At 36.1% G+C, this 111,499-nt stretch overlaps 3 protein-coding genes across 8 annotated transcripts; 2 read left to right on the top strand and 1 right to left on the bottom strand.

Annotated features, from left to right (window-relative positions):
* Positions 1-6,463: 6,463 nt before the first annotated feature.
* On the bottom strand, positions 6,464-45,880 carry jph1a (junctophilin 1a). Of its 4 annotated transcripts, none has more exons than XM_026201037.1 (6): positions 45,412-45,880; positions 42,936-43,698; positions 23,491-23,609; positions 10,435-11,117; positions 10,258-10,354; positions 6,464-8,730 (listed from the first exon to the last, which is right to left on the bottom strand). In XM_026201037.1, the coding sequence occupies exons 1-5, from the start codon at positions 45,788-45,790 to the stop codon at positions 10,274-10,276; spliced, it is 2,025 nt and encodes a 674-aa protein (XP_026056822.1). In that variant the 5' UTR covers positions 45,791-45,880; the 3' UTR covers positions 6,464-8,730; positions 10,258-10,273. The 4 variants fall into 4 exon arrangements, with proteins under 4 accessions (XP_026056822.1, XP_026056820.1, XP_026056823.1 ...); XM_026201035.1 differs by having other exon boundaries at positions 6,464-8,577; XM_026201038.1 differs by having other exon boundaries at positions 6,464-8,410.
* Positions 45,881-46,043: 163 nt separating this feature from the next.
* On the top strand, positions 46,044-58,928 carry gdap1 (ganglioside induced differentiation associated protein 1). Of its 3 annotated transcripts, none has more exons than XM_026201042.1 (6): positions 46,044-46,158; positions 53,155-53,347; positions 55,591-55,764; positions 56,764-56,858; positions 57,014-57,128; positions 58,195-58,928. In XM_026201042.1, exons 2-6 carry the CDS (start codon positions 53,242-53,244, stop codon positions 58,545-58,547), a joined length of 843 nt encoding a protein of 280 aa, XP_026056827.1. In that variant the 5' UTR covers positions 46,044-46,158; positions 53,155-53,241; the 3' UTR covers positions 58,548-58,928. The 3 variants fall into 3 exon arrangements, with proteins under 3 accessions (XP_026056827.1, XP_026056826.1, XP_026056825.1); XM_026201040.1 differs by lacking the exon at positions 46,044-46,158 and adding an exon at positions 52,220-52,751; XM_026201041.1 differs by lacking the exons at positions 46,044-46,158; positions 55,591-55,764 and adding an exon at positions 52,219-52,751.
* A 44,348-nt stretch (positions 58,929-103,276) lies between these two features.
* Positions 103,277-109,741, top strand: pi15a (peptidase inhibitor 15a). Its single transcript, XM_026201034.1, has 6 exons — positions 103,277-103,423; positions 104,013-104,339; positions 104,909-105,027; positions 105,183-105,315; positions 105,913-106,028; positions 106,619-109,741. Exons 2-6 carry the CDS (start codon positions 104,061-104,063, stop codon positions 106,752-106,754), a joined length of 783 nt encoding a protein of 260 aa, XP_026056819.1. The 5' UTR covers positions 103,277-103,423; positions 104,013-104,060; the 3' UTR covers positions 106,755-109,741.
* The last annotated feature ends 1,758 nt before the right edge of the window (positions 109,742-111,499 follow it).

Raw genomic sequence — 111,499 nt, 5'->3', positions numbered from 1 at the left:
TTATTTCAGATGGGAACCAGAGGGAGACAGGTGTATTTTTCACATCAAAACCATTGGAGGCCTTGCAATTTTTGCTAATAAATGCTTTAGTTTATCTTCTTACCATCCCACATGAATTCATTCACATTCAAGTTTTCACAGTCTCACAGACCCCCCTTTCTCTCTTTCTCTCTTTCCAAACAATCGGTGACCTTCCTGTCATCTATTACACTTACACAGGTGATCAAATGAAGCCACATGGCGCTGTTGCTTTGGAAGTTCTCACATTTGACTCCTCTCACAGCAGCTGCTTCACACTATTTTGGTTTGGCTTTGGCAGAGCCTGTGACTACAGCCCCTTTACACCCACACACACACACACACAGAGAGAGAGAGAGATTTAGTTTAAATCATCTCCAATGAGAAAAAAAAAAAACGAATCTAAAACACATCTTCATTGTGTATCTTTAAGAGAGCATTATTTAACCCTAACCCTAACCCTTTTTCCACAGGTGGGATTCAGTTTACGGCAATTCTCATTTATTCCTGTGGTATCCGTAAATGGTGGTTAGGTGTCGGACAACTGAAATTCAATGACGTCAAGGCTGTAATATGATTGGTTATTAAGGCACACGTGATGTTACACTTTCGTTCACAGCAAACATGATAACTATACAGATAATGGTAAAGATATAGTTTAAAAATCTCAATATTATTTCTCAATATTAAAGAACAGCAGAGTCCACACCACAGCTATAACAATAAAGGCACAGAGAAATTATATCATTGGATTCAAAGACTGTGTTTACGAACGAATTAGTAAACAAATGATTTACCTTATTCTGAATAAGACAATATTTTGATTAAAGTGTTTACATGAGTTTCTTTATAAATATTCCTTTCATATTCCCATGTTACATGCTATAGTACATAGAACGATTAATGGCACACATTACGTCACCACCCAACGCTTTCCGATGTCCCCTCCAGAATTTCATGTATAAATGTAAAGTTTGTCTTCATTATGATGCCATATAGCTACAATTTTGGGTGTTTCATTTTTAATTTACTGAAAGCTTCAAGTGCAGTTAATTATTTGTAATGCTATAAATGCAAAAAGACAACGGCATTGTTGAAGCTGTGCTGTTTTGTTTTTTTTTGGCATCAAATGGTTGGCTTGTGTATCCATACACAGAAAGCATCGGAAATTCCTACACAGCGATAATAGTGTGATTAAGTTGTGTACTGTACATGCCAGAATTTTTTTTCAGCTGATGAATGAGAAAAACTTTGCCAGCCAATCAGAGTCAATCCTGCTGTAAAAAGCTCGAGAATTCAAAGGGGTCAACGGATGCCAAATGCACTTTTACAAGCTGTTTGAATTAAAATTTGTGTTGGCAATGTGTTTACACAACCACCCTATAATGCTAAAGATCCACCCAGGTATTTTTATTTTTTCTCTTTAAATCATTTCCCCTTTCTCAAATCGAGCTGATCTCAGCTTCTTGTCTGTGTGACGTCACACAGTGGTCCAGTGGTGGAATGTAATGATGTAAAAATACTTTGTTACAGTACTTAAGTATTTTGTAGGAGAATCTGTACTTTACTTGAATTTTTCAAAAAGATGCTTTTATATTTTAGCCATCTTTTACTTTTACTCAACTACATTTCCTAATTAAAATGTATACTTTTACTCCGATACATTTCCCCTAAGTATATTCGTTACTTACTACAAAATAGTCAGAAGAACACAAGACTAGAGGAAACAGGTTTAACGAATCAGTGGTCTGGCGTCTGCAAGTTAAGACTCCTCAAAAAACATCTTTGCTTAGCTACTAACAAGTGATTGCCACGCACAACCGTGGATGATTTTATTTCCCACTCAAGCCAAATCAGGGGTACGCAATATACCGCCTCGTCTGCGATAATATGGTAAGTGTTGTTGTAATGATTTGCAATCTGACGTTATCTAGTAGGCTATATCACCAAATCACACACAGAGTGCACGCACATTGATTTATTGGTTTATTAAAACTCAGTATTCCAGGCATTCTAAATTGCAGATGACAAAAATGCTTCTGTATGCTTTTTATATAATTTTATGTAGGCCTAGTTAACTTAATCTAACTTAAACACACAAAGAGTACTGTTTTTCTGCAGATGCATGAACACATTAAATAATCATTTTATACAAGTTCAGTAAAGCAATAAATGACTTTCATTTTAGACATAATATTGCTTGTTTTTGTTCAATTTTGTCAACAAAAGTAGTCCCAAACAAATATCACAACACTGTTTTGCGACTCTGAGCAATGGACGGTGTTCACTTATCGAATGAATCAGCTTTTTGAAAGAATCTGTTGAATAAATGATTAATAAATGAAAATGCGCAACCGGTGACCACTTTAAAGCAGCAGAGGAGCATGCGCTTATACAGACCATATTGTCTGCTGGTGTGGACGCTAATATCCATATCTTTTTGTAGTCATCTTTAAGTTATAGTTCTTGGTGTGAACAGGGCTTTGCATACAAGCTCTGAACTTGTTGTAGGCAATGCATTTGTTGCTGCCATAAAGCAATCTGCCCTTTCCGCAGAATTATGTCGCCAAACTTACAAACTCCTAAAACAGACATGGGAAAGAAATATATTATTAGTCAGTGTGCTGTCAGAATGAATTTGAACTGATATGGCAAGATAAAAAAAAAATAAAAAATTACAGTTTCTTTAAAGGTCCCGTTTTACGCGCTTTTTTGAGGTTTTGATTGTGTTTACAATGTGCAATATAACATGTGTTCATGTTTCGCGTGTAAAAAAACAGTATTTTTCACACAATTCACCTATCTATATACCGTTGTTTTCACTGTCACAAAAACGGGCTGATGACTTCCTTGTTCTATGAAGCCTCTCCTTCAGAAATACGTAACGAGTTCTGATTGGGCCAGCGGTACCTGTGTTGTGATTGGACAGCAGCTGAGAGCAGGCTGCCCTCCTGGTAACGTGATTGGGCTAGAACGCACGTGCTGGAGATGTATTTATGAAAGTGAAAGTGAAAGTGAAGTGACATTCAGCCAAGTATGGTGACCCATACTCAGAATTTGTGCTCTGCATTTAACCCATCCGAAATGCACACACACAGAGCAGTGAACACACACACACTGTGAGCACACACCCGGAGCAGTGGGCAGCCAGGGAGCAGTTGGGGGTTAGATGCCTTGCTCAAGGACACCTAAGTCGTGGTATTGAAGGTGGAGAGAGAGCACTGTACATGCACCCCCCCACCCACAATTCCGTCCGGCCCGAGACTAGAACCCACAACCCTTCGATTGGGAGTCCAACCCTCTAACCAGTAGGCCACGACTTCGATAGTCACAGGAGCGTTTTTACTGACAAGATGTGCATGAAAACCGCATTTGTTTTTTTTGCACAGCCCTGACATCTAGTTAACAAAGCTAAACAGCGTTGCCCTTTGTGTAATTAGTTACAGAAACTGTTAAACGCACCAACTTAAATAATACAATACACTTACCAGTTGTGGTCCATAAACAACGCCTTCTCCAGACAAAGAGGGAACTGCTCCATCCTTTCATGAATAATCTTTGTGCGAATCCGGCATTAAACTGATTGAGATTCAGGAAGTTGTCCTCAGCAAGCTGTCCTCAGCAAAATGAGCTGCACATAGTTTTACATGTGGATTATAATTTTCGGGAACCGAGTTAAACATAAATTGTAACCATTAATCTCCAAGTGCAGCGTTCCTGGGAAGCCCAAACAAAGATGATTGGACTGCAAGATAAAAAAAACAGCGTTTCAAAGACATGGCGACAAACACAAACAGCTCTTCCTTCTTCTCCGTCGGAGCGCAACAAGGCCACGCCCCCTGTTTGTGAATTAATGTGGGCGGTGGTTATTCAAAAAAACTGTTTTAGTGACGTCATTACAGCAGGAACTAGAGGGCTGTAGTCCAAACGGGTCGTTTTTTGTAGGCGAATTCTGTTAAATCAAATATCTCGCTTGGCATTGAACTTTGAGCTTTAGAATTTACAGATATTATTTATACTCTAACAACAACATTACACACTAACTAAAGTTTAAAACATGGGATCACGAAGAAGGGGACCTTTAAGTATGTTTTTGAATTATTAAGGGTTAAAGTGCGTATGTCACTGCAAGATGACATGTTGTGCAATAGTTTTATTAAATAAGTGTGACAGAAATAGTTCATGCATTTGATAATATGATACAAGGTCAATTAATCATATGAGAAAATGTTTACATGCAGCTGTTGTGGCTTACCCAAGATAAATAAATAAATTGATGAATCAAATTGGAAATAAAGCAGTTGAATACTTCGATGCATTGCAATGTGTCATGTTCAGAGGTATATATATATATATATATATATATATATATATATATATATATATATATATATATATATATATATATATATATATATATATACCTCATAAGGATCCATTTAAGAAAAAAAACTAGATTTATACATCCTTTCCATTGATATGTGGTTTGATAAGACAATATTTGGCTGAGATACAAAAAAATAAATACTGAGAAAACCGCATATAAAGTTGTCCAAATGAAGTCCTTAGCAATGCATATTACTAATCCAAAATTATGTTTTTATATATTTATGGACCGTTTATTTCAGGACTGTATATGCATGCAGCTGTTTTAACATATATGTATATATTAATCTGTTTAGGACTTAATAAATTAAGGACAGTAGGTTTCAGATATAAGAGAGAATTGTGGGTTTTCTCTTTAAAAATAAAAGCAAAGTCATATCTAATTTATCATCACACTCCTCTGAGGCTATAAAGCCACATCCGAGCTGCTGTAACAGTTCTGTCACTTCTCATTTCACATGTGTGCATATCTAAAGGAACCAGTGACCCAGGGACTTGAGCTCTCGTCTCTTATCCTTAGGTATCAACAGGAAACCAAAGGTTAAGCCATAATTCATTTGTCACAAACTGAAGATTCACCCATGCATCCCTTAACTATTAATGTCATATGTAACCGTTTTATTAAGTTTGTTTTGATGACAAATATTGTAAATGTACTGTAAATTCAGGGGCCCAAAATATAGGCAATACAATATAAAACCACTGCGAGCAATTCCCTGTTTTAATTAACAGTGGCTTATGGCAAATTCCTAAAATGTATTAGACCAAACCACATCCAGGCATTACAAAATAAACACAGAAATGCTAGTGTCGGAGATCCATACATTGCAATTTCTTCGGTGTAATCAAATTTGTAATCTAAGCTGAATGTGGAATGCTGTTTATTATATGAAACAATCTAGATATACGTATTTAAAATTATGACAGCTGTTTATGACAGGAAAGCAGAGACCAGGTTTGTTTAGACTACCAGTATGTGAGTCATTTGCCAAGTACGCTAAACTCAGACGTTGGTTGTCTTAGAGTGCTTACAACTAAGGAAACAAGGGTGATTTACTACATATACTACATTTTAATGTCTACTAAGTGGACACCAGTTATTCCGATGGTGCTTAGCTAAACACAGAATTATAATTTTGCTTATGTTAACGTCTTAGCGACATCAACAGCGATATCCCTTCAGTGCTTACTAGTCTTAATCCAATTTCAGTAACACTTTACATTCACTTTTTAGAAGCTGGTAGAGCTTTGGCCTCTAAAGACGTTTAAGATTACACATGTGAAACTGATTCTTTAGTGTGGAGCACAGTGTTCACGCTATGCATATCTACATTTAGTCATGCAAACGTGAACTGCTGAAAGTATTTTAAACGGTCAGAGGGTACAGAGCAACATGCTCTGTATTATGACTATACTGTACTTCTGCCTAGTGCAAAACAATCCAACAAAAGTGAACAAATGTCTATTAAAATAGTGCTATGCGATACCATATTGGTTATCGGTCAATTTTTAATTGAACCGGTTATCGGGTGATATTGGATATTTGATTGTTCCTCAATTTCTCTATTTTTACATTTAATTTTTATATTAAAGAAAGAAAAAAATAAAATAAAGACAATAGTTTTTTTTTTTTTAGATCTATCAAAATAAATATACGTTTTTCATACTGGATATAGTATATATAGTATATATAGTATATATATATATATATATATATATATATATATATATATATATATATATATATATAGTGATACCTAAATTCACTTTTAGCATTTAAAACGATTGATTGTTTTGAGTGTTAATATTTTATTTTAATGTAATTTTTTTAACAGGATTGCATAAAATTTAAATATCATCCATGTATCATATATCTAATCTAATAGGTTTTTCATACAAAACATTAAAATAATTGTAAGTATCGGCCAGAATTTCCAAATAAATTAAGGAAAAATAGAATCGACACAATTTGATTCACTGATTCAACACTGTACTCGAATCAATACATAGATGTGTTAAATTTAGCATAATAAAAAAAAAAAAAAAGGAAAAATCAGACTTACAAGGCATAACTTTTTATTATACAGATAAATACCATAACTTTTCAAATTAGTGAAATATGTGGGCTTGAAATGAAACGGAGATGATTTTTGCATTCATGGGTTCAAAAAGAATTCCTGCATCCTCAGCATTTATAATCACATTGAATCATACAAGGCTTAGAGTCTTCATTCTGATGTGTGAGATGCAATGCTTGATATAAAGGAGCTATACTGCTTTAGACAAAATACAATTGAGCATTTCTATAGAAAAATATCTTAGGATTCATATTGTAATGGCTGTGCTCTGTAAAAATGCTTATAAATAGGATAAACCTTATATAGTATATAAATGTTTTTTTGTTTGTGCAACATTTGTTTTTAGAAAAATAACTCCATGTCCTGCCTTGTTAGCATAAGAGCTCACAACTCTCCTTCAGAAAACATAATATGTTCTAAAAAGAGCCCATACACATTGCACTGCATTGTTGCACAGAACTGAAATCCAACCAAATGAAACATATCCTTCAAGAGTAAAGTTTTATGCCTTACACATATTTTACCTTAGTTGTTTTGAATCAAATATACAGGCGTCAATGCATTTAAAGACCCCATGCAAACATAAACTAAAAGCAAATGAGGGTTTGAAGAAGAAAAACGGAGTTTTCCAAGCCCTTGTACACTCACCAAACACCAGAAACGATATCTAGAATGGTATATATATAATAAATACACCTTCTGAAGAGGGAAACTGCCCATAAATATAAGAATAACAAATAGGAGGTTCCAAAACACTAATTTAACAATTTAGTGGCACATTTAAAATGAATTCCCAATGACTCTGCCAGTCAGAATTTGCCTACTACAGATTTAAGACAAAGATGAGGCATTTATTTCCTTTTCTGTGTTTTTTGAGGTAAACTGAAGTACTATTAAAGACTCTTCAAGGCAATGTCCTACTTCCTCTAGCGCCACCCGACTGTGACACTACCTGACTTTTGATATCCAAAGCATCCAAGGTCACAAACATGCAAGCATGCCCTTAACATTGCCCCCCCCCCAAAAAAAAAAACATCTCACCTGCTGTCACATGTCAGATTGGACATCTGAGCACAATAACTCTTGCACAACATTGCATGCGCGATGGCATAGGCTTAATTTACATACCACAACAAACAGTCAATTCCCAGAATTCAAAAAAAAAAAAAAAAAAAAAAAAAAAAAACACTTTATAAGACTTTTTGATTGGTTTTGCCATGATCTAAATAGACGTGTTCAACAAATTGCGGGAAACCTGTAACTCTAAGCTTTTCTTATATTTCCATCTCTTAAATACTGGGACAGAATTACAATGCCCTTATTTGGTGAACAGTTAAACTATGCAAGTGTAAAAATAAATCATATTGCACATTTTTTTTTCTAATAAATAATATCATATTTTCCCTTGTCTGGTTTAGAAATACTCCCAAAAAAAGGTGGGAGTGATTTCGCTTTGCATTAAATTCAAACATGATTTTCAGTGAGGTGTTTACAAACATAAAGTTACATGAAAACAAAAACGAAACGTGAGGAGTACAGAAGGGAGCATCGATTCAAGAGCTTCCGAGAAGAACATAGTAGATGCTAGAAGAAACTGCAGTGGGTCGGTAAAGGGTGTAAGACGGATGAGTGACGCTGGTATGCGCGTTCAGTTTCCTCGCCCGCTGCAGCATAGCCCCCTGAATGCATTCCTTTGGCACTGCGAGCACATCTCCCAGTTACGCGTCAGATGGTAAATGAGTAAGGCAGCTGCTCCTGCCCATCACGCAAAAGTGCATCATCAAACATTTCCAGTTAAGGCTCTGCCAGAGACCTATGGAGTGGCTGATATTAAGGCTTTCCATCAGCAGATAAGAGTCACATTGCACTGCATTCTCTTCTTCGGTTTCCATTTTAATGGTAATTATTCCCCCCAAATATTTTGATCTCTTTTGCCAGAGCCACATGATATTAGACCACGTCGTTCTCAGGGATGATGCTCTGGGTTTCGAACTCCCATATGTTGATTCTTCAGCTCCCTCTGCCCTCTGGAGACTGCCTGGTGCCATCTGGATTTCAGAAAGATTATTGACACTGTCTGGGTCGCCATCCAACACTAAAAGAATAATGAAATGCGGGGTTAAAAGTTACAGTACATCCGTAACAAACGCAGATGGGGCTAGTTGTCTCAGAGGCTCTAGATAGCAGGTGTTTTGGATGTTGGCTTCAAACAAAACTGTAAAGAACTCTATTAAGAAGGGTGAACGATCTATGGAATGTAGAAAGTAGACAGAAATAGACAAACAATTAAGGTCAACTTATAGGTCATTTATTATGAGCAAGACATTATAAATGGCAAGGTTTGTGGTGAGGGGTCAGCTAACAGGTTGCAGAGCTGCTCAGTTTGATCTCTGTTGATGCAAGTTTGGAGACTCGTTATGACAAATATTTGCTATTCAGAATTAATAGATGTTTTAGCTCTGTGAAGTGATTCTGTTTTGTTGTAAATGTATGTATATATATATACATATAACTTTTCAGTGTCTAGAAGTTGATACAACCATTTTTTTGTGAAATATATTCTCAAATCACTATTTGGAGCAAGGTTTAATTTTATATGTATGTACTTTATTTACTTTCTGTAGGTAAAATCAACTATATTGTGGTGAATTCTAAATTAGCTTTTTTGCTTATTTTTTTTTACTATTATCATTTTGCTGAAAAGCATATAATGAGCTGTTTGACGGTAGGCTCTGACAGCTTACCTCATACAATGTGATGACATGCCTCACTATCAGATGGGATGAATGGTCTAAATTTTGACCAAAGGCAATATTACATGCAATGATGAATCAGTGGCAGAATGCACTGCAATGCACTTAGTGTAAAATGTCATAAAAAAATCCACACAGAGATTATTAAGGAAGTTGTTGAGTATATTGATGTCAATACTCAAACAATTCCAGCTAAACACATTATTCCATCCAATAATTATATGTTTTGTGTGAATATTAGCAATATCAGATTTAAATCCCATCCTATTTTTTTTCTTGGTTGAATATCCTGTTATACTCAGAAATATGTCAAATTATGGAGTTGAAATATTTTGCCAATGACGATTCAATATTGATTATAACATATTTTACCTAAACCACCATTCAAAAGTTTGGGTTGGTAAGTCTCTTAAGCACAGCAAGCCTGCATTTTTTTCAATCAAAAATACAGTAAAAACAGTAATATTGTGAAATATTATAACATTTTAAAATGACTGTTTTCTATTTGAATATATAAAAAATTATATTTATTTTTGTGATGGCAAGGCTGAATATTCAGCATCATTACTTCAGTCTTCAGTGTCACATGATCCTTCAGAAATCATTGGAATATGCTGATTTGGTGCTCAAGAATCATTTCCTATTATTTTCAGTGTTGTGCTACTTAATATTTTTGTGGAAGTTTTTTTCCGGCACTTTTTGATGAATAGAAATGTAAAATATTTTGTAACATTACAAATGTTTTGTCATTTAACATTAACATGATAAAAAAAACTGACCTGACTTTAAATGTCATGTTAAAAATAAAATTGGTGTAGAAACAATTTTCACTCAGTAAACGCTTTTTTTCACAATTTCACAAACAATTACAAAAGAAACAGGAAATAACAGGCTGAATTAAACTTGATATTTTGAAGTGAAAAAACTGAAATAGTGTTATCTTATAAAATCTATGTCAATAATCTTTGTGTCATTTACAATTTTGGAAAATCAAGTATAATGTATACAAATAAAAAGTTTACCTGAGATGGTAGTGTTTCATGTAAGGAAATGGACAAAAATGATTGCCAATCCAATATTCAAAAGCATCACCATGGCAACCAAAATTGAGTTAGGACCCTGGGTAAAAAGACACATGGTGTAACAATTCCAGCAACAATCCATAAAACACACATCTGTCAGTATAACAAGACACTTACGGATTCTTCTGCTAGGGTTTCCTCTGCCATATCTATGCTGGCTTTCTTGGTTTCAGCTAAGCTCTTTGGTTTGATAGATTCTTGTTTCCTGATCTTGGGCTCTGGTTTGGGACTGGGCGTCCTGACCATTTTGGGTGGTGGAGGCATCCTGGCCAGGCTAGACTGCGTCATCTCAGGCTCTTCATCTTCTGGTTCCTCTGGTGGAGGCAGCTTCATCACCGGCTTCACGTAGTAACTGTGATAAGCAGAATGAACCTGGCCATTACCTGTGCTGGCAGGTTTGGGCAGGGGTTCAGGGGCCTTGGAGGGCTTTGGTGGGGGGACATCCTGTAGCTTGATGGCTGGTACAGGAGGAGGAGCGGATACTTTGGTGATCTCTGCCACAATGGAGGCTCTCTCTTCTTTGCTTATCTTGCGAGCTACACTACTACTGTCCTTGCTTATCTTATGGGCTACGCTGCTGTTGTCCTTGCTTATCTTGCGGCTGGCGCTGGGGTTGGGTGCTTGGCTCTGTTGAGGGGAGTGAGGAGGTGATGGGGTTGGGCTCTGGACAGGAGAGTGGCTTGGAGTCGTGCCGCGCCGATAGAAAGGGCTGCCAGAAGGCTTCTCCTTCTCCTCTTTAGGTGCTTCCTCCTTGATCTCCTCCACCGGCTCACTGAACTGTTGTTTGATGTAGTCAAGTCCTGAAAGGGAGGCATAAAATGTTGGACAAAGTCAGGAAAACTGCAATACAGGTCAATACAAGTTAACCAGCAATTTGAAATAATTTATGGCATAATTACAGAAAACAAATTTTGACTGGTCACCAAACTTCACACACATTTGTAAAGTTATAGGTCAACATGGCCCAGGATTAAAAAAAAAATATTATTATTATACATCATAAAACAATGTTCTATCAAAAGTATATATATATATATATATATATATATATATATATATATATATATATATATATATGTATATATATATATGTATATATGTATATATATATATGTATATATATATATATATATATATATATATATATATATATATATATATATATATATGTATATATATATATATATATATGTATATATATATATATATATATATATGTATATATATATATATATATATGTATATATATATATATATATATATATATATATATATATATAGATTTAGATTTATGCATTTAGCAGACGCTTTTATCTAAAGCGACTTACAGTGCATTCAAGCTATCAATTTTTACATATCATGTGTTCCTGGGGAATCGAACTCCCAACCTTGCGCTTGCTTGCTTGCTTATGTATATATATATATATATTATATTATTTTATATTTTTATATTAAATATTTTTAAAAGGTACAACAAACATTGTAGCCATATCCAAGGACATTGGGGCGCTAGATTAAAATATAAACTCTTGTTTGTCTATAAAACACAATGTATATATAAATATAAAATAATATACAGTAAATATAATAAATATATACATACATTCAAATATATAACAAATTTATATAAAATTAATATATAACCAATAAACCTAATCATATATTTATATTATTTGTGTAAAATATAACTTATATATATATAATTATCAAACTATACTAAGTGTATATATATATATATATATATATATATATATATATATATATATATATATATATATATATAATTAACTTTATATGTGTGTGTGTATAAATAAATAAACACATTTTAACATCTTCGGAACACAAATTAAGATATTTCTGATGAAATCTGAGAGCTCTCATACCCCGTTCAAGACCCAGAAAGGTACTAATGACATCATTCAAATAGTCTATGTGACTTCAGTGGTTCATCCTTAATTGTATGAAGCTACCAGAATACGTTTTGTGATTAAAGAAAACAAAAATAATGACTTTATTTAACAATTTCTTCTCTTCCGTGCCGGTTTTTAACACGGTATTCTCGTAGCTTCATATCACATTAACTATTTTAACATATTTAAATATGTCCTTAATACCTTTCTGTGCCTTGAACGTGTCAGTTGCGTTGCTGTCTATACAGGATTTCATCAAAAATATCTTAATTTGTGCTCCAAAGATGAACAAAGGTCTTATGGGTTTGGAACGGCATAATCGCAAGTAATTAATGACAACTTTCATTTTTGTGTGAACTATCCCTTTAATGCAGCTTCAGGTGTTTGATGGAAACCTTCTCGAGTATATTCTGTAAAATAAAAGACACTTTTTGTAATGTGTGTGACTTGTTCTAGTTCTAAAATCATTGTTTGCTCGTTCACCCTGTAAATTAAACTCTCCGTCCAATCTAGATCAATTAACTGGTGAAACTGCTTAGAGGACAGCGGCAAAACTATAAATGCTGCAGTGCTGAGTTTGCATGAAAGAGCTTTCCGGAAAATCATACGGCTCCAACTAGCTTAAGCCCAAACAATTTAACTGCAGTTTATTTCACTTGACATCTCTGGCATCCATGATGATCGGCTTCAAAGAGTGCGAAGGCATTCTTAATGTTTAAAAGGCTTAAAATATCCTCTGAAGATAATTTCTCACAATAACTTGATAAGAGCTCATGCTTTATGGAGGGTCCATTCTGTTCCCTTTCAATCAGTCATTCTCAACGTCACGCCGGTGACCAAACGAACCGAGATATCGCTTCGATAGACCAATCTACTTTGAGTGTAAACCAAATGAGCCAATGCAATTTGTCGGTCACCAATGTAACGTCTCTTGTCCCTCCTTCAGGGAACTAGGAGGGACATATATAAAGACATTGTGTAGAGTGTTGTTTTCTAACCAACACCAAGAACTGTTAATCTTGTAGTTACAGAGCAAGATTGCTTTGATCTCTCTTTAATCCTCAAGCAATACTCTGCAAGTGGAAGTCTGCTTCACTGGGATGGCACAATAGTAAAATACTGTATTTGATAAACAAAACAATAAATACAATGTACTTTTTTTATTACTCAATTTTATTCCAAATCATTTTAATATTAAATCACTCAGAAATTGCTAGAAAATTAGTAAATTACAAAGAAATAGCATAAGTAACAATGAATTAAAATATTTTAAGTAGAAAATATAAATGCATTTCTCTTCTTACAACTTAAAATACCAACTTATTTAAAGCATTCATTCATTTAAAGCATTTTTAGAACAGTGAAAATATTAAATAAATCTAACAAATAAGTTAATACATTTAAATAAGTATTTGAGCAAAACAAATATAAAATATTGAACTTTATTCTTTATTTATTTTATATAAATAAATATTTTGGTGCAATATCTATTTTTATTCTTCTTGATCTAACATTTGATATTGTGTATTACAGTCTGTTAATTACTCATCTTGAAAAAGTGATTGGTCTGTCTGGGACTGCCTTAAGTTGGTTGAGGTCTTATTTTACTGACTACTCCCAGTTTGTTTCTATGGGTGGTTATAGGTCTGAGATAAGCTATGTCTCAACTGGTGATCCTCAGGGGTCTGTTTTAGGTCCTTTACTTTTTAACATTTATCTGTCACCTTTAGGCCACCTTTTAAAATCGCTCGGACTTCATTACCATTTGTATGCAGACGACGCGCAGATTTATATATATATATATGCAAAAGTTGCTTATTTGTCTGACTGCATAACTGAGATTAAAATATGGATGGATGATAATATATTGTGTTTGAACGGTGGAAAAAATTGAGCGCAGAGTTCAGTCAGGCCACGGAGGCATAGGATATGACAAGCTAGGGCTGGGCGATATGGAGCAAAAAATATATCTCGATATATTTTGCTATATCTCGATATACGATATATATCTCGATATCTTTACAGGAAAAATAACCCCCAAAAAACTACTGCAAAAACAAATATGGCAAATATTACATGTTAAGGGGCCTATGAAACATTTTATTTTTTTCTTCACCATATGTTTTATTGTTACCTAATTCTGTGTGCATAAATGCATAAAAACAACTTAATTAGTTAAAAACAATTCTTAAAATAGCCTTATGTGAAATGTTTTTTTCCCTTCAGAAATTCTGTGTATTTACATTTTACTGATTATCAAATGAAGGCATAAAACATTCATTTAATTTATCTTTTAATTATTTAAAGGGGATTTACTATTAAAAATAAAACATGGGAGAAATGTTGTGTGATTATTCCTTATAAAATTATGTTCGTTTCATTTTAATAGTAGTAGTAGTGGGCTATCTACATTCTGCTGTACAATAGTAATAGATTTCTGTCAAATACTTTTATTTTGACGGGTTTACCTTTACAGTTCTGTGTATGTGATACCACAGTCTATGATGTGATATGAGCTAGTCTTACTCAAATCAAACGGTCAGATGCTCATGAAGTGACTCTCAGTGCAGTTCTGGAGATGTTCCTCATGTGTTCACGTCTTTATTTAGAGAGAGGAAAGACAATGAAATCAGCGCGAGCGTTATGCGAGCTTCCGTGTTTAATGAATGAAGACGCGCTTCTGCTCCATTCGTTGACACAGACACGCAGAACATGCAGGATTCATATTTAAATAGACTTTTCCGGGTTAATATTTGCAGATATTAGTCCATTTCGCGATTTGATGTAAGTGCAAAAAAAAATTTGACCAATTCCGTGACATTCCGCGTTAAACTGTAAATTCCATTTTTATGACTGGATTCTGCGATTCCGTCCGCGTTTCATTGGGCCCTACAGTAGACATCTGCCTGCCTGCCCTACGCCTTAAAACTGAAGTATCTCCATATAATGGAGCCAGTTGTCTTTTTTTTTTTTTGACTAGTTCTCTACACGCGAGGTGAGAGGGGACAAAAGCAAGGAGGCGGGGGGCGAGCACAGCACAGGGAAGGCAAACAAGCAAAGTGGCGGAATCAGAATATAAACAATATATCGATATATACGATATGTCAAAATCCATATCGTGTTTAAAAAATATCTCGATATATTTTAAATATCGAAATATCGCCCACCCCTATGACAAGCTGATGCAGTCAGCTGTCAAATCCCTCCAATCACTACCACTCTGCTATTAGACACGGGACACATATACGTGGCACCACTGCTCGGTAAGTATGCCCAACGGCTCGCAACCCTCCCTCCTTCCCTACCATAAGCATGAGCATATTACTGTGCACCTTCTGGTTGTTGTCTTCTTTGTTTCAGATCAATAAGGCTTTAAACCTTCCGGGGGATTAATGTTAAAGCTCTTGTATGTTCAATTACTCTGGAAGCAAGAACCCCCATAAGGAACCATATCACCAAAGATAAATTGTATTCAATAAACTCAAGAAAACTTGCCAAAGTGGTTCCTGTCTGAACTGAAGTTATGCTCAATGGCTCCTGTTATCAAATTACTAAAGCTGGTTGTCTGTCCCTGACTCTTGACGGCTCTGTCTTGGAAATCCAGAGTCGACTGAGGAACCTTGGAGTTATCTTGATGCAACTATGTCTTTTGAGCCTTTTGTCCAGAGCACTGTTAAAACCTCTTTTTTCCACCTCAGAAATATTGTAAGATTACGTCCAATGCTAAATTTTACAGTCATCGTTGTCTCACGGTTAGTCTATTGTAACACTCTTTTAGCCTGAGCATCTTAATCTACACTTAGTAAATTGCAATATGTACAAAATTCAGCTACCAGGACCTTAACTGGGACTAGGATTGGCAGTCATATTACACCAGTGTTAGAATCTCTGCACTTGCTCCCGGTTAGGTTTAGGGTGTACTCACACTAGGCACGGTTGCCATTAACCGGGCCCGAGTACGATTGTCCCCCCTCCCCACTCCCCCTCTGGCCTGCACTCACATATAGCGTTTCAGCATTCGTGCCGGAGCACGCTTACGTCATTATGGTGTGATGGTTTCGGGATAAACAGGAAGAGCGGCGCTCTCTGAACGCAATGGAGTACATCGCTCTGTTTTCTTTGTGGATAATTTTGTGTCGTTTTGTCCACAGCCCTCTCACAGCCTGTTGTTAAACAGATGTGTCGCCTTAGTGGCGTGAACATTTTCACGTAATCGCGCTGCTCGTATGAGGATGTTTGCAATGTACCAGCTGAAGTGCAGCAAGGATTTTGCAGTTTTTCGTTTTTATGCGTTTTGCACCTCTGCCGTAGACCAAAGCGACCCTTTCCCTGTCATGTTGGTTTTGGAGCGTCGCAAAACCGTGACGCAACGCGTCCTTTTCCGTGCTTCGGCACGGTTAGCGCTCACACTGCATGCGAACCGCGCCCGAGTCCAACTGAACCGTGCCCTGGCCCACCTCTTCCAAGCGGGCCAGGGGTGGCTAATCGAGCCGCGCCCGGGCACGATTCGGAGCACTCACACTAGTCAAACGAACCGCGCTTTGGTGGTCAAACGCACCCGGGCACGGTTCAGACTGGCTAGTGTGAGTACACCCTTAGAGTGGATTTCAAAACTTGATTCTTACTTTTAAAGCACTACATTGTCTGACACTACATTACCTTAAAGAATTGTTACATCCATACACTCCTAGTCGTAGATTGCGTTCCTCTAAGTCAAACTTGTTGGTTGTTCCTCAAACACATATAAGATCTATTGGTGATAAGCCTTTCTCTTTTTATGCTCCTTTCCTTTGGAATTATCTGCCTCTTGAATTTAGGGAAGTTCAGAATTATGGTGTTTTTAAAGTTCAAATTAAGACATTTTTTTTAAAACTTGAATTTGCTTGTTGATTTTGTATTGTTTTTTATTGTATTGATTATATTGTGTTCAGCACTTTGAGAATTTGCTTTTAAAGGCGCTTTATAAAATAAAGTTTATTATTATTATTATTATTATACGTGTAAGCATATGGGTTATGATAGGGCTGGACAATATATCAAAAGATATGATCATACGCATCTCATAAGTAAAACCGGTTCTGTGATTAGTGGTAAATCCTCATCACCTGCTTTCAAATGGAGCGGCAGTTAATACACAGAGCCGTAGTTCACTGACAAGCTACAATATAGAGAGTTCATTATTGAAGATGAATCGCCTTCAATAATGAACTCGATATAGCGTAGCTTGTCAGTGACCATTTAATAGGCTTGTCAATATTCATTTAATAGTCGATGGGACAGAAAGGCCTCATCTTCTAAGGTTTCGTTGAAGAATCCGCTGCCTCTGGGCTTACTTAATCAAATTTTCAATAATAATAATAAAACAATCTTAAAGTCATTAAATAAGACTTGTTTTCAAAGAATACATCCTAAATTAAGTTCTCTAACACCATTTTTTTTTTACTAAGTTTATGCTTAAAAAGCAACTCTGAATACAAGTATCTGCAAGTATTTGTTACTAAAGACAAAGACAAAAAAATGTTTACAATTATTTTTATATTCTAACAACAAACAAATAAAACAATGCAACTTAGTTATTAAAAAAGAAAATACCGGAAAGTACTTGTTACCTTAAAAGAAGATCTCACAACATGATGAGGCATCAAGATATATAATGAGAACTGTCATGCTGTCATGTGAAATTCAACTCCAAAAATAATAGAACCTCACAGGCTGAAAATCTGCATAAGGCATTTGACAAAGATCCAAAGGCCTCTCTTATGACATGAGAAGGATTATGAAATCTTTTCACCCACAGTTAAGAGACACAATCAATTAGCCCTGACACGAGGGCAGATGGCACTGAAGCGGTACCATTGTCTCAACATACAATCGATCAAATTCAGAGACGCTACAACACAGCACAAACAAACCAATCGGGGCATGACAAACATAAAGATCCAGTCTGTGCAATCAACCTTAACCTTTTGTTTATTATCTACTGTACATTGTGAAGAACATTAATAGGCTCCCCAACCTTATAAAAGGAGCCTGTGATATGGGGGTTTTGAATTTATTATGCACTTCATAAATTCATGCCAGTGGATGGAGACTTGTGTGTATTTATGAAACATGCCATAATGTATTTCATACAGAGATTTGATGGAAAAATAATGACTGATTTATAGTCAATATATGTATACAGGTGCATCTAAAAAAATTTGAATATCATGGAGAAGTTCTTTATTTTTTGTAATTTAATTAAAAAAATCTAACTTATATTTTAGAAATTATTTTTACACAAACTTAAATATTTCAAGAGGTTTTTAGTTTTTAGTTTTTTTATTCTTATGGTTACGACTTACATCTTAGGAAAATTAAAAATTCGGTATCTCAAAAATTTGTGAAAGATAAAAACTGTAAGGTAAATGAATACATTATAAATGTAAAAATCGAAGCCATCAAGGTTGTACTGAAACGGCATAAATAAATAGAGAAAACAATATATGAATTGTTGGGGGTCATAAGGTCAGGGCAGCACCTGGCTTCTGTACACCTTGCAATAGAGGAGATGGGCAGTGATAGAGTGATTTAAAGGGAGGAGGGAAGAGGACTTGCAGTCAAGGTTCAAAATGTCTGACTGAAGGAATGGACAGCTGCACTGCAGTCAGGGCCCTGCTCACTGTCCTGCCATCCCAGCTTCCTACCCTTCCAACTATCCCTCCACTAGCTCCCTGTAAAAGACACACTTGCCCCAAATATAGAGCAATTAACGTCACTCATTTCAAACAGGGCCTAAAGAAAACCATGACGATAGTACAGCGTTTTTTCCTGATGTGTTACAAAGGCATACTTAACCTCTACACTAATCTGCCATAAGCCAGAAATGTCAATTACGAGTGCTAGTTTTTCCTCTTCTGAGCGCAATATTTGAGAGCTAGTGGGAGAACCAGGCAACCCTGGGGATTAGGCGGAGCAGGCCAGATCATATCAGAAAGCCACTTTGTTTCCATACGACAACTACTTCGAATTGAAGTAGGTTTGTTTCTACTATGAAAAAAATCATTATATAAAACAAACAAACAATAAAATAACAGTTTTCCATTTTAATATATTTTAAATGTAATTTATTCCTATTATGGCAAAGCTGAATTTTGAGCAACATTACTCCATATTGCCGTCGTTAAACAATAAAAGTAAAGTCTAAGCATTGCAAATGAGCAAACAGGACCAGGAAACGACCAGGAATTTCTAATTGACATGGAAACATATGGGCAGCATATTGCATGTGAGTCCTGTAAAAGAAACCTCCCCTAAATAAATACACAGAGAAGTGCTAACACTCGCAACTCTTGAAATGTGAATGTTTGGCCAGTTTTAGCACGCAGGGTATGTACTGGAAACGTATCGTATTAAATAAACACATGGCAGTTGTGACTTCAAGTGTGCTAGTAATTAAATATAGCGGCACTTATTATAGGCTCATTAACAAATTATATCCTCCCTATAAAATGTACTATTATTTGCAAATTTTACATACTGTATACTACTATTCAAAATTTTGGGATAATTAATTTTTTTTAACCAATGATGCATTTTATTACCAGGTAACATTTATAATGTTACAAAATATTTTAAATCAATGCTGTTCTTTAGAACTTTTTATTCAGCACCAACTCAGTATATTATAATGATTTTGAAAGTTCATGTTGCTGCTGAAAATTCAGCTTTGCCATTACAGAAATAATTTACATTTTAAAATATAGAAAACAGTTATTTTAAATTGTCATTGTAATATTACTATTTTACTGTATTGCTGATTACGAATGCAGAATTGATAACCGACCCCAAACCTTTAACGTTAATGTGTAGGGGTGGGTATATATTTTTGATACCATAGAAATTTCACAATTCTTGTCACCAGTGTCAATTTCACAAAAAACAAATACTAGCCTAAATAATAATAATAAAAAATCTCACTGGAGACAAGAAAAGAGTGGGCATATATATAACAATAAAAAAACTAATTACACGCAATAGTAGAATTATTATTATATACAAGGGCACTTGCAAAGATGGGCATTTTGACACAAGTGTGTGTATTTAACCATTCAAGACCTATAAAGTGGCAAAAATAACTCTCGTCTTCACATGCATATGGTGAAATCAGTTATCTTTTGATGCTGATTGGTTTTCAACAACTTTAAATCTCAGTGCTTAATGCATGCAAATGATCGTTTTCATGACCACGTAGCACGTAGCGTAATGTGAGTGTGTAACCACGATACAGACGACAGTCCAAAATCTCTACCGGTTTTATAATTTTCTACCGGTTAATCGTGTCTGCAACTATATCACCCACCCCTAGTAATGTATGTATTTTTGATGCTTATGTCCAGTTACTTTGTGTATTTCCTGTGCAGTTCATCTTAAATAGGTACAATCTCACATTACAAATTCATACAAAGCCAGTTTCGCTTCTTCAGTAAACAAGCTGGAATCACATTCTGGCATTAGATTTCACAAATAATGGTTTGTAGTTTAGACAAAAGGGTAAATCAGGTCACTAAGAGAGTAAAAATAAATGGTAGAACAAAAAAGTGAGCAATTCTGAGCAACAGCTGTTCTCCTGAAGCAGCTCAGTTTAATTAAGATTTTATCCCCTGGCGGCTCTTGCAAAGATTTCTCAAGAATCTGTAAGACATGATTCATTTGCACAGTTATATCCTGTCCAACATGGGCGTCTCCTTGTGAAGGTGATTCCCAGTTATAGATCTGCAAGGTTATGTACCAGGCCCCTTGTGAGTTTGACCTTTCTCCCTTGACCTCCCTGTGCTCAACTGGAAGGAGTTTGGGTTGGGTTTGTTTCTGAAACCTTTCCATGAGAGGTGAGCGGTAACTTCTTATCTAAATCCACTTACTGATAGCAATGTGCCGTACGCACGACACACTCAACAAGCCTTACATTCCTCATCCAGAGAACATTCTCCGCTTAATATGGACGACATTCCTGTCAGAGGTATTTCCAAAGGGAACAGGAACAATCACAAAGGAACAGTCTACTAATATCAGTGCTCTGTAATGCTGAGTAATAAACTTCATGTGTTTGGAAACTGCAAAAAATTATTTTCTAAACTAAGTAAAATATCTTAACATTCGTAAATCGTTAGGTAACATTATGCTTCAAGCAATAAATAATATCTACCAATGGGGTAAGACAAATAAAAACAATTGTTTTTCCATTTTTCTTACCGCACTTAAATAAATTATATATGTTAAGTAAGTATAAACTTACTTAAAGCTGCGGTGGGAACTTTTGACGCTCTAGCGGTTAATAAACAGAACTGCTTGCGTCTTGTGGAAGAACTACTTTTCTCTGTTTATGTCTATGAAGAATCACAAAGGTACTGGGTTACTCCGCCGCGGTAAACCCGAAGCAATCTAAAATAGTCCGAATATAAACATTTATTATAGGTGCACCCTAGTGATTCAGGACAAGCTAAAAACACAGTTTTTGAAAATGGATTCATGGTGTACTCGCCTATTATATAAATTTTTCTACATTTTGAACACAAACAAAGTTACGGACCGCATCTCTGATTGGTTGATTTCTTACCGGGAGCGATGGAGTTTCTGCAAATGGCAATAGGACCACTGGGAGGAGCCAGAGGAGCTTGATTTTTTCACAGATTATCTGTCTCATATTCTACTGTCAGGACATAATGACAGGTTTAATAAATATGTAAAACATATTTTTTTTTACAAAAGTTCCCTACAGCACCTTTAATTTTGGTCATTTGTTTAGAAAACCAAACTTAATTACTTTTATTTCTCAAGTATCTTCTCATGTGTCTTGATTTAAGAATGTTTAACTATTTGTAGTGTAAAACAAAAAAAAAACGAAGAAATAAAATAGTGTTTTTGCAGTGTAATATGCACATTGTGCAGAATTACTGATAAAAAAAAGTATTCCCACTAATGAAAGGACAAAATTGAAGTTCCTTTAGATAAAATTGATTTACAAATGCATAAATGTAATAAAAATGTATTTTGTAGAGATATTCTGATATTTACCATTACTTCCCAGTACCAGTACATTTAAGAAAACTATAGCTTGCAAAACTGTAGTTTCCAAATAAATGTTTTTAAGCATTTAAATGCCATTTATAGATAAATATTATAGACACATAGCATGCCATTTATCTTTATTTTAATTATAATATTTTATATAATACTCTTATTTAAATATTTACATTACAAACACTGTTGTACACACTTGTATTTAAACAATATTTTGACATTAAACTACTAAAATAAATAAATCATATTCTTTTGTTATTTTTCTTGAGTACCATGAGTACATAAAAATAAAATAAAAAATCTACTAATCTTTACATATGCATGTTATGAAAAATTAAAGTGTGAACTACACTGCCATGCAAAGACAGTCATAACAGGTCTGAAATCCTAAAGGTACAGCAGCATAACATCCTGATAATCTGAGAAATAGGGCCCGGAAAATGTCTTATCATTGTCAAAAACCTGGTAACACTTTAATATAAAGACCAATTCTCACTATTAAATAGTTGCTTATTAGCATGCCTATTTACATATTGGTTGTTTATTAGAACTTATAAAGCACATATTCTGCAGGACCACATTCTACATCCCTAATCCTACCCAATATATAAACTTAACATCTAATCAGAATCAGAATCAGCTTTATTCGCCAGGAGTGCGCAAACACACGAGGAATTTGTTATGTTTTTTTTTAAGGTGCTCCTGGTATATACAAACATCTGACATGAGACCAAAAAATTAAAAATACATTTAGCAAGACTTAGCCATAAATAATGCGAAAGAATCTGGAACAATATTTTGATTTATGTACAGATTTGTGCATTTTACTCTATATAGAACTATATAAATAATAGAGATATGCATATGTATTTACATAATGCATATGTATTTACATAAGAAGCAGTAAATTGCTGGTTTATTGATACAAAGTAATAGTTAAAGGTTTGTTAATAGCGAGAAACCTTAAAATAAAATGTGACCAAAAACCTTGATCAACTTGATTAGCAAGGGAAAAATTCCTGTCTTTCTGTACTGTTCCCTCAGCAGAGCTCCACTGATCTAGGTTTATGTGAAGCTAAGTATCTGTTGCGAGGAATGTAAGTGAAGATGTGTGGTTATAATCTGGTGGCTTTCATCAGGAGTATTTAAGTCTTATATTAAGGGTGTGTATTGGGGAAAGTAAAACTTTTCTTCTGTATCTTACCTGGTTGATGGAAGCTTGGAGATAATTCACGAGCCACAGCTCTGGCTAAGTCTGATTCCTGACATGATGCAAGTGCGGCCTGGTCTGCTGCTTCACTCTTAGTCCTTGCGTGGGATGTCCTGTACACACAATACAGAGAAAGTTATAGCATACATAATATTTTTTTTTACAGCAATTGAGGATGCATTAATGTATATATTGATGTGGGCTGCCTTTAATGTAGGGAGGGGAAGGAGGAAGAGGGGATCTGTGTGTATCTGCACAATAGTCTGTATAAAACACATGTGTGTTCAATGCATGTATCTATATTTAGAATGGAGGATTCCTCTGCCTAAATAGTACTATGGGGTGTTCTGATCTCCTGTTTTTGTCAAATCCAAATCCTGATTTTACAAATGGATGGGGACAAAGCATTTAATCCAGTCAGAGAGCACAGAGCAGAAAAAACATCCCACATACATGGCAAGAAAGCAAAGACATAAAAAAAAAAAAAAAGAAAAAAGAAAAAACATTTTTAATAATACAATTTTTTTTTTCTTTAATGCTGTAGGACTGGGAAGTGATGGTATATATATATATATATATACATACATATATATATATATATATATATACATACATATATATATATATATATATATATATATATACATATATATATATATATATATATATATATATATATATATATGTGTGTGTGTGTGTGTGTGTGTGTGTGTGCGTGTGTGTGTGTGTGTGTGTGTATTTAGTGTCACTTCCCAGTCCTACAACATTTCAGAAAACTATGCTGTACTGGAAAAATGTAAGGTCTGCATTTTAATCTTATATATACATATAAATATTAGATAAAAATATAATATTTAACTTATTTGAATTTTAACTGAAATACTGTAAAATAACAAATATTTACGATACAAAAACCTACACATTTTAAATATTTTAAATATCAATAATATAAAATACTAATACAAACACACACACAGAGACACACACACACATATATATTACTTTTTAATATAATTATTTTAATTATTTACAGTACAAAGTACATTTTCAAATACAAAAATATAACAACATTAAACCAGTAAAGCATTTTTTGCATACAATATTTATAACATTTTGTATTTATACCATATTTAATTAATTGTATTAATTTTTATATTTCCATAATGCACTTATTCAAATAATATAAAATATAAAATGTTAATACAATAAAATTTGAAAATTAATCAATGCAATTAATCATGTCTTGTTATGCTTGGTAGGGACATGCCTAAGGAAGTTAAAAATGGGGAAAAAATAGTTTATTGCTGTGCACAGCATGTGACTTTGTTGATATTTGAAACTCTGGAAACAAATAAGATTAGTAAGGTCTATTTTTCAAGAGCAAAAGCAAAAGACTGATTCTAAAGGGTGTGAATCTAAAGTAAACTGGCCTCTGGGTCGCCTTAATGAAGCCTGCATCATACTGAAACACAAGCTTATGGACAGGAATCAAGAGTCGACCTGCTTCTCAAATCCCTTTATAACCCCCGACGTGATGCAAGATTGAGTCTATGCAGCGTATGCATTAGGCATCAGGATTTTTCCCATCAGTTCAGGGATATTACTATAACTATTATGCAACCTAGCATCAAAAGCACAAGATAAACAGTCTAAAATGCAGCGGATTATTCCAAATTGGTGCTTTAGCTAGACCGACCTCCAAATACGCGTCAAAACAAGACGCATCAACAGAATGGGATGTCTGAGAGGAATCTCTAAGTGCTTTGCATAGAAATTAAAGCTTTTAGTTCCCTATAAAGTATCAATCAGCTATTTCCTGTAGCCATGATGAATTGAGATGTTTATAGCTTCGTTAAACCATTCTTAGACAAAGTGGATGTCTGTTTTAATCATTAACCATATTTGAAATGCAAGAGGCCAGATGCTTTGGGACAGTCTGGCTGCCAGTGCAAAAAATAGCAAAAAGACAAAGAGGTACTTTCTGCCCAGCTTCAGATTCTGACACATATGGGCCTCTATTCCAATAGTCACATAATAAAGATCATTGTAGAATCCTCACACAGAAGCGTGGAAAGATGTGATGAAGTGTGAGGTTATGAGTTCTAGACGCATCTATTTGGGGTATAAGACAGACTAAGGTTATGGAGGCCAGTCTTTGAGCTCCTTTTATAACCTCAAAACCCACCATAAGACTATATGAACAAATAAATTAATACTAATTATTAAATTAATAAAAATATAAGTATAAAGTAGCACAACTGGTTTGAACATTAAGTTAATAATAAGAAATGTTGACTGAGGAGCAAATCAGCATATTAGAATGATTTCTGAAGGATCAAGTGAAAACTGACAATGATGTTTTTTTTTATTGACAGTTATTTCCTTGCATTTATAATTTGATGTGCTGCATTATTTAGCTCATTGCATCCTCCTGTGGCCTTGGAAAATAAGCCAAAAATTTAACCTATTTAATTTTTATATAAAACATTAGAAATTAGATATTTGTAAAAAAAATATTTTGTGTTTAAATGTAAATAAATATATATATATACACACACACACACACACACACACACACAATAAATACAGATTTTTGTTAAAAATACAAAAACGAAAATACCTAGATATATACAGTATATCGGCAAATGGACCAAAAAATACAGAGATATGAATTGTTGATCATATCACCCAGCCCTAGTACTTACTACACAGGGTTAGGATTAGGGTTTGTTTAAGGGTTTATAGGGTTTAGGGTTATTTTAAGGACACCTTAAAATAAAGTGTTACCAAATTTTAAACTGTAAAAACATTTCACTATATTACTGTATTTTTACTGTATTTTTGATCAAATAAATGCAGCATCGATGAACATAAGAAAAAAATTAAGGGGAAAAATATATACGTTTGAATGGTAGTTTAAAGTGGAGTCCAAAAGTCTGACACCACTAGTAAAAATGCTTCTGTATCATATTAAAAATAAATTAATATATTCATTTCAGAATGCTTTTGTATATGTTATTAAGAAACTTAAAGCTTGTCTGTTTTACATTTTATAAAAAATATACAAAATTCATTATTGTTTATAATTAATATTGCTTATATTATTTACTATATTTTATTACTTGCCAATTTAAATCCCATATTTTCAGTGTGGTCTCAGAGGTTTAGACTTGTTGTACATTAACTGTACAAAAGCATGCAAAGCATTATAAAATAAAAGAGACTAACAATTTAAAATCTCTATATATTTCTTATACCGCATCTCTTCAAAATGCATCGGTCTCTCTACTTCAAGACCCCGGGTATTTAAAACCCCATCTCTGCACCCCTCTAATTTTAATGGTGCACTTGAATTTCACCCCCTCTCTGTGACCTCCTTTCAGGCCAGGCCCAAGAAAAATGTTTTACTATGTGCCTGCGGGATTGGCTGGTCCCCCCTCAGGCCATTGGCCCACATTGAGAAGAGCTAGTATGGCTGATCTGAGATCAGTTTTGCAAGTTTTCATATGATGGTTAAGAAGAGGATTCTGGTAGCAAAGGCTGCCTCCAGATCACAGCAAAAGGTCCATTTCCACCCAGAGCTATTTGTGGAATCTCTGCTACATTTGCTGACACCGTTTTGCTGTGAGCCGGTGCTGGCAATTGGTATGTGCCTGCCTCTTTCTCTCTCTCTCTCTCTGTGACCTTCTCCCTCCCACATTTCCTCAGTTATACAGAAGATATTTGCATTTTATTCAACAAGCCAAAATCTTCCCTCCAAGATGTTTACATGCTACACAGACATAAATCAAACTCTAGTTCTCAGTGATGAATCATAACAAAGACCTGTATTGAGTATTGAGCATTTGAATAACTAATAAGAGGGAGATTTTGGTTAACAAATCCCTTTAGGCTATGAAAAGGGCTGATGAAGCACTGGATAAACAGTACCTAAAAGGGATAGTTCACCCAAATATAAAAAAACATTCAATTACTTACTCATCCTCCTCAAGTAGTTCCAAACCTGTATGATTTTTGTCTTCTATGCAAAACAAAATGACAAACTGAAGTCTTCACACATGTCTTTTCCATACAGTATATTGTGCACACATCTGATACTTTTGCCACGAAGGACAAAAGGGCTCAATAAAAGTATCCTAACTATGCTCTATTGTTCAAAAGTATAGGGTTCAATAAGATACAGCAAAGACTAATATAAAAAATATATATATAAATATATATATTAGGGCTGGGCGATATGGCTTAAAAAAAAAAAATCTCCGATTTTTTCAAACCAAACCCGATTTTAGATTTTAATCGTTTTTTTTTTTTTTCTATTTAAAAACAAACTACAACCGACAAAGAAATTGCTCAAAACAAATGTACTCTTTATTTTATTCTGATTTTCACTTATGCAGTTTAATCTAAATTTCCCCTTTGTGCATAAGTGTAACAGGAATCAAGCCTCAAAACATGCTTGTAAACGAGACGGCAGGCACTGCCATTGTAAACAGTGAAAATGTAGCTTATCAGTTTTCTAATAACTTACAGTAACACAATGCACCTTCAAAATTAATTAAAATATAAATAAAAAATAAAATTGTGTGTCCATCTTTGATAAAAAATCTTTTGGTTAAATAAATGTAACCAAAATGACAAAATTAGATCGATTACAAAAATACATACTTGTCACAGTGGTATTCATAAAGTGCTAACAAAACTTTAAACTCATTAGCGTTAGCATTACAGAAAGGTCTGATTTACGCACTGTTACAACAGTCATTGATTTTTTCTTTTTACATTTGACATTTGAGTTCATGATTTTAATGTTGTTGTTTTTTGTGGCACACTAGACAGACTGTTGATCTTTGAATAATCTCATCTGGTCTCCCTAACGCTAGTGAAGTATAACCACACCTGGAACGTTTTGCTCTCTCCGCCATCGTCACTCTTTATTATTTAGCGGGAGTTTTCGTTCTGTTTTTCTGATTTCGCAGATCTCACAGACAAACGACTTAATATGATCGCACATTAGAAATGTTTGGTGAGATAAAACGTGCACGATAACATTATTAAGGAAAATACATAGTACATAATTTTTTTCCCCCTCCAGTACAGAAAGCAGAACCGATAGCGTCAGATCTTACTGATACTACGGTCTTTCATAATTTAGCCCCGGGGCCAGTTTAATACAGGTGTCCTGACATTTTATCCTACCCTGTCAGATTTTCCTACCCGGGTTTACTGCGCACACGCACATCAATATTGCTTCCTTTGTCTCATGCTAAACAACGATATTTAATGTATCTGCATTACTGTAAGGGTAGGTTTAGGGTTGGGGTAGGTGTAGACTTTAATAAAAACGCAATCTAAGTGGTAGAAAATAATATTTATTGTTGGTTTCCTGTGACTGTATCCCTTTTAGCTACAACCGTGAATATAACACATAATTACTGTATTTGCAGTACTGTAAGGGTATGGTTAGGGTTGTGGTAGGTGTAGACGTTAATAAACCATAACTTTACAGTAGCATTTTTCGTTGTGGAATTGTACTACCCACTGTTTTAGTGGGAGGTAGGAAAATCTGACAGCTTAGGACAAATCGACAGAACACCGGGTTTCGGTACCCATCCCTACTGTTTAAGATGCTGGAATAAATTTGTTGTGCTGCTACCTTTTGTAGCAACGGCTTTTAAACACACTTTGTAACGGATGAAACGGTGCCTTTCTTTGGAACGAGCTCTGCGCTGTTAACTGTCATGTTGTCTGTGTGCGGCTGTAGGAAAGCGGGGGGAGGGCGAGTCCACTCTGAACTACGGAAGCCTAAGGGGAGAGCCGGTGGTGGAAGTTAAAGAGAAAACCGATTTTCATTAAAAACAAACCAAAGTGTTTGGAATGAACTTAGGTTGAGTAGATGATGAAACAATTATTATTGCTATCAGAAAGCTTTTAGCATTTTGAAACTGCATTACAATACAAGAAAAATGCATTAAGCACATAGAGAGGAATACACTACAAATATTCAGTCAGATATTTAAATGTAGTGTTTAGCATGGTTTAAATCGTATACAATTAGCACAATGCTTTTACATACATGCAATGTCTAATGCCAGACTACCAGCAGGTGGGAATGTGGTATTACGCAGACATAATTAATGCCTTGCTAAAATAAACAACAAAACATAATCATTTATCCAAGCTGTGTTGATTTGCAAATGAGTTAAGGAACTAAATGGTATGCTGAGCAGGCACGGCAATGTACATAAACATTGATGACAAAAATAGAGTTGGCAGTTGTAATCACTAAGATCTTAATGCTTTGATATTCTGTTAGTCTTACTGATTTTAGGTTAAAGGGATATTTCACCCAAAAATCTAAATTATGTCATTAATAACTTCCTCATGACGTTCCAAACCCGTGAGACCTGTTTATCTTCGGAACACAGTTTAAGATATTTTAGATTTAGTCCGAGAGCTCTCAGTCCCTCCATTGAAGCTGTGTGTACGGTATACTGTCCATGCCCAGAAAGGTAAGAAAAACATCATCAAAGTATGTGACATCAGAGGGGCAGTTAGAATTTTTTGAAGCATTGAAAATACATTTTGGTCCAAAAATAGCAAAAACTACTAACTGACCCTCTGATGTCACATGGACTACTTTGATATGTTTTTCCTACCTTTCTGGACATGGACAGTATACCGTACACACAGTTTCAATGGAGGGACTGAGAGCTCACGGACTAAATCTAAAATATCTTAAACTGTGTTCCGAAGATAAACGGAGGTCAAACGGGTTTGGAACGACATGAGGGTGGGTTATTAATGACATAATTTAGATTTTTGGGTGAACTAACCCTTTAAGTTGCAAGTTGCTAAATTCAATCTAGATAAAGCAGACCCTAAATTTCTCTAGTATAAAATGAGAAAAGACTTGGGAAGAAATGCAGGCACTAGCATTGAGAAATAAATAAAAAACAAAGCTGTGCTTTACACTTGAAAAAAAACAGATAGTTGGCACAACAAAAGAAAAAACACACTCTTGACATCACCGCATGGATGTACTCCAAGGTTTTTCTATATTGATCATCTTTCAACATTTGCAGTGGGTTTAGTGTAATAATTTATGCCAATAAACTTTCTTGGTGTAGGCATACTTTGGTGAGCAAAAATAGGATAAAAAAAGTGTGATCAGCCTAAAGAATCACATATTCCACCTCATCCAACTTGTCACTCAAATTCTGATACAGGGGTGGAATAAATTTGCACATTTCAGAATTTCTGTCAAGGCTGAAATAAAAAAAGAAACCTGATTTTCAATACTCAGGTTATTGAGATGTTCAATGCATCAATATACCAAAAAGTCTAAAGAGACACCATCCTTTTAGCATCCATTACTTAAACACAGACAGATGCTTGGCAGAATCAGCTTTGATTAAATAGAAAATACCCAGTCCATTGGCATTTCTGCCTGGATTTGCTTTTTTATCTCTTTTTGACATAGTTTGAGTGGAAGAGTCATTGACTATTTCAAGTATTCCAGATATCACCTGCTCACAATCATCCTGGATTCTTGTGTGATATCAAAGCCAAAGAGCCACATTTACTCAAAGCAAACCTCATCTGATATTCTGTGTTAATATGAGAAAGCAGAAGTAGCTTACGGTTATAATTTTTGACATCTTTAGAATCTTTAGAACATGTAGTCTTTGAAAACACTGCCCATAACAAATATTCACATGCCAAAATCAAAGGAACTGCATGACAGATCTCAGATCAGTGTGAAAAGTAATGCTTTCATGCCTCACAGGCTGCTGTCCTGAGTTGACCCAAGGCATTTCAGCACATCGCTTTACAAAATGCCTCCACTAAACTGAGCATAACTTGAGCTCCTTAAAAAGCCCTTGAAATTTTTTGATAAATACTTAATACTCTTTAGTTTCATCACAAACATAATGCATGAGCTATGTTCTGAATAGCAAAATACCATACTGTGCTTTTGCTACTGCAGTGTATAGTATGTATACTTTACATAGTTTGCAAATTTCCTGTATGGACAGAATAACCCAGATGAGCTACGATATTTGCCAAAAGGAGCACAGTTTGCTGGTTGGAATACTGTACTGCACAATGCAGTGAGCTTGACTTGACCTTCCATTTCAATGTGATGAACCAGAAGTAATGTCAGTCACAACATGAATATCTTTCCTTCATCTTGACTCATTCTGTTGGACTGCAGACCACGGCAAAAGCCAACACAGATCAACACCGTTTGTCACGGACAACTAATGATGTATAATGCTGTGAAGTATAATAAATAAAAAGACACTTGTTCTTTGCCTTGTTTTATTTTATATAAGAAAGTATAACATTAAAATATATTAAAGTGCACATAAACACAAAACTCGAGTACACATGGAGGTATTGGTTCTAGCAGACCAATAATTGCGCTTGCGGTACTGGTCCACATAAAACTGAGGTGTTGTTAGATTTTTAGAGAGGAGCACGTCAGACTATGATGTAGGCTACAGTTTAGGATATGTATCAATGCGTAGGCTACGGCATAGGTTCGACGTTAGGTTATTTAGAGAGTTAAATGACTTGGTACCAGCTGATTGGTTCTTGCTGCATATACCATGGAGAAGGTGACTACAGTTGAGAGTAATTTCCATCCTTTTTTTGGGGGGGCGGGGGCGGGGGGGGGGTCTTCGGGATACCTCCCTGAAATGACTTTTTGCAGGTTGGGATGTCTGTAGTTGTGGTATGCCAGCTCTATCTTGCAATGCACACACGCCACGACGTTCTCTTTACGTTTGCCCGCATCCTCAAATCAAAACACTGCTGACTCCTTGCAGTATGAGATTTCGGACGCAGTGCTTGTGTCTCCTTCCACTTGGGTGGGTGACTTAAACACGTTGTGTAACATTAAAACAATCATTGCGAAAGAACCTGACGTGAGATTTAAAATAAATTAAAAGAGGCTTCTACTTTTTAATGAAAGTAACACAATAAAATTGGACAGAATTTATATTAAAGGGTTAGTTCACCGAAAAATGTAAATTATGTCATTAATGACTCACCCTCATGCCGTTCCAAACCCGTAAGACCTCCCTTCATCTTCGGAACACAGTTTAAGATATTTTAGATTTAGTCCGGCACTAGTTGTGCAAGTGTTTTTGTTTGTTCCCTGCATTTCGAAGATGCTTGTTTTACAAACAAGGCCCAGTTTGACGCCGGATTTGCGTATCGTTTATTTCTTAAGGATAATGCAGTCCCAACGAAAAAGGGTCACGATTGTGTGTTGGAACCGCAGGCGGTGAGTAAAACTGCTTCAAATATCTCTGTGTTGTTAACTTAGCTATCGGCGTGTAAGCACATCAAGTAAACAACATGCGATGTTGTCATCAAACTGCACTTTCCACATGTACAGCTTAAAAAAAAAAAAAAAAAAAAAAAGACGACATAAAGTGGAACTTAGTCATTTTCCAAAACCGCTAAGCAAATATATACAGTTTCAGTACATACCACATAGATACGTCGTTGCTGATGCTGCTCTTGTTAAATTTCAGCCTCTGGATCTGATTCTGGATCATAAATATACACTGAATCTGACTGTTAGCCATGGTTTGTTTTGGATGTTTTTTTCCTCACGGTAATGTCACAGCTTCCAAACGCTCTCAACGCAAAAGCTTACTGGCGCTCGTGATTCTTTAGCTCCGCCCACACGTCACGCCTACAGACGCTCGTGTTTTTCCGGGAAAAATCGGTACAGACTATCTTTCTCTTATGAATATAATAAAACTAAAGACTTTTTGGAGTTATGAAGGATGCAGTACTACTCTATAGATACTCAAGATTAACAGGATATTGAGTGAAAACGAGCATTTTACCCCCCCTTTAAATATTGTAATTATTAAGAAGATTTGGCATTTCCAATTAATGTAGGCATGTTTTTTTCTGGCTGGCTATTATTATGAAGTTACTTTTATTATTAAATTAATATTACAATTAATTTGCTTCACAACAATTTCATAGCACACCACCACAAAACTGACACGCTGTGACTCACAACCTGTGAGGAAAACACACACAAAAAAATAGGCTATTAGCTTAGGCTACTCCTCACTGAAAATGTTTTAAAAATGTATTTTAAAACCATTCTATTATTGCCTATAATTAATTATAGGCCTATAGCCTAAATAAAATTGCTACACTTCAGTAACACTTCATCAATGAAGCAAAAGAGCAGCTTTATTTTATGCACCAATTTCCAAAAACAACCTGTTCAACATGAAATACATTTCCTCTCATTGTTTTCACTATGTTCGGGCCATAAGAGAGACATAATAAATTAAACCAGTTATATACACCACATATTAGGAGATTCGTCTCTTGTTGTCTCTGGCATCTCTGATGTCATCAGATGCCGAAATCACAATAAGTTTTTACTTTCACTATCATAGTGAAAGACGTTCACTGGCATAAGTTTGACTTGCACAAAGTTTGCACATTGCTTTTATGATATCCACTGGCCTGCCTTAACGGTTTAAAACAGAAGCAGCCTATTTCCAATATTGCAATGTAAAACCCGCATTACAACCCGAATACTCAGATGGGTCGTAGAAAACTCTTCCTGTAATAACACGCTGAAACACGGCAAATAAACTTTTTTATTAAGGTAATATTCTCTTTATAATATTATGTTTATGACATTCCCAATCCCAGTTATACTGTAGTTATTAATGTGGTGCATTGCTGTTGTGCAGCTGCATGTGCTGAAACTGAAGAGTTGAATGAACACCGGTAAACATAATATAATAAAGTGCTCCCAGCTTATACAACACAGGGAAATGCATCATATATTCAGATATTTATACAACATAAATATTACAACTTATATATGTAAAAAAAGACCAAATGCACAAATCAACTCGAACTAAGTTACGTGCTAATCAGAATGTGTAACTTCTCTTGTGGATGCGCTCTTGGCTTTTCCCGGAACAACGCGCTGAAACACGGAAACCAAACCGAAAAAATCATAACGTTTTATAATAATGTTAACTGTGCTAGTCGTGTGGATCTGTTGTGGATGCACTTTTCCCTTAACAACGCGCTAAAACTCGGGCGAACAAAGATTCCATTACATTATTTTACGGTAACTAATAATCTCATTATAATATTACAGACTTGCCCTGCACGTTGCAGTTTGTTGTATTTTCCTTTTCAAAGTGTTTTCAATGATATTTCAAGCAATTAAAAATCATCATGTTGAACAGTCTGAAGTGTCTCTGCAGAAAATAATGTATTATTTATCGGCTCTAAGATATCGGCCAAATTCTCTTAATGGTTTGATAACGATAACAGAAAAATTATCATTTATCGGCCAATATCGATATGGTGGCCGATATATCGTGCATCCCTAATTTTAATTTCATGGCATCTTTAAAGTTGAGAATATACATGTATTACTGATTATCAAAGATATCACTAGTTCATCCATTAGTGAACCTTATTTATATCTGCCATGAGCTTGTGATCTTTGCATCCGTTCAGTGAGATCTGCATTCTGTTTTTTTTAGCTTGTGATCAGTACACAGTGGTCATGCTGCTATCGCTTTCTAATTTTCGCTCTTTATTTAATTAATTAATTAAATAAACAGGAAGTAGGAGCAAACCATCTGCCTCCCTCACAGTAACACTTCTACTGCAGAAAAAGCAGTGCATGGCTGATAGGATGACGGGATGCAATCGCCATGGCAACGCTACAGCACTCTGGCAGGTGCTTCAAGACATCATCTGGCCCTGTGTTAACAAATAGCAAGAGCTTTATAAAGCCAAGTGGAATAAAGACTTTATGGCTATGGAACGCATTCAGGATCGCATATACTCACTTAACACTGGCATATACAAACACGCATCTTCCAGCAGAGTGGGACAGTACGTGTCGCGCATCCAAGCGAAAGCTTTGGGAGCTTAAACACACACAATCACGCACGTCGTTGAGAAATTTGATGTCTCTTGTACAGCATTCGCAGCACTCTGCTAGAGAAAACTTCACATTGCCTGGCAACTGACTGCATTGAGCCTGCAGTTTTAATTAGGGTAAAACTGTTTCCTGCCCTCTGCTTCCTCTACTTCTGTTCACAAGCATGCGGTCGATACAAGCAGGTGAAGTGGGCAGTGTCTTCCACTTTACTGCTTTGATTCACATGCAAACAAATCCATATGGCCCTAATGGTCAACTCCTGCACACATCTTTCATTATAATATAGGTGAAAGGGGAACAGGACATTTCACTTCTTAATACTACTAGTATTAGGTCTTAATACTATTATATTGTTTACTTATGCATTATTGATATACATTTTCAGCAAGGATGCATTAAACTGATTAAAAGTGGCAGAAAAAAATGAATAAATGCTGCATAAATAAAATAAATGCTATTTTTAATAAATGCTGAAAAAAAAGTCATGGTTTTAACTAAAATACAAAATAGCACAACATTTCTCAACATTCATAATAAAAAAAAATTTTGAGCACCAGATCAGCATAATAATATGGTTTTGTAGCATCATGTGACTCTTAACACTGAAGTAACGGCTGCTGAAAATTCAGTTTTGCCATCACAGGAATAAATCACCTTGTAAGCCTACGCTAAAATAGAAGCAGTGATTTTAAATAGTATTTCATACTTTGCAATATTTTACTGAATTATGATCAAATAAATGCAGCCTAGGTGAGCTTAAGAGACTTTTTTCACTGAAAAATCTTACCAACCACAAACGTTTGAATGGTGGTCAAAAATATATATTTATCATACAGCAAAATTATTTTATAATATCAATCCAGAATTTAATTTAATTTTTATTTTCTTACCCCACTACCATTTGTTTGTCCTTCTTTAAGGTTACATTTTAATGATTTTATGCACTATAGTATAAATGAATTATAAATATAATTTAAATATAAAAACTTTTTGATCATTTATATCTTGTTTTAAGGTCCCTGAAATAGTTTTACTGCCATGTAAATAATTTTTGTACAGTGTGGCAATATATCAGTTCTTATATCCATATTGGGTCATAGACTTCCATAAGCTATGATAAGCGCGTAGGATTTAAAGTCCTCTGAATTATATAATGAGCTTAGGAAATGGTGGTGGCATTGAACAAAGGCCAGAGATATAGCACTGGGAATTGAATAAGATATATATTATAATTAGTTAATACCCAGAGATTTTGAAGGCTGTTCCACATGGGTTTGGTCTGACCCGAGGTGTGGATCAGAGCAGTTTTACATGCCAATGCTTTGCCGTTCCTACTATTTACTGTACACAGAGATGTTTCTGTAATTAATACCATGTGATGGTCCAAAAAGGAGGGTGAGGCCGCATGACAAAGCTGGTACAATAATCTTGGCTTTAAACGCAATTACTAATATCAATCACTACAGCTGTGCATCATTAGATATTAACATAAATTATGCAAGCATTTCAAAAATCGCATTTTGCATCCATTTGACAAATCTGCCTAATTTAAATCAGAACTGTCATCCTACTTATCCAGTAATGGACTTCTCAACTGTACAAACTAATTATGGCAGCATTCTGAGTGAAACTGAGATGTGATTGAGCGTGCTTTCCATTTTCACCACAGCTTTAATTTATGTGTCCTCATTCCAGAACGCATTCATAAAAAATACGATGGTTGCGTCTATCAGTCTTTTTATGTGTTGCTCATATTAAGCTCTAGTCAGGGGACTTGTCTGGAGTTCGGCATCAGCATGTTTAATTTTAGTGGTCTGTGCACTGTGCTGGAGGGTACGGTGGCTCTCACGTGGGCCCGCGTTGAGCTGGATGTGGAAAGGCTCTTCACTCATAACCTGTCAACATGAAGTAATCCCTCGCTGCATTTCGACCACAGCGATACACAGATAAGAGGGATTGAGTGGCTCAGGTAACGAATGGCTTCTTAAACCAATCAGAGTTTGTTCTTTCCTGTAAGTGGATTTTTCACACACTTCAAAACACAATGTGCTTTCAGAGATGGTTTTCTAAAAGTACACCTTAAAATGAATTCTCTAATTATGTATACATTCATTAAATATTTTATTCAGGACACATGTAATTTATCCAAAGTGACAGTAAAGACATTTATAATGTTACGAAAGATTTCGGTCCCACTTTATATTAAGTGGCCTTAACTACTATGTACCTACATGAAAAAATGATTAATTTCAATGTAAGTACATATTAGTTAAGGCCACTTAATATAAAGAGGGACCAAGATTTCTATTTCATATAATTGCTGTTCTTTTGAATTTTTTATTCATCCAATAATCCCAATTTACAACAGTTTACAAAACAATATTAAACAGCCCAACTGTTTACAACATTGATAATAATAGGAAATGTTTATTGTGCAACAAATCAGTATATTAAAATGATCTCTGAAGGATCATGTGACACTGAAGATGGAGTAATGCTGATAATTCAGCTTTTCCATCAAAGGAATCAATTACATTTTGAAATTATTAAAACAGAAAACAGGGATTTTACACTGATAATAATTACTACACTAGTAATAATATTTAACAATAATTTATTTTTTACTTTTTACTGTCTTTTTGATCAAATAATTGCAGCATAGGTGAGAATAAGAGGCATTTTTTTAAAAACACTGAAATACAAAAAAAAAACACTTTTTAACCAACCATTATTTTTTTAACACTAGTAATATGATATGATAACCGATATTAAGAATTTATTTTTAAATGTATTTATATTAGATTTTTGACAATTATAAAACAATAAAAAACAACAAACAAAAAATATATATTATGTAATATACTATACTATATCTATCTATGCATGTTCAACAAAATGATCTGTACATTATATATGTCATTATTATAATCATAATTACTGTTATCTTTTGCTCTTTCCTTGCTTAACTTATTGGTTCAAAGTGTGTGTGTGTGTGTGTGTGTGTGTCACTGAGTTTATATCTGTGTGCTTGCATGTGGGTAAGAGACTAATGCAGATGAAGTCATTGTTACGACTGACGATAAACATTTGTGAAGTCTATTGGCACGTAGGGCAGATGACAGCCAGGCAGTGATGGGCTGCTGTATCAACTGCTACTGGCTTATGTATTTCTGTCCAGAGCTGATAAGTTGACTCCATCCTTGCCATATTTAGTCAGCCTGAGTTCTGTGCTGCTGACACACCAGTGAGCGTAAGAGATAAAGAGAGCGACACAGAGAGAGCACAAAGCATTAGGTTGACTGAACAATTAAATGCTCCTCTACTCCCTCCTTTTTATGGTGAATGACTAATATCAAATGGAGCTGAGTGTTAAGAGGGTGAGAAAAGGTGGGAGGAAAAATTGAAGGGCTCTTTTAAATCTCTCAGTCTCTCATTCATAATCACGAGCATAACCAGGGGCAAAGCTGTCATTATAAATTGGGGACGAGGGGTTTGTTCATGATTCTGGCACATTTAGAAATTTATATGAATATGTTCATGCCATACAACACCCAAAAGTTAATAAATATTCATGCCTTACAGAGACCCTCACATTTTTCAAATCGTTGCTAAGGTCATATTTTATGTCAAAACAAAAACAAACTGAAATTGTTGAATAAAGTCATTATTTTTCTCTTTTTTTTGTACACAAAAAGTATTCTAGTAGCTTCATAAAATAATGGTTCAACCACTGATGGCACATGGACTATTTTTAACGGTGAACATGTAAGTATCGAGAGTCAGAAAGCTCTCGGATTTCATCAAAAATATCTTAATTTGTTTTCCAGAGATGAACGACATGAGGGTGAGTAATTAATGACAGAATTTCCATTTTTAGGTGAACTATCCCTTTAAGAAGTTATAACAAGGAAATGCTATTCATTTGTCCATTAATACGAGATTCAGCCTAATAGTAGGTCCAAACTAAGTTAAAGCTCACTCTCACCAATGACTTTCTTTGCTAACACCTGAAGTGAACCTGTTATATTCTGTAGTTGTCCTGACACTGGATCTGTCACGTTTCCTTTCACACTGAGGCCAAGTACGCCAGTTAACCTTTCACACTACCTCCTAAAACAGCAGATTCTGTTGACCGAAGCAAGAGCCCTGCCTCTGAAGGAAAGAAGAGGGGGGCTGTGGGATTATATTTACGGCCCTTTGAAGGGAATATACTCTGGGGTGGATTGGAGATAGTGAGGAGTATAGCTATAGCAATCTTTAAAGTAGTGCTAGCCAACCAAGACTCTTGCTCAGCTATAACTGAATGCAAGTAATGCATAGTAAAATGGCTTTACTTTAATTTCATAGCACTGGTAATGTCCCTGGAGCGTAAGTCTTGTAACCCTGACCCACTGCTCACTGAGGGAGAGGTAACCACAGAAGACAGGCCACTCCTAAAAGGGACAAATGCCAGATACTTGGCTATCGGTGCCCATTACGTGCTATGTGGCTTATTCAATGTTAAGATAAATACAGAAACTGTAAATAGCCTGAAAGTGGCACTCAAACCAACTGTTAACCTGTTTGACCCCTCTGAACACTAGCAACACAAATGCTGCTTATACTGTATTCTGTGACATTTTATTTAGAAGCTATCAGGGCTGAAAATTTATTGGTTTACATACAGGTTCAATCCCAACTTGGAAAAAAGTGTCCTTAAAATGTCACATTCTGACTGAAAAGATGGAAATTATTTGCACTGTACCGCTCAAAAGTTTGGGATCACCAAGATTTTTAATGTCTTTAGAAAAGATGTCTCTTTTGCCAACTACGGCTCTATTTGTTTGATAAATATAGAAAAAATGTACAATTGTGAAATATTCCTATTTCAAATAAATGTTTTTATATATGTGACCCTGGACCACAAAACCAGTTTTAAGTCACTGGTGTATAATTTTAGCAATAGCCAAAAAACATTATATGGGTCAAAATTATCGATTTTTCTTTTATGCCAAAAATCATTAGAATATTAAGTAAATATAATTTTCCATGAAGATATTTCGTAAATTTCCTAATTCCCTTGCTAAGAACTTCTTTTGGATAACTTTAAAGGTGATTTTCTCAGTATTTTATTTATTTATTTGCCCCCTTAGATTTCAGATATTCAAATAGTTGTATCTTAGCTAAATATTGTCATATTCTAACTAACCATACATCAATGGAAAGATTATGTATTGAGCCTTCAGATGATGTATAAATCTAAATTTTGAAAAATTGACACTTAACCCCCCTAAAAAAATTTAAACCAGTTAAATCAAGTTGAAATAATAAATGTGCCAGTGCCGTGACTCAAAATTTACATTTATGCATTTAACAAATGCTTTTAATCCCTGGGATTTCGAACCCCAAACATTGTGATTGCTAATGCAATGCTCCACCACTTAAGCTACAGGAACACTTACATTCAAGAACTTACATACATCTGTGACAAGTCTTGATATCTTTTTCATTGATGTTTCTTATGGATCCTCTTATTTCTAGTGTTAAATTGAAAAACAATAATTTGTGAACCAAGGGTTTTGCACATCCACAGGGTTCAAGAACAGCTTGTTTAAGGACAGCTTTCACTATATTAAAATGTTTGTTTGTATATGAATCACTGACTTGGATAATCCATCATTGCAAGTAACTTTTCTAATCCATGCAGTATGTTCATAAAGTGTGTGTATACATTCACACATAACTTATACTTGAATATTGTCTAGATGTTGGCGAAGTATCTGTTTGGTTGGTCAATGGAAGGATCATGAGCATGTGAGTTTCCCAAGACCTGTCTAGGATGTTATGAATTCGTGTGCCTTGAATAATTGGTTCACACAACACATCCATTAAAAGGTCTGTCTAGTATGGCTTTTGGCAAGGGAACAGACATCATAATAGTGTATACATGAGAAGTATGACCTCATGACTGCTCCCTGTGCATCTGAGCTATGGACAAATAATAGACACCAATCCTAAAAAAGGCTGTTTGCACAACCTTTCAAAACTCAGACTTCCTAACCATTTGAGAAGCACGAACAAAGGATATCTTTTAAAAACACCTGAGCTTTGCTGAGCATTGTTGGTGTGTGAAGCAACATCTTAAAATAGGTCTATGACATATGGTTAATGAATGACATCTAAATAAATGCCCCATATGCCATACGTCTGAACCATGCAGACATCACAGCTTAACAGTACAAGTAGTAACAATCTAGGGAATGTTACAGAAGCTGGTGCACTTGATCACAGCAGTTTTAAGTCCACCTGTCATGACTGAAATGATATATTACTCAATTGTGATGACTCTACAGTTGTGAGAGTCATATATTCTTGTTATATCGTCTGTCATCGTTTACTCACCTTTATTTAGTTCACACACCTTTATTTAGTTTGTTTTAGTTCAACACACATTTGGCTTTATTACATGGACTACAAAAAGGATTATAATGAACTGGCCACATGGGATCCATGCTGTTGAATTCCAGAAGGTCAAAAACACGCCAGCAAAGTATTAAAAAACAGTCGATACATCTGTGCTATTTAAGATTGACTAACAGACCAAAGTTTGACAGAAAACTTTTCTGTACTGAATATGAAAGTGTAAATGCAACTAAGACATAAAAGCTACAGTGGAGCAGTTTTAATTTAGTATTTTTTTTTTATATAGTATTAGCTTTTATTTTGATGTTTTCAGGTTTGATTAGTTTGTGGTAGTCATTTTGTTATGTGCTTTAGAGAGTTTTTAATTCATTGTTTTTATTTTCCAAAATTTATTTTTTTAGCTTTTATTCATTTTTATTTCTGTTGTTTTTTTTTTTTTTTGGGTGGGGGGGGGGGGGTGGGGCTGGCTAACCTAATCTTATTCTATTTTAGTCAGTTGCAAAGGCAAGAGTTTCCATTGACTACTTATGTGTATCTATCTATCTAAATGTGTGTCTGTATTATTTAAGCCTAATTTGAATTAACAATTTTGTTTTTTTTTATAATTTTCCGGGGGGGGGTTGGGGGGGTTGGGGGGGTTAGTATGTAGGCAAAAAAAAACTGCAGTAGATATAATTTTGGCTCAGTTTTTTTTTTTTTTTTCTAATTCAAACCATTATATGGCTTCAGAAGATTTGGAATATAGCTACTTCTTTGTCATTCTGCAGCTCAACAGCTCAGATCCCCATTCACTTTCTTTATATAAATATATAAATGTATGCATTTAGCAGATGCTTTTATCCAAACCGACTTACAGTGCATTCAGGCTATTATTTTTTACCTAACGTGTTCCCTGGGAATTGAACCCACAACCTAGAGTATTGCCTTGCTAACGCAATGCTCTACTGAGCCACAGGAACAAGAGTGGGTATTACATTAGCCACACAAGTTCAGAACCACACCAGAATTTGTAAATAATCCCAGAATTTCCATTTTTGGCTTTACAAAAAGATTTTCAGCAAAGGAGGTGCCTTACCTTGACACTGCTATTTCCACTTTAGTCCTGGCGATAGCTGCCGCCCTCCGAGCCCCCTCCACGGCCCTGTCAACTTTTTCTTTAGTTTTATTGTTTTTAAGAGGAATAAGCTGCTTCCTTATCCCACGAACCAACACATTATTTTTATACTTCCCCTCCTCTTTGGTTCCATCTGGGAATATTGTGCATCCGTATCCATGCCTCTTGTTGTTCATCCATTCCCCTTCGTACTTCAGCCCGTTGGATCGCTCGCTGACTCCAAACCCATTGCGTTTGTCATTCTTCCACTCACCCATGTAGGACTCTGTGGTGGTGGCATCCACATGGTCCTCCATGGGGGTGTACTCATCGGGCACCTCGCCGTCTCCATAGCTGATGGTGGAATTGGCGTCGCTGGAGCTGATGCGGCTCATGGTGGCGTCGCTACGTGCCGAGCTACGTTTGCTAGAGATGGATGTTTTGGAGTCGGATTTACGTAGCTGGCGGAGGCTGCCGAAGAGAGACCCGCGGCGGAACAGGCCCTTCTTCTTCCCGGTGACGACTTCAGTGTCACTGTGAAAATTCAGCACGAAACCACCACGGCTTCCAACTGGTGTGTCAGGTATTGCGTCCTGCAGAACGGCACCATTGCTTTGCACACTTCTTAGAGAGGCCAGGGAGGTGCGAAGCGGAGAGCGGATAATGGTAGCCATTCCATAAGGCACGCTTTGACGCACACCGTAGCCATGTCTCATGCCCCCCATCCACTGGCCTTGATATGTGCCTTATGAAACAGAAAAAAACAACTCATGTAGATCAACAGAAAAAAACAACTCATGTAGATCAAGTAAGCAAACAGTGCATGAAGTGTCATACCTTTCTTAATTTGGTTCAAATCGTATTCAGTGGTAATATTAATGATAAAAAGCATGCACTTTAGGCACATTAGCATATCAAATATCAATTAATGTTTGTTAACAACTCATAACTCATGAACTGTAAGAGTGTAACTAATGAAAATTAGATAATTAAAATCTCTTGTGATGCATGACAAATGTGTTTTATGTTCACAGTGTTCATCACTCAGCCTAATCTAAAATCACACAAATTACACAGATCCCAAAACTAATTCAGAAACTAATGTATGCTCCGAAAAAGCAAATTTATGTCAAAGAATAAAAATATTCACCCTCATGTCACCAGCATTACTTCAGTGTACTTTGAAAATATTGGGTGTTATTGACACCCAATGGCAATGTCTGTGGCTTCACAGTTGGCAAAAACAGAATCAGGAACCTTGAATCACTTCTTTTTCATGTTGTTCTATTATGTTAAAGATTCTCAAAATTTAATTTCATCCTAGTATTCAGTTGGAAGACCTTTACTGAATCTCTAGCTTAAAACATACATCGATCCGTGCAGTCTGAATGATTCTCGCCAGCCGATTCCTATTAATGAACCAAAAACATACAGCTAGATCAGTGTGTTCACAGTTCCTGAGTAAATGACTCTCATGATGAGGCTGTTTTTAGAGAATATATAACCAATATATTAAAAACTACCCATGTATACACATAGTCTATTACATTATCTTTTGATATATGCTTATAATATATGTACAGGTAAATTGTATCGTTATTTAATCTTATTTTATTAATTTCTTATCACTTTATTTTAATATTATTTTTGTTGTAATATTATTGCAATAATGTAAATGTCAATGCATGGCAACATTGCATGTAAAAACAATGCCACTAATGTACTTTAAAGGAAATTAATTAAAATAAATAAACAAACAAATAAATAAACAAATACATAAATAAAATGCGACAAGTTTAAGTCAGCAGGCCAGAAAGCTCTCGGAGATTTATTTAAGAGAAAACAAATGTTCAAACGAATGACTCGTTTGATCCGATTCTTTTTAGTGAATCAAAAACATTCAGCTTTGTCACTGTGTGTTCGACCCTCGAACGAATGACTCTTATAAACCGGTTCTTTTAGTGAATCAAAAACGATTAAGATTCAGCCGGAGCGGTTACTGGATTTAATCTGACTCACTTTCTGAACCGCAAATTATTCCTTTCGTCATGTCCGAATCGAAATGAAGCAACAGCTGTCACAGTGTGATGTTGTACTTAAGACTCCTAAGCATAAATCAGCGTCGTAACTGACTGGTTGTTCATATGACAAATTGTAGTAAAATATATGAGTTTTGCTGTAATTAATTAATGAAATACATTAATATATTTTGGTATGTTTAGGCCTGCGATTTAGATATATGGGTAAGACTATTTGTCTTTGTAAACAGAATACAATGTAGGCTATCCCTGTTTTGTTATATGATCATTCAACAGTCTCCTTTAAATCAAAGCATGTCTTCTTTATTTCTCAAAAGTAGCTACTGAAAGAATAATTACTGAGACATCGACAAGATGAATCGTTTAGCTGCTTATGATTCTCATCCCTAAAGATAAATGACATTAGCAGTGGCACTCACCACCATCCCCATAGGTTTCGACTCCATAGCCGTCCTGTAGTCCATTACTCCACGTCCCGTCGTATCTAGCAGGTGTATTGGTGCTCTGCCGAACTCCATAGCGACCCTTGAACCCGTGACTCCACTCCCCACGATAAACCCACTTCCCCTTGGTCTCAACACCCAGTCCGTGGCGTTTGCCCTGCGACCAGTAGCCCTGGTACGTATTCCCGCTGGGCCAGGTGTAGACCCCGACTATCTCGAAACCGTGGGACCAGGACCCGGCGTACTCGCCTTGACCCTTGGGTCCCGTGCAGATGCCGTGTCCGTGGGCTTTCCCGTCCTCCCATCCGCCACAGTAAGTGCCTCCATCGTCGAAGTCGAACCGTCCGCCCGTCATTCAGAAAGGGATAAAAATAAAAACAGTCGTAATATTGCCGTGCGCTTCTTCTTGTCTTTCTCTTTCATTAAACCTTCTTTTCTAAGCCGAGTTCAGCAGCAACGATTAAACCGGGGGGAACGAATCACAATGGAGATGTTGTTGTTTATTATTTCTGCTTGGGTTGTGAGAGTATAAATGAAGAGGCAGGTTCAGTGCATCGTTGCTGGAACCGCCGCTGCGTTTCACCGACTCCCTCCGTTCGCAGGCGCTGCGCAGAGCAGACACAGCGAGACCGCGCCGCGCGGCGAATCCAGCTGCCAATCCTTCCGCGTCATCACCGCGGCCCCGCCCACTTCACCCTCACCGGGCTGAACAAGAGGGCGCAGGTTCAGAGCTTGTTAGAAATGTTCTTAATTGTTTTGTCTCTTTTCTTTTCCTAGAGCCGGATTTTTCTTTCTTTCTTTCTTTCTTTCTTTCTTTCTTTCTTTCTTTCTTTCTTTCTTTTTTTAAAAGTCTTCTAAAGTTTGTATAATTAACAAAATTAAAGAAGTATTCTACAAAATACTGCACATGTAGGATAAGCATGTCTTTGAAAGTTTTAAGCTGAATTTTAAACCGGTAAATTTTGTGGCCTGGAAAAAAGAAACATTTTGCATTTATAATAATTCTATTTACTCAAGATTATTCATGGATTATTTGGAAACCTATATTCACATGAAGCTGGGATGTATGCACTGATCTACATATATGTTCTATATTATAGATCAGTAGATAAAAATCTTTGTTTTTGCTGTGCTTTGTAACATTAAGTAATAATTTATTTATTAGGAAAAGTGTATATACATATTTTAAAAATGTCTGTGTATGTGTGTGTGTATATATATGTGTGTGTGTGTGTGTGTGTATATATATATATATATATATATATATACATACATACACATGAAGTGTTCAGATACAAATATATGTATATATATAATAAGTCTCCAGACTAACTATCATTACTAGGAGCACTGTAGCCCCTGGCTGAACATTTTTAGGAGCACAAGCAGAAAATTTAGGAGCACTCCTTGAAATGCAGTGCAATCGTACACATATTTTCCCCATTTTAACTGTATTACTGACAATTGCTTTGATAAAAATAGACTTAGCTCATAGATTAAAATGTGCAGTAATCTTTTAATTTCAGAATGATATAACAAATATATCATATGATAAAATTACTATTGATGTGCATTAATAAGTACAGTTAGTAATAATATTATATGTTCAGTTCTTGTTTATTTCATGTTTATACACAGTTGACAGTAAAGACTTGGGAAGCTTTCAAATATGTATTTTATTAACAACAGTAACGTGCAAAATCTTTTTTTTTTTTTTCATGCAGAAAATACATATATTGTACTCTTATTAAACATATTCTTCTGTAGTCTTGTATGAAACTGCACCTTCAATGATCATGTGATTTAGTTGCAAATTGAAGAAAAGTTCGCTTTCAAAACACGCTTTTTACTAAAAAACTGACAAAATCTGATTTCTTGATGATTTGATATTTTATAATATTGATGTTATAATTGTTATTTTATAATTTCAAAATATAAAGGCAAAAGTATAAAGGAATGACTAATAATCCATTAAGTGTTTATCTGCTCCCATCTACAAGTTATAATGGTGATTTGATGTATCATTTTATATAAGCGTTTCTTCACGACAGTATATTTTGGTTATCCCATTGAAAATAAGATTCAAATTGGATCATTTGGTAGCTTTAAAGTGCTGGAAACAGTGAAATGCTTGTAAGTCATTGAACAATTATGATTTTGAATGTTTCGAACTTAATGCACAACAAAAGTAGTTAAGAAAATTCTGTGTTCATTTCTTCTGTAATTATTTGTGAAATTTATTAGCAGTTTAGGTAGGCTAATTTAAATAAGGCTTTTAGCAAGCCATTTTAAATTTACATTTTATAAATGACTCACATTAACCTTTTGGAATAAAAATAAAAAAATAAAAAATACAATAAAAAAACCTTGGAAAGTAATACTTTAATACCCAGTTTTTTTTTTATTAATTTTTTAATTATGTTAATACTGTGACTAATTATTACTGCTTGCTCTTGTGGCATTGGAGTTAAAAATGGTCAGGTGGTTCGGGGTAATTCTGTAAGTTCATAATGTCATGCACAGATGATCTGCAGGGTGTTGAAAAAGATAAATGCATATTAGAGTAGAACTGTAGACATAGGTCTGGATTTGTTGAAATCTCCCAACTGTCTGCCAACTAGCAAAATCCACTCTTTTTCTTCTAGAAAGGTCTTTCATTTTTATGGGACCAGGGTCCTGGGAGCCACTAGGGGGCCTCAGAATAGTTCAGAGTGTCATTTTTTTTATAATGCATTACAATAATCTAAGTGAATTAAAACACTACAAACTGCCATGAGGTATATGCTACAACATTACATCACGTTTCTTAATTTAATCTTTCCCAATTTTAATTTGTGGTTAATTATTTTAATAGTTTTGAATATTGTCTTGAACAGTGAGGGCCTTTAAGACCATTAAACGATACAATATATTATGAATTAATTTATATTTTTATTTCAGGTTCAACTATTTGGTTGATATGCTGGCTGCCATCCTTTTATGGTTTTATAAAATCTCTGTGATTTGGATAGATGAATCACCCTATTCAATCAATCAATTTATGCTGGTAATAGTTAATTTTTATTGTGTGAAAGGTTTTTATTAGGAGAATACTGCAAATTATAAATTATGAAAAATAAACTTTTATGGAAGCATATGGGTAGCATTATTCAATTTGGGATGTAATATGCAAAATGACAATGCAATATGTAAAATGGCAATGCATTTCTGTATTTACATTTACATTTTCCAATACATTTGTGCAACGTTTGGTGCAAAATGAAAATGAAAATTAATTTACATAATTTTCATTTGCCATTTCCTACACCAGTTTTAATATGTAAAATGAATATTAATTTTAACGCTTTATAAGTTGCAAAATTAAAATGAAAATGTATTACAGAAATGATTAGATATGTCTAACATGTTAAAGCAAAAACTGTGGCAAAATGATCATTTAAATGCTATTTTTCTTAATTGCATTAACACTCACAGTCAAGACACTTACGATTGCATTTTCATTCGGTGTCCCGCAATGAATGTAGCAAAACTCAATGTGCACATTGGAAATGCATTCCGAGCCGATCACGTGTCCGCCGCCTCACGACATGTCAATCACTGCGTGAACAAGGCGGGGCTTACAGAAGGTCAGAGACTCACATCTCAAGAAGATGATTCAAGTGAGAGAACATGGACAAGACGGTGGCCCGTGTACGTTTTGATCATTTCGGTTTATGGCTTCAATATTTCATTCGCACTTGTGGGCGGAGCTGAAACACTGCTTTCATCTGATTGGTCGAATCGGATCGGTTTTCATCTGACAGCCTTCAGCTCGGTCTTGTCATTCTTTCAGGCAGAATAAGAGTCAGTGCGAGTGAAGCACTGAAATGTCTGAAACTACGCTCACTGTTAATTAGCATAATATTTGAATCAGATGTAGCTGGGCACATAATTCGTGCTGCTGAGACCTGCAAATTATTTCTAGGTTGTAGTATTGTATGATTATTGTCCCACTGATAAATACAGTGCAAATAGTTCTGTCCCTTTGGATAACAGTGAAGTGGAAATTAAAATCAATAATAGACTGAACAGTTCCATGTCTGTAACATTTACCACTCTCATCTTTTAAGTCATAAGACACTAGGTATGTGTGTGTGTGTATGACATTAATAAATAATTGTAAAAATGAATATAGTTACATTTCTAAATAAAAACAGTAAAATTAGCTCAATGCTGCTCAGTGCTCCTGTAGCCTACCCCAGAGCGCCCTCTCGCGGCTGTAGACGGTAATGTTTTCTCTTGGTCTTGAATAAATGTGACATATAGTCCAGTGCGACTTATATATGTTTTTTTCCTCGTCATCACGTATTTTTGGACTGATGCAACTTATACCGAAAAATACAGTTAACATTATTATTATTATTTATTATGAGAGTAATTGACACAGACTAGAACTTTAATGTTTCACCCAATTCAGCTCATATCTTCAGACTCGTCCGACTCGTGTTGCTTGTATAACTGGCCAGACTTACCTTCCCAAAAAATCCTATTTAATTTTATTTCATAAATTTAACTATATTTATTTCCACTTCACTGTTATCCAAAGGGACAGAACTATTTGCACTGTTTTTATCAGTGGGACAATATTCATACAATACTACAACCTAGAAATAATTTGCAGGTCTCAGCAGCACGAATTATGTGCCCAGCTACATCTGATTCAAATATTATGCTAATTAACAGTGAGTGTAGTTTCAGACATTTCAGCTGAAGGCTGTCAGATGAAAACCGATCCGATTTGACCAATCAGATGAAAGCAGCGTTTCAGCTCCGCCCACAAGTCCGAATGAAATATTGAAGCCATAAACCGAAATGATCAAAACATACACGGACCAACTGTCTTGTCCATGTTGTTTCACTTGATTGAATCCTCTTCTTGAGACTTGAGTCTCTGACCTTCTGTAAGCCCCGCCTTGTTCACACAATGATTGACGTGGCGCGAGGGCGGGGACACGTGATCGGCTCGGAATGCATTTTGAATGTGCACATTGAGTTTTGCTACATTCATTGCGGGACACCGAATGAAAATGCAATCGCAAGTGTCTTGACTGTGAGTGTTAATGCAATTAAGAAAAATAGCATTTAAATGATCATTTTGCCACAGTTTTTGCTTTAACATGTTAGACATATCTAATCATTTCTGTAATACATTTTCATTTTAATTTTGCAACTTATAAAGCGTTAAAATTAATATTCATTTTACATATTAAAACTGGTGTAGGAAATGGCAAATGAAAATTATGTAATTTAATTTTCATTTTCATTTTGCACCAAACGTTGCACAAATGTATTGGAAAATGTAAATGTAAATACAGAAATGCATTGCCATTTTACATATTGCATTGTCATTTTGCATATTACATCCCAAATTGAATAATACTACCCATATGCTTCCATATAAACTAGCCTACATTTTTTATCTTCTCAACAGAATTTTAAAAATACAGGTCCTTCTCAAAAAATTAGCATATTGTGATAAAAGTTCATTATTTTCCATAATGTAATGATAAAAATTAAACTTTCATACATTTTAGATTCATTGCACACCAACTGAAATATTTCAGGTCTTTTATTGTTTTAATACTGATGATTTTGGCATACAGCTCATGAAAACCCAAAATTCCTATCTCAAAAAAATAGCATATCATGAAAAGGTTCTCTAAAAGAGCTCATCTGAATCAACTAATTAACTCAAAACACCTGCAAAAGATTCCTGAGGCTTTTAAAAACTGCCAGCCTGGTTCATTACTCAAAACTGCAATCATGGGTAAGACTGCCGACCTGATGCTGTCCAGAAGGCCATCATTGACACCCTCAAGCGAGAGGGTAAGACACAGAAATAAATTTCTGAACAAATAGGCTGTTCCCAGAGTGCTATATCAAGGAACCTCAGTTGGAAGTCTGTGGGAAGGAAAAAGTGTGGCAAAAAACGCTGCACAACGAGAAGAGGTGACCGGACCCTGAGGAAGATTGTGGAGAAGGACCGATTCCAGACCTTGGGGGACCTGCGGAAGCAGTGGACTGAGTCTGGAGTAGAAACATCCAGAGCCACCGTGCACAGGCGTGTGCAGGAAATGGGCTACAGAGAAGCAGCACTGGACTGTTGCTCAGTGGTTTAAAGTACTTTATTCGGATGAAAGCAAATTTTGCATGTCATTCGGAAATCAAGGTGCCAGAGTCTGGAGGAAGACTGGGGAGAAGGAAATGCCAAAATGCCTGAAGTCCAGTGTCAAGTGAATAACTGAGTGAATAACTGAACATAATTATTTGAAGGTTGACTTTTTTTGTATTAAAAACACTTTTCTTGTATTGGTCGGTCGAAATATGCTAATTTTTTTAGATAGGAATTTTGGGTTTTCATGAGCTGTATGCCAAAATCATCAGTATTAAAACAATAAAAGACCTGAAATAGGTGTGCAATGAAACTAAAATATATGAAAGTTTAATTTTTTTATTACATTATGGAAAATAATGAACTTTTATCACAATACGCTAATTGTTTTAGAAGGACCTGTAAATAAATACAAATCTCAACATGGTATAGCAGTGAGTTTGTAATAAACAGCTTAATGTAATTTGATGGGGAAGATAGTCTACAGAGACATCTGTTGGTTCATTTAAAAAGTGCGCTTGATTTATCATCTTCAAACATGAAAACGCATTATATGTAAATATTCACAAAAAAAGATGTTAAATCTTTTTATTTTAAATCACTATAAAAAATTAGATTTTAACTTGATTTAAAAAAAAAATAGTAAAAAACATAAATATCTGCTTTATATTATGCTTATTTTATACATTTCGTTATTGTGAATGTGAAATTGAGTCCTTTAAGATGTTAGGTACCACCAGTACCACCACTGGAGGCTGCGCCGTTAGACTTACTGGCTGTGTCTCAAAACCTAGTGTGCTGACTACCTAGACAGCATTTTTGGGAATCATAGACGCGTGTAGATATCAGTTTCAAGGCTCCGTGAAATATAGCCTACGAGTACGCGTCTTATTTTAAATAAACACTGCAAACGCATTTGATGCGCAAGAATGCTGCACGCGCGTAAGATGCACAGAAATGCCTTTTTAGTCAACTAGATTTTGGAACACAGCCAATGTCTGATAAAATGGCGGGGGAAAACATCGGTGAATCTCAGGATGAGAAGGAAATCCTTTTAAAGAAGGATGCAATGTCACAAGACAGCGGTGAGGTTGTCGAGAAAACAAAAAACAAAGAGTCTAAACTGATTTTGTATCATTGGACTCAGTCATTCAGCTCTCAGAAGGTGAGTGGTTACATTACTAGCGCAGGAAGGACAGGAGCATCAGGGCGGATGCAGCATCTGATCTGTTGTTTTGATTGTGATATTCACTTATTTATTTATTTTGACATTATTTTGATTATTCCTAATCATGTGGCTGTCTCAATAAACAATTGCTGATTGACAGCATACATGTTAATTATTCATAAATTATATATTATTAATGAAGCGTGTTGATGCAAGTGTGTAGGCTGTGTTGAATTACTGTAATCATAACACAGACACCTGAATTACAACTCTATTTTAAAATTGTAAAACAAGAGCATAACCTGCTGTTCTTTTCTTAAACAAGGTGAAAGTAAGAGTGCAAGATAACTGCTGTCTCAGTTTTTTTTGGTATATTGATCACACTGTGTTTATGTCATAGGTGAGACTGGCAATAGCGGAGAAAGGTCTTCAGTGTGAGGAGACTGATGTGAGTCTGCCTCTGAGTGAACACAATGAGCCCTGGTTTATGCGTCTGAACCCCACTGGAGAGGTTCCTGTGCTGGTTCATAATGACAGTGTCATCTGTGACCCCACACAAATCATGGACTATTTGGAGCAGAACTTCTGTGATGGTAAATGCTCAGGATTTTGGGTTAATGCAATGTATGAAACAGTATTTACATTACAGATTGCATGATTTGCAGTAGAGCTGCACGATTAATCGTTAAAAGATCGCGATCTCGATTCAGACACACTCTCAATTTCATTTCTAAATGACAACAATTCCCAGAGTCTATTAAACCTTTGACAAAGATCATTCAAATCTGTGCTCGCACTGCCGCTGACACAGAGAGAGCAGTTGCCATGTTTGGTTAAGAAACATCTTCACAAACTGTCTTTTCAACTACACAGTATTATTTCTGTCTTACAGTCATTTATATTAATCACAGAAATACTGGGATAAAGTTTATAGTTCAGATATAAACATTGATGTCTACAGTATAAGACAGCAATCACAATAGAGCAAATATTTTTTCAATTTAAAATAATTGCTTTCTACTTGAATGTATTTTAAAATGTAATTTATTCCTGCGATGCAAAGTTGAATTTTCAGCATCATTACTCCAGTATTCAGTGACACATGAACCTTCAGAAATTATTTTAATATTCTGATTTGCTGTTCAAAAAACATTTATTATTATTATGAAGGATCATGTGACACTGAAGACTGGAGTAATGATGCTGAAATACAGCTTTGACCACAGAAATAAATGACCTTTTAAGGTAACACTTTCGAATAGATAACATTTGTAAACTATTAACTACAACATTTCTCTCAATAAATTCTTAATTTGCTGCTTATTAATAGTTAGTGAGGTAGTTTTTAGATTTAGGTCCTGGGTAAGTTAAGGGATGTAGTATAATGTCAAGTAGAATAAATAGCATTAAGTAGCATTAATATGTTCTTAATTAGCACTAATACATGGCTAATATTTTAGTAAAATGCATGCCAATATGCAACTAATTAGTGTTACCTGTTCTAAAGTGTTACTCATTTTAAAATATATTTCAATAGAAAGCAGTTATTTTAAATTGTACAAATATTTCACAATATTACTACTTTTGCTGTATTTTGGATAAAATAAATGTAGGCTTGGTGAGCAGAAGAGAATTATATATAAAAAGAAAATCTTACCGTTGAAAAACTTTTGGACTTAAAGTGTATATTAAAATGTTTACTAATTCATTCATATTAATTAGACACTTTTAAATAGAATGCAGCAGTAATATTTTGTCACACATTTTATTTAGTTCAGAATCGTGGGAGAATCGTGGTCTCTATATGAGACCAAAAAAATTGTGATTCTCAGTTTATCCAGAATCGTGCAGCTCTAATTTGCAGTGTAAAATGCTGCAAACACAAGAGTACTGAAGGGCATATAGTGCTGTTGAACCCTCTGATGCATGCCATCAACCACACTTCTTTAAAATCCTTTTAATAATTCAGGATGTTATGTCGCATAAAATAATGATAATAATAATAATAACAATTCTTTTATAATTCAATAAATCAAGTTTCTTTAACTGTATGCAATTATTTATTTATTTAATTCAACACGGCTAACCAAGCATCTCTAGACTAACAGTCTAAAGTTTGACATAATTATTATTATAATTTTTTTTTTTTATGTTTGTGAAAATGTCTCACCAGGTTGCATTTATTTGATCAAAATACAGTAAACAGTAATATTGTCAAATATTATAATTGAAAATAATTGTTTTCTGTTTTAATATATTCTAAATGGAAAAGCAGAATCTTTTGGTTAATTGCCATTATTCCAGTATTCAGTGTCACATGATCTTTTAGAAATTATTTTAATATGCTGATTTGCTGCAAAAAAAATAAAAAATAAAAAATTATCAGCAAGGATGCATCAAACTGATCAAAAGTTACAGTATAAAAACATTAATAATAAAAGGTTTCTATTTTAAATAAAAACTGTTCATTAAATTATCTATTCATTAAAGAATCTTGATACAGCAAAAACAATAATATGAACCATTTGAGCACCAATAATAATTGATAATAATTGCATAGCAAATCAGTAGATTAAAATGATTTATGTTATTTTTTTTTTCAACTGCGTTTACTGTGTTCAGTGCATTTGTTATCTTCTTTTCATTTGGTTGCATTTATGTTTGCATGTACTGTCACATTCAGCATGCCTTTGCAGAAATTTGGAATAAATGAGAGGCACTGAACGGTGAGTCAAAAAAAGATATTTGCCCTGGAGAGCAGCTCATGTAGATTGCAGCCAAATTTTTGGGTCGTATTGCATACTGTATATCTGCTTTTTACACTTCAATGAATCAGAGCACACCCCAAAGCTGATCCCAGAAGAAGGAAGCACGTATTATCATCGAGTTCAGCATTACAGAGAACTGCTGGACTCCCTGCAGATGGATGCATACACCCATGGCTGCATCCTCCACCCAGAGATCACAGTAGACTCCCAAATCCCAGCTTATGCCACCACCCACATTCGCAGTAAGAAGGGAACTGAGCATAATAATTTAATATGAGCCTTCAATTATTGTGAATACTGTGAATTAAATCAATAGTTCATCCTAAACAAAACTGAAAATGTACCTTCCCTGAGGCCATCCAAGATGTAGATGAGCTTTTTCTTCATCAGAACAGAATTGGAGAAATATAGCTTTACATCAGATCACTTACTTAACAGTGGATCCTCTGCAGTGAATGGGTGCCATCAGATTGAGTCCAAACAGCTGGTATAAACATCAGTCTAAGATCTAACATCAGAGTCTAAGACCATCAATTAACGTCTTATGAAGAAAAATACAGTAGCTGCGTGTTTATGAGAGACAAATAAGGTATTTTAAATTTAAAACATTGCTTCTGGCCAAAAAAACAGTCCATAATCCATAATATAACTTCCTCTAGTGAAAAAGTTCATACCCTATAGTCCTATCAAGACAAAACCTACTGACATATTGGTTAAGAACTGCTTTGGAGTGTTTTGGCTTGTAAACAGTGCTTGATCTGTGCATATTTCCCTCAAATCAAATGGGACAGGTTTTTTTTTCACTGGAGAAAGCAATATTATGGATAGAGGATTTGTATTTTAGGTAGAGGCAATGGTTTGAAAACGTAAACATGTCTTTGTTTATGGATAAAAATATGCAGCTTTTTGCCTCAGAAGAGGTTAATCGATAAACTGGAGTCGTTTTGATTACTTGTGGATCATTTTGATGTTTTTATCAGCTGTTTGGACTCTCATTTTGATGGCACCCATTCCATTGGTGAGGAAGTGATGTAATGCTACATTTCTCCCAATCTGTTACAATGAAGTAAAACTTATTTTGGATGACCTGAGGGTGGGAGTGTCCACACCCGATCTGGAGGACTAATCTCTGCAGGACAGTGGCCCTCCAGAAGCAAGATTGGACACCCCTGGTCTAAGAGGCAGTAAATTCTGAAATTTTTGGCTGAACTATTCCTTTAACAACAATTTCTGTATTATAGCACAGATTTTAAACACAGAATCCGAGCTTAAGAAACTAGCAGCTGAGAATCCCGATCTTAAAGATGCTTATTTGGCAAAACAGAGACGTATAAAAGTAAGTAACTTTGCACAGTACCCAAGACCTCAGATGATCTCAATGAAATTATTCCTATGTAGTATGTGCACTTCATTTTGATTACAATCTTGTATACAACGCCAAGAATGTGATTGCTGTATTTCGCTAAACACTATTTGTTTGAATCTCTCTAGAGTAAATTGTTTGACCATGATAATATGAAACACCTAAAGAAACTCCTGGATGAACTGGAGAATGTTCTGGATCAAGTTGAGACAGAGCTGCAGAGGAGGATTGAGGAGACACCAGGTGGAAGAATTTTTTGTATTATCAGTAAAAGCACTGTTAATTTTTTTATTTTTTTTTGAAACTGGGAAATAAAAACTTTGATTAAAGTGACAAGTTCTCAAGAGCAGTTATTTTATTTAACTGACTGATGAGGTTGTGGAATGACATCAGTTCCGTGCTGAATGAGGTAGTGAGCAGACCAATGCTGCACAAAGTGACTGGTGCATGCCATCATATATTAGTGGGGGGGGGGGGGGTCTTTATTGTTACTTCATAAAAATTAGCTGAACAAGAAATCATTAGTTGTCTTGACGAATGGATGTATCAGCAGAATGAGGCATTGTGCAGTTAGTGAAGAAAACAAACACAAAACAAAAAAGCTGTGTCACTTAGTACAATTATGAAGACAATAGCTGAAAAAACCTAAACCGTTGCCTTGGTTTTTTTTTGGTCCATTGAACACGTGTTATCAAGTAACTTTGATGTGGGAACAGCTGGTTATATATATATATATATATATATATATATATATATATATATATATATATATATATATATATATATATATATATATATATATATATATATTTATATATATATATTTTTTTTTTTTAAATTGAAAACTCAAAAACTTTTTAAAATGTTTAACGCCTGTTCACACCAATGATAATAACTATACATTTTTTTTAAATGATCTTGAATTTTTTTTATTTAGTTAACTCAAGCTCCAACATATGTCATCAGCAAGAAGTCTGTTGTATCACCAGAAGATAGAGTTATGATATTTTTGATTAAGAATTGTGAATAATTGTTGGCACCGTGGGCTGTGCACGACACAATGTTGTTGCATTACAGGGATCCCAAGTTTCTCCCACTTCACTTACTGTCAATAAGAAGAAATTGTGAATAATCAAATAAATAAATAAAATATGCATGGATGAATTGTTTACATTAAAATTATTAAGATGCATTTAAGTAGCAGTTTTCATTAATACATTTCCTTTTCATATGACTTCTATTTATTTTTTTTCATGCCAAGCATTTAAAAAAATCTGACTTCTTAACCTGTCATTTATCATCTTTCCAGAAGAGGGCAGTCAGCAGACTTGGCTCTGTGGCAACTTCTTCAGCATTGCTGACGTCTCCCTTGCTGTCACCCTTCACCGCCTCAAGTTCCTGGGTCTGTCCCGCCGGTACTGGGGAAATGGGGCCCGGGTCAACCTGGAGACGTATTATGAAAGTGTCCTGAACCGTCCGGCTTTCCGCAGAGTGCTTGGACATGTCAACAACATCCTCATATCTGCTGTGCTGCCCACCGCATTCAGGGTGGCAAAGAAAAAGGCTCCAGCCTTTGTTTGTGGCACTTTATTGGTTGGTTTGATAGGGGGTGCCACTTATCTAGCTTTCACTTATTTTAAAAGGAGACCACTCATGTCTTGAGACAGCTATTGGGACTCATTCAGCTTTACTCTGTCCTAACTTTTGTATGTAAATTTGGCTTATATATACTGTAACAGTTTGATGATTGTTGCACAAGAAGCACTTTTTTTGCCATAATAAGAAGCAAAGCAGTTTAAAAATAGACACAATTCATATTTTCATTGATAGGTTCATTAAACAGACTTAAATGGTTGCAGTTCATGCTGTAGGTCCCTTGTGGACATTGTTTAAATGTTTGTATTAATGTCTGGTCACAAATACAGTAGAAGCAATTACAGAAACAACACTTCCTGATTTTGTCTTAAGAATTTGTCTGTTCTGCAATAGTATGTTTCATGAGTTCAGTCATGCTTTTCACATAATAAAGGATATATAACACTACTGTATATGCAACAGTAATTTCTCTGCACAGAAAAGTCAGATATAATAAAGAATATTTCTCAGCTTTGCAAGTGTAGTTTTACAGTATAGTTGTGTGAGTGTGTGTATTTCTCATATCTTTTTAGATAACTGATATCAGTTTAAGACAGGTTTGTTAAATAGTTTGACAGTGCTTTTTAGTTGAAGTTCCCGAAAAAAAAAAGAAAATTAACCTGTTTTACTCACCCTAAATGCATCCTAGTCATGTCTGACATTCCTCTTTCAGACGAACATGTTCAGAGTAACATTAAAAATGGTCTTGTCTGTTTCAATCTGTATAATTGCAGTGAATGGTACCCCTGTTTCTGTATCTGAAAAAAGTATCCATCCATCATGAAACTACTCCACATGGCTCTGGGGTTTATAAAGGCCTTCTGTAGCGAAACAAAGCATTACTTTAAGAAAATTTTCAATTTCTTAATTTTTTTTAAATTATAATGTCCAGCTTCCAGTCACTCAAGCAGGCACATTAATGACAAAGTGGTCTAGCTTATGACGTAGGGGTAACAAAAGGTGCAACGAATAGATTTGGGGAAAGAGTGACAAACATGGATGCACAGTGGAGAATCAAAACACCTGCAAGAAACTAATTTAAAAATCCTGGAAATTTTTAATTTCATAGATCTTGAGGAAATAGGAAGAGGGAATTAAAGTGATGTCATCAGCGTGATTGTTATTTCAAAATAAATTATTTTTGTTAAATGGTAACACCAGTGACACAACTGCAGGGGGCCACTACTTTCATTAAATATTTTAAAATATTTATTTGGCTTTTTTATGTCATTTACATCATATACTTGATAGTTATGAATACATTTTTGTATTTTAAATGGTAGAAAAACCTGTTTTGTACCTCAAAATAAAGCACTTTCCCTCTGTACATTTCTGTAAAGGCTAGGGACAGAAATGGACATTTCCATAGAATGACCCATCACTTTGTGTTTTCTGCATGGGTGTGTGCAATTTGCATTATAGAGCAAAATTTCAAGCATCATCAAGGTGTTTACATTATTTTACTTATTGATTGAAAAACCCCATTATAAAATATAGGAAAATCTTGAGGGAAGCAGTGGAGAATTAGGGCCTTATCATACACCCGGCACAATGTGGCGATCTCATTTTCCCGTCCTGCACCAAGTTGTTTAAATAGCAAATGCATTTGCGCCCATGGGTGTGCTGGTCTGAAAACAAGTTGTTTTCAGGTGCATTGTTGGTGCGTTGCTATTTTGAGGAATTGGAAATAGACTGCGCCATAAATCAACTCAAACCTGATCTAAAGTCTGGCACACTGTTTTTTCTTTGTTATTTAAAGAGAATGTTAGTATAGGCAGGTCCATATCATGCAACCCATTTAGACAATGCATCTGGGCGCGCAGAACGTTTTCTCATCATTAAACTAGCAACAGTGGATTCGACACGGCCTGCATGCACCTGCACCGTGCACTTTAGACCATATGCTTAGATCGTTAAAATAGGGCCCTTAGTCTTTATTAGTTAAATTCAATTCAATTTAAGTTTATTTGCATAGCACTTTTCACAATAAAAATTGTTGCAAAGATTTTACAGAAAATTAGGTTCCTACAATATATTTAGCAGTAGCGTATCAGTGGTGACTATGTCAAATTGATGTACATATGGCAAAAATGTATGGTTCAGTTAATGATGTAATCAAACAGATGATAAATGCTATTAACAGCTATGATTATGTGTTGCAATCAAACGTGTATCAAAATTTGGTAGTTCTGTATGTTGTTTCAGGTTTGACATCGTCTGAGGTGTTCTGAGGGGTTGACATCATCTCTTCTCAGGTGTTCGTTCATCTCAGGTATTTCTAAGGGCTGGATCCAGACTGAAGCTTTTGTAATTCATAGTTACCACAGGATATTAGTCAGAAACAGAGAAACAAATAGAGACATAATCAGCATAGCTGCTGTTCCAACCAAGTAAATATAATTTGTTCAACCCAAGCTAAGAAATATTTGTGCATTTGATGCATTTGATCAGATATAACGACACACACTCACACCCCAAACATTCCTATGTAGTAACATATATTGAAAAATAAACAGTTGTTTCAAAATGATGGTTTTCTGTATGGGTGTGTTTAATTTGCATTGTAGAGCAAAATGTCAAGCACCGTCAAGGTGTTTATATTATTTTACTCATTAATTGAAAACCCCCATTATAAAATACAGGAAAATCTTGAGGGAAGCAGTGGAGAATTGTTTTTGCTAGTTTCAGCAAACTACTACAGTTCTCATTTTCCCATAGGTAGCCAGTGCAGAGACTGTAAAATTGGGGTAATATTATAAAAAAAATTTTTACCTGATAAGGACTCTAGCCACCAAGCAGTGCATTACAATAGTCCAGTTTAGAGATCATGAATGCATGAACTAGCCTTTTCTTTTTTGTCTTTTTCAAAAGACAAGTTGCTGTCTGGGTGTAATATAACACCCAGATTCTTGACTGTAGAGGAAGTAACAGTACATTCATCTAGTTGCAAATTGTAATCCAAGAGATTCTGTGAACTATGTTTTGGTTCAATAGAAATGTGCATGTGCATGCTTAATTCCAAGAAGCTGACGCCAGCTCCACCACACGTGCTTTTAAACTTCCTGGTCAATTACGTCACCTGCCTGTGACATCTCGCCCTTCCATTGGAATGATTACACTTATGATTCAGAGTGTGGTAATGCAGAGGGCGTTCCCAAAGCACTTTGATGCAGCATCTCGTTCGTTTGAAGAATGTCTTGGTTATGTATGTAACCCTTGTTCCCTGAAGGAAGGAACAGAGACGTCACATTGGTGAGGACCAAGGAATTGGGATCTCACCAGAGAGACCAATCCACTTCAAGTGTAAAATAAATGAGCCAATGCACATTGGCATACAATTATTGCATTCAGCTGCCGCTGATCACAGCGTGAGTATAAGAGGCAGCAGGTGCACAGCATTCATTCATGTTTTTGCTGAGGAGCCGATCCAGTGACCGGCAGCTCAGTGGTGGTACAGCAACTGTGGAGAGGGGCGTTAAGTGACATTTAGTCACATGGAGTAACCCTGATCGGCCTTACTGTACATGGAAGTATCTGAGATGGCTCATGGCTGCATCATTTAGAGACGGCAGGATGTGGAAAGTCAGGGGAAACACGGCCTTAGTCACTGTACCGTGGAAATACACATATGGAATCCCAACCGTGTCACTCATATGGGCACTAGCCTTACACCAGATAAGATGGACTGGGGAGCACTAACCAAGCTCCGAGAGACCGTGCCAGAGAAACCAACGGAGCCACCAACGTTCCCATGGTGGGGTGGCATGGTGGAACACAGGTACTCGCCCCGAGGGCTGTGATGGCCTGACCTGTGACGGCAGAGGGCAGAGTAAGGGTGTGAAGTGTAACACTCACCTGATTCCCCTGTATCCAGGAGGAAACACAGGGTCCTGGCTTGAGGCTTGTGACAGCCCGCCAAGTGATGACATGAAGTGGGGACTTGATACTACAGCCCTTACCTGGTTCCATGAATGGACAGGAGGGGTGCTTTTGGTCAACGGTCTATACACAGTAGCCAGAGCAAGAGATAGGAGAGATCTATTTCGCATATCTGACAGTTTTGAATGAGTTAAACTTGTATCATGTTTTCTGAGTAACATTGAGTATATCATTATATTGTTGCAACACTGCCATTACCAGTCTAATACCAAAGCATAAGACTTGCAATGTACTTAAGTAAAAAGTACTGATCAATTAAGTATTTTGTATTTTTAACTTACATACTTTTCTATGTATTCATTCTATATTATATAATCCTACTGTTCAGGGAGGCAGCAATGTCAGACACTATCAAAACATTAAATATACTAAAATATAAATTTAGGTTACTGAAGAGGTGGGCAATGTACACAACTATATCACTTGAGTGAAAGTACAGATACTGCTGGTTAAATATGAATCAATATTCAATAATCAATAATCTATATTAATCAACTTATCAATGATAAGTTCTAAAAGTACCAAAATTAAATTTCAGTTTTTATGTCAATGTACTGTTTTATTATTGTTGTATGTATACTTGCAATACCTCTGAAGGAATTTGCAATACATTATGCCTACTGAATGCACTGACTAGCTTGTAATATCTTTTGAATAAAGGGCTTTTAGAATGTTAAAAACCTATAGAAATGAAACTAGTGAAGTAAAAAAAAATATATTCAAGTATAGTACAGATATGCAAAAAGTAGTACTTGTACTTCGTTATTGTCCACCTCTGGGTTACTGCTACTTTCTGTGCAAACAAGTGGAATAAAATAAAATACGAAATATAATGTGCAATATTATAGTATAGTATAGTATAAAAAAGACAAAAAACTAAATGTGTGTTGACAAACAATATACTATAAAAAAGACATCAAATAAGGCTAAATGTATACAATTTCAAGGAGAATGCTAGATTGAAACTTGTTTGAAACAGCTTTAGCAGCGGGGAATATGGACATGCATTAATTGGTTATTAGTAGTGAAGTAAATTTGATGCAGTCAAGAAGTTTCAAATTGTTGAAATAAATTAGTTTAAACTGTTGTTGAAATGAAAAGCTCTGTATCTGAATGTTTAAATAGAACTTTAATGGATTTGGTATTTCTTCGTTTATGTATGTTTAAGGTAGATTTTCTGGCATAAAAAGTTGGCTCTAAAACTATTATTTAGTTTAATTTTATTTTTATACTTAATTTTTTTTTACAGCTTTTGTTTTTCTATATTCCACAGACCCCTGGATCCCGGCTTGAAAACCACTAACCTATCGAAACATTAATGGCATCAATTACAAACTAAATCAGCTGAAATACTTTACATAACTAGTTTACTTATCAAGTTGTGAATGAGTCGAAAGATATACATCCAAGCAGGTATGCTGCCATTGATGCATGTTGTATAGAACCACGGTCACCATGAGGTGGCAGTATTGCTATGTAGGTAAGTGTTAAGACTGTGAAATTACAGTGACCTTTTGAGTGGAATGAGATAAAGTAAAAGAAATACTGCTTTTACCCATGCCTATACCTCATCTTATTGGACCTGACATCTTGGTACATTTGTTTAAATCTTAGCAGGTGCGTTTCAGTAACTTGGTGAAGTTCTCATCATCTTCTAAAATTTAAAACATTACGACTTTCCATTGAAGCTCTTCAGATATCCAAATCATTTGGTGTCGGGTGTGGTTCTTATAAATATCACAGATGTTGTCATATTAATGTGCCAAATGTAAGATATATCTGGATGATTCACACTTAACAGAGTTCACATTTACATAAAACAAATTAATCTGGAAAATCAGTCTCTTCTATAAATACACAAAGTGTCTTAGCAAGTATTTTATAAGCTCCAGGCTTTGTGCATGCCACTTTTGCTGACATGGTGCGCTTGTTTGAACCATTTCCCATTCTGAGTGTAAATTCCAAGACTAGTTTCATCAACAAAAAGACAACATTGAAATCCAACACCACTTCTTTAGTGTCACAACACAATGACTTGTTTGACCATAATTTGTATGAACTATTGTGTTGCTCACACAACAGTTGCTTTTAAGTAACCATAATACTTGAGGACTATTGAATTCATGTGTGTAAACCAGGTTATATTTTAATCCCTTGAAAATGGCATCATTTTTATGGAACTGTCCTTGTGTGTGATTTATATTCACTGCAGACTGATAAACTTGTAATCGAGGGACTAATGACTTTATAAATAAATCTGAATATGGTTCATATTTGGCCACTTCGACTCATCCAGGACCAATTAGTGCATTTTAAATTTGAGAAGACATCTGTCCTGCTTATCTTTAAGGAGGAGCAAAGGCTCGCCCTTCCCTCAAAGAGAGGAAAACTCTGATCAGACCGACTGTAATAAAACGAAAAAGAACCAAGGAGGAGAAAGGGAGGATTTTGGCCTGGGGTATAAGGTAAATATCATCCCACACAGCTCAATGTGGAGTGGCAGCAATCCCAGTCTTCGAATGGGTGGGGTGGATGGAAACTTCCAAGGTGCTTTTTCTCGCCAGTCCATCTTTTGCGGCCCAAGTGTCGTGCAAGAGAAAGACAGACGCTGGAGGAGGGCAGAAAATCCAGTTTCCATGGACACGCGTGATATACACTCCTGAGTGCTTCGCAAGAACCCTAGAAATATTGCCTCATGTGGCTCTGTCTGTTGTCTGTCATTGGCACATGAATATATGCTTGATGCTCTTACCACAGACTCACCATTCAGCAGCCTTCTCTACTGCTATTCTCAGAATATGATGTCAGGGCCCATATTTATCAAGCTTCTCAGAGTGGCATTTTAGTCTTAAGTGTTGAGAATTCATTAAATTTACTCCTACATTCAAACTCAAGTATAAAAGCAAGTTGTCAAATTTCTTAAAGCTAAGAATCAGTCTTACTCTCCCAGTTATTTAAGACAGTTGGAGAGGTCTCTCAAGTGGGTAGGAGTTGCCAGTAGGGGCTTGTGATGGCGCTGAGGAAACAGAGACGTGTGCAAATCTTTCAGGAGAGGAAGAATGTTCTTGAAATGTTTGACGATGAGCAGTTAATCAAACAGTTACATAGCAAAGAATATTTATATTACCAAAGAACATCATAACTGATTTCAGTCTAGCGTGAGTATTATGCTCTTTTAAAACACTCCCGTTATAATTAGCGAAGCTACCCACACTGTATCATGAATAAGGCTCTTACCCCTTGTTTAACCCTGCACACGTCTGCGGTGCGTTATGGCTCCAAACGGCCACCGGAGCTGATGACGGCTAGTCGCTAGCTGCGTCGCGGCAAGTTGCAGGCAATATCTCTGACTATCATTGATACATGATACTATGGCTACTAGCACTATACCCTAAATTAAAATTTGTGATGATGATTCGTTTCTTTACCATAATTTTCTCTTGTAAACTCTTTATTGTCAAATGTGTTCTGTATGTAACTCCTATTAGGAATTTAACCATTCAATGTGAATTTATACAATTATATTTTTGTTGTTTTATATTTGAATATGCAATTATATAATTATATATTTAAATTTTATTTAAAATGTTAAATATGTGATTATATAATTGTTTAATTGTAATGTATTTTTACATTTTTAATCTGTGATAAATTATATATTTGTAAATGTTTTGTATTTTACGTGTTAAATATGCGATTCTCTAATTTTTTATTTGTATTGTATTTTTAATTTTTTGTGTGATTATATAATTATATTTTAATTGTTTTTTGTTTTTTGTTTAATGTGATTATTATGTTTAATTGTTTTAGTTTTTTTACATTTTTAATGCGATTATATAATTATGTTTGATTGTATTGTATTTCTACATTTTAAATATGTGCTTCTTTAATTGTTTAATTGCCATTTATTTTTACATTTTTTATGTGATTATATAATTATATTTTTTATTGTATTTTACTTTGGAATATGTGATTTCTATGAATACGGTCTGTGGCATGGGCCAGTTTTATGGTATTGACTGATTGGGCTGTTTGGACCCCTGGCTTTTGACACGAGTGTTAGAATGCCCCCCCTGCAAGTTTGAACATCATAACTTCCTGATGAAACCTGCTGCAATCATCCATCTGTTCATGTGCTCCTCAAATGTTTAAACAAGCACTGCATGAATACAAGCACAGTCACCACTGCTGGGTCTCTGCACTGTAAAGCCTACTTTAGCCAAGTTTTAGACTGTTTTAGCCAAGCAAAGCATACCAACTCATTTTACACCCTTAATTAATTTTCTGAATGTGGAGAAATGAACTTGTTGCCTCTACAGCAAAAAGGCACTGCTTCAGTTTGGATAGTATGATCCCGCCTCATTGTTTTAAAATACCAGCTCTCTTCAGTTAAAATTACATGTTATATAAAGCCAATATTTGGGACCACACATCATCGTTGGTAGACATTCAGGCTTTTGTCTTTTGAGTCAAAATTCTTAACATAATTACAGCTTGGAATTAGACATCTTTGGTCCAAACTGTCACAAGCAATGAAATACTACGCATTTTAAATGCCTAGAAATTAAAAATATGAGATCATTACCATAAAACATCTCAAAAAGTGAGAGAGAGTATAACCACATATACTTTACTTGAAATCTTATTTATAGATGTTCAGTTTTGAATTGCTTTTGAACCAATCACCATAAATGCCATAAATGTCATGTGACTAAACACATTTAGCGGCAGGAACATGACCCCCGATGGTGAAGGAACTGCAAGGGTTTGGTTTGTGTAAAAAGGTGTAAAAATATTAGTATAATTCAATTCAATTGAAGTTTATGTATTTGTATAGGGCTTTTTATGATACAAATCATTACAAAGCAACTTTTTACAGAAAATTACGTTTCTACAATATTTAGTAATAGCTTATAAGTGGTGACTGTCAGTTTGTGTGCATATGACAGGATTTTTCAGAAAAATTTATACAAGACGTAGTCAACCAGACAATAAATATTTTAAACAGCAATTATTATATGATGCAATCACACTTGTAGCAATATTTGTTAGTTCTGTTTGTTGATTCAGGGGTAGCATCATATGAGGTCCTCTGAGGCATCATCTCTTCTCAGATGTTCTGGATCCCGACTAGAGCTTGTATATATCCTAGTTACCAAAGGATGTAAATCCCGTGGCAAAACAGAGAAACAAATAGAGACATAATTAGCATAGAGGCTGTTCCAACAAAGTAAAATTAATTAGTTTAATCCAAGCTAAAGAATAAGAATACACATTTGGCCTACTTGAGCATTGTTTCTGACCATGTCCATCCCTTAATGACCACCATGTTCCCATCCTTTGATGGCTACTTCCGGCAGGATAATGCACCATGTCACAAAGCTTAAATCATTTCATATTGGTTTCTTGAACATGACAATGAGTTCACTGTAGTAAATGGGCCCAACAGTCAACAGATCTCAACCCAATATAGCATATTTGGGATGTGGTGGGCATCCCCCAAATCTCCATCAACTGCAAGATGCTATCCTATCAATATCGGCCAACATTTCTATAGAATACTTTCATGACCTTGTTGAATCAATGCCACGTAGAATTAAGGCGGTTCTGAAGGTGAAAGGGGGTCAAACACAGTATTAGTATGGTGTTCCTAATAATCCTTTGGGTGAGTGTATGTAAATAATGATAATTGGTAACTGATACAGAACTTAATAGGTAGCCAGTGCAGAGACTGTAAAATTGGGGTAATAAGATCATATTTTCTTGACCTGGTAAGGACTCTAGCCGCTGCATTTTGGACTAATCTACAAGATTCTGTGTACTGTTTCTTGGTCCAATAATTAATATCTCTGTCTTATCCGAATTTAATAGGAGAACATTTTTGGTCATCCAATCTTTTGGAATCTTTTAACACACTCTGTTAGCTTCGATAATTTAGAAGTTTCATCTGGTCTCGTTGAAATATATAGCTGAGTATCATCAACATAAAAGTGGAAACTAAACCCGTATTTTCTAATAATATTACCAAGGAGCAACATGTATATTGAAAATAGAAGGGGACCTAGGACGGATCCTTGAGTCACTCCATATTTTACTGGTGATGAATGAGATGAATTCTCATTTACATAAACAAAATGGTAGCGATCGGACAGGTAGGATCTAAACCATCTTAGAGCATGCCCTTGAATACCGGTATAGTTGTGTAATCTATCTATGAGTATGTAATGATCTATGGTGTCGAACGCAGATTTAAGATCAAGTAAAACTAGCAATGAGATGCAGCCTTGAGCTGACGCAAGAAGCAGATCATTTGTAATTTTTAACAAGTGCCGTTTTCTGTGCTATGGTGGGGCCTGGAACCTGACTGAAATTCTCCATACAGATCATTTTTTTTGCAGGAAGGAGCTCAATTGAGCAGACACAACTTTTTCTACAATTTTAGACATAAATAGAAGAATAGGCCTATAATTTGCCAGTTCACTAGGATTCACTAAGTTTATGTAGCTCTTCTTGTCCTATAGTTGTGAAGCACTGCAGTTTATCTTTGGGTGCGATGGATGAAACTGAGGTATTAGACACTGTAGAATCTACATTCGCTAATGCCCATGTTGCCAGTCATTTCGTCTAGTTCATGTGTATTTTTGGGTACAAATAGCAGTTGAGATAAATCAGGCAGGTTATTTGCAAATCTTTCTTTGGTGGCTGGAACAATAGTTCTACCCAGACGGTAACGCTGAGCCATATAGTTAATATCAGTGATACGCAGCATGCACGATACAATAAAATGGTCTGTAACATCATCACTTTGAGGTACGATATCTATATCAGTGAGATCCATTCCATGCGATGTAATTTAATCTAGTGTATGATTAAAACGATGAGTGGGCCCGCTGACATTTTACTTGACTCCAAAATAGTTTATTAGGTCAGTAAACGCATGTCCTAATGCATCATTTGTATTATCAACGTGAATATTAAAATCTCCCATGATTAGTGCTTTATCAACTGTAACCAGAAGGTCTGAGAGGAAATCTGCAAATTCTTTTAGGAATTCTGTATACGGCCCTGGTGGTCTATACACAGTAGCCAGAGCACGAGATACATTAGATTTCTTTTGCATATCTGACAGTGTAACATTAAGCAGAAGTATTTTGAATGAGTTAAACATGTATCCTGTTTTCTGGGTAACATTGATAATATCACTATATATTGGTGTGACACCTCCGCCACGACCAGTCTGACGGGGCTCATGCTTATAACAGTAGTTTGGTGGAGTAGACTCATTTAGATCAAAATAATCATTTGGTTTTAGCCAGGTTTCAGTCAAGCAGAGTACATCAAAACTATTATCTGTGATCATTTCATTTACAATAACTGCTTTGGGTGTGATTGATCTAATATTTATGAGCCCAAACTTAAAAATTGTTTTTGTTCATTTACTTTACATTTTTCTGGTTTAATCACGATAAGATTTTCTCTAGATCCTACATTAAATTTATGTTTTGACCTCACTATTCAGGGAACAGACACAGTCTTAATAGATTGGACAGCACAAGTACTTCTATTATTTGAGCGTGTAGAACAACATTCATCATAATAGTTATTTGAGAATTGGCTTTCTAGTCATATGGAGCGAAGTGTCCTGGAGATGATGTCAGAGAGCAGCTCTGCTCCGACTCTGCTGGGGTGCAGGCCATCAGCGCGAAAAAGCCTAGGACGCTCCCAGAAAAGATTCAGATTATTAACAAATAGCAGTTTATGTTCTTTACACCATGACAACAAGCATTAATTTAAAGCAAGTCTACTGAACCTTTCGTGTCCTCGTCGATACGTGGGCAAATGGTCCTGACACGATGATCGTCGCCGCGGGCATCGTGCTGCAAACCGTCTCGATCAGGCTCCTGAAGTCCCTCTTCAGCGTCTCCGTCTGCCGCAGCATGGTGTCGTTAACCCCAGCGTGAAGCACGACCGCTCTGGGTCTCTCGTCGACCTTCAGGATCGCGGATATCTGCGCAGAAACATTGAGAACGAGGGAAACAGTGAGTGTGCACTTTCCCTTTGGGTAACGTAGCATGGACGTGTTGGACGATGGAGTCTCCGATGATCACAGTGTCGTGTCCCGTTTTACGAAGGGGAGCGAAGTGGTTCCGGGTGGAGATAATTAATATTATATTATATTATATTCTCATATATAAACATTCATATTCCTGCAAACTTCATTGTATTTCAAAAGGTTCGAATTACTTAAAAAAATGTATGTCAAATTTGTCACATTTAGATGACAGAAAGTTTGATATTTACTGGATTAAAGGATTTGCAAGTTATAGTCTTATTTGAAAGGCCAGTATTTGTCTGGTATGATGGACATTCTTCTCTCAAATGCTCTCCAATCTGTGTATTGTGTGGCTGCTTTAAGCCAAGCTAGCGCTTCTGGTCGGGTCTCTGTGTCTCCTCTCACCAGCCTGCGAATACTCATGTGTTTGCTACACAAATATGCCAAGACCATCAGTGTCCAACAGCTTTGATCTATAGCGGCTCAGGCCATCACAGGCCCTGGGTAGATACTTAAACATGCAAATGTGAACACAGCATCTAAATGAATGCAAAGGCTTTTCATAATGACTCCAATTAATACACAAGAGTTGGCTTTAAAGTACAATCATATACTCATATACAAATTTTGCCCTGAAATGTCAATATCAAATGTTTAATGTAAATAGAAACTGGGTTTTCATTTTCTGTGACATCCTGTGCCATGACCTTACAGAATGACCCTTTGATTCCATCCCAAATGCTGCCAAGGTCATCACATTCGAGTCCACACTTTGGGAATTTAATGTTGTGTAGACTTACTATCAGTGTGACCTTGGCAAAATGACAGATAGCAAGTGCACATGAGCACCTTTCAAAATCATAAAATGATAAATGAAACACGCTTTTGGACTTCACAGACATGTGTAAGCAAGGGTCATTGCAACTCTGGAAGATAGAGAGTTCACATAATGTCAACCATTTGGGACAGGACCTTTGAAAAGGAGGTTACATGATTGTTAAATACACTTTAGGTTTACAGTGTGACAGTGTTATGTTAGTATTATTTCTATACTATTATAGAACTATAAATGTATAATATTATATAATATCTGAATTAAGGCATGGTCACATAGAGGATGATAATTACAATGGAAAAGATACATATATATATTTAAATCATTCTAGTTTTGTGAAAACAGTGATTCACACCAAAACGGTAACAATAAAGACACAAAGAAACAGTATTGGTGGAATCACTTTCAGAACGATTTTTCTTTCCAGCTGATGAATGATAAAAACATTGACGATAAACAATAAAGCCAATCAAACAATAAATCCAATCAAAATCCACCCGACTTAGAAAAAAGCAGCAATGACAAAAAAGTGCATGCACTTATAATAAACAAAATATTATTGTGTGGATGCAGGATGCTAATATAGTAAATGTTATAGCTATCTTTAATCAATCTTTGTGTGAATGAGTCTTTAGATTTATTTTACATTTTCAGTTTTAATTCAAATTTAATTTAGTTATGTGCTTTTGTAGCCCCACATAAGACATGTAAAAGAGCATGTGCTCTTGTATTATTAGATTGTGCACACAACTTTCTAACTCGTTAAATTGTGTGCATGATATAATTGTTCGCTTTATTTGATTCAAATAAAACGTGGCCACAGTTTAGCAATGTTGTGCATACAATTTACTTAAAATGATGGAACAAATTATGTAGTGCGCACAATTGAGTAAAAATGAGGGAATGAATTATGTAGTGTGCACGGTTTAGTAAAACAAGGGGAAAATTATTATACTGTGCACACAACTAACATTTTTTTCACCTGCATGTCATAAGCAGGGCTCCATACTTTTGTAATTTTTGTTAGTTTATTTATTATTACCTTTCATCTATTTATATTTCAGTAATTTTCTATTTTTATTTCAATTAGTTCCACTGCAGCTTTTCAAATTTGTAGTAAATGTTTTATAGTAAAAACAATTCATTTAATAATTGTATTGTATTTTGATTTAAATTAAAACTTTTGATTTTAATTTAAATGAACGCTAACAAGTTTAATAGATTTAGTTAGTAAACAAAAACAATTATTGTAATTTCTAGGTCACTACTGGCACCAGAATTGCAAAAATAATGATTATAATAATTCAAAAAAACTTTTATGAAAGTTGGTCGTACAAACAGATAGCACCAGCTTTAACTCATGCCATTGGTTCAGCCAATGTTTCCGTGTCAGACTGAAAGTGTAGATTTTCTGACCCAAGTCATCCATAAAGGGAAAAATATTTGAGGTAAAAGCTATGAACCGTGAAACCTATTTTGGCTCAGAAAATCTGCTAATACTGTCTGTGAGTGTAATATTCCGTTTTAAAATTGCTATTCATCACAGGTATAAATGTAATGTCCTGAATGTAAAGGTAATCCAGAGGGCTCACGGTTTGCATTGATACAGCAGCGACAAAGCTAGACTGAATTATAAATCAATACATTTGCCATTATTCTCACAAGGATTTACTTTTTTTGCAAAGCCAAGTGTTAGTAGACTGCACATGAGATAATATAAAAGTATCCTGCTACAAATATCTGGGGGTCAAGGGTCATTTCAAATAGGAAAGTAGAGTTTATAAGATTTGTTCCCATGATCCCCATTATCATATACAGATACACATATGAACAGAGACTTGTGTTCAGCCTCAAAAAGATGGGGAAGTATACACTGCTGTCACAACACAGTAAATCATAGCATTAAAAACATGCATTTCTCATGGGACTCAAAGAGTTGAACCGCAGTGCTAGGTAGAATTCAGCCAGACCCAGTGCTGTTTGCATTCTGACAGCCGAGCTCAAACACAGGCAAGTGTTAAAACAAGCCACCCAGGTGTCTGTGGTGTGGTAAACATGGTAACGTTCTGCTGTTTTTTAAACATAAGCATTTTGGATTCCAGAAAACCCTAAAAGATTATAGAGTAAATGGTCCAAACTGACGAAAAAAAAAGAAAAAAAAAAAGAAACGGTGGTACAGTATGGTAACATTTGGTGCATTTACAGTTGAATACATTCTGGAGGGTTTTAGAGAAGAAATTTGCAAGGAATTAACAGGAATTAATTTTGAAATTTAAAACATTTTAAAAGTCATTTCGAAAAAAAAAAAATTATAAAATAAAAGATGATATCCAATAAAGGATACAAAGATATATGCAGTATAAAGTATGTATTAATATATTAAGATAAAGAGTATATATTTATAAAATATACATTTTACACATATTAATAATATTTTATGTGCTGTTTGGTGCTCAATTATTACAGATTATTTTCATTATTATCATTGTTAATAACACAAAGTTAAAAGTTCAAAAGAAAATTATATCTACTGTAACTGTATAAATGTCTTGACTGTCACTTTTGACAAATTTTATTCATGATTTCCAGACTTCAAGTCTGAACAAGTTTTGTTCTTTAAATATGTTCAGACATAAAAAAATAATAATAAAATTGTGTGTTTAGGTGAATGCAGTCCGCTGGATGTATTCCTGGAAAAGTGACCCTCCTGTCAGAGCTTTTCAAGAAACACATTTTAATTAGTAAACAATACCTGGTAATAAGGCCAGCTGACTTTTTTGGATAATTGCAGATTTTGTCCTGTTTGAGGTCCTCTTTGGTCTGAAAAGACAAATACAGTTTGATCGGGCCACGGCCAAAGATAACAGCATGGTTTCTTGGCCAACCTGTGCTTGTGTGCTTGGCTCACTGCTGCATTTGGCAGGAAACCACTGGCTTTCATGGGTCTATTACTATGATCTCTATCAGCCACTTATAATGCTAATGACCATGAGGGGGCCTGCTTCACATCAAACACACACAGTCATGTAAATAGGCCAAGAGGGAAGCTTGTAAACATGCTGAACCAGAATCAGTGTTAGTGATCTATCAATATACATATACATACTGTATACAGAGACATCATTAATAAAAAAAAAAAATCTATCTATCTATCTATCTATCTATCTATCTATCTATCTATCTATCTATCTATCTATCTATCTATCTATCTATCTATCTATCTATCTATCTATCTATCTATCTATATATATATATATATATATATATTTTTTAATTACAATGACTTCAACTATTCATGAGGGCTGCATCTTGATATTTGCAAAAATATATAAATAAATAAAGCATCAAAAATTATATTTAATATTCTGATACTAATATCATGTAATACTATATATCACATCACATCACATCAATATCATTGTTCAGTTATAATATTTTTCAGCAAAATAATTTCTCTCCCTCTCTCTCTCTCTCTCTCTCTCTCACACACACACACACACACACACACACACACACACACACACACACACACATCGCCTATTGGTGTAACCTTGAACCAGTGGTATCAGTTTGGGGTGGGACCAAACCACTTTTTTAAACCACTTTACCTTTAAATTATTTGGTATATTCCTTTGGGGAACAAGAAATAACAATAATTCATTGTAACACACATCTATTAAATGAGATGGCAGTAAAGTTTATTGACATAAAGAATTCACTGAGGATCTCTGTTTTCTCAGCAAGGGCCAAAACCGTTGCTTTGGCAATCTCAAAACCAAGCTATTTCCCACTGTTTAATTTCCAGTGTTTAATTCTTAAACTAAACTCTAACAAGCAGCACTCATCAGCTCCAAGTCTTCTCAATATTAACTCAACTGTTTCAGCAGCTTTCACTGTCCCTCACATGTCAACAGTGCCTGTGTCATTTACCTTTACATGTACAGTATTTTCTTGGCAAGTGCTTTCTTACCAAAAAACAAGAATATTTGGTTTGTGAATACTTTTGTTACTACCTTTGAATAAAAATCAGGCACAATCTACATAGTTCACATTATAATACAGCAGCAATCATGGTGCTGCTTTAGTTTTTTTCCAGAAGAATCAAACTTTTGAGATTCTACTGTATACTTCTATTATATTTTGTGTTTTGAAGATGAACAAAGGTCTTACTGGTTTGGAATGACATGAGGGTGAATAAATAATGAGAGAATTAACATTTTTGGGTGAACTATTTCTTTAAAATCACATACACTTATAAACATATACACTCTCACACACACATATGTATATATAAGTTAAAATAAAGTTCAAGGAAGTTCACCAAACAATGGAAAACTGCTTAAAATTTAATCAACCTTGGGACACCCAAGATGTAGATGACTTTCTTTCCTTCATCAGAATTGATTTAATTTAGCATAGCATCACTTGCTCACCAGTACCACTGCTAACCTCTGCAGTGAATGGGTGCCATCAGAAAGAGAGACTCCAGTCCATCTGTTACCATCTTAGAAGTGGCAAGTGAAAAGCTGCGTGATTGTAAAAAACAAATACATTTTAAATGATAATTCCTAATAATTCTTCCTCCTGTCACGGATCATGGTGCCTTTTTGCTCCCCTCTGCTGTCTGTGTTGTCATGTCTTTTTTGGCGGCTCATGACTGGTGGGGCTGCGAAGATCACAAGCTTCTTCCATTCCACCTGTCGCTCATTACCCATTCCTTTATATTCTCTTCTGACTAGTCCTTGTTGTGAGTAGATTTTTTTCATGTTTGGTGTGTTTGTTGTTCAGTGTTCTGCTTTGCACTTACCTCTGTATTTACCTGTCTTGGGAAGTGATCAGTCTGTTTTGTCTGCATCATTTTGCCGACCAAAGCTGCAGTACCCCAGAGACTTGTTCGCTGTTTTGGTTACAGTTTTATTTTTGTTCACCTTTGAAAATAAACCATGTTTGCATCTGATCCTCTGCATTTGTTGCCCTTGTCTACGCACCACTTATTATGGACACAGCAAAGGAGGATGAAGTGCACTGAGCTCTTATGGAGCAGGCCGCTCTTGGGGCACTTCTGGGTTGGCAATAGGAGGAAATCGCAGCTTCTCGCTATGCTCACACTGAGATCTCTCTCTAGCATAACCAGCTGGCAGAATGGCTTGATAGCCCCTCCTTCCGATCCCGATGTAGTGTCAGTCGCGGCTCAATCTTCCTGCTCCTCACTCGGGTGAGCCTGACACATGTCGCTTCTTCATATCCCAGTCCTCTCTGATTTTCTCGCTGCAGCCTTTATGTTTTTAGCAGTCCAAAGTAACCTTCACTCACCATCACACTCTTGGTGGGTCAAGCGAGAAAGAAGGGAATGGCCAAAGTGTGGGATAACGAGCAGAACTGCTGCTCCTCTTTTGAGAATTTCTCTGAGGAATTATGCAAGGTGTTTAATCGCTCAACTCAAGGTACTGAGGTCACATGAGCCTCTCTGCCATGGCAGGGAGAACAGTCAGTATCCAGTTACTCATTCGGGTTTCACAGGCTTGTGGCGTCCTGTGGCTGGAACGAAAATGCACTTTGGGACCACTTCCTCCATGGTCTATTCGGGCATATTAAGGATGAAATCTATTCTCTCGAATTAGCATGGATTTCCATCTGTTCTCGACATCAGAGGAACATGTTTCCCCTGAGCCCGTCACTAGCACTGCGTCAGGGGCGGCGAGTCATATGCCTCTCTAGGGTCTCGTTTTTCCAGAGTAGGAGTCGGGAGAGCACGGTTGACGATAAGAGAGTACAGTTAAAGCCTGGACAACAACTATGTCTCTACTGTGGGGAAGCAGATCACGTGACAGCTTCGTGCCCGGCAGTGAGGCAGTGCTCACCGCTACAGTGAGCGCCAATAGTACTCAACTGCACTGTGGTGGTCATTGTGAAATCCAAGCCTCGTTACTGTTCAATGGGGGAGCTTATCAGGTTTCTGCATTGATCAACTCGGGAGCGGAGGGCGACTTCTTGGATTCCAGGCTGGCCATACTTACAGGTTGCCCTGGCTGAGCCTATATCAGCTAGAACACTTTGTGGCACCCTTCTCACCAGTATTACCCATGCCACTAAATTTGTCAAACTTACTCTTTCTGGCGATCACGCTGAGGAGATTTGTTTCCTCATCCATTCGCCCACTGCTCCAGTGGTTTTGGGACACACCTGAAAAGTAATTCGAATCCCACTTTCATGATGGCTACACATCATGTCACGTAACACATTTGCATAATTCGTGCCTATGTTCTACATTGACAAACAACTTGACCTTGCCACACACACACACGTCATTCTACTTCTCTAATCTCAGGAGTTCAACATGGGATTCACAAAAGGCTTGCTGTTGAAACTGTTGCTGTTGATTGTAGGAGACTCCCAATACAAATTATGTAAAAATGGCATAATGGGGCACTTTAAGGTTTAACTTTATGTTGGCATGGAGTACTTTGTGTTTAGCTCAATGTTTGGGTGCTGCATTTTCCCCTGTAATGTCTTGTTCTGTGTTGCAGGAGGAGCCGGTGAATCTGGTGGATGTACCCGAACCTTATCATGTCTTGAGAGCTGTTTTCAGTAAGTCCAAATTTTCATTACTGCCTCTGCACAACACATACGACTGTACAAAAGACCTGTTGTCTGGCACTTGCCTAAGGGGGGCCTTTACTCTTTGTCCAGACCTGAGAGGGAGGCCACGGAGAGGTATATTCATGATTCTCAGGTAGCATGCATCATCAGACCCTCTTTCTCTCCGGCTGGGGTGGGGTTCTTCTTTGTGGATAAGAGGGATGGTTCGCTGTGCCCCTGCATAAACTATCGAGGGTTAAATAACATCACCGTGAAAAATCACTATCCTTTGCCATTGATATCATCCACCTTTGAGTGCTTTCAGGGGGCAAGCATCTTCACAAAGTTGGACTTCATGAAGTTGCAATGCTTATCTCTAAATTCAGATTAGGGAGAGGGATGAATGGAAAACTGCCTTTAACACCCCTACAGGGCACTTTGAATATCTGGTCATGCCATTTGGACTTTTTAACACCCTGGTGGTCTTCCAGGCACTAGTCAATGACTTGCTCAGAGACATGGTCGACAAGTTTGTCTTTGTTTATCTTGATCTTCTCGCAAAATGAGCATGACCATGTCCAGCATGTCAGGTGAGTGGTCCAGCGGCTACTTGAGAATTGTTTATTATAGTCATAGAGCATTCCAGCGATTTCTGGGGTTTGCCAATTTTTACACGCAATGCATTCTGAAAGTTTAGTCAGGTCGCTCTCATCTGACTGATCACACCTCCACAAATAAGTGTTACTGTTGGTCATTGCATAGCAATACCTGGTAGACTGGGAGGGTTATGGTCTGTGGGAATGATGCTGGGTTCCGGCTCGTGACATTCTGGATCGCCCTCTCATCAACCAGTTACATCGGCATCATGTGGATCCTCCGGGGAAGTCAGGAGGCATATGTTTTTATCAGTTGTTTGGACTCTCATTCTTATGGCACCCATTCACTGGAGGATCCTCTAGTGAGCATGTAATGAAATACTAAATTTCTCGAAATCTGTTTTTAATGAAAAAACAAACTCATCTTGGATGGCTTGAGTATGAGTACATTTTCTGCAAATTAAAATTTTGGGGTGAACTGTTCCTTAAAATGTCTTTGTTTTAGAGAATGTGGATTATTCACAATCAGAAGAAACTCTTTGCAAACATCACGGTGATAAAGCACTACAGACATCTCAGCCGTGCACGTGCATTTAAATCACGCTGATAAGATGCAGTCCAAGAGAAAAAGTCTCGCCAGACGTATCAGCTTTACGGGTCACTGCAGAAAATGGAAATTTAACAAAGGTGTTTAATAGATGTTTGGCTTGACTATACAGTATGCAGCGTCCTGGGGTTTATTAGATAATGCAGGTGAGTGGAGGGCTGGTATAGCCCTTGATAGCTCTCACCCTGCCGAGCTTGAGTGTAATGAGGATAAACTTCTGGACAGAGTCGGTGTGAACAGTCACTGTGGTCATGAAAACCCAGTTTTACATTATATTACTGGCTCTCAATGCAGCTGTTTATTGTCTTAACTTCAGATGTCTTAACTCATGATTCATATTGGTTTCCCAAGAATGAAATGTCCACTGTGGTGACCTCTTACCAGAACATCTTGGATACGGTTCAGTCTTCTCTTAATTTATGTTAGTTTAGTAAAAGTTTAGTGTTTTTTCCTCATTTATTTTGCACTCTAAAGTGCCCTCGTCATTTCTCTTACCTTTCTACTCCAGCTGAAATCTCTTGAAACCATATATCAGAACAAATACTGTCTCCACTCTCCCATCTGGCATGGAGTGGTATGGAACCGAGGGATTCCTGCACAAATAAAATGACAAGACACAGAGGATTCATAGAGGATGAATTTCAGCCTCATTGTGATACTGTGGTCATGCATTCTTGCAGGCACATTGTGGGCATGTGCTCTGATAGCCTAATATAAACTGTCACCATATACCATAGAAACAGTACATTCTGCACCATAATACACATCATCAGCCAATCCAGAGAGATATTGAGCATGAAATGTGCCTCGGATGGGGTGAGATGTGTTAACAGTGAGATTTTTTCAGTTTTCACGACCAAATTCTTCTGCCAAAAACAGAGTTCAGGCATTTGCTGCTAGCAATGCAAATTAAAAAATGTACTTATTTACATAATCAAAAACTAGATCAATGCTTATTCTTTATATACAAGTATGGCAGTTTCTGAAAAGTCAATGATACACTGTAAAATAAACTAAAAACACTCTAAGTCAGGGATCCTCAAATCTGTCCCACAAGATCAACTTTTCTGCAGAGTTTAGCTCTAACCCTAATCAAACACACCTAAGCATGCTAATCGACGTCTTCAGGATCATTAGAAAACAATTAGAGTCTGATCAGGGTTGGACCTAAGCTTTGCAGCAGGTTGGCCCTTCAGGGCAAGATTTGAGGAACCCTGCTCTAAGCTATTAGCTATAATTGGGAAATTATTTAATTTGGTTGCAGAACATCACAGTCATATTTAAATGTAATACAATTATAGAAACAAGAAGTTTAAATCATTACTTTTCAAAGTTGACCAACAAAAATAGTTTGAGAAGAAGCCATGAAGATTTGCTTGTAGCTAAACACTCGGATTGGACTGAAATGCAGCAACAGTTAATATTCTTCAAGTTCAAAGCTGCGGTTCTCGTGCCATGTTTTCCATTTTCCGTTCTCTGCACATGGCCTTCAAGTGGAGTTGGAAATATTGTATTTACAGTTTCAAGTTAATGAATGACCAAGCTAAATCGTTTTAACAAGCGAATAACCTGGAAATCTGAATGACAACCTGAATGAGTGTGACATCGGAAGGGGGAGTATAAAAAAAGCCTGCAATCAAACCTGAATCAAAAATGAACGATTTTGCAGAATATGTAGTTATGTCTGTATGTATTTAGCTTAGGTGTTACTTACAAAATAGCTTGTGAACAAATGTTAATCAATCACCTTATTATGTTTTACAGAAAGTGCAGGTGGTGCATTTTTAAAGGTCATCTATTTAGAATAGGATTCCATATCTTCCATAAAATCAGTTGACAAAGAACATTATGTCTCGAATTAAGAAATCTATCAGTTCTTTGGTTAAAAGAAAACAAAGAAAAAAGAAAAAAAAATTGGATATATTGCCACCCTCATGTCTTGTGACACTTGGTTAGAAAAATAAATTTAATTCACAGTGGGAAAATACATGAACTCAATACCCCATGTTTATTTACAGCTTTAAGGTTTTAGTGTTTACACTTCCCAATTCCAATAAACAAGGACCACAGCCACATTGTCATGCATCTGGCTCAAGTACTTACAGCCAAAGCCAAAAATTAGATTTGAGTCTGTGAATAGCCTTTTCATTCTCTCCACTTGTGCAGGGATTTGACATTTTCTGAAGTAGGAAATGCAGCCTAAACTCTCATCATGCAATGCTAGGAGTATTATTTGTTCGTAATGTTTATCATAGCTAATTGAGAAAGTTTTTATCAAGAAATTGACCAGAAATAGCATCCGAAGCATCATATTGTCAATTGCTTTTGGCCTAGTAAAACTTTGACAAGAAAATTGGTCTACTGAGACTTGTTAATCACCTTTTTCAGATACAAAGATAATGTCCAGGCTTTTCTTTTGGTTAGCACATTAATCATAACCAGCAGAACATAATCTTGGAACAAGCTTAATGGCTTGATAATGGATAATAAAATAAACTCTTCCCCAAAGGAACAGTTCAAAAGTATTCAAAGTCCACAGAAAATAACATGCTACTGCCCACAAGACTTTAGACAGTTATTATTCCTTACAAAATACTTGACTGTGGGTTGTGAAAATTAATGGATATCTGTAGGGCATGATAAGGATTGCACCGTTCAATCCAAACAAAAGAAATTACTCTTATTAATTAGGTTAATATTATCAAAAAAGGACACAGTGGGAATGCTCTGAGAAAAATCTTGTATATGTTGAGTATATAAGATTTTAAGAAGTGTTTTTCAAAATATCTTTTTTTGTATTTCACTATGACATTCAGATCACTATTAACTGTACTTAGGCTTTTGGTGCACTGAAGATATCCAGATAACAGAGATGTTTGTATGCTGGAAGGACAGAATAAAATTGAGAAATAAGCCCTGGATGACCATTTAGTCTGGCGTTTACTTAAGAAATCTCGTTAATCAAACAACATCAGTCCATTTATCATTAGGACCTACTTGCATTTGTGAGAAAAACTCCCCAAAAATCAACAGTGGGAGTGTGACCTAATTTTTTATTATTGAACATTCTAACTGGGGGTTTTGGAAATGTACTGAGAGGATGTGTATTTGTGTAACTGCATGAATGAAACCAAAATGTTATGCTTCATCCATTTTTGAGCCTACGTCTTTGTGGCAGCTTGCGTCATTGTGCCACAGGCTTCCCAAGAAAAACAGATACATTGCATTTTGGGATTAATGTCAATCAGTACCATTGTTGTTGTTGTTGTTGTTGTTTTTGGTAAATGTTACCATTGTGAAATCATCTTACCAGCTATAAGTGCTTGCTGATTACCTACAAAGATAAATTCATGTTCTATAGAATTTGCATTCTATCACTGCTTTATATTAATTCTACTTTGAGAATTAGCCTTAAACCTTTAGATTCAGCTGTTTTGAGTATCATTACAGTATGATTCACTATAGTAAAAGACAATAAGGACATTTAAGAACTTTTACAGTACAGTATATCTTTTAAAAGTTTTTGGGTCAGTAACTTTGTTATAAGAAAGTAATACTTTTATTCAGTAAGGATGGATTCAATTGTTTAAAAGTGACTGGATAAACATTTACAAAGTTACAAAATAATTCTGTTTGAAATAAATGTCGTTCTTTTGATTTCTATTCATCAAAGAATCCCAGAAAAAAAACCTATCACAGTTTCCCCAAAATATTGAACAACTGCTTTCAACATTTATAATAATAGAAACTGTTACATGAGCAGCAAATCAGCATATTAGAATGATTCTGAAGGATCATGTGACATTGAAGACTGAAATAATGGCTGCTGATGATTCAGCTTTGCCACCAGGAATACATTTCATAAAAAAAAATATTTAAAACATTTATTTTAAATCGTAACAACTGTTTTCTCTATTTTTGATCAAATAAGTGCAAACTTTGTGAGCATACAGTAAGAGACCTTTTTCAAAAACATTTAAAAATCGTACAAGCTTGTATACATTTAATTTACATGTAAAATACAAACTGTAAAACGGAAACAATAGTTTTATTTGAAAACATTTATATTATTATGTTTATGTTCCTGTCCATTTAAGAATTTACCTGACACACATTAAGACTGTTAAAGTCTACTGTTTGTATGTTAATGCGGTTTAGCTACAACTGGTTTTCTCATCATCTGTAGCTGGAGAGGCTCCCCGTTGGGTGAGAACAAGCCTCATACTTATGTCTTGGAGAAAATAACTTTTTTTTAAATCAATGACTTTACCACAGCCACAAGAAGATGCCCATTCTGGAGACAAGTTTAGTAAATAAACAACCTCAAAAAGCATTTTTTCACATGTTTGCATTCATAATGGTAATATTTATCCAATAATCCTCGTCATTGACCCCACAGATGTTGGTCACTCGTGTCAGCTGATGAAAGTGGTCTTGAATGAATGGAATGTTTTTTTGGGGAGGTTAATAGAATGTCCTTTCAGCGTTTTACGTCACTACCACCCACAGTTTCCCTCAACATATGGACGGGTAATATAAGTGTTTCCCTGTCTGCCTCTTGTTGACAAGGGTCAATTCATAGACACTCACTTCTTAAAAATCACATGACTAGATCCCAAACAATGGCGTAGCCTTGCAATAACAACACTGGACCAAAAAAATAGTTGCTGAGTCTAGCATGCTGACATTAAATTGAATTTGACTGGGCAAGGTAAAAGTTTGATTTGGCGAGATGGGAAACTAATTGTTGATTTGGAAGAATGCACAATGTTACATGAGCAGTTGTAGAGTAGACATACTTACTTTTTCTTTCTTTCTTTCTTTTTTTTTTTTAAATTGGCTTGAAATAAGATACTATATTGATGTTTTATCATGGCTAAAGACTGACCTTTTCTATATTGCCCTAACATTCTTTCTCTGCTCCTGTCAGTGGAAGCAGACTAATGGATGTGCGCTCTATGCATGATAAAATCACAAGCCAAATTTTGGAAATATCCAGTATTAAGAAATATGAAACGATCAGAGTATACATAAATCCTCCCATACTATTCAATTTCAGTTGTTAATTGTGGGAAAAGAAAAGTAAGCTTTATTGGATAATCTGTTTTACATATGATATCCATTGCTGTTAGAAGTAAAGCAGTCCTGCTGAGCAGTTCATCAAACAAGCACAAGTCTCCATCACCAGGTGCCAGTAAAAATAAAGACTTGTCAGGCAATATAGACTATGTTAAATGCCACTAAGGCAGTAGAAGCATGTTCTTATGCATTTATCTCAGAGTTAAAGAAGAGCTGCATTACTTTAATTTTTCAAAATCATAATTTATGGTATACTGCCAGTTAAAAGTTTGATTACCTGACTAAATTTATGCTTCTCAAATTGATAAAAAGATCGTAGGTCTATGCTAAAATGCCTTAATAAGTTTTAATGGCAATGTAAACTGTCAATAAACAGTACTAATAAACTATTATATATATATACTATCACAATATTATTTATAAATATTTTGAACTAGCATTCATTTTTACACTTTAGATTTATTATTTAAATTTTAGTTTAAATTTCAGTAGTTTTATTGTATGCTGTCCTTTTATTCTTTTTATTTATATATTTAATAGTATTAGTTTTAGTTAACAATAACAACACTGGCATATGGCACTTTATACAGTTGTCCTATACAGGATTACTACTTGAAGGCCAACTGGTGGTCAACAGGTCTGTATGAATGTATGATTTCACTTTATTGTATTTTCTTCCGATAAGAAAGCTTTTCCACTGTGCAAAGTGAATGTGTCATCTGACACCATGCAAAAAAGAAAAAAAGATATTATAAATTAAATAAACACCTAACAGCAGTCTTTTCAAAATGGCAAGTTATCAAAAAGAGAGCAGCAAGAAAATTCGTCACACTACCATTGTGAATTCAAATGATTTAAGCAGTTATTTTTAAAAGGAAATTCTTCAAAAACTTTGCAACGAATTAGAGTTTTCCAACCTATACGCCAATCTCATGTGCCATTTTCAACAAGAACTGCTTTATAAAGTGATCATTGGTATATCTGATATATTGCACATTCAACTAAACATTCCACTAAAGTTGTCTTTTTATGTTAAATTTATATGCGTGGACCACAACCTGGAAAAATATATCTGCAAAACAATGGCAAAGACAAATACCAAAGGTGCCATTAGTACATGAAGTACTGTAGTATGACAAGCATGTGCCATCTGTCTTTTTATACAACTTACAGGTGCACTAATTCATTAGTTCCATTTAAAACTGTTTTACACAGAATGGACTGACTTGTTCTTTTGACAGATATGTTTACAAATGCATGGTGGCTAACATGTAGAGATCACATGACCGGTCAAACACACTTTCAGTTGTTGAATCAATTCATTATGGGTACAGATGTACATCTGCAAATGGTGTGTGTCAAGGGCTGCATTCCACCTTTTTATGCCCTTTGTTCACTAACTTCCCTCTGTCTCATTGATTATGTTGCACAAGTGCCCAATACTAATTTCTAATTGGAACACCCTAAATCCTTGATCACTTGGAATCTGCTATAAAGTTTACAGATTTGTTTGATGCAGGATTCTATAGAGGCATGCTTGTGCTATTCTAAATATCTTACAAATAAATTCATACATCATAGTGTTGCACTGTGGTACAAACCCGATTCCAAAAAAGTTGGGACACTGTACAAATTGTGAGTAAAAGAGGAATGGAATAATTTACAAATCTCATAAACTTATGTTTTATTCACCATACAATATAGATAACATCAAATGTTGAAATTGAGACATTTTGAAATGTCATGCCAAACATAGGCTTTCATGAGAGCTACACATTCCAAAAAAGAGGCCGGAAAAGTTAAATGTACATATAAGGAACAGCTGGAGGACCAATTTGCAACTTATTAGGTTATGATTGGGTATAAAAAGAGCCTCTCAGAGTGGCAGTGTCTGAAGTCAAGATGGGAAGAGGATCACCAATTCCCCCAATGCTGCGGCAAAAAATAGTGGAGCAATATCAGAAAGGAGTTTTTCAGAGAAAAATTACAAAGAGTTTGAAGTTATCATCATCTACAGTGCATAATATCATCCAAAGATTCAGAGAATCTGGAACAATCTCTGTGCGTAAGGGTCAAGGTCGGAAAACCATACTGGATGCCCATGATCTTCGGGACCTTAGACAGCACTGCATTACATACAGGAATGCTGCTGTAAGGCTAAAACTCTATAGGTCAAAAAAGAAGCCATATCTAAACATGATCCAGAAGCACAGGTGTTTTCTCTGGGCCAAGGCTCATTTAAAATGGACTGTAGCCAGGTGGAAAACTGTTCTGTGGTCAGACGAATTGGAAGTTCTTTATGGAAAACTGGGACACAATGTCATCCGGACTGAAGAGGACAAGGACAACCCAAGTTGTTATCAGAGCTCAGTTCAGAAGCCTGCATCTCTGATGGTATGGGGTTGCATGAGTGCATGTGGCATGGGCGGCTTACACATCTGAAAAGGTACCATCAATGCTGAAAAGCATATCCAAGTTCTAGAACAACATATACTCCCATCCAGATGTCGTCTCTTTCAGGGAAGACCTTGCATTTTCCAACATGACAATGCCAGACAACATGATGTGTCAATTACAACATCAAGGCTTCGTAGAAGAAGGATCCGGGTACTGAAATGGCCAGCCTGCAGACCAGCTCTTTCACCCATAGAAAACATTATTTTAATAAACATATTAGACAAGAATGGAACAACATTCCTATTCCTAAATTTGAGCAACTTGTTTCCTCAGTCCCCAGATGTTTGCCGACTGTTATAAAAATAATAAGGGATGGCACACAGTGATAAACATGGTCTTGTCCCAACTTTTTGGACACTTCCAGATCATTGCATGCTGTTTTTATTTTTTACAATTCTACAGTGTCCCAACTTTTGGAATTGGGTTTGTATATTGAGCTGCCTGAAGTGTGTGAAGTAGACTGGATTGTCCACTTATAATATAAGTGGGGATTCCCCTGAGGGGAAGTGTTTATTAAAGTTTTGTGTGTGTCTAAAAAAAAAGTGGAACACAGGCCAAATCTGCTTTGGTAACATTTTACTGCAGGAAACAGAAACATAACCAAATAAGTGCATAAGGAAACACAAGGGTGAACTAAGACATGGGCAGCACATAGACAGTAAACAAAAACAAAACAGGAACATAAGTCTGACATTGCTCGTCACTCCTGGACGACGCATCCTTGCTCCCTACAGCATCCAATGGGGAGGGGAGGGTGGACACACTGGAAACCCACCATCCCGTGCTTCTGAGCTATATCAGTTCGGGTGCCATGGCCAAGCAGGCATCTCGTGGTGCCATGGCTGATCAGACAGTCCAGTAGACCATGGCAGACCAGAGAGTCCAGGAGGCCATGGCAGAGTAGGGAACTCAGGAGATTCCGGCGCATCAGACAGTCCACAAGGCCATGGCAGAACAGACTCCGAGGCCCCGTCCCCTCCTCTACAACTAAAGAGGTTTACAAGCATCTTGGCAGGAACAGGATCCTGAGTGTGTTGAGGAGGAGCGGGTACTAGTGGGCACTCTTGAAGCCATGGAACAGGAGTGCACTCTGGACTGAATACAGGTACTGGAGCCCTCCTTGGGCTAAAATTTGGGACAGGAGCCCTCACTGTGCTAAACTCGGGAACAGGAGCTCTCCAAGAGCTAAACTAGGGAACAGGAGCCCTCCGTGGGCAACACACAGGAACAGGAGCCCTCCTTGGGCTAGGCTCGGAATCTGAGGCCCTCTCTGGACATGATATGAGTACAACAGCCCTCCTTGGGCTGGACATAGTGTCAGGGGCCCTTTTAGGGTTAAACTCAGGAACTGCTTCCCTGGAGGCAACAAGTGGCTTGGGAATGGCCTCTTTGGCCATGACAAGAGAAGGTGCCTGCCCCAGACGAGCCTCCATGAACAAGACAAGACTGACTGGAAATTTTCCAATGGACACGGCAAGACTTTCCAACATAACTTCAGGGGACATGACTTGACACTGGTCAGGGGCTAGAGCCATCTCTTGACTCTGGAGCTGATACTGGAGTGAACTCTGGGGCTGGAGCCGACACTAGAGCGAGCTCTGGGCCGGAGCCGACACTGGAGCGAGCTCTGGGACCAGAGCCAACACTGGAGCAAGCTCTGGTGCTGGACCCGACACTGGAGAGAGCTCTGGGGGGCACTCTCGGGCAAGGAAGAGGGCCATGAGCCATCCATTTCTCCTCATCCTCCTCTTCTGGTTTCAGGTGAATAGGGCAGCCAGCTTCGACGTTCAATAACTGACGCTAGACTGGAAACAACACAGTGTTTAAGTAATAGGGAGTAAACTAGCTCACGAGTTTGCACTAACATATAATATGGTAGAGCAATTAGTATCATATTTGGCGTGCTGTCCGAAGGGCATACTAATCCAATTGTAATAGGACTAGAAACACAACCAGAATAAAAAGTCACATGTATGCACATCAATCAGACTGAATCTGCCAGATCCGATTCTGAAAATTTAGATCAGATTGTAAGGTGCGGTTTATTCCTTTTGTAATCCGAGCGAGAGAACATGTAAACACTTGATCTGATTGAAAACTGAAACTGGAAAATACTCTGCATGTGCAGTGACATAAAATTAGCATAGACGTATGACGAGCGAAACAAGCTGTTCTTCCTGGTGAATAATGTGCCATAAATTAGTATTTAACCACCATAAATTAGTATTTAATCATCATAAAACTCCCCTTTCACTCAGCGTCTCAACATATCAACCCGATCACTTTGTTTAGTTTTCATGTAAACACTATGTTCGAATTCGTCAAATCAGAATTAATTAATTCCGATGGAAGCAAAAAGTGTCCAAATAAATGTACCTACCATATAAGGGCATAAGGAAACACGAGAGTGAACTAAGATATTGGCAGCACATAGACAGAAAACAACAACAAAACCGGAACACAAGTCTGACACATGTTAGCCATTTTACTTTGGTTACAATGATTATTGATGTGCATTAGGGGATTGAACAAGGGCACTTAATTATGTAAATTATTGTTTAAGACACTTACAATTGTCTGTCCCCTAAGAATGGTGCACTATATAATACATTCTTATCCCTAACAATAATAAATGGCATGCAATTTTCAAATACCATCTCTAAATAATTTGTGTAAGAATATGTGTAATTAAGGATCTCCATGATAAATTAACTAAACCCCTTTAGCTCTCCCACTATATAAATTACATAGCTGCTTATGCAGTTAGGCTATTGGAGATGCTTGCTGTTTATTAAATCTCTGTTTGTTTATGTAATGTCCAAAAGTTTCAAAAAATGATTTTGTTCATCATTATGTAGTTGGTCATCACAACGTGAACCCTCATACAACCAATTACAGCGAAAGTCACAGCAGAGGTTTCCCAAACTATGACAGAGTTTTCTTATCTTTGTTAACTGATTAAATGTTTTGCTTTACTTCTATTTTTACCATGTTTGGAACCTTGGAGTCTGCTTTTCCTGGCTCCAACTCCAGATTACTACAGTTACTGAGGTTTTTTTGACGATGGGAATGAGTTCAGAGAGATCTCTCCCCAGACTGTTCTGTTTGTGTTAATGTCATTGAGGGAAATGGCTTCTCCAGTGCATTTAAAGTTATGTTAGGTAGGTTTTGTCTCATTTACCTCAGTCCTGAGGTATGCATATGTGTTAATGTTTTTTAATTTTATATTTTGTTTTATTTCAACTTTATTTCAATGAACAAAAAATATAGCACAGCAGTCTGAGTCATCAAGTTATCAAAAAAAAAAAAAAAAGAAAACCTTTGTGATTTTAAATGATTTAACTGTTTCTAGGATTAATTCAACCTTGTTGTTTTTCATATATCTAAAGAATCCTTATTATAACATGCAGGTTCATGACAAAACAAGCCATTAACTGTGACTTTCTGTGTATTTATTTTTTGTGTGGTTCCATCTTGATTTACTATAGTAGTGTGTGATGTTCAGGGTCATAGGTCAGCTAAAGGTTTGTCATTCTAACAGCACAAAGGGTCCCAGCTTTCTGGAAGGGAGAAAAAAATACACAAGGAGGAAAAGGTTACCTAACAGAGACATCAACATTTAAAACCTACTATGTAACAAGTAGTAAAATATTGATACAATACATTTATATGTCAATAGTGCCAAATGCTAACATATTTTTGGTTTATGGCCCTGACCACTAAAAACTAACTTCAGAGACTGCAGAGACCTATTTATTTTATAATAACTGGTAGATACCACTGGCTCAACTGTGTGGCGGAGCCAACATCAATAGCAGATCATACATTTTAACTCTGTGCATTTTCACTATATTCAGAACACCTGTATAATACACACCTATATCTATAACCAACTCATCTGGCATTATCTGAAATGATTGACTGTAATATGACAGAACTGTGATTGTCAGATGCATGCTGGAAACTGCTGGAAACTGCTAAAGAAATTCATTGTGAGGGAGGCATCAGTGGCCACATGGCTACTATTTGTGGAAAATCACGTGAAGTGAAGAAGTGAAAAGATGAGCCCAGCAAGCAACTGAAAGCATTTTCATTACAGTGACGCACTATTGATTTTCAGTCAAATGTAATGAAAAATGAATATTCTGGTTAAGTGCTTTGGCGAGACCTAAACACCATGCAGATGTGGTAAAACATGATGTCATGGTTTTACTCTTCGGGGTGTTGGAAGTCAAAACTTATCTGGGGCTGTAACTGCTTAGACACACCTTGCATAAATTCATAAACAGAGAGTAAAAATAATTTACATTTTCCAGCCACTTTATTTCCAGGAAACAAGCTCATGTCTATGTTGCGCTAAAAAAAATAATAAAAAAAATTAAATGGCTTGCTATGGGAATGTAAGCCAAAGGAAAAATTGTGGGTGAAACTGACCAATGGTAGAGCCGCAGTCAAAACAAAGACTGAGGTGATGCAGATTTGTGTGTCTGCTTGCGTCCAAACACTAAAAAGTTGGACTCCAACAGTACAACGTCAAACTAATTATACTTATGGGTGTCCAGTTACGTATTTTGCACTTGGAGAGGCTACGTTTGTTTGGTCTGCTCAAATCTAAAACAGCAGAGTCGAAAATAAAATAATAAATGAATCCAGAAACATCAAATAGTAATTCTAGTACACAATAATTGCAATAAGGCAGTGTTTTTAAAACATGCATGACTGTTAAATTCAACTTACAGATAAGGAGAGATGTGATTTGACAAACAGACGTCAGTCTTGTTTCCCCCCAAAGAATAAGCGTATTTGTGCGAGTTTCTTTACATCATCATGTGAGGTCAACATTTGGATGTACAGTGATGGGAATAAACCCCAAACTAGTCTAAAACAATATTCTCATGGTCATCTCTGGGTGAGCTAGCTAGGTAGCCAAGTTTTCACTGTCTCATTAAACAAGACAGTATCACAGATTTGTTTGAAATTAGAGAAAGACCTCAAAGTGAACCACCCTATTTAATATTTGATAAAAGCTGATACGCCCTCGCAGAAAGCTTTTTCTAAATCAAGACCTGCTGAGCATGTATATGCAGCAGGCCAGAGGGCCGAACGTGAAAACTGGGAGTGTGATACTCTTTGTTTTTGGAGACAATGAGGTCATGCGGCACAGTTTCATTTAGAATGATGGGTGACGGATTTAAAGACACAGAAATCATTAAATTGTAATGGATTCTTTGTTCAGTATGCCAAACAAAAGCACAAAAATTATGATGGATTTTCAATCACCATCACTGCTGCCAACATGCCCTAAAAAGACTCTGAATAGAAAAGGCCAAAATGGTCAATTAAGGGGACACAGTTTAGCACTGGAAATCTTTCATTACCAGCTTTAAATGCTTAGATCAACCTCTTTTTGAAGGATTGAGTACAATTTGACATTAAACCCTGTAGTGTACAGTTTCTATTATCTATCTAGTATCTTGTTACCTTGGAAGTTGCATTGAGGACATTTTGAAACTATTAGTCATAGCAACCAGAATCAGGACTCTTTTTGACAAAACAAAGAGATGTCATCCCTAATGTTGAAAATAATATAAAACATGGCCATCTCCGTGACATTTGGATCAAGCGAATCACATGTTATTATGTACAGTAAATGAATCTACTTTTAACATAATTTTGTCAGTATTTATGTGTATTTGCATTAATACAAAGTTTTTTATTTTGGAAAATTTGGTATTAAGGTTAAATCATGTCAGCAAAAACTGACTGTTTTGTTTGAAGTGTACAGCATTTAGGAGTGCATGTTTCTCACCAGAGGCTTTGTTCTGATACCTGCAGTTCACACGGCTCGCATGCTGTGGGTGTGTAGTGAAAAGCAAGCGCATTCAGCTCTCGAGGGAGTTGGATGCGCTCTGCTGCGCTCATTGTGATGCATTTGCGGGACTACTGAGGGGGATGTGAGTATTTCACCATTTACCCGAGTTTATAGACAGCATTTGCATGAGTATGGTCGCCTCTCGCGGGAATAGCATGCATTCACGGCAGCAGTTTCGCTTGCACTTGGTTTCTGTGGTAATCTACAGAAGTGGATGGGCGGAGTGTGTTTAGCTCCCGCGGGAGCTGAATGCATGCTGTGCATTGCTTCACCTTTGGGGGGTTTAACATCTGCCTTATCTTACCCTTCACTTCCATATATTAATGTGCTGGATGGTTATGTGTGTATAATCCTTCTGTGAGATGGACTCTTTGCAGTGTTTTTCTGGGACCTGTAGGTTTCTATCCTTTATAGATAGGTCCTCTTTGAGCACCCCACTTGGCTGGATTCAGAAACCAGGTGCTAGCAGTGCTATTTCACTCGTTGATATTGTGTCTTCCTGGATCATGCAGCCAGGTCATAGGCTTCTGCAGGAGCCTCCTTGATCATCAGGAGCTTTCTTGATAATTTTCTGAAATCCATATGGTGGTAAGTGTGCACGTTGAACACTTTGCATGCTTTTAAAATCCACATAAATGGTAAATGTGTACGCTGTGCACTTTGAGCACTTTCTAAAATCCACTTAAGTGGTATGTGTGCACGCAAGACTGTGAAATCCTCTGAAAACGCTTTCTGAAATCCTGAATGGTAAGGGTTACGTGTATTAGCTTCGTTCCCTTTCTCTGAGTTGGTTAGACCCTGGTACCTTGGGCTCCACTCAACCAGTGTGTCTATGAACACTAATCTGTGAACAGATTCTTGGGAAGCTTTAAGTACACACGCTAAGCTCTGTGTACTTTCTGAAATCCTGTATGGTAAGGGTTACACGTATTAGCTTCGTTCCCTTTCTCTGAGTTGGACAGACCCCGGTACCTTGGGCTCCATTCAACCAGTGTGTGTCTATTAACACACTTTGAAGCATCGCTCCCCTCAGCATTGAAGGTTATTGTGAGCATGGTGCTTCCTTTCGGGCCCTGAAGTTTTCTCCCCTTCTGAGAAGTTGAATTCCTTGCTCTGTGGGCTGTTCCCATGGTAGTTTAGCAGCACTCCCCTTTACCAAAAAGGGTTGCCTATGAGCATGCTACTCCCTTTCTGAATTCGGAGTTCTCCTCTCACGTGAGAGTTGATTTCTCTGTTTTTCCAGAGCACCTGGAACCAGCAGCATCAGGTGAACTAGGCCCTTCATCTGCCTCTCTGATGCGCTGAATTTTTGGCCAGCTTGCAGTACGCTTACCCTTCTGATTTTAACGATCATGCTGTTGGTCGAGCCCCTTCACTCGTTGAGAGCTGGGTTTATGCTCCATCAGCTAGGTAACCTACTACTAGGAGTTCCAGCATTGGAACATGCTGTAGGTTGAGCTCCTCTCTCATTTCAGAGCTGGGTGTTTGCCCCTCCCTTCAGCTAGATATTTACTGCTAGCCATGCCAGCAATATACTATAGGCCGAGTTGATGACTCTCAAACATATTGGTTTTAGGATGTACCACTACCTCACCAGTGGTGACGTCATGGGCTGTCACCCGCCAACATGTTGTTGGTGTTTTTCAATGTATGCTTCAGACACGGGTCACGACAAGGGATTTCTCATAGCGACCCCTAGAGGACGCAGTGTCCGGTCCCCTTCACAGGAACCATGATTACATAAGTAACCTGAAACCTTTTTTTCAAATCAGATTTAAACTACATATGGTTAAGGTTGCTTGAAATGCAATTCCAAATCTGATTTATGCAGATGCATCTTAAATTGGATATTAAAGAGCATTATTCTTAACGCAACGCACAACATTAACATCATAACCAATGACCAGGAATGCTGGAAGACACTGCACCCCTCGGTACACTGTGAAGTCGTTGGAGAGTTGGACTCGCAATCGAAGGGTTGTGATTTCGAGTCTCAGGCTGGCAGGTATTGTAGTAGCTTATCATTGAGTAGCTTATGTCAAAAATAGAACAACGTATGGTCTACTATTCTAGGCAATGTTCTTTTGGTTTTTCACACAACACTGCAACTCTAAACTATTTTCATTATTTGGTGGATTGCATTTAAATATGCTGTCTGTGGTATCTACAGCATAAATATGATCAATTAAAACAAACAAAAAAATCATTATTGTTATTATTATAATAAATAGAATTATTTGGCAAATAAATAAAAAAATTCTCTCATTACAGAACAGCATTTTTTAAAGCCTACTAAAAATAGGCTTACATATTTTAAAATGAATTGTCTGCACCAAATGTCCCTTCTTTTATGAAGGTACATTCTTAGAAAAACACCATTATCATTTACAAACTGTTCTGTACATGCCAAATCAGGAATTTTAAAACAACCTGCTTATATCCCTGTACAGTTTTGCAGAAGTTGCATGATGAAAAACACAGTGGGGGAATAAATCTCCAAAAACATTTTGATTATGGGGAAAGGATTTATGATAGTTAAGATTTTAAAGACAAAGGCCAACTGAAAGAAGTATCTGCATCTATCTGCTCTACCACTTACTACATTTACTGATTTCCAGATGTACTGATGAAAGCACAGTATATGTACAAGTTTATCCTCCTGCACAAAAGGGTGTTTCGTAGCAGTCAAGCATATAAGCAGATTGAATACTTCTTCAAATCCAGTTCCCATACAGGAAAACGGTTATCTCTTTTGCAGAAATTACTCTTTGAAAAATAGCCCAGCCCTTTGAATCCTCTCTGAGTTAAACAAAGCTTGGAAACTTGAATTAGAACGTGTTGTAATCTTGACAAAGACAGGGGTGTATAAAGCACACTATTTCTTTCTTAATCCCTTAAATTGCTTTGGATGTACTGTACAATGTTTTCTGAAGTCAGTTCAGATATTTTTATCCACAAGAAAAGAGACACAAACAAAAAAAGAAAGAAAGCAGCAGCATGTGATTTGGATGTACATATGACATACAACATTAAGTTAGAATTGCACATATGCAGTGTGGTTTGGATACATGCTCTTGAATTAGACAGGTAGAAAACCTTGGCTAGTCAATAAGGCTGAAACCGCCAGCTGCCAAAGCTGCAAGTCATCTTTCATCTGCTGTCTAGACAGCCCTCAGGCCTTCTTTAGTCACGGCCAATCGGCTTGCTCATTTTCACAACCAAGGGTGATCTGTAAGACCACGCTGGACACATTTATTCCCACCACAGCCAGACCAGAGATGTGCTCCAAAGCCACTATAAACAGGTAAAATGTCAGAGCATTCTGTCTGTTCTCCAACATACACCATCTTTATGCACCATCCAGAGTACAATGGCAATTCCAAAGAAGTGATAATTCACCCAAAAACAAAAACTCAATCTGTTTGGAATCTGTATGACTTATGTTTTACCTTGAATGTACAAAAACAAGAACCAAAAATATTCTCCAAAACTTTTGTGTTCCGCAGAAGAAATCATACCAGTTTGGGATGACAATTTAAAGTTTTGCTAAAATTATAAGCAAGCTTTTTATTATGAACTAAAACCAAAAACATGTTAAAATATAATGATAAAAATATAGTTGAAACAAATTCGCAACAAATAGGTTTAAGCTGAAGCAGTAAAATGGCTTGAAATAAATAAAAACTAATACTGAAATGTAAATAAATTATGCCTAAATAGTAATATTAAATAATAATAATAATAATAATAATAATAATAATAATGAAAATGGTGAAAACACAAAATGAATACTGAAAAAAAAGGTATTTGAAATATTAATAAAAACTACAATAGAATATAAATAATACTAAAATAACATCATATAAAACTTTAGTTTGGTGAAATACAGTGAATTTTCTCTAGGAAAATACTGTAATTGTATATTTGTATTTGTGCTTGATGTTGTATTCATGTACAACTTCATTCTCAGAAAAAAAAAAAAAAAAAAAAAACACTGGCTAAGTTTAGACCTGTGGAGCATTTTGTGTTTACTCATGCCTTCGGCGTTTACATCAGAACCTCTTGTGAAATGTCTGAGGATGGCCACAAGTCAACTGCACCCACGCTTATAAGGTCCTGTCATCAAAGATGTCCATAAATGTCTTATATATGAGTGAGAATATTTTGGCTGTGCAGGAATGTAGTATGTTAAAAATAGCTACAGTAGCATGGAGATGCATAATCATGTTCCCACATCTCAGTTTTATTTACTGTGTGCAAGACAAGGTTCACTCTCCTAATGTGCAGGTGTTGTTTCTTATATCTGCAGAAGATGTTTAACCTGTAGCTTATTGTAGTGTCTAGATTAGGATTCCTCTAACTGCACCAAGGTTGCAGCTGGACCTGGCTTTGTGCAACACTGTTTACACTTGATTTCGGTTTAAGAGCTCACTTTTGTATGTGCACTTGTCAATCCTGACCATAATATGTTTGAAAACCTTTAAAGGACCCCATGAAAGCCTGTATCTAGACAACGTGGTGGGAAAACAGACCAACACTTTCAATTCCAGACCAACTCCTCATCTAATCATCAAAAATAGTAGTTGGTTTCAATCAAGAACATCTATAATACCTGATGATATTTAAATGGTGATGTGAAAGGACTTTATTACACCACTTTTGATAATTATGCAGAAATATAAATATATTTCTGTCAACTCTGTTTAGCATGGTAACGTACACAAAAATGTGTTTGGTCTTGGCAGAATAGATCTGATGCGCAGCTGCTGCTGTGTTAGAGCAAGTACCAAGACTTACTTCTACTGCCACAGACAAAATGTTCATTTTGTTCATGTATGAAATACTGCTGCTGTACATATAAAATGAAACAACCTCCTTGTAAAACATACATGAAATCACCCCATAGCAGATCTATGCAGGTGGAGCTGGGGAAGGTGGAGGGTTTCTGAAGCGTGCTGCAACTGCTTCAGATGAGTGTTTTAATGTCGAGCAGCAAGCTCATTGGCTGCTCATGTGAAAACAAACCAGTCAGCTGCGCAGTGTGAGTATTGATGTAATTATATCAGGTTGAGTTAGAAGCCATTGGCCTGTGCCATCTACAGTGTTGGGAAGGTTACTTTGGAAATATAATAGGTTACAGAATACAAGTTATCCTATTTGAAATGTAATAAGTAGTGCAACTTTTCAATTACTTTATTAAAGTAATGCAACTGATTACATTTGATTATTCTTTTTAAATTTCTAATGTTTTCAACTGTTAAACATTTTCAAACATGTTAAGATTATAATATTTTAAAGGAGACATTGACAGCGATTGGCTGTTTTATTGAGAAGGCTGGGCTTCCTTTGATAGAGCGGCCATATTGAGTGCTGAATTTTTCCCCATTCAAAACTATACGAGTGACACATGGGCATTCTATAGTGGTATTGGTGGTGTATATACACGACAAGAGGGCACTGATAAATTATGTAATATTTAGAAATATCAATATTTATATTTTTTATTAAATGGGCATACCAACTTTGAATACTGATAAAAAGGTTAAAAAAATATATATTTTTTTATTTTTCCTTCCATCAAGTCATTGGCAATCACTAAAAGAGCCAAAAATGTCTTTTTTTGTTTTTACAGTGAGCAGAATAATTACCAAAAATCAACGGCTGTGCCTTCGACATAAGCTAGGTGACATGTCAGAATGCTAGTTTGTAAGTCAAATCTGAAGCAGGACGACTGAAACCCATAGCAATTCTCTATGGCAACAATGTCTCAAACTGACTCTCAATGTGACTGATAAGTGTTGAAAAGGTTACTTTTGATTAATATTGAAAGAGGGTAGGGCTTTGAACCAGTGCTTTATTTTTCATATCATACGCACTGCATGTCACAGCACTGACCACAAAGCTCCAATATGGCTTCAGCAGTGAACTCTAACTTGAGGGGAAATTTTACAATGCACTGTGAAATATCGAACAAGATTAGCCTTTTAAAAACAATGGTATTAATTCCATGCAGTAACATCAAGACAAAGGTTGAACTTGGCCAAGTAACAATGTGAAACATTTGGACATATCATAATACACGGATATGACGTGGATAAGCCACTATTGACACTCCACCTCACGTTTATGTCTATATATCATCTCAATAAGAACTAGATGTGCCAATTTCTAAGCACAAAACATAATAATGATTTCCACACTGGAAAAAGATCCCTGAAAGTCTGTGCCTTTTAATGACTACAAACAAAAACAAATTCTCAGTGACTGTTCGAATCAAATAACAGCTGCAGCGTAGCCCTTAAATTTGACCCCTGAGGGCAGACTCTGGTTTTGCTAGCCTGGAGGCAGCGGTGTTTTAGTTTCATTCACACATCGATGACTGCTAAGTGATTTTCCTAGACAAGCTGTTCTCTGCCAGAGAAGAAACTAAAGCCTTCGGGTGGAGTTCACAGCTGTGAGTCTGTGTCTGAACGCATGGGCCGAAAGCACACTGGTGAACTCCATCAGAGCAGCAGAGCTTTCGCGAGGCCACTGAGAGGGAGCGTGAGGGGAAACTTGGAACGAGGAAATAAGTAAATAAATGTTCTGTCTGAAAAGAGTGGGCTTCTCCGTAACAGTCGTCTACTCTTAGACTATCCCCCACAAACGAGAAGTGATTGCTTGTTTCACTGTGTGATCATTAAACGTGGTCTAATTACCTGTGGCAGTGGTGACTGTTGATGTTATAGATTAACATTTATATTCCAGAGACCCGAAAGAATTGAAATAACACAGGGAGACCACATTTTTTGATGGCTAATAGATACCCCTTGTCTTACAACAATGCAAGGAATGAATCTTTGGTCAAGTAAGGAGACGACAGATATCTTTTCCATTAAATGAGATGGCCGAAGCATCTGTCCAGCATGCATCAGTAAAATGAGGGCAGGTGCAGTAAGGTCATAGTAAAGGCTGTCTATTAGTATGTTCACAATTGAATTTGGATTGGCCTTCTGATGGAGTTTGTTGTTTTGACACAGGGGCAGGGTGAATTTGACTTGACTGTCAATGTTACTTGACACAAGTGACATTTCTTTTTAAATCGTGTACAAATCTGGACATATGGGGTAGATCTAACACTATGATTTTCCCACGGGGAGCACAGACTGTCTGATAAAAAACAACAGCTTTCACAATGTAGCTGTATGTCGGTGCCATTTCTCACAATTCTAGGCTTTAAAGACTATCAATTCCAAGAAAGTTTTGAAACCACTGCCATTTGTGTGGAGGAAGGGGCTGCTTCTGCGTCACGTTGCTTTAATTTGTCCTCCGGCTGCCAAAGAAAATGATTCAACTGCTGAGGGGGTTTTGCTCTTGGCTCACTGACTGCTATGGCTCACTGGATTGGCTTGATTCCGACGCTGAACAAGTGCAATCTGTACAGTCTAATGAATTATTATAAATAAGACAAAGGAAAATAAAGTGGAGAGCAATTGCCCTAAAGTATAAAACTGCTGGACTTCCCCAAGTTATTCTTGAATGTCCTAATTACTGACCATTTAAGCCAGTATAAGACTATTGTTGTATTGTAACTATAGACTTTATGGTGCAGCTTAACAGACAGACCTTTAAACCAGTTTATAGTCTTTAAAAACAAATTCAGTTGAAGTGATTGATTAACAAGAGTATAACCCTGCATATGGATGCTAGGCATAATATGGTATAGGAGACCCACATTACTTGAGTTGTATTGTCTGACAGTTTTCAAATCGATTTGTTAGAGAAGCATTCCAAGAGTGCAGATATAAAAGTACAACAGCACTGGGACTTTTCACTGTTTATATCACTTTACTTGTCTGTGTTTGTTCCAGGCAGACATAGTTTGTGAAATGGTGATGGGGATTTTTTTTATGTTACACCAGTAGGTGGCGGCTTAATGAGTGATTCTTTTATTTCTTTTTTTAAATATAAATATATATATTTGGAATTGTATGCCTTTATTGAGATAGGACAGGTAGGCAGGAAACAAAGTAGGAAAGAGAGGGGGATGGGATTGGGAAGGTTGGGGGTTCAGGAGGCGGTGTGTGTGTTCACTGCTGAGTGTGTGCACTTTGGATGGGTTAAATGCAGAGCAGGAATTCTGAGTATGGGTTACCATACTTGGCTGAATGTCACGTCACTTTCACTTTTCTTTTTTAATGAGGCAAAGCCAGAGGAGTGGAGTCCAGAGGCAGTGGATGGTCGACAACTGACCAAGGCATAGCCTGAGGGATCAGGGAGCGCAGTGGAGCTATTGGGATGACGGACCATGGTGGAGACGAGGGAGCCAGAAGCCAAGGTGGAGCCGATGGGTCAGAGGACCGAGGTGGAGTCCAGGTCTTGAAGGTTGGAGACGGAGACAGGGGATCCTCCAACCCCAACGTAACTGGTGACAGGAAGTCCCGAAGCACAACTGACCCACTAGAAATGGCATGCTGAGTGTGAGCTGAGGGGCTGACAGGCACCAGTGGAGATGGAGCTGAGGAACTGGCAGGTATAAGAGGAGGCAGGAGAGGGAGGCTGGGGGAGAACACTGGAGGACAGGAGCTGGGCGGAACCAGCGGAGACGCAGGAGTTTCAAAGCTGGACGAAACCAGCAGAGACGCAGGAGAACTGGATAATGCCTCCCCAAACCAGCCTTTTGATCTATTTTAAAACAGTTCATTAGTTCCTCATAATGTGGTCCAGAGTGTGGCCGGGGCTTCCCTCCAAGCTCTTGATTTCCACCAAACTCCCTCGGGAATGGAAGATTTTGCCGGCTCACCCACTTGGTCAAATGATGACTGAGGTCAATGCTCTGCTAGGTCACAACGGGCTCAGGCTCTCCGTCTGCAGTGGGCTCAGGCAGTAACTCCATGCAACGTGCTGGCTGGTCTCTCACTCTGTGAGTGGGGCTGGAGATGACCTCCTCGGCAGGGCATACGGAGAAATACAGTCCATTTTTCTCCAGCACCCACTCCACAAAATGCAAGAGTCATGAAACAAGTGAAAAACAAATTGAATAGTTCCCTAAATTGATTTGTTAAAAGTTCCCCATTATGGGGGAACTTTAGAATATTACCTTTCATGCGGTGTGTCATGCGGTGTGTCATGTATGTGAACATAAACTATCTGCAAAGTTGTAAAGCCGACAGTGCACAATAAATAAAGTCATTGTATATCAAAAAAAAAATAAAAATAAATAAATAGTCAGCTTGCAATTGTCTAAACGAGTCATTAGAGATTTGAATCTTATTGTGTTACGGCTCTACATCATGAAGTAACACATTTGCATAATGTCCACGCACGTTTTGCATCACCAGCTTGCCTGCCCAGAAACAAAGTAACATTTTTGTGACGCGTGGTTAACATCATGTTGAGAAAATGCTTTATTCTACACTGTGAGAGTAAATTAGTTTTATCACATCTTTTAATTACCAAACTTGTCAACACCTGTCAACACACTCCAGTTGTGCTTGCAAATCAGTCTCTTCTCGATCAGCCACTTCAACCGTTTCATCATCATACTCCAGCTTGATTTGGTAAGGTACAATTTATACCGTTTTTTCTATGTATTGACAAGTCTCCAGGGCTGTCATTCCGTCATGGTAATGGATGTTTCGTTTTTAATACGCACTGTACGCAGTACACCAATTCAGAGACAATCTCTACGGCTCTAGACCAATCACAAAGGACTGCGCCATCTGACCAATCACAGCAGTGAGGACTCATGGAATGGAGGGGTTTAAAGAGACTGATTCGTTGAACTGCTTGGCACGAATTGTTTATAAATCATTTTTAAAATTAATTGCATGCATGTAAACCTGTTTTAGGAGACTCATAAAACAATATTAGCAACCTTAAAAATTGCATAATAAGGGCACCTTAAAAAAACACTGAATAATTTAGGAATCAAACAATTGATCATTAAATCATTAAATAATTCATTCAACACTGAATCTATCCAGAATGAACAGCTCTTTTTTGTGATTTGCAGTTGTTAGTTTGGAACAACCTTTTTTGGTGTAAAAAAGAAGAAACTGAGAATAAATGTGTCTAAATTATTCTGTTTTACATAATTTTTTATTTAAGTATTATATCACACACTGCCTCCTAGTTATTCCAGTATGTTTGTGAATCTGTGGCTTAATAAAGTCCTAGTTCACTACACAAAAGAGGACCATCTTTTCTTTTTTTTTTTTCTTTCTTTAAAAGAGTACATAAGGTTTTTAAGTTTTACAACCAGTTTGCAAGAGCACTCTTCATGCTTTTTTGTACTATAATTTTTTTTCACAGTTATAGATAAATTGTGTTATTTCAACATAATACCTTAATTTTAAGTAAATAAGATATCGGACCATTATGTTAGCCTAATATATGAGACACCCTGTACTAAAAAACAGTTACAGGCATTTAAACAAATTAGTTACAAAACTCCTTGCTTTATTAATACTCATATATTTGTTAATTTGGAGCTTCTTAAATATCCATCGCAATGGACTAAGCTACATCTAGGGGTCAAGGATTCACTTGCTTATCTTATGTTTTCTTTTCTACTCACGCCAGCTGTGCAAACTAAAAGCAGATGTTTTGATTAAGCCTGCTTGGATCTGCCAGGAAATGGATAAAAGAGACGCAGTATTACGTCTCAGATGATGTCACGCTTCAGGTGACGGATGGGGTGGATCCCAGTGCACCTTCAAAGCCAGAATACTTCCTGAACCGGTACCTCAGCCATATATAAACCCTCAGTGCTTCTCAGCAGGGAGAGAGGGAGAGAGAAATAACTCTCGAGTTCACAGTGAGTCAAAGAAAAGCTGCTGCTGGACAGACTCAGGCAATAAGGAGACGTGTTTATATCCACAGACTGCTCTAGCATCTCTGAGAAGGTAGGAACATTTTTGTGCTCGAGAAATCTTTATACTTAGATTGTATGTTGGTAAACTGATGCATGGATTCTAGAGCCAAATGTGTGTAGAGATAAATATTGAATGACCAGTTGAATTTCATGTTAGTTGTTTTAAGGAATACGTTTTTTATTTCTATAAATGTCAAACACTTTAGCAAAAATCAATAAAAATTCATATTCATTTTCAATCAGCTTTTAATTTTTTTTTAAGTGTGTGTGTGTGTGTATGTGTGTGTTTGTCATTTTTTATGACACTTATGGCTAATGTTGACAGTAATATTGAAAACTTTTATTTGCTGCTTTATTTTGAAAAGTGGTGTAAAAGTTAAAACCTGCATTCATAAGTTCATTGCAATTTTACAATCAATATGAATTTAATTACTGAACTCATACAATTGAGTAGAAATGGTATAAAGTATTCTGAAAAAAAAAATATTGAAAGCAAAGATGTAATAATGATAAAAAAAATTATTTATATTGTTGGTTTTATGGTACAGGAAGGGTCAAATGACATAATACAGTTTATTGCATTCTCTAATGAATGGGAATCATTTGTGTTTCACATGCAGATTGTGCAAAAGGAATAGAAACCTCTCGCCACATCCCAGCCATCAATCATGAATGAAAACCACTTGGCTATCGACATTCTGCTCTTGTGTATATCCTGTGGAACAAGTGCACTGGCAGCCTTCAATCCCACTGCCTCTTCATCTCTTCCAGCAACCAATTTCACTGATATTGGCTCTGCGCCTCCAAAATATCTCACTGAAGCCGCAAACCTTCCCAAAACCAGACGGAAACGTTATATTTCCCAGAACGATATGCTTGCGATACTTGATTACCATAATAAAGTAAGAGGGAAAGTTTTCCCTCCAGCCTCAAACATGGAATATATGGTAAGTTACTTACAATTATTACCATTTTTGAAATAAGTAGCATATGATATAATCAGGAACAGTTTGGACTTGCTTGTTTGAACTTTTGCTCTACACCCTCATTGCAGTTCACTGGGTTCAGTTGTTTTATTTATTTCATTGTATAATTAGCTGGCACTTTGCCTGGAAAGCGCATTGCTGCTGTTGTAGTTGGACACGTGAGTGTTGCACAAGTAACGCGCTCATCGCAGGATGCAGAAACGACATACTTCTCTGTGTCCATTGGGCACTAGCAGCTGTTGAGCAGATTTAATTGGCTCGGACCACCAAAGTTGATCCTCTGCAGCATAGATCAATGTACTTAGACTAAAGCTAAGCACTGAAATACTTCCAAAAGTGCACAGCCATGGGAAATGCTGTAGTGTATCAGATATGTTTCAGTAGATCCAAATGTTAAATTTTCTTTAATAATTCTCTGATTTGACCAAGATTAAAGGGGTAAAGCTTATTGAATGATCCCTTAATCTAATTATGCAATTAATACATGAATTTATTTTAGTGGACTGATAAAAGTGTATTACATATCTCAGGTCTGGGATGACACTCTTGCAAAGACGGCTGAACAGTGGGCATCCACGTGTATTTGGGAGCACGGTCCTCGCAATCTTCTTCGATTTCTGGGTCAGAACCTTTCAGTCCGAACTGGAAGGTATGCATCTTCACTACCATCATTCCCAGTTATGATCAGTGATGTTTCCTATGGTTATTTTCCACTATACCCAAGGGCATTTGAGCCTGAAAGAGCAAGGAAAGCATTTCATCACACCATAATAAGATTTGGTACTATGTTTGGATCGTTTACAGATACAGGTCCATTTTGCAGCTTGTAAAGCCCTGGTATGATGAAGTGAAGGACTATTCTTTTCCCTATCCTCGAGACTGCAATCCCAGATGTCCCCTTAAGTGCTACGGGCCTATGTGCACTCATTATACACAAGTGAGTTGATTATGATGATGTTTGTGTAACTAATTTCTTCAGGTACACAACTATTCAAAAGTTTGGGTTGAGTTATATATGTATTTTATTATTTATATGCATGTGGGTTTTTTTTATGAATACTTTTATTTAGCAAATCATCATTACATTGTTCAAAAGTGACCGTAAAGACCATAAAAATATATAAAGATATATATATTTCAAAGAAATGCGGTCCTTTTGAACTTTCTATTCATCAAAGAATTCTGGAAAAAAAGATATCACAGTTTTTGCAAAAAAAAATATTAAGCATCACAACCATTTTCATCATTGATAATAAGAAATGTTTCACCAAATCAGCACGTAAGAATGATTTCTGAAGGACCATGAGACACTGAAAACTGGAGTAAAGGCTGCTGAGAATTCCGCTTTGCCATGACAGGAATACATTACTTTTTAAACTATATTAAAATAGAACATAGTTATTTTAAATTAGAATGATATTACAGAATATTCCGAAAATAAATGGAACTTTGGTGAGCATAGTATGCTTTTCGAACGGTGGTAAATATCATTAAAACTTGACCGTTGCTCACTTTTTGCTTCTGTTTTTACCAGATGGTGTGGGCAACCTCAAATAAAGTAGGATGTGCCATCAACACATGCCATAATATGAATGTTTGGGGCTCAGTATGGAAGAGGGCAACATACTTGGTGTGCAACTATTCTCCAAAGTAAGTACAGTATATGTTTTCTTGTGCTTTAGCTAAGCTAAACTGCTAAACCCAAGAGTGAAACTATTTAGTAACATAATTAGGCTAAGCTAGCAACCTGACACGTCTCTGTTAAAACATTCTTGACGTGGACATCCATGGGGCCTTCTGGTTCAAAGACCTAGACGACCTCTTGCATTCCTGCCACATGTGGAATTTTAGTGGAATTCTACCTCTAATTCAAGAATCAAAGCACCGTAATCTTGTGTGGCTGGTGACTTGTTACTGACTTGTGACCTCCTTTTTCAGTCTTCTGAGGCGGCGCACTTCAGAAAATTCTTAGGCTACTGCAGAGCATGCTATTTATAAACACTAGTTAGGACCCGACTTGCTAACTGAGAGCTAGTTAAAGTAGATCCAGATTGATTTAAAGCTTGTCTTCTTAATATAGAAGCACTGTTAGAAATGGAAATGTACAGTCTAGTTATTACATTTATGTCCTTATCAAACTTCATCTGACACCTCATGAAGCACAATTTTAAATATAAATACATGTGGTTAACTTTGTCCATTGGTGTGTAATTGATAGTTGTTGCTATTGTTGTTTACAGGGGGAACTGGATAGGTGAGGCCCCGTATAAAGTAGGTGTTCCTTGCTCCACATGCCCTCCGAGCTATGGAGGTTCATGCAGTAACAACATGTGCTTTCCTGCTGTGAACTCAAATTACCTGCACTGGTTTAAATAAACACAGACAGAATGCACATGCCCCATCACAGAGACACTGTCCCTCATGGGAATTTGCACAACATTCCTGTATCACCCTGTTTTTTTTTTTTTTTCTTTTCTTTTTTTCTTTAATATATGGGCCATATAGGACCATGGGTTGCAAGGCAGCATTATTTTTAAAGATATGTAAATAACTTATTTTTCAATGTTTATACCATGTATTATATTGTTTTGAGTATAAACCCAGTGGTTTATTTCCTGAGAGGGACTCTACTGTGATCTGTCAAGACATGATTGGTGCTTACAGTATTCAACTGTAAAGGCCCATTCACACCAAGGATGATAACTATAAAGATAACGATAACGATATAGTTCTAAAAATCATTAAAGAATAGAAGAGTCCATACCACAGCTATAATTCTTGGAATAACTTTTTTCAATTTTTTTTTACAAACACTGACACCCAGTCAGAATCCATCTTGCTATAATGAGCTGGAGAATTTAAAGCGGCAGAGGTGCGTGCACTTAATTTTTGTAATCTTTATAGTTTTCGTTCTTGGTGTGAACTGGTCTTAACTGTACTCTGAGAACACAAGGTGCAATTGCCAAAACTCCCATCAGGCTTTGTTGGCAAGTCTAATGTTGCAAATTGTCTGTAGTGCCAGACTAGTCTCAATAGTTTAAAAGGCTAGTTCACCCAAAATGAAAATTCTGTGATTTACTCATTCTGAACTCGTATGACTTTCTTTCGTCTGTTGAAGAAAAACTAAGATATTTTGTAGAACTAGATGAGTTTCAGCTGTTTTTGTGTACATTACTTTCAAACCTCATTTATGTCCTTTCTGGAGTTTGAAAGTTTTGGAACCAGTTGTCTTTAATTGTACACTCAGAAACTGCTGAAACATTCTTGTATATATTTTCTTTTGTGTCCCACAGAAAAAAAGTCTCATTTACTCCTCTTTATGTCATTCCAAACTTGATGCATGAAACATTTACTCATCTTCATGTCGTTTCAAATGACCTCTATGACAATAGAAGTCAATATGAAGTATAACTATTTGGTAACCAGCACTCTTCAAAGTGTGTTCTTTTATGTTCATGCAAGTTTGGAACAACATTCAACATATCTCGTAAATAATGACAGAATTTAAATTTTTCAGTGAACTATCCATTTAAATCAATGCAATCTATTCACTTTAGTTTGTGCAGCTTGTTTTGTGTGATGTCATATCTATTAACCCTGGAGGTTGGCTTTTGGTGCTTCAGTTCAAATGTTAAGCTAGCTCTTCTTGAAGTGATCTGGAAACAACAGTACTTCGCTGGCTTGAATACACTCCCTTGCATTCTTAGTAAAGCTTTGCTTTGGGTCTTCCTTTTTGGAAGGTTTCCACATGCTTAAAGCCTACTTCTTTGGGCTTAGAAATCATGGAATGAAAAAAACTCTGAATTTGCAACCCCAGAAAGAGCATTTAGTGAGATGGCTAATCATGCTGCACCCTCATTAAATGTTGAGGCGGATTAGCATGGAAATATATTTGATGTGTAAATGCACCTTAAAATTTTTTTTTTTATTTTTTTATTTTTTTTATTTAGAAAGCTGTCATTTACGGTGATTTTTTACATTTTATATTAAAAAAATTATCATTTGTACATACATTTTATTATGATTTCAGCAGTATATTCTCTACAGTGCATGCATAACAGTGGCACACAATTGCATTGTATTGCATTGTGTAGATTTCACTCTTTGAACTGCATCACACAAGCACTTAGGAAATCTACCAGGCAGTACTCTGCTGTAATCGGAACATGGAGGAGGGGGTATAAAGAGCTATTTATCCCTTTCCCTCCATAGATTCAGCTTGGTCAACATGACTTCATTTGATTTTGACTTCAACATGATTTTCATCTGTTAAATTCTGTTCTGTAAAATATTATTTGTCATAGACTGCATTTCTCACTGTGTTAATATGTCTTTGCAGACCTCAAATCTTTTTTTTTTTTTTAAATGTGCTAAACAAGTTATGGTGCTAGTTTTAATGAGCATAATGTTAAATGTATTTCCACCTATTGTTAACACATCATATACAGTACAAAATGCCACCTGTATTTCAGTAACACTCTATTTATCATTTGAAATAAGCTGTACATAGCCCTTTTATACAAATCTATCTATCTATCTATCTAGAAAATTTGTTATTTAAACTTGTCATTTTGTTCCTCATTGCAGACTACACTGTTCAAAAGTTTGGGGTCAGAGATATTTTAAGAAATTAATACTTTTATTCAGCAAATTGATCAAAAGTGACAGATTTCAATTTAAAATAAATGATGTTCATTTGAACTTTCTATTCATAAAATAATCATAACTCCTGACAAAAAATAATAAGCAGTTTTTTTTTTTTTATAAACTTATAATAACAAGAAATGTTTCTTAGGCACCAACTCAGTATAATATAATGGTTTCTGAAGGATCATGTGACATGATAATGGCTGGGGTAAGACTAGGGTAATGGCTGCTGAATAAATTCTATTTTAAAATATATGTAGAAAAGTTTTTTTTTTTCTTTAGACAGAATTATTATTTAACACTACTCTCTTTTTTATTATTAATAAAAAAATAAAAAACAAATCAAATAAATGTGACCTTTGTTAGCAACTTTGATTTTTCAAAGATTTTAATGACCCCAAACTTTTGATATCTTTCAAATAACAGCCATCAGCAACAAATATTTTTGGTGAGAGTTTTGGATCAAGACTAGTTGTTGAAAGAGAAATCATCAGTGCAGGTCGAAACTATTTTGGCCTTCGGCCTGCAAACAAAAACAAATGCAATGAGAAACCTAGTTATTATTTGAAGTATATGTGTTTTATAGACGTTTAAACAATACCACCACCCTTGCTGATTATTTAAATGAATGTTGTATTTATACTTTTTAATCAGGCTGCTTGATGACATATTTTGTATTGTTGAATAAAGCTGAAAACCATTTTGCTTCACAGTTAGTTTTTCTTCAAATGTGTTCAAAACATGTATAGTCCCTCCTTTTTCTCTGTCCACCCATCCCCTTCTCTTGTTTTCTCTCCCCTCTCTCTTTACACAGAAACAGACAGAGCTGATAGTAATTATGGGATCTTCTGAGAAACTCTTCCTCATCCCTGCTCTTTTGATGCTGTGTTTACAATTTCACTTAAGCTTTGTCATTTTAAGACCACTTCCTTGATATGAAAACTGGTTACAATTATATCTTGATAAGAAAACGTTGACTTTGGCCCAGGCGTTACCCATCTACATAAACAATAATATGTATATGGTCTTCCGAGAGGGACCCTCGGGTCTGCAATGGAGCGAATGAAACTGATGAACTCTGTGAAAGCTACAGGCTCCGCCTCGTGCAGGCAGACAGACTCTCACCGCTACCAAATTCAGCAGATTTGGGAGAAGTATGCAGATTTCGCAGGGAAATATGATGCCATAAATGTTTTGATCTATTGGACAGACACAGCTGTTCTTCTACAGACTTCCAGCTGTGAAAAGAGGCAGATTCCTGCCAATGGCGTACAAAGAATAACAGGTCATTGTACCCTTTTCTAAACCTTATGGTATGCGGTAGCCGTGTAGAAAATATGCCAAAACATTAAAAAGGTAGTGTTTCACAGGAAGGATGAAGTGGGTGTACAGTAATACTGAATGGGCAGGCTACGCCAGGCATCAAAATTTGACCATTTATTAGCTTTTATACTGGTCTTAATGTGCACAATTCATTCAAATTGTTTTGAATAATAATAATAATAAAATGTTAGTCTTAATAATCTTTAATTTAAAATGTAATAATGCACTTCCTCTCAAAAGACTTTCCTTTCCTGCTAACGTCAAGCTGATGAACTGATAGGGAAAATAGCCAAACATGCCATCTGATTCTCTCCAACTGTGTAGCAAACAGAAAGGGTGACAAATATATGAAAATATATGAAATATATATTATATTAAATATTCTTAAACATATAAAAAGCTTTTTTTAAGAAATACTATTAAATGTACGAATTTTCCCCCGAAGTACCTTTTATAATTCAGTATAATGATATATTATATCTTTTTTATATTTCTATTATATATATATATATATATATATATATATATATGTCAGAAATATATTGTTTGCTTTGTCGTTATGTGACCTGGGCTGTACATAGATGTGAAAAAGCATATAAGTAATAATTTAATGCACCAGCATAATGCTGCGACATAACAGATTTTGAAATATTATTGTCCTATTTTTGTATATAAATAGTGAGTCTGGGTTGAATCAAATCCTGTTTCATTTGGAAATGTTGCATCAAGTTAAATTGAAACAGGGTTTGACATTGAATTAATTCTGTTCCATTATATTTAACTATATAATGCATTATTAATCATAGGTTCATTCTATTGAGTATATTTCTGTTCAGATTTTTTACTTGCCTCATTGCTTCATATGCCTCATTACGCTTGTACAATACAGCCCTGTTTTAATTTAAGCTCCAGGTCAAAATGACTAATAGTGCGCTTTAGTAAAATCCATACAAAGTCCAGCTCAAGTGGAAATTAATGTTTCACGTCTTTAAACAAGAGGCTCCTCAAACCCGAAACTGCAGCTGCAAGAAAAATACCCCACCTGTGCGAATTACAAGATTCATTGTGCGCTTGTTTGTATCTAACAAAACTGGACATTGTTTTATTTCAGAGCAACCCAAATTTGTCACAAAATTTCAGTCTCAATTATT

This window comes from Carassius auratus, chromosome 24 (assembly GCF_003368295.1).
Source record: "Carassius auratus strain Wakin chromosome 24, ASM336829v1, whole genome shotgun sequence".
NCBI classification, from domain to species: Eukaryota; Metazoa; Chordata; class Actinopteri; order Cypriniformes; family Cyprinidae; genus Carassius; species Carassius auratus.
The sequence above is the reverse complement of the archived record's forward strand: the minus strand, read 5'-3'. Positions and strand labels throughout refer to the sequence as shown.

Coding starts and splice junctions, on each gene's coding strand:
- jph1a (XM_026201037.1), bottom strand. CDS start 45,790: ATGACGGGCGGACGGTTCGACTTCGACGATGGAGGCACTTACTGTGGC. Junction 43,699..45,411: donor CGAAACCTATGGGGATGGTG/GTGAGTGCCACT, acceptor CTGTTTCATAAG/GCACATATCAAGGCCAGTGG. Junction 23,610..42,935: donor GTGGAAATAGCAGTGTCAAG/GTAAGGCACCTC, acceptor TTGTGTGTACAG/GACATCCCACGCAAGGACTA.
- gdap1 (XM_026201040.1), top strand. CDS start 52,581: ATGTCTGATAAAATGGCGGGGGAAAACATCGGTGAATCTCAGGATGAG. Junction 53,348..55,590: donor GGAGCAGAACTTCTGTGATG/GTAAATGCTCAG, acceptor TCAATGAATCAG/AGCACACCCCAAAGCTGATC. Junction 55,765..56,763: donor TGCCACCACCCACATTCGCA/GTAAGAAGGGAA, acceptor TCTGTATTATAG/CACAGATTTTAAACACAGAA.
- pi15a (XM_026201034.1), top strand. CDS start 104,061: ATGAATGAAAACCACTTGGCTATCGACATTCTGCTCTTGTGTATATCC. Junction 104,340..104,908: donor CCTCAAACATGGAATATATG/GTAAGTTACTTA, acceptor TACATATCTCAG/GTCTGGGATGACACTCTTGC. Junction 105,028..105,182: donor CTTTCAGTCCGAACTGGAAG/GTATGCATCTTC, acceptor GATCGTTTACAG/ATACAGGTCCATTTTGCAGC.